General features: G+C 44.9%; 1 protein-coding gene across 5 annotated transcripts; it reads left to right on the top strand.

The window, feature by feature from the left end:
* The first annotated feature begins 57,680 nt into the window (after window positions 1–57,680).
* Window positions 57,681–141,411, top strand: HNRNPAB (heterogeneous nuclear ribonucleoprotein A/B). Of its 5 annotated transcripts, XM_089657037.1 has the most exons (9): window positions 57,681–57,812; window positions 58,075–58,296; window positions 84,550–84,718; window positions 84,825–84,983; window positions 100,750–100,881; window positions 107,755–107,848; window positions 127,723–127,878; window positions 140,854–140,930; window positions 141,098–141,411. In XM_089657037.1, the coding sequence occupies exons 2-8, from the start codon at window positions 58,100–58,102 to the stop codon at window positions 140,919–140,921; spliced, it is 975 nt and encodes a 324-aa protein (XP_089513163.1). In that variant the 5' UTR covers window positions 57,681–57,812; window positions 58,075–58,099; the 3' UTR covers window positions 140,922–140,930; window positions 141,098–141,411. The 5 variants fall into 5 exon arrangements, with proteins under 5 accessions (XP_089513163.1, XP_089513164.1, XP_089513166.1 ...); XM_089657038.1 differs by having other exon boundaries at window positions 58,075–58,257; window positions 140,854–141,411; XM_089657040.1 differs by lacking the exon at window positions 127,723–127,878.
* Window positions 141,412–144,179: the final 2,768 nt, after the last annotated feature.

Genomic DNA, 144,179 nt, shown 5'->3' with positions numbered 1-144,179 from the left:
TTTGAGGTAGTTGAGTGGGGGGGCCGTATCACTCACCAGCTTGGAAGAAGGTATAGGAGATGCAGCTATAATTTGCAGCAGCTGTGTGTTAGTTGCAGCATCGCGCTCCCACTGTGGCTCCATCCTGGAGGCCTCTCCTCATGTCCGCCTGGCCTCAGGGAAAAAGAAGTTAATGCAGCCCCAATTTGGAGTAGCGGTGCCCTGGGATTGGGAGGAGGCCCTCCAGTGCTGGGACATGACCAGGTGAGTCATCTAAGCTATTTGTGGCCCCATATGAAAAGTGCCGTCCAGGGCCGGACTGACCATTTGGAAACTCAGGCACGGCCCGGGGTCAGTAGGGGGCCCCATGAGATGCCCCTGGTACCTTTTTCATAGGCTTTTTTTAGTTTGGGCAAGGACACAGGGGCCCCATGATCCCCTATTGCCCGGGGGCACCATGAGTTGCCAGTCCTCCCCTGGTGCCGTCTAAGCGGCGCTCCGGTGCTCTGCTTCCTCACTCCTCCATGTCCATCCACATCTTGGTGTCTCTGTGTCTTTCAGCATCCATTGTTTTGTCCATATTAGGGAGTATATCTACATAACTCTGTGGATGAGGATGGGAAATCTTAAACACTAGGCTGAGTGAATACCACCACCAAGAGATGCACTATATCGCCCAAAGTATTGGAATGCCTGCCTTTACACGCACATGAACTTTAATGGCATACCAGTCTTAGTCTGTAGGGTTCAATTCTGAATTGGCCCATCCTTTACAGCTATAACAGCTTCAACTCTTTTAGGAAGGCTGTCCACAAGGTTTAGGACTGTGTCTATGGGAATGTTTGACCATTCTTCTAAAAAATCATTTCCATCAATAAAAGTGTAATTGTCGATTGAAACCTCAGTGTGTTTGAAATTTCATGAACTAACACAAATGCTTCAAACTGAGGGAAATTCCACATGATGTCACATGAAAATAAGCAACAAACTGACATAGAAATTAACATAAACAATTCAAATACGGGCGGCACAGTGGCTTAGTGGTTAGCACTTCTGCCTGGCATTACTAGGGTCGTTGGTTCGAATCCCAGCCATGGCACCACCTGCCTGGAGTTTGCATGTTCTCCCTGTGTCTGCGTGAGTTTCCTCCCACACTCCAAAGACATGCAGGTAGGTTAATTGGATCCTGTCTAAATTGTCCATAGTATGTGTATGTATGAATGTGAGTTAGGGACCTTAGATTGTACACCCCTTGAGGGTTAGGGACTAATGTAAATGTACAATATATATATGTAAAGCGCTGCGTAAAATTGATGGTGCTATACAAGTACCTGAAATAAATAAATAATACTGTAAAAAAAGAAACCAGGCCACAAGAGACTTCAGTCGGGGAATCCACCAGAAGCAATAAAGGCATCCCAGCTAAATGTCTGTCCTATGTTGCTTGTGTAGCTTTACAACTAGAGCCAGATTCATGAGATGAGATGCAAAGACTTCCAACCCATGACTACAGTTGTATTTTGTGCAACTACATCAGTATTCAGTTGAGATGTACAGTATTCTTAATCCAGCAGATGGCAGCGCTTATAAGTTTGTAGCTACATCTATGGCGTACTTTTTTCTGAGTAAAGATTCCTGTTTAACTTTTTGCAGTGAAGAAGCAGCACAGCACATATGGACTGTGCACGGTCTGTTCTGTAGGGCTATATACAGAATCTCTAACAGAAGCCCCTCGTAGACATGGCATATCATGTATCTACAATCTTCTCCTCCTTCAAAGGTCCCTCCCAGTTAAACCTCCAGCATTGCTGTTCAATGGTCAAGAAGAGATTCTAAATGTATTACCCACTGGGAATCTAGCCAAGAACTAATACATAGTTGGTATCTCACACCACAACTACTCTGGCAGCCAGGTCTCCCACTTGAAACTCCTCGGCATACTGGAGACACTATGACCATGTGGATTCCTTACTTCATATATGGTGAAGTTGCCCAAAAATCACCTCCTTCTTTGCTGAAGGTATTCTCCTCTATAGAATCAGTTACAAATAAAGTAACCACTAGACCTTTCGTTGGCAATTCTTGGACTGGGATTGGAACTATGGCTGGTACATACTCACTTTTTCATGTCACATGTCATGATCACTGCAAATCTGGCTATTTCAACCTACCGTTCCCTATTAATCCTCGGTGCTGGATATTTTGAACACCAATGCTGCTTATGAAAAATCTTGTGCTCATATTCATAACTTCCTAGAAAAATATCAGGAACCTTGGGGAATATAGTTCACTGAAAACCATAGTAATATTCCCTAGATTATTGTAATTTACATTGGCTGTGCCTTATTGTCTTTATAACAATGTGTTATTATAACTATCTTTCTTAGGAAACCATTTCCAGATGATATAACAAATATATTATACAGTATGTTTTTCATTTTATTCAAACCTATGTTTTTCAGCTACCCTCCCTTTCTCCTTCCCTTGTCTTCAATTTTTTTTCCTCTAAGATTGCAAATCTGCCATTCTTACCCATTATACTTGAATAAGTGTCACCCAGACCCCCCCTCCAAGGCAACTACAGCACCCGGCCTGACGAGGCCTTCCACGGCCTACCCCTGCATGCTCCTCCGGCAACCCACCCAGCAGTGAGCCCGCAGTCTAAACGATCACCAAGACCCACCATGGCATGCTCCCCGCATCCGTGAGCCTACAGTCCCCATCTCCTTCTCCTCCTGAACCCCCAGATGAACACGGCCTGCGAGACCAGACTAAGCCTTCCACGTCGTGGCCTGACCTGGCCCTGAGGCCCTCCTGCCTACCCCTGTGAGTAGCGAGACCTGCCACAGCCTACCAAGACGCGGCCCGACCCTGACCCGAGGCCCCTCTATCCAACCCCGAAGTAGACTTGGCGAGCGACCCTACCCCCGAAGAACGGCGGTGCCTCAGTGAGGCCTACCATCCCGGACCTCCTGTGCCCATTGGATGATCAACCTGGCCCTGACCTTAAGCCCATCGGATGTTTAACCCTACCCTGACCTGCAGCTCACCTGGCGACCCCCCTCATAACCTTCCAATCTGGACTCACGCAAACTGGAACCTGCAACCTACGACCTTCCGAACTGATCTCTATCCACCCAGATCCTAATCACTAGAACTCCTGCTACAAGAAGCTGCTTCAACATGATATGCCACTGCACGACGGACTATCTGCAACAATGCGCCCTGAGAAACCTTTCACCTCCCTCACCTGTCCGCCACTCCGTTTACCCTCCTAAAATGCCACCTGTACTCCTCCTCCTCATACTCCTCTCATCCATTCCCAAAATCTCCTCTCTCTACCCCCCTACTCCTCCAAAACAACTATACATCACTATGCAGTCACCGAAACCTGGGTACAGGCCACCGACTCCACTTCCCCTGTGTCACTCACCCATGGAGGTCTCATCTGGACCCATTCGCCAAGACTGAGCGATCGCAGAGGTGGTGGTGTCGGCTTGCTCCTTTCACCGCTGAGCACCTTCCAGGTCCTCCCTAACCCACCCTCTCTATCCTTCCCCTCCTTTGAGGCGCACTGCATCCGACTCTTTTCACCCACCCCCCTAAGAATCGCAGTGATCTACAGACCTCCTGGGTCCATACCTCACTTCCTGGACAACTTCGCCACCTGGCTCCCCTTCTTCCTCTCCTCTGAGCTACCGACCATCATCCTCGGGGACTTCAATATCCCCATCAACAACAACAACCCGGCCACTTCCCAATTCCTCCACCTAACCTCCTCCTTCGCGCTCACACAGCACACGCAATCCTCCACCCACATTGGAGGGAACACGCTGGACCTCGTCTTCTCCCACCTCTGTACCCTCAACCAGTTCTCTAACACCCCCTTCCCTCTCTCTGACCACCACCTCATCACGTTCTCCATCTCCCCTTCCCCCAACTCCCCCCCCCAAAAACGCCAAACCATCACCAGCCGCAATCTCCGCAACCTGAACCCGGCCCCCCTCCACTCAGCCACCGACCGCCTACACGACAGCATCCTCCCACTGTCATGTCCTGACATAGCCACCACCTTGTACAACGACTCACTGTCAGCTGCCCTAGACTCTCTGGCACCCCTAACCACATGCATCTTCAAACCTAGGCCGCTTCAACCATGGCAGAATGACAGCACTAAACTCCTCAAACGTCGCAGTCGTGCACTGGAGAGACTGTGGCGCAAAACCAGGTCCCCTCACGCATTCTCCCTCTACAAATCTGCCTTCATCACTTACACCTCCTCCCTCCACGCCGCCAAGCAGGCCTACTTTGTTAACCTAATCAACACCCTCTCCTCCTGCCCTCACCGACTCTTCTCCACCTTCAACTCCCTGCTCTCTCCCCCCCTCCTTTACTCAGTACCTCACTCACCGCCCACGAGATTGCCACCCATTTCCGTAACAAGGTTGACGCTATCCGTAAGGACATTGTCAACTCGCAATCTACCTCCCCACCTAGCCTCCCCACCCCCGTCACCCCTTCTTCTCCCCCCTCCTCTGCCCTCCACCTCTCCCAAGGCCCCGCCCACCGTAACCCCCCCTGCACTGCACTCCCTCAGCCCTGTCACTACTGAGGAAGTCGTCAAGGTCCTCTCAGAAGCCCTGTCAAGGTCCTACCTTTTCCCTGAGGTTATGTTACTCCATGTGCTGGCGTCCATCTTGGATTCTGCTGTGCATGGTGGGAATCCTTTTATGCCTTCAGGTCTCTGAGGTCCATCCCCCAGAGGGGCGTGGCTGATGACATATAAGCCTGTGGCCCGCACATGCTCTTTGCACTTGTATCTTGTGTCTTTGTGTTGCTATTACTCTGTTCTGACTCTCGTGACTCTCCTGGTATCTGATTCGGCTTGTGACTTGACTATTCTTTGTATTCTCCTTTGATCTGACCCTCTGTTGCTGAACCCAGCTCGTGACCTGTGATTCTCGTCTGCTGTCCTGTACTGTTTTGTCCTGTTGTTGTTGACCCCGGCCTGTCTGACTACTCTTTTGTCTCTTCCACCAGCTACACGCCATTGGCTGAGGTGTCTCGGGGGCTGCGACCTGGTTCCTGGCTGCGTCAAGTCCATCCCCACCATCAGGGGTCCTGGTGAAGGGCAGCCTGGGACTTAGACTCCGCGCCCTGAGGGACTTCGGTCTGTGGGTGTTGGTTGTCGTCAGCCAGTGCGTTACATTGTTAGGCCTGCCTGTCCGTTCCTCGAATCCTGCCCTGACACTCACTACCTGCCCCCTGGACCCTATCCACTCTCAACTCCTCCGGTCACCCCCCTCTTCCTTCATCCGCTCCCTCACCCACATCTTCAATCTCTCCCTCTCTACTGGCGCATTCCCCTCCCCCCTAAAGCACGCACATATCACCCCCATCCTCAAAAAGTCCTCCCTGGATCCCGCGGACCCCAACAACCTCAGACCCATCTCCCTGCTGCCACTCACCTCCAAGCTCCTTGAGCGCATAGTCTACGATCGCCTAAGCGCCCACCTTATTGACAATAACCTCCTTGACCCATTACAGTCCGGCTTCCGTCCCCTACACTCCACCGAAACTGCCCTCCTCAAAATCACTAACTACCTACTAAACGCCAAAGCCAAGGGCGACTACTCTGTCCTCCTTCTCCTGGACCTCTCTGCGGCCTTCGACACAGTCGACCACCCCCTCCTCCTTAATAAACTACTCTCCCTTGGCATCAGAGATACCGCTCTCTCCTGGTTCTCATCCTACCTATCCCGACGCTCCTTCAGCGTCACCTACAATGGTGCCACCTCCCCCTCCCTCCCCCTCTCTGTTGGGGTCCCCCAAGGCTCTGTCCTTGGACCCCTTCTCTTCTCCATCTACACCTCCTCCCTGGGCACACTCATACACTCCCATGGCTTCAATTATCACCTCTATGCTGACGACACCCAAATTTACCTCTCCACCCCTCTCCTCACCCCCACTATCTCCGCCCGCATCACTCACCTCCTAAACGACATCTCAGACTGGATGTCGCTCCATTTCCTCAAGCTTAACCTCTCCAAAACCAAACTCCTCGTCTTTCCCCCTGCCCACACCCCCCCCCCAGCCTATCCATCACCACCACCAACACCACTATCATTCCCGCCCCGCAAGCCAAAGTCCTTGGCGTCATTCTTGACTCGAACCTCTCCTTCCTCCCTCATGTCAAATCACTTGCAAACACCTGCAGGCTCCATCTCCGCAATATTGCCAAGATACGTGCCTTCCTCACCCCAGACACCACCAAACTTCTTGTACACTCCCTCATCATCTCACGCCTTGACTACTGCAACTCTCTTCTCACTGGCCTACCCAAGTGCAGGCTCTCCCCGCTCCAGACCATCCTGAACTCAGCGGCCAGACTCATCCACCTCACCACCCACTCCACCTCTGCCACCCTCCTCTGCCTCTCCCTCCACTGGCTCCCGATTGCCCAACGCATCAAATTTAAACTTCTAATCCTGACCTAAAAAGCCGTTCATAACACTGCCCCTGACTACCTCACCAACCTGATCCCCAAGTACCACCCTACCCGTACCCTTCGCTCCTCACAGGACCTCCTTCTATCCTGCTCTCCTCCTCCCACGCACGACTGCAGGACTTCTCCAGGTCCTCCCCTATCCTCTGGAACTCACTGCCCCAATCCATCCGACTGTTGCCTTCCCTCCCCACATTCAGGCGCTCCCTCAAAACCCATCTCTTCAGGGAAGCCTACCCCACCCTCACCTAACGGCCATTCTCCCTCATTCCTCCCACCACTTCATCCCCCTCAGCCACTTCATTCCCCTCAGCCACTTCCCATTGTTCCACTACCCCCTCCCTCCTAGATTGTAAGCTTGAAAGAGTAGGGCCCTCTTACCCCTCGTACGCTGTCTGTTTTTGTTGTACTGTGCCATGTATTGTCCCCCCTATTGTACAGCGCTGAGCAAACCCTTTGGTGCTATATAAACTCGATGTAATAATAATAATAATAATACATCGCACCCTCACTGCTTCCATATCCCCACTACGGCTCTCACCACCTCCTCCTAATACTCCACTCTCCCACTAACCCACACGCCACCACTAGCAGACTCACACGCTCTTGCACATCTCGCTCCTATGCCACCTTTCTCACCCTTCTTCTAACCGCCGGGCACATCTCCCCAAACCCTGGTCCCTCACCACCTCACTCACCCACTAGGCACCCTCCTACTTCCACAAACTGCCGCAACCCCCTCAACCTAATACCTGTCCCCGTGCTCCCCACAGCCACCCCTCCATTCTCATGTGCACTCATGAACGCCCGATCGGTTTGCAACAAGCTCACCCATTCACCCAGTCCGAGCGGTCGCAGAGGTGGTGGGGTCGGCATGCTCTTGCCACCGCTAAGCACCTTCCAGGTCCTCCCAAACCCCCCTCTCTATCCTTCTCCTCCTTTGAGGCCCACTGCATCTGGCTATTCTCTCCCACCCCTCTGAGGATTGCAGTAATCTATCGGCCTCCTGGACCCGTATCCCGCTTCCTCGACGATTTCTCCACCTGGTTACCCTTCTTCCTCTCCTCAGAGCTACCCACCATCATCCTTGGAGACTTCAATATCCCTATCAACGTCAATAGCCTGGCTACATCCCAACTCCTCCACCTAACCTCTTCTTTTGCACTCACACAGTGTACACAGTCCTCCACCCACTCCGACGGGAACACCCTTGACCTTGTTTTCTCTCATCTCTGCACCCCCCACAACCTCACAAACACCCCTTTCCCTCTCTCTGACCACAACCTCATTATGTTCTCCGTCTCCCCGTCTTCAAACATTTCCCCCCCCCCAAACGTCAAACCATCACCAGCCGTAACCTCCACAACCTGAACCCTGCCCCTCTCCACTCTGCAGCTGACCGACTTTATGACAATATCCTTCCACTATCCTGCCCTGACCTGGCCACTACTGCATATAACAACTCGCTCTCATCCACCCTAGACTCCTTAGCACCCCTAACCACATGTAGCATTAGACCCCGACCGCTTCAACCCTGGCAGAACGACCACACCAAGAATCTTTAATGACGCAGTCACACGCTGGAGCGATTATGGCACAAAACCAGATCCCAACAAGCGTTCACCCTATACAAAACTGCCTTCCTCACCTACACCTCCTCCCTCCATGCTGACAAGCAAGCCTACTTTGTAACCCTCATCAATACCCTCTCCTCCAGTCCTTCTCCACTTTTAACTCCCTACTCTCTCCCCCCCTCCTCCACCCAGTACCTCACTCACCACCAACAAGATTGCTAACCACTTCCAAAACAAGATCGACGCAATCCATAGGGACATCGCCAATGCTCAAACTTCCACCCCACCTAGCCTCCCTCCCATGATAACCCCCTCAACACTCCCTTCCTCGGACCTCGCAACTGCCCAGACCCCCACCCCACCCAACATCCCGCACACTAAACCCCCCCCCCCAACACTCCACGCCTTCGACCTAGCTACCACTGAAGAAGTCACTAAGGTCTTCTCCGAAGCCCTCCACACCACCTGCCCCCTTGACCCTGTCCCCACACAACTCCTACGATCACCCTCCTCCTCCATCCTATGCTCCCTCACCCACATCTTCAATCTCTCCCTCTCTACTGGTGCATTCCCCTCCCCCCTAAAGCATGCGCATATCACCCCCATACTCAAAAAACCCTCCCTGGACCCCACCGGCCTGAACAACCTTAGACCCATCTCCTTGCTGCCATCTATATCCAAACTACTCAAGCGCTTAGTTTATAATCGCCTAAGCTCCCACCTCAAAGACAACAACCTCCTTGATCCCCTACAGTCTGGCTTCCGTCCCCTACACTCCACTGATACTGCCCTACTCAAACTCACCAACGACCTGCTAACCGCCAAAGCTAATGGTCACTACTCAGTCCTCCTACTCCTCGACCTCTCCGCAGCCTTCGACACAGTTGACCACCCCCTTCTCCTTAAAAAAACTACACTCCCTTGGCATCAGAGACTGCGCTCTCTCCTGGCTCTCCTTCTATCTATCCTAGCGCTCCTTCAGCGTTGGCTATAACGCTGCCACCTCCCCCTCTCTCCCCCTCTCTGTTGGGGTCCCCCAAGGCTCTGTTCTCGGGCCCCTTCTCTTCTCCATCTACACCTCCTCCCTTGGCCAACTGATACACTCCCACGGCTTCAACTACCAGCTCTACGCCGATGACACCCAAATCTACCTCTCTACCCCTCGCCTCACCCCTTTAGTCTCTGCCCGAATCACCTGCCTACTGAACGACATATCAGACTGGATGTCACTCCACTTCCTCAAATTAAACCTTTCCAAAACCTAGCTCCTAGTTTTCCCCCCAGCCCGTAACCCCCCCCCCCACCTCTCCATCATGACAAATAATGCCACCATCAGTCCCACCCCGCAAGCCAAAGTTCTAGGTGTCACTCTAGACTCCAATCTATCCTTCCAGCCCCATGTCCAATCGCTGGCAAATTCATGCAGACTCCACCTCCGCAACATCTCCAAAATACGCTCATTCCTAACCCCAGACACTACTAAACAACTCATTCACTCCCTTATTATCTCACGACTCGACTACTGCAACTCCCTCCTCACCGGCCTACCTCAACACAGACTCTCCCCGCTTCAGTCTATCCTGAATTCAGCGGCCAGACTCATCCACCTTACCAACCGCTCCGTATTCGCCACCCCCCTCTGTCATTCCCTCCATTGGCTTCCGATTGCCCAACGTATAAAGTTCAAACTACTAACACTGACGTACAAAGCTATTCATAATACTGCCCCAAACTACCTCACCGACCTGATATCCAAATATCACCCAACACATACTCTTCGCTCCTCACAAGACCTCCTACTCTCCAGTTCCCTGGTCTCCTCCTCCCATGCCTGACTCCAGGACTTCTCCAGGTTTTCCCACATCCTCTGGAACTCACTACCCCAATCCATCAGACTGTCATCTACCCTCCTCACCTTTAGGCGCACCCTGAAAACCCATCTCTTCAGGGAAGCCTACCCCGCCCTCACCTAACAGCCGATCTCCTCCTACCACTCCATCCCCCACAGCCATCTCCTCCTGTACCACTATCCCCTCCCTCCTAGATTGTAAGCTCCAAGGAGCAGTGTATTGTATTGTTACTGTATTGTCTCATGTACTGTCCCCCACTATAACATACAGCGCTGAGCAAACTTTTTGGCGCTATATAAATACTGTATAATAATAATGGCTTGGAAAAAGTATTTTGGCATAAGGCTATATAATAGGCAGATCATTGTTTATAAGACTATGCATAGTTATGGTTAATGTTAAAATGCTGCCATCTTGTGGATATTTTGGTTATGGCCCCTTCTTTTTCTGTCTTCCATCTGTCCCTCCCACTAGCTAGTGATGCACTTCCTTTTTCCTTCTCACACTGTCCTATTGGAATGAATATGGCTGCTTGTCTCAAGGCCACAATCTGCTCGCATCTGGGAACACGTTACCATGTTTTGACCTGCAAATACTGCCTTCAATCATCTGCTATATCTTGTTGTCTGATGTAACTTCTGCAATAAAAATCCATGGATGAGAAAACTGGTGTTTGGTGAGTTCAGCTATTTGATAAAGACTGTCCATAGTGATTGTATCTGCTTATACAGGCCAAGCTTAGAGGTCTCAACAATATAAGTCACTAATACAACAGTTGGAGTCACAGTAGTCAAAACGTGGTAGAATTCCCACAGCCTGCTGTGTTATATGTAGGAGTCTAATCTGCAATCAAGCTCAGTGCCATCCTCCATCTTGTGAAAGCACATGGTTGCACAAGCTTACTGCACTTCACCTGAATATTCACCTGAATGTTGAAAACCGTTTCACTGCATTGGACTGTGCTATCCCACATGTCCAAGCTGCTGTTTGTTGTTTTTTAAGAGTCAGTAACCATTTTTTGCAAAACTTTAAAAATGTCTAGACAAGGCTCTGAATGCTCTATTATCACTAAAGACACAAATACATCATGCCTCTGACCACACAGATGTATAGGGAGAAGATTACAAAGGTATCGCAGATCAAAGTGTAGGACCCAAACGCACAATAACGCACAATAAAACCAACACCGAAACTCAGAGAAAACAATGAATCCACTAGAGATGAGTTCTCCAGCAATCTGTCAGATCTATAGGACAGAACTACTGTACATACTGCATGTCAGTTTTGTCATGCTTTAAATTAAAAGATTTTATATATCACCTATCTGCAGTGTACGAACGTTACCAATGGCTGTCTGCAATATACTCAACTTTCTTAAAGAACTCTAACATAGAGGGCTCCTTGGCAGAACTAATTGAGACAGATGCACTAAACCAAAAAATAAATCTCTTGGTGCAAGTTGCAAAGGATAAGGCAGAACTCCGCAATGCTCAACTGCAGGAGACCAGATCTCACAAATCTGCATTTGCTCACAGCTCACATGCTCACAGCACGTTCTTCTAGATCCTTCTGCTCCAGAAGCTCAACATTAAGTGACAAGCTAACCGAGGCCCGTGCAAGTCTGGAAGCAAATAAAACTCAAATTTCCTTTGTCAGAAAGGAAGCTGAAACTGAAGCTCAAAGAAAAACTCTTCAAGCAGAGATGGCAGCTCGCCAAGCAGAAGCTCAAAGCAAAGGTCAACAAGCAGAGGCAGAATCTCAAAGTAAAACTCTTCACGCAGAGGTGGCAGCTCGCCAAGTAGAGGTGGAATCCCAAATGTCACATGTTAGACTGCAGTTTCGTTTGTGTTCTTACCTGCTTACTGCAGTCCTGTTCCTGATCCTTTCTTATGTTTGTCTGTGCTCATCTATGGGCGTTGTCTGCTGTCCTCTGGGTTTTATTTGCTTCCGTTCCATCACTTCCTGTCCCGCCTCCTTGTTTGCCTGTCTATATAAGACTTGCTAAGACTAGGCCACTTTGCCTGAGCAACTTCTTAGTTGTTGGAGCTGTGTTTCTGCTGTTTGATTCCTATGTTGTCTACTTGTGTACCGACGCCGGCTTTGTCGGTCCCAGCTTGCTGCAAGTCCATCCCTACCATAAGGGGCTCTGGTGAACAAGCAGGCTGGGGCTTAGACTCTGTGCCCTGGGGAACCCCAAGTTGAGGATCAATAGAGCTCACTACCACAGGTGCTGACAGTTTTCTTAGGCAATGAGCTCCTCGGAGACACCGCAGCCTCTCCTAGAACAACTTCAGGGTTTGGCACAGAAAGTTGATGTCCAGCAGCCCTATCAAGAACAAATCATGCACTGTCTGCAGGAACTCTCCTCCCGGTTGGATCAGCTACAGGTTGTGTCCACTTCCTCACCCTCTGTTTTGGTCCTTGCTCCGGGTCCTGTGGCTCCACCTTCCGCTGTTCTCCCAGTGGAACACTGTCCTTCGAGACTCCAGCTGCCTCCACCACCTCACTTCTCTGGTGATCCCAAAGCTTGTCGGGGCTTCATCAATCAGTGCTCAATTCACTTTGAGCTAGCAGCCCACCATTTTTCTACTGATCGTTCCAAGGTGGTGTACATGATTTCCCTCCTTTCCGGTGAAGCACTGGCTTGGGCCTCACCCCTGTGGGAGCATCAAGATCCAACTATTTGCAGCCTCCCAGCCTTCCTGCAAGCTTTCCGTAAAACCTTTGATGTGCCCGGCTGGACTTCATCTGCCGCAGGAGCTCTTCTTCGGCTTCGTCAAGGTAGCAGGACTGTTGGGCAATATGCAGTTCAGTTTTGCACCTTAGCTTCGGAACTGGCATGGAATAATGAGGCCCTCTCTGCAACCTTTTAGCAGGGTCTAGCAGACTGTATTAAGGACGAACTAGCTGGAAGAACCATACCCACCACCCTGGATGACTTGATTGCTCTTAGCATCCAAATCGATATCCGCTTCCAGGAGCAAGATCTGGAAAGGGCTCGTCCACGTCACCCCCCCAGTGGGTTCTTTTGCTCCTGTTTTCCAGGTCCCTGATCAACTTACCTCTCCAACCGTACCAACATCTGAAGAGCCTATGCAGTTAGGCCGAGCACACCTTACTCCACAAGAGCGATTGCGTCACCTAAGATTTGGTCTATGCCTTTACTGTGGGGCTGAAGATCATCTAATTAAGTCATGTTCTGTCTGCCCGGGAAACTCGGGTCTAGGTCACTCTGAGGGAGGTGATCTAGACCAGATCCTGAATTCTGCCATCTTCCCTTGATTTATTATACCTGTCTCCATTCATTGGGCCCTGAACTTGTACCAGGTTTCTGCTTATGTGGACTCTGGGGCAGCCGGGAACTTCATTGAGCAATCTTTGGCCACTGAATTGGGCATTCCTCTTGTCCCCTTGATGACACCCCAATCAGTATCTACAGTTGATGGCTCTACATTGGCCTTAGGACCTCTACGCTTCCGAACCACCTCCATAACTATGCATGTTTGACGCTCTTCATTGTGAGGACAATTTCCTGTCGTATGTTCTCCTATTCTTACTCCTTTTGAGGCAAATGTTTCTAAGAACTTACATCTGTCAGCTTCCAAGTACAAAGTAGCTGCAGATTGTCATCACCGGGTGAGTCCCAAATTTTTCCCTGGTGACAAGGTTTGGCTCTCTACCAAGAGTATCCGTCTATGGGTACCCTCTCTCAAATTTGCTCTTCGGTTCATTGGTCCCTTTACCATCCTTCGCCAGGTCAATCCTGTTTCTTTTAAACTTCGCCTCCTTTCACATCTGAGAAACCCTAATGTTTTCCATGTTTCTCTTCTCAGACCGTATCTCATCAACAGATTTTCCCATCATCGTCATCCTTCCCCAAGAGCGAGTACTTCGAATCAGTATGAATTCCAGCAAACCTTGAGGGAAGCTCTTGTATCTCATTGACTAGCAGGGATATGGTCCTGAGGAGAGGTGTTGGATTCCTTCTGCTTATGTTTCTGCACCCCGTTTGGTGGAATTTTTTCATCAGAAGTTTCCCCTTAAGCCTGGCCCTAAAAGAGTGGGGAGACCTCGTAAGAGGGGGGGTACTGTCACATGCTAGACTGCAGTTTCGTTTGTGTTCTTACCTTCTTGCTGCAGTCCTGTTCCTGATCCCTGTGTCTGTGCTTATCTATGGGCGTCGTCTGCTGTCCTCTGGGTTTTATTTCCTTCCCTTCCATCACTTCCTGTCCCGCCTCCTTGTTTGCCTGTCTATATAAGACGTGCTCAGACAAGGCCATTTTGCCTGAGCAACTTCTTAGTTGTTGGAGCTCTCGTGTGTTTCTGCTGTTTGATTCCTATGTTGTCTACTTGTGTACCGACCTCGGCTTTGTTCCCTGACTGTCAGGAGCCACTGCGATGTGCGGCTCGGCGCAGGCGCAGTGTGCCGGTTCGCGCTGGTATATGGGCACTAGGTCCTGGCCGGCCGCGGCAGAGACCAAACTCGCACATGCGCACTCGGAGCCGCGTGTGCGCGCCTGGCACCAATGACAGCGCAGGGCACGGTATTTAAATCCACTCTGCGCAGACATGAATTGCCATTTGGTCTCTCTGTGTTCCTGATCCTGTATTCTTCGTTATTCTGATTGTTGCTGACCCGGATTGTCCCTGACTGTGCTGTATTCTCCTACTCTGACCCCTGGCTTGCCTGACCTCTCTCCTGGATGCCCTGTTGGATCTGATCTCCTGTTACTGACCTGGCGTGTGACCCGACCATTCTCTGCCCGCTGCCTTGCACCGCGCTGCTCCCACGGCTACCGACTTGGACTGTCTGATCACGCTTCTGCTCATCCATCCATCCACCTTGCTCTGGCACATCCGCCTCTTCACATCAGGCTCTCACCCTGCAGATACCTCTGGCGGATCCCTCTACCATGGGTAGGTGTACTCAGGGGCCACGACCTGGTCTCGGTCTACTCCAAGTCCATCCCCACCATCAGGGGCCCTGGTGAACAAGCAGACCGGGACATAGACTCCGCGTTCTGGGGAATCCTATCTGGTGGGTTACTAGAAGTACTGCCAGGCGGTTCATTACAATACCAAACGGCCATGACAGAATCTGGAAGAGGACCATCCCCACTAGAGGACATAACCCAGCACCTGGCGGCCCTGACCCAAGCTGTCAAGATGCTGCAAGATGAATACACCCATCTGGAGAACCGCATCCAGACGTTGACTGCACCTGTCACCACTTCCCAGAGTCCGGCATCCCCTGCCCCCTCCGGGGAATCTCCAGGACTATCTACGGGAGCTATAGCCGCACTGCCTACTCCAGAACCCCGCGTTCCACTGCCAGAACGCTTCCGCGGGGACCAAGCACGCTTCAGGGCCTTCCAGAACGCATGCCTACTTTATTTCAATCTGCAGCCATGCACATTTTCCATGGAGTCAGTCAAGGTGGGATTCATTGTATCCCTGCTCCAGGATGAACCCCAGGATTGGGCTCACCGACTGATGGAGAACCACGATTCCTACCTAGAGACAATAACAGATTTTTTTGATGCTATGGCCATATTATATGATGACCCGCAGCAGGCAGCCTCCGCAGAAATGGCCCTATACTCCCTCAGACAGGGCCGCCGGGCAGCGAAGGAATATGCATCGGAATTTAGACAGTGGATGGGAGATACCTGGTGGAACGACGACGCCCTACGCCACCAGTTCCGCGTAGGGCTCTCCGAGGTTCTTAAAGACGAGCTAGCCCGGGTAGGTCTACCCGAGTCCTTGGAGGATCTTATTGCTTTGGCCATTCAGATAGACCGCAAGGCTGCGGGAACACAGATTTGAGAGGACCAGCCAGGGTCAGAGAACAACATGGGTACCCCCCGGGGCACAGAACAACATACGCTAGAGGGGAACCGGACCCTAGAACCTGCAGATACCCTTGAACCCATGCAGCTGGGACTGGCTCGGCCATTACTATCGATCGGGGAACGCCAGAGGAGACGGTCCAAGAACCTCTGCCTGTACTGTGGAGAGGCCGGTCATATGGTGCGTTCCTGTCCTCTGAAAACGAGTAAGTCTGCGTCTATTTCTTCTTCTATATCTGCTGAAAGTATTAAACAGTCCAGTTACTTAGCCATACCTATTTCCTTCCAGCTCCCAGGAAGAACCAAGGAGGTGACGGCTATAATTGACTCCGGAGCATGCAGTTGCTTCGTGGATTTTAACTTTGCCCATCAGCAGAAAATTCCCCTCCAGACTAGGGAACAGGGTCTTAACATATTTTTGGCCGACGGGTCACAAATTAAGTCAGGGTTGGTGGATCAGGAGACTCCTCCTATTTTTACTACGGTAGCTGGTCATCATCGGGAGTTCCTCCGACTGGACGCTATAGTCTCCCCTCTTTTCCCAGTCATTCTGGGGCTTCCTTCGTTGCGTGCCCATAATCCCCAGATTGATTGGGAAACCGGGTCCATACAGTTCCTATCCCCGTATTGTCGGGAAAACTGCCACGCCTCGGGTTCCACAGTTCCCCAATTCCTCCTATGCACGGATGGAGACTCCATTTTAAGGCAGGTCATCCCTCCGGCCTACCACAGTTTCTTGGACATCTTCAGCAAACGGGGGGGCAGACGTCCTTCCTTCACACTGAACATATGACTGCCCCATTGACCTTCTACCTGGTTCAGAGATTCCGTGTGGTCGGATTTTTCCCCTGTCCGAGCTAGAATTAGGGGTCCTCAAAGAGTACACCGATGAGAACCTCCAAAAAGGGTTCATTCGCCCCTCCACATCACCAGCTGGGGCCGGAATCTTTTTTGTCAAGAAAAAGGATAAGTTCCTAAGACCCTGCATAGATTATCGCGAGCTAAACAAAGTCAAGATAAAAAATCGCTACCCACTGCCCCTGGTCCCAGAACTCTTCCAGAGACTGAAATCAGCAGCGATCTTTACAAAACTAGATTTGAGGGGTGCATATAATCTGGTCCGTATAAGGGAGGGGGATGAGTGGAAAATGGCGTTTCACACTCTATTTGGCTATTTTGAGTATTTGGTCATGCCATTCGGACTCTGCAATGCCCTGGCCACGTTCCAACATTTCATCAATGATGTATTCCGAGATTATCTTGATGTTTTCGTGGTTGTCTATTTGGATGACATATTAATCTTCTTTTCTTCACTCGAAGCTCATAGGGGTCATGTGACAAGTGTATTGGAACGATTACGCCAACACGGTCTGTATACCAAAGCTGACAAGTGCAGCTTCGAGCAGCACAGTATTGCGTTCCTGGGGCTGATCATCTCCACTACGGGGGTCGCGATGGATCCTCAGAAGGTCTCGGCGATCTTGGACTGGCCAGTACCCACGGATAAGAAGGGCGTACAACGCTTTGATGGGTTTGCTAATTTTTATAGGAAGTTTATCAGGAACTTCTCTGGTCTGGTTTCCCCCATTACCCAGTTGACCAAACAAGGGGTCCATTTCAAATGGACGCCCGAGGCTCAAGCAGCATTTGAGACTCTGAAGAAATTATTCACCACCGCTCCCATTCTCAGTCATCCTGATTCCTCCCTGCCTTATGTTCTGGAAGTTGATGCCTCAGAAAATGTAGTAGGGGCCATCCTGTCCCAAAGAAAGGGCGCCAAGGAACTCCTGCACCCAGTGGCGTTCTTCTCGAGGAAACTTTCACCGGCGGAAAGGAACTACGATATTGGAGATCGAGAACTTTTGGCCATAAAGACCGCATTAGAGGAGTGGAGATACCTGCTAGGAGCCACGCATCCTATTCTGATTTTCACCGATCACAAAAATCTAGAGTATTTGAGAACGGCAAAACGCTTACGACCACGCCAAGCGAGATGGGCACTCTTCTTCTCCCGGTTCTCCTTCGACATCACGTACAGACCAGGCTCCAAGAACACGAAGCCCGATGCCCTTTCGCGCATGTTTGAGGACCCTGAGGAAGTTCCGAAGCCGGATACTATCTTGTCCTCGAGAAACTTCCTTGCCCTCCAGACGGAGCTATGTTCCAGGCTGCAGGATGCATCCGTGGGAATGCCAACCCTACCTGGGGTGTCCCTCCAGAGCAAGGGAGGGCTCTTATGGAAGGAAGGACTAATCATGGTACCAGAATATGTCCGAACATTGGTCCTGGGACACTGCCATGACCACCCGATGGCAGGTCATTTCGGGTTGGCGAAGACTCTAGAATTAGTTCAGCGCACGTTCTGGTGGACAAGTATGATCAAGGATTGCGAGCTCTACGTTAAGTCTTGTGCCATTTGCCAGAGGAACAAGCCCTCCAGGAGCAAGGCCTGGGGTTTGCTACGCCCACTGCTTATACCCGATCAACCGTGGCAAATGATTGCGATCGACTTTATAGTCGAGCTGCCTCCGTCTCAGGGCCACACCGCGATCTTCGTGATTGTGGATCGTTTGTCAAAGATGGCCCACTTCCTACCCTTGAAGAATACGCCATCGGCTCTTGAAACCATGCAAATCTTCATAAGAGAAGTAGTGAGGCTGCATGGAGTCCCTGAAGACATCGTCTCGAGAAGTCCAGTTTACCTCGAAGTTCTGGAAGGCGTTATGTGAAGCATTGGGTATCAGATTGTCCCTCTCTTCCGCTTACCACCCACAGACAAATGGGCAGACGGAAAGGACAAACATTGGAGCAATATTTGAGATGCTACACGTCCTTCCTGCAGGATGATTGGCTGGCACTCCTACCACTGGCAGAATTTGCCTACAACAACACGAATCATTCAGCTACAGGGCAATCCCCGTTTCTTGCGAACTATGGGTTCCACCCCACATTTCTGCCCGATCTGGTTGCCAAAAGCTCAGTCCCTGCTACTCAAAGCACGCTGAATTTTTTTTCTAACAACAACAAGGTTCTTCAGGAAGCCATTACAAAAGCTCAAGAGGACAACAAGAAAGCCTTCGATAGGAAGCGAAGGGGGGAACTAGTGTTGCAACCTGGGGATCAGGTCTGGCTGGCAACAACAAATCTGAAAATGTCTTGCCCATCGAAGAAACTGGGAACGAAGTTTGTGGGTCCATTCCGGGTGAAGCAAACGATCAACAAGGTGGCATATGAACTTATTCTTCCAGAAACTTTCAAAATCCATCCAGTTTTCCATGTGTCACTTCTGAAGCCAGCTATGCCAGACCCCTTCCCGGATCGGGAGTCCAGACCTCCAGAGGCAATAACCATTGAGGAACAGGAGGAATTTGAGGTGGAAGCAATCCTGAACTGCTGGAAAAGGGGGGGCCAGACTAAGTTCCTGATCAAATGGAAGCGTTATGGTCCCGAGGAGAACTCGTGGGAACCAGCCCAAAATGTTCATGCCCCCAGGCTTATCCGGGAGTTTTATCGTAGTCACCCGCAGTGGAGAGATCAGTTGGGCACCCGGAGGTTGCCGTAGGGGGGGAGGCAATGTCGGGAGCCGCCGCGACGTGCGGCTCGGCGCAGGCGCAGTGTGCCGGTTCACGCTGGTATACGGGCACTAGGTCCTGGCCGGCCGCGGCGGAGACGGAACTCGCGCATGCGCACTCGGAGCTGCGGGTGCGCACCTGGCACCAATGACAGCGCAGGGCGCGGTATTTAAATCCGCTCTGCGCTGACATGAATTGCCGTTTGGTCTCTCTGTGTCCCTGATCCTGTATTCTTCGTTATTCTGATTGTTGCTGACCCGGATTGTCCCTGACTGTGCTGTATTCTCCTGCTCTGACCCCTGGCTTGCCTGACCTCTCCCCTGGATGCCCCCTGTTGGATCTGATCTCCTGTTACTGACCTGGCGTGTGACCCGACCATTCTCTGCCCGCTGCCTTGTACCGCGCTGCTACCACAGCTACCGACTCGGACTGTCTGACCACGCTTCTGCTCATCCATCCATCCATCCACCTTGCTCTGGCACATCCGCCTCTTCACATCAGGCTCTCACCCTGGAGATACCTCTGGTGGATTCCGCGCTCTGGGGAATCCTATCCGGTGGGTTATTAGAGGTACCGCCAGGCGGTTTATTACACTGACCTTGCTTGTTTTCCGCCTGTCCTTATCTCAGCTTGCCTATTGGATTCTGTCTGTCTTCTCCTGTTCTCTCCTCCACCTCAGCTGGGTGTACCTGGGGGCCGCGATCTGGTCCCAGCTTGCTGCAAGTCCACCCCCACCATCAGCGGCTCTGGTGAACAAGCAGGCTGGGGCTTAGACTCTGCGCCCTGGGGAACCCCAAGTTGAGGATCAATAGAGCTCACTACCACAGGTGCTGACACCAAATAACGATTTTGCAAAAAGAAAGGGAGGAAGAAGCTGCCCTAGCAAGGCTGAAGGTCCTTGAATAAGCATAGGGAGAAAGTACTAATTCAGACTGTTCTATTCCAGCAGAACTGGAGGATCCAGTGGAACACACCAGTGAATATGTGCTAAGGCATAATGTTTGCAATGATACAGAATCATCTCCTGTACTTCTTATTAACAATATTGTTTGGACTCTCAACACTGAGACCTCCAACCTGAAAAAGCCTTGAGTCTTTCCAATTCCACAGCTCAAGTGCATCTACACAGCAAACCACATCACCTCCTGCCAATGACAAGGTGACTCCAAGTGACAAGCCACAGTTCAAACGAGCCAGAAGAAGCCCTTAGAGACTAAATAACAGCTAAATGGTTTTGCAACATAATTTTATCCTGGTATATCTCACCCTTATTCACCAGAGAACTTTCATGCCTAAGGGGTCCCACAAGTTGCTTTGGCACCAAAGAGTGAGAGACCAGATCTGTCTGACTTCGTCAGATATATGATTCACCACAAACTTATTAACATTAGCTTCTCAAAATTTGACGACTGTCCAGAGAACTATAGGGCTTGGAGATCAACCTTCAAAGCTGCTATTGTTGATCTCAAACTTACTGCCAAGGAGGAACTTGATTTGCTCATAAAGTGGATTGGGTCAGAATCTGCAGATCATGTTAAAAGACTGAGAGCCGTACATGTTGACTACCCACATGCAGGTCTTGAGCGAACCTAGGGTAGCTCTGAAGCCATATAAAGCACTCTGAAGCCATATAAAGCAGACTGCCAAACTTTCTATAAATGAGTAACAAAGATCATAACAAGCTTCAAGAACTAACCGACCTTCTCATGGAGGTAGAGTTGGCAATGACAGACTCTCTTCTACATGGACTAAGCTATCTGGACACCAGTGGTGTCTAAACTGCCATACAACCTGCAAGAGATATGGGCTCAACAGGACTCAAAATATAAGAGAGACTACAATGTATCTTTTCCTCCATTCTCATATTTTTGCAAGTTCTAAAGTGAACAAGTCTTGACGAGAAATGTTTTCAGCTCAGTGAATCTAGTCTGCCTGATTCATCATCATCAAGGTATGATAAGAAAGCAACTAAACATAGAGACTTAAATAGAGCAGTATCTGCTAAAAATACAGACATCTCACCCTCCAGTATCCTCTCCTGCTCACCAGAGTGGTTTTGGTGATAGAGATAAAGGTCCTGATCATCAGTGCCCTATTCACAAAAAACCTCACCTTCTTAAGAAATGTGGGCTTAGGGCAAAGACTGTACAAGAACGCAGGGAGATTCTCCAGAAACTTTGAATATGCTATAGGTGCTGTGCTTCCTATGATCATTTTGCTAAAAATTGTAAAGTTGTCATCAAGTACACAGAATGCAGTAGTGGCAAACGTTACAGCTATGCATCCTGCTCCACTTTCAGACAATCCACAGCAGCTATCTACATCAAGCCCGGCTTCAAATCATGGCAAAAAAGCCATGCTCTAGCCACAACAAATGTTTCTTCTTTGTGTACTGAAGTTTGGGGAGCAGGATTAAGCTACAAATGATGTGCCAAGGTATGTCTAATCAAAATATATCCGAAAGATCAACCTGAGAAAGCTACCAGGATATATGCCATAACAGATGAGCAGAGCAACAGATCCCTGGTGAAACCTAAATCTTTGAGATATTTGGCATAAAGGGACATGCAACACTATATACTCTCAACACCTGTTATGGTTGTGTAGAAATCTCCGGCAGAAGGGCCAATGGGTTCATGGTTTCCCATATTATTATTATTATTATTATTGAGTATTTATATAGCGCCAAAGCGTTTGCTCAGCGCTGTACATTAGAATGGGGGACAAGACATGAGACAATACAGTAGCAAAACAATACACAATACACGAGGGTTAGAGGGCCCTGCCCTTTCGAGCTTACAGTCTAGGAGGGAAGGAATGGTGGTACAGGAGGAGATGGCTGTGGGGGATGGAATGGAGTGAGTAGTGGAGGGGATCGGCTGTTAGGTGAGGGTGGGGTAGGCTTCCCTGAAGAGATGGGTTTTCAGGGTGCGCCTAAAGGTGAGGAGGGTAGGGGACAATCTGATGGATTGGGGAAGTGAGTTCCAGAGGATGGGGGAAGCTCTGGAGAAGTCCTGTAGTCGGGTGTGGGAGGAGGAGACCAGGGAGCTAGAGAGTAGGAGGTCTTGCGAGGAGCGAAGATTACGGGTAGGGTGGTATTTGGGTATCAGGTCGGTGAGGTAGCCTGGGGCAGCGCCATGAATGGCCTTGTATGTCAGTGTTAGTAGTTTGAATTTGATGCGTTGGGCAATCGGGAGCCAGTGGAGGGAATGACAGAGGGGGGTGGCAGAAGTAGATCAGCTGGTAAGGTGGATGAGTCTGGCCGCTGAGTTGAGGATAGACTGGAGCGGGGATAGCTTGTTTTGGGGTAGGCCGGTGAGAAGGGAGTTGCAGTAGTCCAGGCATGAGATAATAAGGGAGTGAACGAGTTGTTTAGTGAACATTAGTTGAGTGTGACCAAATACCAGATAACAGGAAAGAAATCTCTACTCCAGAAGCTGTGTATCACCATCCCCACTTAAGGCACCTTGTTACTGAGATTCCTTCAATGTACATGGTTGCCAAAATCTTAGTCTTGCTGGGAAGAGACATTCTCAGAGTACCTAAAGTATGCCAGCAGTGCAGTGGATCTGGTGATGCCCCTTGTGCACATAGACTCGATTTAGGCTGAGTAATAGCGGGCGATGTATGATTGAATAGAATGTGGACGTTATCTGAGATAACCTCCTTCAAAACTCACATGTTAAGAAATGGGCGTGCATCTCACTTCAGGTAATGCCCTCATTATGAAGTAAAGAAGAAGCCTCTTGACATCATCCAGGTAACTGATATTACTTCCATCCCCTGTGATGACAACTTACAGTATATTTATTAAAAATAATGTATTACACTCACAAAGAAAGTGCCCAACTGGAGCACTGCATTAAAGACCTTCTGTTCCCTTGAAAACAAGCTGGGTTGCAACATTTACCTCTTCGTGCTACAAGAGTCAGACTTCCAAACAGTCATGAACAAGCTTTATCCAAATCAACTCACTTCAATGAACACTAAAGAACAGGCCTGAAATGAAGGACCATTTCATTGCTGGTATCTGCCTTTCATCCACGTAAACCAAAACAAACCAGGGTAGTGTTTGACTCCAGTGCCAAGCACCAAGACGTATCCCTGAATGATGTTCTTCTCACTGGTCCTAACTTAACCAACAACCTTGTAGGAGTACTTATAAGGTTCAGAAGAGAGCCAGTTGCCGTAACTGCTGACATTGAGTGAATATTTCATTGCTTTATAGTAAGAGAAGACCAAAAGAACTTCCTAAGGTTTCTGTGGCACCTTGACAACAACATAAACAATGAAGTGATTGAATACTGCATGAAAGTATCTGTGTTCGGAAACCGTCCCTTGCCTGCTGTTGCACCATATGGTTTATGGAGGACTGTTCTTGATGGTGAAAAGGAGTACGGTGCACTCCTTTTTTGCTCAGGGAGACCTCTACATGGACTCGAATCTTTACCCACAGATGAAGGAGCCATAGATTTTCTCCAAATGACTCAAGGCATGCTTTCTGAGGTCAACCTCAGACTCCATAAGATTGCCTCGAACAGTGCTGCTGTGATGAAAGACTTTCTGCCTGGCCATCATGCCACAGGATTTAAAGATTTAAAACTGGGAATGGACATGCCTCCTGTTCAGAGCAGTCTGGGCTTACGGTGGAACCTATTAAGAGACCTTGGGCTTTCAAGTCAGCTCTGCAGACAAGCCATTTACTAAATGTGATGTTCTGTCAGTGGTAAACAGTCTGTATGATCCAAATAAATAAAATAAAAGTGTCATGCTGCTGTCATCAAACAATAACTCTATAAACAAACGTGACTAAAGTCCAAAAAGGGATGAAAAATAAATTCTTTAAAATGTCAAAAAAAGTGGAACATCTTTCTGCTGGGGACTGCACCCAAATTCCCAGTGCTGCAAATCCTCTATATACGTGAATCACCACAGTGAACATAAAAGGCCAGATGGACCCTCACCTTCTCATATGGACCTGTATGCGAACACAGGTCAGAAAAGCATTTCCCCTATAAGTGGGGGTAACACATAACTTGCTCCTCTGTGGGCAATCTTCCACTTATGAATCACAGCTGAACCTTCCAACCTGATTTCAGTACAGCCGGCTCTGTGGATAAAGCTCGACAACCACAAAGAAGACCATAATGCAGTATGCTTCTACGTCCCCTATTTCTCCCCTGCTGTCCCCTCCAAAAATTGTTATTATGGCATCCCTGTCTATATGGAGTCCTAACAGTATGATATTGGACATGTGGAACGTCCCAAACCTCCCTTGGGGTCCTATGCTCCACTACCAACAAACATTCAAAATGGGAGTCCTGGAACAAGACCTACCAAACTGCTACACTTCAGATTCCCTTGGTGCAAGACAGAAGAGAGATTCACATCTTCTCAGATGCATCCACTGAGGCCATAGCAGCTGTTGCCTACCTCAAGGTAAGAGACTCTCTCAATCAAACCTATGTAGGGTTTCTGTTTGGCAAAGCTAAGTTAGCACCTAAGCCTGAGCGCACAATTCCCAGGCTTGAACTTTGTGGGACTGCACTAGCTGTAGATATTGCAGATTTTATACTGCATGAGCTAGACATTCAGATAGATGACCTCAAATTCTACACAGACAGCAATGTTGTTTTGGGCTACATATATAATCAGACAAAACGTTTCTATGTCAGCAACTGTGTAGAAAGAATCAGAAAATCATCAAAGCCTGGACAATGGAATTATGCTCCATCAGAGCTTAACCCTGAAGATCAAGCCACCAGGCCAGCGGCTGCCATAATCCGTTCAAGACCACTTGTTCCAGTGTCTACAGATCCAGAGTCCCCAACCATCCTTACTCCTGCTACTTTTCTTAACCAGAAGCTTGGGTCTGTTCCTTTTCCACTTGTAGACTTTAAAGCAGGAAATCTATTCCATGGTCAGTGGAGGAGATTACAACACCTCACCAACTGCTTCTGGAATCGTAGGAAGATGGAGTATCTTTCTCTTCTACAAGGACGCAGAAAATGGCAATGTCTGAAACTTAATCCCTAAGTTGGAGACCCTGTTCTGCTTAAGACCAGCAAGCTGAAAGAATTGAATGGCCCATGGGGCTCATTGTAAAGACCATTCCTAATGATGATGGTAAGTTAGGGGTGAAAGTTGCCAGACAAGGTACTGTAAAGACTTTCCTCAGACTTATCACAGAACATGTTTTGCTCTTGCCTTTTGGGAACTGAACTTGCTGACCTGGGATTGTTGGATTCTGTTTCTACCACAAGAAGAATGTGCCTTGATCTTTCATGGACATTACTTGATGCCTTACTAGTACCGGGTTGGACCCACTTTTGCCATCAGAACTGCCTTAATTCTTCATGGCATAGATTCAACAAGGTTGGAAACATTCCTCAGAGATTTTGGCCAATATTGACATGATATCCTCATGCAGTTGCTGCAAATTTGTTGACTGCACTTCCATGATGATAATTTCCCATTCCACCACATACCAAAAGTGCTTGAGATCTGGTGACTGTGGAGGTACAGGGAACTCATTGTCATGTTCAAGAGACCAGTTTGAGATGATTTGAGCTTTGTGACATGGTGCATTATCCTGCTGGAAGTAGCCCTTAGAAGACTGGTACACTTTAGTCATGGTTGGACATGGTCAACAACAATACTCAGGTGGGCTGTGGTGTTTAAATGATGCTCAATTGGTACGGGGCCAAAGTGTGTTTCTGTGGGGTGCAATTTCAGCCCCTTTATTTTGAATGGGTTAAAATCGCACTGCACCAAAAGTAGTACATGCATGTACTTTTGTACCCTGTGGTCCGGTGCGGGCAAGTGCTTTTGTGACCTGCAATTTTGGTATCATTATCTTACGATTGACACACTGCAGTGTGTTTTGAACGCAGTTTGGGAAATGCGCATGGAACACTGGTTTCCCGCACCGTGTTCTGGTGTGAACTGGCCCTAACGGCTGGTTCACACTAGATGCAATCCAGTACATTTTTATTCTGTATCAAAAAAGCATGGGCAGTGTTCCACTGGCTCTGGTTCATAACAGTGCAGTGCATTCCAGTGCAGTCAATAAAAGTAGAACATGTCAAATTTTTTCTGTATGCAATGCATCTGAAACATGGAAAACACATAAAAATACACCAGAATGCACATGTCCTCAATATTCCTAAATTGAAATGAATAAAAAAAGGGAAAAAACACACTGAAACACATAAAAAACACACGAGCGCATCAAAAAGAGCTGCAGAAACGCATCTGGAATGCTGAAATTGTGGTGTGAACTGGCCCTGAATGGGTCACTGCTACTCAGATGTTTTTATATGAACATTAGTAATAAGCTCTCCAATATTTGAAATCACTAGGTCCAGTAGAGCATAATTTCTAGTTGGTGCCACTAAAAATGAATGAAACACCAACACGTCATGTGTGCTGCTTTTTGCCAGCATTGCAGTGAGATATGGAATCACAGGCAAAATCACAGCGATTTCACCCACAATCTCAAATTGCTAAATTGGAACTGGCCCAGGACCTAACGCAACAGCACTGGAAGACTCAGCCCAGTCCCAGCCACTGTCATTAAGGCCCTGTTCACATCTAGCGATTTGGGATTGTGTGCTGTGTGGAATTGCCACAATTCTGCCCATGAATCCAAATCGCACTGCAATGCTAGCACTGGCAAAACGCAACACACGTGTGATGTGTTTGTGTTCTATTCATCTTTAGTGGCACCTCAAAACGTGGTGTGCTTTTGGAGTGTTGTGTGATAAATCACTTAACAGTCTCAACAAAACCACACCACATTTTGATGCCACTAAAAATGAATGGAACACAAACACGTTTACATGAGGACTGCGTTTTTCCAGAATGGCAGTACAATTTGGAATCACGGGCAAAATCACAGCGATTCCGCCCATGATCCCAAATCACTAGATATGAACAGGCTCAGGGGCCCAGAGCTTAATGTAACAGCAGTGGAAGACTTTCCACACAATCTCTTAGACTCTGAATTAAATTCACCAGTGGCAGCAGCACACAGTAGTGGTAAGCTAGCCTGGCCCTGAGGGGAACACAAGAGGGACACACACACCTAGAGTCTGGACTGACTGGAGAGGACTCAGAGGAGAACAGCAGCCAGCACTTCATCCATGTGGCGGGCAGCGTTCTGAACTGGTGCCGGACCCAGGCAAATCTCTCCCAAGCCAAAGGTGGGAAGCAGAACTGCATCCAATAACAATAGAGTGGTGGGCGGGGCAGATGCTCCCCCTCTGCTCAGTTGGCAACAGACAACCAGAACAAAACTGCAAGGAGGAGCCAATGGCAATAGGGTAGCAGTGGGCGGGACAGACACTCCAGCTTTTCTCAGTGCTTCTGCTGCTTTGGATAGGACCTGGGGTGAGAAGGCAGTGAGTCACTCACTGTGAGTGTCACAGTCCAGACTCAGCAGTGAGTGAGTCAAGTGCCAGCTTACGAATGCCAGCCCAGCACTGCACACATGCCGCCCTTATGACAATTAACACCCATCTCTGCCTGCCGCTGGGGTCAGTCCAGAAATTAACTGCATGGTGACCCTGCTCTGCTGCCGGCCACACATGGCACTAGTGACAAGCAGCACAGTGGGGACACCATGCAGTTGATTTTGGCAAGATGCTCGGGAAGGGGGGTTGAACCCCCCTGACCCCTCCCTTATCTACATCCCTGTGTGCAAGGAGCTGAGTCTCCACCTCATTAAAACTGGGTGGCCTATAACAAAATCCAATTAACTTTGAGGTGCTGTATAAATATGCACTGTCCCCTTAAGGTGTGGATTGATACCGCAATCCGTGTCCCTTAGACTTGCACTGTCCCCTTAAGGGTGATGGAAAAACTTTTCTTACTAAGTTTTAATGCATTGTAGATCTTTCGCCTTGCATCCTCTGCTGCTGTCATCAGCTCTGCCCCTTGCACGTTACGCCACTGTCACGTGGCTTCATCAAAGGGATAGGGAAGCTGCCATTTGTGCCTTAGGAAAACCGTGTAAATGCCATTAACCTGTAGTGCACAGTCCCACGTGAGTGTGTTTTTCATTGAGAGTTTAATAAATGTTTGCATGCATATGGAAAACACTATGATGGTTCAATCTTCAATTTTTTGAGCACCTGTGGAATTTTAACATAAGTGGCGCTGAAAGGAGCAAAGGAAGTATACGAGCCACTTGAAGAAACATATGTCTTTATCCTCGGACATCTAGGCTCCTCAAAGCGGGCTCATAACTGGAAACACCCTAACAGAAACAACCTAAAAATAGGGCAGCTGTTCCTTGTACATGTACATCTATTCCCAGATCACATTAGTAATCACTGGCCTCCAAAGATGGTGTCCAAACTATTCTGTACCATGTGCTCAAAACCATTCAGTTCTTCCACCCCTTAACTATGCTATCTCCTCATAGGCCCCCAGTCTTTTGGCGTCTGATGCCATCACACACACATGATGTCACAATGCCAGAAGCCCACCGGCACACACTTTTAGCACCCAGAAGTGCAGCCTCATCAAAGCAGCCTCACCAGCACCCATCAGTGTAGCCTCATCTGTCCCAGTATGTCTAAAAAATTATTTTCCTGTGAGGAGGAGGCATACCAAATCCTAAACATGACCAACGAGAGCAGCGAAGAGCTCTCTGAGTTTGATTCTGATTTGGATTACAGGCCCATTTTTAAGCGGGGGGTCTGCTACAGAATCAGAGTTAGGATAAAAGTGTACCCACCAAACAAAGGCTTTCTGGTGAGGAGCAGGTTACCACAAGTAGAACAGTGGCATCCACCAGAAATGAAGGACCTCAAGAAAGGCCAGGTATTAGTGGGGTGTCACCTCAGCTCCAAACAGTTAGGACCCATACCGCTCTTCCATATGCCTTTCAAAACCCCCTATGGCTTCTCCCTAACATCCCCCCCTTTTAGTGCCCAGCCAGGAGTCCAGGTGAACAATTTAATTTTTTTTTATTTCATTTTTTTTTGATGACTTTCTAAATTCAATTGTGGACCAATGCAACCTCTGTGCCCAACAATTCATAGCCAACAACCCAGATTCAAGTTATACCTGTCCCTATGAATAGAAGCAGTTAACAGTGGAGGAATATAGAACCTTTTTGTGCCTCACATTTAATATGGAACTCCCAAAGAATTACACTCCTACTGATCCACCCACCCCATCCATCATATGCCCATTTACTAATCAGTCATGCCCAGAACAAGATATTTAATGGTCATGCGGTTCCTCATATGATACATTGTATAAAATTCAGCCACTTCTTAATTTTTTCTCAGAGAAATTCGCCCAATTATTTATTCCAGAAAGAAAATGATGAGTTGCTTGTCCCCTTCACTGGTAGGCTGAACTCAAAGCAGTTTACCCCCAGCAAAAGGGCCCAATTTGAGGTTAAACTCCACAAATCATGCAACAGAGCCACGAGGTACGTGTGTGCCTTCCTCGTGTATGAAGGAAAGGACACCCAGCTGCATCCCCCTGAATGCCCAGATTACAATGGATCAAGTGGAAAAGTTGGTTAGCAGCTTGTATTTCCACTCCTTGAAAAGGTTTATCATCTCTATGTTGATAATTACTACACCAGCTTGCCCCTTTTCAGCAATGTTCACCGAAGGAAAACACTAATATGTGGCACTGTGAGAGCTAGAAGGAAAGGCTTCCCACAAAGGCTGGTGAACACAAGACAACGGGGGAAGTCATGAGTTTGCAAACAAAGATATATTGACTATGAAGTGGAGGGACAAACGAGACATCTACATGTTCTTATCAGTTCACAATGACACCCATGTGCAAATCACCAGAAGGAAGGGCATAATCCAAAAACCAGAATGTGTCCACGATTATAATTTGTTCATGGGGGGAATCAGCTTCAATGATCAGATGAGTCAACTCTATCTTGCTGTAAGAAGAACCCACCATTGGTACAAAAAAAGTCTCCATTTATTTTTTTCAATTTGGCCATTTATAACTCATATGTGATCTACCGCAAATTCACCAAGACACCCATACCCTTTCTTCGCTATCAGGAAGAAATTGTCACTGCCCTTTTTGTACCCTGGAGGCCCACCAGAAATAATTTCGCTCAGATGCAGTGAGCAGACTCCACGACCACCATTTTCCCAAAAAAGTCCCTCCCAGAGAAAGAGGTCAAAGATGTAAAAAAAATGTCGGGTGTGCTCCAGAAGAGGAGTTAGACAAGACACCAGTTTTTATTGTCCCTGGTGTCCTTCCTAACTAGGCCTCTGCATAGGTGACTGTTTCGCTACAATATTAGTGAAGTATGGTAAAAATAATTCCTGCCATTTGCCTTCATACTCCTCATGCCTCTGTTTGCTCCTGAACTTACCCTAGCCTGTTATTTGACCACACCACTGCTTGCTGCCTAAACTGACCATACCTCTGCCTGCTCCAGAACTGACCCTGGCCTGTTATTTGACCTCACCTTTGCCACCCGCCTAAAGAGACTATACCTCTGCCTGCTCTGGAACTGACCCTGGCCTGTTTATTGGCATCTGAATTATCAACCATGTTTCTGCCTTCCACCTGAACTGACCTTGGCTTGTTAATTGATCAAGTTTTTTGCCTGCCGCTTTGATTGATCTTCTGTCCTGCTGCTGTAGTAGATGGATTCAAAATAACACAGGGGTCTCCCATATGTGAGGGACTTCAGAAAACTAAGTTTTTGGTTTTCTCTGGGTTTTGTCATTCCAAGAAAAGGGTCAAAGAGATGGAGTAGGATGAAGCCTCTATCCCTGTGTCCAGGTCTTACCTGACGAGGCCCTAAGCCTGATATTTCTGCCTACTGTCAACTTACTGCCACATGTTTACTCATGCCTCTGCCTGCCACATGAACTGACCACACCTCTGCCTGCTACCTGTAGTATGGACCATGTTCCTGCCTACTACCAGGACCAATATTTTGGCTGTGCTGACCATGTCTCTGTTTGGACAATTCCTTTGGCTGCTGCTGACCACATCTCTGCCTGCTGCCTGGACCAATGTTTTCCTCTGTGGACAACTGCACTAAGAACACCACAGGTAATCTTTTGTTTACCCTTTGCTCAGCAGAATGTATTTTGGGGTGTAATTCTTGGTATGTACATGCTATCTGTAAGAAATATGAAGGACCTTCAAAAATGATTGGTTGTCAGGAAATTAGATGTGTAATTTATGTCCCTAGAACATCTAATAGTGCTCCTTGCATCTTGGGCCTCTCTATTTGGCCAGGCTGTAGAAAAGTCTCACACATGTGGGACCATACGAAGGAGGAGCATTATCTTCTAAATGGGCAACTTTGCGTCAAAAAAAAAAGTCGTCTTCATTTTCTTTCCTCATTTTACAAAAGCTTGTGGAAAAAAGTGACATGTTCAAAGGACTCATTATGCCTCATAAAAAATATGTTGGAATGTTTGCTTTCCAAAATAGAGTAATTCTGTGGGTGTTTTCACTGTTCTGGTGCTCCAGGGCCTTCAGAAATGTGATAGGTTGTCAGGAAATTATATGTGGAATTTTTGCCCCTTAGAACGCCTAAAGATGCTACTTGGATGTTGGGCCTCTCTATATGGCTAGGCTGTGGAAAAGTCTAACACATGTGGTAATGCCATACTCAGGAGGAGTAGCAGAATGTATTTTGGGGTGTATTTGTTGGTATTTACATGCTATGTATTAGAAATATCTTGACAACTTTGTGTAAAAAAAAAAAAAAAATGTTTTTTTCCACATATTCCAAAACCTTTTGGGGAAAAAATTACATGGTCAAAAGACTCAATATGCCTCATAGAATATACGTTGGGGTGTTTGCTTCTCAAAATGGGGTGTTTCAGGGCCTTCAAAAGTGTAAGGGTCCTTTCACACGGGCATTCCATTTTTTTTCATCAGTTCAGTCACGTTTTTTCAAAGAAAAAACGGGTGAGTTTCCATCCATTTTTCATCTGTTTACATCCTTTTTTTCATCCGTTTTTAGTAATCAGCTGTCAGTGGGGTTCCCTACTGACAGCTGAATGTAAAAAAAAAAAATTGCCGGCAATTACCGTATTTTTTACTCCATAAGACTCACTTTTTCCCCCCCCCAAAAAAGGGGGGGGAAATGTCAGTGCGTCTTATGGAGCGGCCGGTCCGGTATTTCTGCCGCCGCCACCGTGTCAGAATACCGGGCCGGCCGCTCAGCTCTTCTCTGCAGCAGGACCTTACCTGTTCCTCTGTCCAGCGCTGTGCCGGCATCTTTAGTGTGGGCACCCGGCTGTGACATGCATGAGAAGCGCTGCACTTTGTGAATGGTACGGCGTCTTCTCTGGCACATGACAGGTTCCAGAAGACGCCGGGCCATTCACAAAGCTCCTCCCATCCCAAGCACCCCCCCATGTTGAGGGCATGTAGCCTGATATGGTTCAGGATGGGGGGGCACTCGCTCATCCCCCCCCTTTCCTGACCTGCTGAGCTGCATACAATCCGTTGAAATCCGTTTTTGGTCTGTTCCTGGGGTTTTTTTGCGGAAGAAAAATAGGGTTTCTTCCGTTCAAAAAACGGATGGTAACGGATGCGGACATTAACGGATGTAAAAAGATGTTCATTTGTTTACACCGGCAAGTCCATAGAAATACATGGGGGTCTGTTTTTCAACGGACAGATGAAAGACGGACATACAGAACACCCGTCTGAAAGGGGCCTAATAGGTAGTCAAGCTATTAGATGTGCAATTTGTGTCCGTAGAACACCTGATGGTGCTCCTTGCAAGTTGGACCTCTATATGTGACCAGGCTGTGGAAAAGTCTCACACATGTGGTATCACCATACTCAGGAGGAGTAGCATATTGTGTTTTGTTGTGTAGTTGCAAGTATGCCTGTGCTGTGTGTGAGAAATAACTTGTTAATATGACAAAAATTGTGGAAAAAATTACAACTTCAAAAAACTCACCATGCCTCTTACTAAATACTTTGGAATGTATACTTTCCAAAAAGGGCTTATTTGAAGTGTATCTGTACTGTCCTGGCATGTTAGGAACTCAAGCAATTAGGCTGTCAGTACATCAGGTGTGATAAATTTTCAGTGATTGGTACCATAGCTTGTAGCTTGTATTTTTACCAAAGAAATGTAGCCGTATAAATTTTGGTCAAAATGTATGAAGATAAATTTTATAACAAAAGAAAAACACATTTTTCTCAAAAATGTCAGTCTTTTTTTTGTTTATAGTGCAAAAAATAAAAAAAATAGTAGTGATTAAATGCCACTAAAAGAAAGCTCTATTTGTGTGAAAAAAATAATGAAAGTTTTATATGGGTAAAGTGTTGCATGACTGAGTAATTGTCATTGAAAGTGTGAGAGCACTGAAAGCTGAAAATTGGCCTGGGCAGAAAGGGGTATACAGTAAGTGCCCAATAGGCAAGTGGTTAAAAAAAAAATCCTGCCCAAAATATACTGACCCTGACCTTTGACCCTTACTTGACCCAAAAACTAACCCCGGTACTGACCTAGGCCTAGGTATTTTTTATTTTATTTTTTAATATTTATTTATTTTACACACTGTTGTTTTTTCTCTGAAAAGAGAGAGTTACAGTATATCCCTCTCCTTCATTCAGAGAGAGAACTAACTGTACTAACAATTGGGAGTTCCAGGTCCCGATTGTTAGTACAGGACCCGGGGCTCACGATGAGAGGGACATACGCAAATATGTGGCCACACGGCATAAAGCCCAGTGCAGTGAGGCCGCATATTTGTGTGAGAATGACGTCAAGGGGTTAATACTGTATTACTATGAAAAATATCTCATAGGGTGCCAGCTTCTTCATGTTTGAATTTATATCACTCCATTAGCATGGTTACTTTTTATTTAAGAAGTATATTAAACGCTCAAGCTCCGGAAGGTTTTATCCTCTTTATGACCAAGTCATTTTTTGCTATTCAGCACTGTGCTACTTTAACTGTGCAGGTCTTGCAACACTGTACGCAAATGAAATTTATATAATTTTCTTTTCACACAAATAGAGCTTTCTTTTGGAAAGCAGCTGCACAGCACCCACCTAAGCCCATGCAAGCACAAAGATGTACATATACGTGATTGTTTTGCATTTTATTTTTTACAAGTACTTCTATAGCATTTTCAATTTCCGCAGCGCTTTACACCTATATTGTACATTCACATCAGTCCCTGCCCTGAAGGATCTTACAGTCTAAAGTCCCTAACTAACATTCATACATACACATATAAGGGCTAGTTTAGACAGGAGTTAATTAACCTGCCAGTATGTCTTTGGGGTGTGGGAGGAAATTGGAGTACCCGGAGGAATCCCATGCAAGCACAGGGAGAACATGCAAACTCCATGCAGGTAATGTCATGGTTGGGATTCGAACCAACAACCCTAGTGCTGCCAGGCAGGAGTGCTAATCACTTAGCCAATGTGCTGCCCCAATTGTGCCTGCACGTGCTGCCCTGCCACAGTTTATTTACTGTGGCCAGTCGGCAAGTGGTTAATGATCTTTTACTAAACAAGAATGTTGCATATACAAACTACTTACAGCTGTAGGAAAACAATACAAGACATACAGAGTACTACAAATATGCATACAACACACATGCGCATACTAGTCACCTTTCTTAGCAAATGAGTATTGACAATGGTCTGTATGATATAGGGATACACTAAAAAGTCATTTAGCTTAACTTGTAGCTTGTTCACAATTCTGTAGCAAACAGGACTGTAGGCTACTGAAGCAATTGAAAGAACCCAGGTTCTCATGTAGTGTAGATTTAGTGTCATCCCCAGGTGGAGTTCCACTTATTGACCTTACATTTAGAATGTTTGGGTAGCTATTCCTACTTGTGTGTATCCCTTTACCTCTTCCTGTTTACATAATTTTCCATGACAGAAGCATTTTCTAACTCCAAACTCTAGATAGCAATATAGTATTATAGATTTCATAGATAAAATATGTCAAAAGGACAGCTATTGTTTATCTTTATTGACATAGCTTTGGGTCCAATGTTTGAAAATGCTCCTCTAAAACAATGGCTAAAAACTTTTACATTGACCAAAATACAACAATATTATCTATTTCCTTATTGTATTAGAAAACTGATGTTTACTCCTGAAAACATCAAATATGTTTATGTACACATGAAAAATCACAGAACCAGAGTGGATAAAAATCGATGATTTAAAACAAAAAAAATGTATTTATTTTTTTTCAATTTAAATCGGATTTTTTTTATTTTTATCAAATGTATTTTAATAAAATGCTTTTGGAGTAAAAATCTATCTAAAGATAGTTTTTATTTAAGAAACATTAATATTTTAGTTTATTCAGTATTAAATGGAGCTTAGTTATGCAGCATGAGACTGTATATTCTGCAATATTTAAATTTTTGGTAAACTCATTCAATGAATCCAAGCTCTGCAAGCTGAGATAACATGCACTGCATTGATGCATCCACACAATTTCACAGTAACCACGAGAAAAAACATGAAATAAAAGAATTTGAGTAGTTATCCAACTATGTGTGATTAACCTAAAATCTGTTCTGATATCGCTGTTTTACTAACCTGACAGCTTAATTTAAAAAGGAAACCTTCATTTGGTTTGAAAGTTTTAAAGATTCTAACTACCAGCAAGAATGAGTCAGATTCTTTACATTTAAAGAGTACCTGTCATTTTAGATCCATCATGGCAGCGCCTATTAGCGGTCATCCACTTGCCTGCTGCCACCATGTCCCCCACCTTGTTGTGTCACTGCCGCATCACCAGCTGTCCCATTAAAGTGAATGGGACTGTTGGTGAGTCAACAGCGGGTCAGAGGAGGAGCTGCTGCGGGACAGCGATGACAGTTGAGCTTCTTCACTAGTGATTTAAATCTTGATTTAAATCAAATCCACCCTGCTGTAACACAAGGACCCTCCCTTTTTATTCTTATGATCTACACCAACTAATACTGTGCTACAAAACTAGACCATGATGGGAATGGGCAGGGTTATACTAGGTTTACAGCTGTTTACAGCTTTGGTCAGTGTGCAAACTCCTGAAGGCAGCAGCAGAAAGATAATTTATGGCAAGTCAAAATCCTGTTGTAATCCCCACCCTTTGATGGTTATTGCTATTGGAATTCATACTGCTTGCTTCTACTGAGCAGAATAGTTAAGAAACTGAGGCTGACCTCGGTTATTATTGTTGCCCCATGTCCAGTCTCCTGTAGGTGGCAGTGTAACTCCCAGTTCATAAATATGGAGCTCTGTGTCCTTCAGTGGGCTCTGAGACAAGAAATTTATAGTTAGTGCAAAAATCAAATTTTTTTTCCCAACTTCCATTTAACCCTTTTGCTGCCAGACCCATTTTTTTGCACACAAGTTTAGGTCTGAAGATTGGTTAAAACCATCAAAAATATATTTTCTGAAAGCAGAGTCCCTGGAGACTAAAATGGTGGTGGCTGAAATTTTATATGCCACACAGTATCAAGTTTATCAAGCTCAAAATTTCATTAAAAAATATGCTAATGTTAAATTTAGGGCACACAATCACAATATATTACCCACTTTTTTGGTAAAACAAATGAGGAGGTTGTGCTAAGTAAATACATGTCTACATGTCAAGCCAGCAAAGAGTCCCTTATGCGTTCTAATATTTTTAAGATAAAATCACTTGAATGAGAGATTTAATTTAATAATCTTTTTTGCCTTCCACCGAAGCTAATGGAATGCAGATTATGCTCTATTAGCTTCTTCCTTGGCAACAGGGACCAGGGAAAGTGACAACAGAAGCCCGAAGTGATGTTTTACACGTCGCTTCCAGGTTCATTCTAGCTAGGAGAGATCAGCAAATGGCTGTTCTCTGGTCTCCCTCCCGTCCAGTTAGTGACATCCACTGTCTTAGGCCTGCTGGTGGGACAGCTGAGTCCAGGAAGCATGGTAGTGGGGGATTTGTGCTAGGGGAGGTTGGCACACTCCAGGTTTCACAGAAAGCAATGGGGCAACTGCACAGCCACCAGATCAATTACATTAGAAGGCCGTGATCCGGCTTGTGGAGTATGTGAAAAACCCCATTTTCTTGCTGCCGCTGTTCCACTAGCTGTCAAGATAGGGGACAGTGGGAAGGTAGGGGGGGGGGGTGCTGAGGCCGGTGAACTTATCCTTTAACCAGTTCAGTACAGGACACTTTTTTCCCCTTCCTTCCTAGGCCAATTTTCAGCTTTCAGCACTGTTGCAATGACAATTGCATGGTCATGCAACACTGTGCTCAAACTAAATTTTTATCATTTTGTTTTCACAACTTAAGTTTTCTTTTGGTGGTATTTGATCACCACTGTTTTTTTTTAATTTTTTGTTAACTGAAAAATGACTGTTACAAAATTTTACAAATAAATAATACTGTGACATTTCATTGGTGAAAATAACCCAAATCCGTATCGTCCACAAACTATTGCATATATCTGAAAATCAATCAGATAGCCCCCAAGTAGACAGTCTGAGGTATTTAGTAAGAGGCATGGCGAGTTTTTTAAAGTTGTAATTTTTGTCATAATTTTGTGAAAAATGAAGAAATTTTACAAAAATTTTGTTTATTTTTGTCTGTTTTTTTACATACTTTTACCAGTGCAGTACATATGTCATCATATAACTGGTGTGGTGGTGATCAGGGACACTGACTGGTGAAAGTATGAAAAAAGAAAAAGAAGTTTCTCTTTTTTTTTTTTTTTATTAAATTTTTTCTTTTATGATGTTTGTTTTTTTATAACACATTGTGACCAGAGTAATATAACATTGTACTACTATGGGGAAGTGAGCAGTATTATTTTTATTTTTTTTTACACATTATGATTGGTGAATTTAAGTTTCATGTGACGTGATTGGTCACAGCGGTCACATGGTTTCGGCAATGGGTTGGTACACAGATCAGTCATTGGCTATGTCTGACATCCACCCGGATCAACGAAAGTCCTAGTAAAATGATGACCAGGCAGGAAAGGCTTAATATTTAAAAAAATACTGATCTAATCTTTATCAATTAGCTAATATTTAAATTAATGTATTTCTTTTAATTATTAGCAGATCTGCAAAAAATACCACAGAAATGTCTACTACATGATATAACAGGGGTCGCCTAACCCCCGTCTGGCACACGCCCATATTTATAATGGCATGCGAGGCAAGTCTAGGACACCCACCCCCCACAAACCAGCAAAGCCTGCTGACTACACAGGAGGGTGCATGGCTGATTCTTTCCCACCTTGTTCGTCACCTGTGTCCATTCCTGCCCACCTCACTCTGCTTGCCTGCATTTAGGCAACATTGAAGCAATGTTGAGTGGTAGGACCCCCCCCCCCCCCCATGGATACTATGCCTGGGTTGGTAAGCTCTTGTTCCCAGCCTCGCACTGAGCTCAGCCTGGACACTGGGCATGCAGCAAAGCTCCTCCTGTCCACAAGCACGTAGCTGAGATTGGATTATTTTACAGATCAAATGCATATCTTTGCCAGCACACCTTCTTCATCACATGCCTAAAGACTGGATCCTGCTTGGCTTCGAAATGTTGCACTATATCTCCTGTGATGTGATCATTCTTCAGTAAATATTTGGACGTGTTTGACGATCTGTGGTGTCCTGGCAAATATATGCATTTGATCTGTAATGTCTCCAGTCCCAGCAGGTTGTTGCTGTAGCACCCATTACTCCTAAAGTCTTATCCAGGAAAGTGTGTGATAAGAATATTTATGCAATTTTGGATTATTTTACAGACACAACCTCTATCTGCTGGCTGTAGCAGTTCTGACCTATGAAATCCTCAGGTTAGAAGGGCAGCACAACTGCAAAAGCCATCTACACAATATGCAGATTGAGGTTGTGTGTGTAAAATTTTGGACTGGCAATTAACCAGCTCTTGCAAACTATTAATTTAGAGATGCAGGAATCAAGACTGATCTCAGGTGTGAAGGCTTATAAATTGGGGTGATCTAAGGTGTGATAATGCAGGAATTGTGGCTGATATGAGGTGTGAAGGGATAGGAAATGGGTTTATTTGAGAGCTGAAGGTACAGAAATTGAGTCTCATATGAGGTGTGAATGTGCAGGATTTGGGTGATCTGAGGTATAAAGGTGCAGGAGTTGGGCTGATTTGGGGTGTGAAGATTCAAAGTTCAATACTCATTTCATTCAAATTATTTATAGAATCTACTTTATGGTAAAGTTAACATTTTTACACACACACTTTATTTTGTTTAGATACGTTAATTCTGACCTATAACATTATACCACATACAGTTGCAAGAAAAAGTATGTGAACCCCTTGGGATTACGTGGAGTTTTGCATGAATTGGGCATTAAAATGTGCTCTGAACGTCATCTAAGTCACAACAATAGAAGAACACAGTCTGCTGAACATAATACTACACAAACATTAGATGTTGCCATGGTTTAATTGCACATAACATGTAAACATTCACAGTGCAGGGAGGAAAAAGTATGTGAGGCCCTAGCTTAATGACTTCTCCCAGAGCTAATTGGAGCCAGGAGTGAGTCAACCTTGACTCCAATCAGTGTGATGATATTGGATGTGTTGATGACAGCTGTCCTGCCCTTAAAAAACACACACCTGTTTTGGGTTTACTGGTTTCAAGAAGCACTGTCTGATGTGAACCATGCCACGCAGAAAAGAGCTCTCAGAAGACCTACGATCAAGAATTGTTGACTTGCATGAAGCTGGAAAGGGTTACAAAAGTATCTCCAAAAGCCTTGATATTCATGTGTTCACGGTAAGACAGGCTGTCTACAAATGGAGAAAGTTTAGCACTGTTGCTACTCTCCCTAGGCGTGGTCGTCCTGTAAAAATGACTGCAAGAGCCCAGCGCAGAATGCTGCATGAGGTAAAGAAGAATCCCAGAGTGTCAGCTAAAGACCTACAGAAATCTCTGGCACATGCTAACATTTTTGTTGACACATCTACAATAAGGAAAACATTAAACAAGAATGGAGTACATGGGAGGACACCACGGAGGAAGCCATTGCTGTCCAAAAAGAATATTGCAGCACGTTTGAAGTTTGCAAAAGAGCACCTGGATGTTCCACAGCACTACTGGCAAAATATACTGTGGACAGATGAAACCAAGATTGAGTTATTTGGGAAGAACACACAACACTATGTGTGGAGAAAAAAAAGGCACAGCACACCAACATCAAAACCTCATCCCCACTGTAAAACATGGCGGAGGGAGCATCATGGTTTTGGGGCTGCTTCGCTGCCTCAGGGCCTGGACGGATTGTTGTCATTGATGGGAAAATGAATTCCAGAGTTTATCGAGACATTTTGCAGGAAAATGTACAACCATCTGTCCGCCAACTGAAGCTCCGCAGAGGATGGGTGATGCAACAGGACAATGACCCAAAGCATACAAGTAATTCAACAAAACAATGGCTGCAACAGCACAGAATACGCCTTCTGGAGTGGCCCAGTCAGAGTCCTGACCTCAACCCAATTGAAATGCTGTGGCATGACCTTAAGAGAGCAATTCACACCAGACATCCCAAGAATATTGCTACACTGAAACAGTTTTGTGAAGAGGAGTGGTCCAAAATGACTCCAGATCGTTGTGCAGGTCTGATCTGCAACTACAGGAAACGTTTGGTTGAGGTTATTGCTGCCAAAGGAGGGTCAACCAGTTATTAAGTCCAAAGGTTCACATACTTTTTCCTCCCTGCACTGTGAATGTTTACATGTTATGAGCAATCAAACCATGGCAACATCTAATGTTTGTGTAGTATTATGATCAGCAGACTGTGTTCTTCTATTGTTGTGACTTAGATGACGTTCAGAGCACATTTTATGCCCAATTCATGCAAAACTCCACGTAATCCCAAGGGGTTCACATACTTTTTCTTGCAACTGTATTCTGATTAGCTGCTTTTTTATAGCATGGAATGATGCATAGTTAGAAAAAAATATCAATAAACCGAGAACTGGAAATTAAAGTTGTCAAACTATTGCAACAGCAAGCCCATTTCCGCCATACACAATATTATTTTAGGGGATGTACTAAACTGCATCAGGGACGGACTGACCATTTGGAAACTCGGGCACTGCCCGAGGTCCCAGGGTCAGTAGGGGGCCCCATGAGATGCCCCATGTACCTTTTTTGAGTTTGGGCAAGGACACAGGTGCCCCATGATCCCCGATTGCCCGGGGGCCCCATGAGTTGTCAGTCCGCCCCTGAACTGCATATACAGATTATGGGATGATTGGATTATTGGCTCCAATTATTATTATTATTATTATACAGTATTTATAAAGCGCCGATAGTTCGCTCAGCGCTGTACATTACAAAGGGGGACAGAACATGTGACAGAACAATAACAATACAATGCAAAACATGAGGGGATTGAGGGCCCTGCTCTTTCGAGCTTACAATCTAGGAGGGAGGGGATGGTGGCACAGGAGGAGATAGCTGTGGGGGATGGAGTGGTAGGAAGAGTGGAGGAGGTTGGCAAGTTAGCAGGGGGTGGGGTAGGCTTCCCTGAAGAGATGGGTTTTCAGGGTGCACCTAAAGGAGAGGAGAGTAGGTGATAATCTGATGGGTTGGGGCAGGGAGTTCCAGAGGATGGGTGACACCCTGGAGAAGTCCTGGAGGCGGGCATGGGAGGAGGAGACCAGGGAACTAGAGAGAAGGAGGTCTTGTGAGGAGCAGAGTGTGCGTGCTGGGTGGTACTTGGATATTAGGTCAGTGATGTAGTTCGGGGCAGTGTGGTGGACGGCTTTGTACGTCAGTGTTAGGATTTTGAATTTGATCCGTTGCGCAATTGGGAGCCAGTGGAGGGATTGGCAGAGGGGGGTGGTGGAGATGGAGCTGTTAGAAAGGTGAATGAGTCTGGCTGCCGTATTCAGGATCGACTGAAGCGGGGATACCCAGCGGCGAGGCAGGCCAGTAAGGAGGGAGTTGCGGTAATCGAGTCGTGATATGATGAGGGAGTGGATGAGCTGTTTAGTGGTTTCTGGGGTTAGGAACGTGCGTATTTTGGCGATTGTTGGAGGTGGTGGAGTCTGCACGAGCTTGTTAAAGGTTGGACTTGGGTCTGGAAGGATAGGTTTGAGTCCAGAATGACACCAAGTACTCTGGCCTGTGGGGCGGGTTTGATGGTGGCGTTATTGGACATGATGGAAAAATCAATGGGGGTGGTGTCCGGGCTGGGGGGAAGACAAGAAACTCGGTCTTGGAGAGGTTCAGTTTAAGGAAGTGTAGCGACATCCAGTTAGATATGTCGCTCAGTAGGTGTGTGATTCGGGCAGAGACTGAGGGGGTGAGGTGGGGGGTTGAGAGATAGATTTGTTTGTCGTCGGCATATAGGTGGCAGTTGAAGCCGTGAGAGTGTATGAGTTGGCCAAGGGAGGAGGTATAGATGGAGAAGAGAAGGGGCCCGAGGACGGAGCCTTGAGGGACCCCAACAGAGAGGGGGAGTCAGGGGGAGGTGGTAGCATTATAGGTAACGCTGAAAGAGCGTTGTGACAGGTAGGATGAGAGCCAGGAGAGAGCAGAATCTCTGAGGCCGAGGGAGTGTAGTTTTTTGAGGAGGAGGGGGTGGTCGACTGTGTCGAAGGCCGCAGAGAGGTCAAGGAGTAGGAGCACTGAATAGTGGCCATTAGCTTTGGCGGTTAGCAGGTCTTTGGAGAGTTTGAGTAAGGAAGTTTCGGTGGAGTGTAGGGGACGGAAGCCGGACTGTAGGGGGTCGAGGAGGTTGTTGTCGTTGAGGTGAGAGCATAGGTGGGTGTAGACTAGGCGCTCGAGGAGTTTCGATGTAAATGGGAGCAGGGAGATGGGTCTGAGGTTGTTTGGGTCATTAGGGTCCAGGGAGGGCTTTTTAAGTATGGGGGTGATGTGTGCATGTTTCAGAGGGGAGGGGAAAGTGCCGGAGGAGAGGGAGAGATTAAAGATGTGGGTGAGGGAGTGTAGGATGGAGGGGGAGGGAGGTCGTAGGAGTTGTGAGGGGATAGGGTCGAGGGGGCAGGTGGTGAGGCGGGCATCAAAGAGGATCTTGGAGACTTCCTCGATGGTAGTAAGATCAAAGGTGTGAAGTGTTGGAGGGCTTCAGTATGAGGAATGAAGGGTGGGGTGGAAGTGGGAGGTCAGAGCAGTGGTGGGGCCGTGGGAGAGGGGTCATGAGGGGGTAGCTGAGTGAGGGGGAACGGGGTTGGAGGGAGTTTGAGCAGCGACGAAGTCCCTGCGGGTTATGTCGAGGGGGAGGGGGGATGAGGGGGTAGCTGTGTGAGAGGGGACAGGTTGAGAGGGCGTGTGAGTTGCGGCGATGTCCTTGCGAATTGTGTCAATCTTGTTTTTGAAGTGATTGGCAATCTCAAGGGCAGTGAGTGAGGTGCTGGGTGGAGGTGGGGGGGGGAGAGCAGGGATTTGAAAGTGGAGAAGAGCCGGCGAGGACAAGTGGAGAGGGTGTTGATAAGGGTTATGAAATAGGCTTGCTTGGCGGCGTGGAGGGAGGTGGTATAGGCGAGGTAGGTGGCTTTGTAGAGGGAGAACACACGAAGGGATCTGGTTTTGCGCCAGAAGCGCTCCAGCGCGCGACTGCGTCGTTTGAGGCATTTCGTGTGGTCGTTTTGCCAGGGGTGAAGCGATCGGGTCTAATGCTACGTGTGGTTAGGGGTGCCAGGAAGTCAAGGGCAGCTGACAGTGAGTCGTTGTATGCAGTAGTGGCCAGGTCAGGGCATGACAGAGGGAGGATACTGTCATACAGACGGTCAGCTGCCGGGTGAGATGGGTTGGGTTCAGATTGTGGAGGTTGCGGTTAGACGCTTCGGGGGAGGGAGTTGAGGGAGGGGGAGATGGAGAATGTGAGGAGGTGGTGGTCAGAGAGGGGGAAAGGGGTGTTAGTGAAGTCGTGGGGGGTGCAGAGGTGGGAGAAAACGAGGACCAGGGTGTTTCCGTTGGAGTGGGTGGAGGACTGTGTATGCTGTGTGAGCGCGAAGGAGGAGGTTAGAAGGAGGAGTTGGGAAGTAGCCGAGCTGTTGGCATTGATCGAGATATTGAAGTCGCCTAGGATGATGGTCAGTAATATGAGAATAGTTATTTTTCTACATGGGGATTATGGGTGTAATATCATGGTTAAACTTGCCTAGGAACCCATTTGACTTTTTTCTGATAAGAATATGAGAATAGTTATTTTTCTACATGGGGATTATGGGTGGGATATTGTTTTTAACATGCCTAGGAACACATTTGACCCCTTTCTGATAACAATATGAGAAGAGTTATTTTTTTACATGGGGATTATGGGTGAAATATCATTGTTATATATGCCTAGTAACACATTTGACCCATTTATGATAAGAATATGAGAATAGTTATTTTTCTACATGGGGATTATGGGTGTATTATTGTGGTTTAACATGCCTAGGAACACATTTGACTTGTTTCTGATAAGAATATGAGAACAGTTATTTTTCTATATGGGGATTATGGGTGGAATATCATGGTTAAACATGCCTAGGAACATAATATATATGATAATATGATAACATATAATAATAATAGAAGAGTTATTTTTCTACATGGGGATTATGGGTGGATGGTCGTGGATACACATGTCAAGGACTATATTTGACCTATTTCTGATAAGAACATGCATATAATTATTTTTCCACATGGGGTAATAGGTGGAATATCATGTTTACACATCCCACATAATACATTTTACCTTTTTTAGATAAGAATATGGGTAAAATTACTTTTATTTATGGGGATTATGGGAGCAATATCATGGGTACACATCCAGCATAAAAGATGTAAGCTGTTTCCTATAGAATTTGGGAATTATTATTATTATTATTATTATACAGGTTTTATATTGTGCCAACAGTTTGCACAGTATTTTACAACATGAGGGCAGACCGTACAGTTAGAAATAACATTCAATACAGGAGGAATCAGAGGGCCCTGCTTGTTAGAATTTGCAATCTAAAAGGGACAGACAAGTGATACAAAAGGTAATAATTGGGGGGGATGAGCTGATGCAGAAAATAAATGTACAGTTGTTAGGTGGAGGAAGAATAGGCTTCTCTGAAAAAAAGGTTTTTCAGGGATTGCCTAAAAGTGGAATATAAATATTTTTTTATGTAGGGATTACGGGTAGAGTATCATGGGTATACAGTGATGGAAAAATATTGGCACCCCTGTATTTCAGATAATGCACTACTTCACCCAGAAAATTGTTGCAATTACAAATGTTTAGGCATTTTTATGTTTATTTCTTTTGTTTTTATTGGTATGACACAAAAAAGTGGAGAAACAAAAAGCCAAATCTGACCCATTCCACGCAAAACCCCAAAAATGGTAAAATGTGTTCCAAGACATGTTTAACAATGGAATTCCACCCATCATCCCCATATAGAAAAATAACCATACCCATATTGTTATGAGAAACTGGTCAAATATGGTCCTTGGCATGTGTATCCACAATTGTCCACCCATAATCCCAATGTAGAAAAATAACTATTCTAATAGTATTGTCATAAACAGGTCAAATGTGTTTCTAGGCATGTTTAACCATGATATTCCACCCATACTCCCCATGCAGAAAAATAATTATGCCCATAATCTTTTCAGAAATAGGTCAAATAAAAAACAGGTTAAATAAGTCCTTGGCATGTGAATCCGCAAAAATACCGTATTTTTCGCTCCATAAGACGCACCTGACCATAGGACGCGCCTAGGTTTTAGAGGAGAAAAACAAGAAAAAAAATATTCTGAACCAATGGACTGCAGACACAGTACAGGAGATGACCAGAGACTGCGGACACAGTGCAGGAGATGACCATAGACTGCGGACACAGTGCAGGAGATGACCATAGACTGCGGACACAGTGCAGGAGATGACCAGAGACTGTGGACATAGTACAGGAGATGACCAGAGACTGTGGACATAGTACAGGAGATGACCAGAGACTGTGGACATAGTACAGGAGATGACCAGAGACTGCGGACACAGTACAGGGGATGACCAGAGACTGTGGACATAGTAGAGATGACCAGAGACTGCAGACAGTGCAGGGGATGACCAGAGACTGCAGACAGTGCAGGGGATGACCAGAGACTGCAGACGGTAAAGGAGATGACCAGAGACTGCAGACAGTACAGGGGATGACCAGAGACTGCAGACAGTAAAGGAGATGACCAGAGACTGCTGGGGAGGGAGGAGGAGCGGGTACCTGAATTTGACAGGTACCCATTCCCACTTCCTCGGAGTTGTCCTTCCCTCTTCTTCCCGCGCTGGCTTTTGTGACAGCCGGGTGCCCACTGCTCATGCGCAAGAAGCGCTGTGCTTTGTGAATGGCCCGGAGCCTTCTGGGACCTGTCATGTGTCCCAGAAGATGCTGGACCATTCACAAAGCGCAGCGCTTCTCGCGCATAAGCAGTTGGCACTCGGCTGTCACAGAAGCCGACGCGGGAAGACTGTACAGCGCTGGAGCAAGGAACAGGTAAGGTCCTGCAGGAGAGAAGAGCTGAGCGGCCGGCCCGGTATTCTGACACGGTGGTGGCAGAAATACCGGACCAGCTTTATATTCGCTCCATAAGACACACTGACATTTCCCCCCCTTTTTGGGGGAAAAAAAGTGCATTTTATGGAGCAAAAAATACGGTACACTCATAATCCCCATATAGAAAAAATAACTGTTCTCATATTCTTATCAGAAACAAATGTGTTTCTAGGCATGTTAAACCACAATAATACACACATAATCCTCCTTTAGAAAAATAGCTATTCTCATATTCTTATCACAAATGGGTCAAATGTGTTCCTAGGCAAGTTTAACCATGATATTCTGCCCATAATCTCCATATAGAAAATAACTATACTCATATTCTTTGGAGAAACAGGTCAAATATGGTCCTTGGCATGTGTATCTGCAATCATCCACCCATAATCCCCTGGAAATGAATACCTATTCTCATATCGTTATCAGAAAGGGGTCAAATGTGTTCCTAGGCATGTTTAACATGATATTCCACCCATACTCTCCATGTATTTTTATTATTATTATTATTATTATACAGTATTTAGCGCCAAAAAGTTTGCTCAGCGCTGTACATTAGAGTGGGAGACAGTACATGAGACAATACAGTAACAATACAATACACGAGGGGTTTGAGGGCCCTGCTCCTTGGAGCTTACAATCTAGGAGGGAGGGGGTAGTGGTAAAGGAGGAAATGGCTGTGGGGGATGGAGTGGCAGGAGGAGTGGAGGAGATCAGCAGTTAGGTGAGGGCGGGGCAGGCTTCCCTGAAGAGATGGGTTTTCAGGGTGTGCCTAAAGGTGAGGAGGGTAGGTGACAGTCTGATAGATTGGAGTAGTGAGTTCCAGAGGATGGGAGAAGTCTTGGAGAAGTCCTGGAGTCGGGCATGGGAGGAGGAGATCAGAGAGCTATAGAGTAGGAGGTCTTGTGAGGAGCGAAGAGTACGTGTTGGGTGGTATTTGGATATCAGGTCGGTGAGGTAGTTTGGGGCAGTATTATGAATAGCTTTCTATGTCAGTGTTAGTAATTTGAATTTTATGCGTTGGGCAATCGGAAGCTAGTGGAGGGAATGACAGAGGGGGGTGGCGGATACGGAGCGGTTGGTAAGGTGGATGAGTCTGGCTGCAGAGTTCAGTATAGACTGAAGCGGGGATAGCCTGTAATGAGGTAAGCTGGTGAGGAGGGAGTTACAGTAATCGAATCGTGAGATAACAAGGGAATGAAGGAGTTGCTTTGTAGTTTCTAGGGTTAGGAACGAGCATATTTTGGAGATGTTGCGGAGGTAGAGCCTGCATGAATTTGCCAGCGATTGGACATGGGGCTGGAAGGACAGATTGGAGTCTAGAGTGACACCTAGGCTTGTGGGGTGGGACTGATGGTAGCGTTGTTGGTCGTGGTGGAGGGGGGGGGAAGCGGGCTGGGGGGAAAACGAGGAGCTCGGTTTTGGAAAGGTTTAATTTGAGGAATGGAGTGACATCCAATCTGATATGTTGTTCAGTAAGCAGGTGATTCGGGCGGAGACTGAAGGGGTGAGGCGAGGGGTAGAGAGGTAGATTTGCGTGTCATCGGCGTAGAGGTGGTAGTTGAAGCCGTGGGAGTGTATCAGCTGGCCAAGGGAGGAGGTGTAGATGGAGAAGAGGAGAGGCCCGAGGACAGAGCCTTGAGGGACCCCAACAGAGAGGTGGAGAGAGGGGGAGGTGGCAGCGTTATAGGCAACACTGAAGGAGCGCTGGGATAGATAGGAGGAGTGCCAGGAGAGAGCGGAGTCTCTGAGGCCAAGAGAGTATAGTTTTTTAAGGAGGAGGGGGTGGTCAACTGTGTCGAAGGCCTCGTAGAGGTCGAGGAGTAGGAGCACTGAGTAGTGGCCATTAGCTTTGGCGGTTAGCAAGTCGTTGGTGAGTTTGAGTAGGGCGGTTTTGGTGGAGTGTAGGGGACGGAAGCCAGACTGTAGGGGATCAAGGAGGTTGTTGTTGTTGAGGTGGGAGCTTAGGTGATTATAGACTAAGCACTCGAGGAGTTTGGATATAAATGGCAGCAGGGAGATGGGTTTACGGTTGTTTAGGTCGGTGGGGGCCAGGGAGGGTTTTTTAAGTATGGGAGTGATATGGTAGTAAAAAAATAACTATACTCATGATCATTTTAGAAATAGGTCAAATATATAGTCCTTGGCATGTGTATCCACAATAATATACCCATATTTAACCATGATATTCCACCCATAATCCCCATGTAGAAAAATACCTATACCTATATTGTTATCAGAAAGGGGTCAAATGTCTTCCTAGGCATGTTTAACCATGATATTCCACCCATATTCCCAATGTGAAAAATAACTATACACATATTGTTATCAGAAACGGGTCAAATAAGGTCCTTGGCATGTGCATCAACAATAATCCCCATGTTGAAAAATAGCTATTCTCATATTCTTATCAGAAAAAAGTCAAATGTGTTCCTAGGCATGTTTAACAATTATATTCTACCCATAATCCCCATGTACAAAAATAACAATACCCATAATCATTTCAGAAATAGGTCAATATTTCGCCCATAATCCCCATATAGAAAATAACTATACTCATATTCTTTGAAGAAACAGGTCAAATATGGTCCTTGGCATGTGTATCTGCAATCATCCACCCATAATCCCCTGTAGACAAATACCTATTCTCATATTGTTATCAGAAAGGGTTCAAATGTGTTCCTAGGCATGTTTACCATGATATTCCCCCACCGCCTAATCCGCTGCCATCCGGGCAGCAGCGGACACTACAGGGGCCCCGGAGCACCCCCGGCCCCCACTGAACCCACTAGGAGGGGTACCGACCAATCTGGGCCCCCTCCGAAATCGCGACCTACTGCAGCCTCTGAAGACGCGGCCTCGCGTAGATGGCGGGCCGAAACGCGACGCTGCCGCCGGATCGTGACGCTGCTGCTCCGTCCCTTGACCCCTGCCCTCTGACACACTGTGAGGTGGTCCTACCCTGGCAGCCCTCTCCACTAGCTCCGGGGGCCACAGCAGGCAGGCAGCAGCCTAACAACACCCCAGGAACCACTGCAAGCAGACAGCAGCCAAGAAACGCTCCTGAGACCACCGCAGGCAGACGATCCTGAGACCACCCCAGACAGTTAGCAACCAACAACGCAAAAGGCTCCAAGGACACTGCGGCCTACCGCTGCCTTCTAAGCCTCGCTACTAATCAACGCCTGAACCAGGACGCCGCCGTCCACGCCAGCGAGAGGGGAGCTACCACCACCGCCTCCCCTACTTACAGCCGCCGCAGAGTGAAGCGAAGCAGCAACCACCCCCACCGACACCGAGAGGGTAAGCCGCCACTGGCACCGGGAGGGTAAGCCACCGCTACCACATCTGCTTCCCTGCTCCCCACCGCGTGTACCACACAGCCGTGCCCCTGCCACCACTCAGCCCCGGGCCCCGTCCAATCCGGCGGAGCCCTACTGCGCCTACCAACACCTAGCCCACTCCACCTCCAGACTTCGGCCAGCTCCACCTCCAGACGTCGGCATACACCACCTCCTGACGCTGGGCCTTTAGCACCTCCTGACGCTGGGCCTTTAGCACCTCCTGACGCTGGGCCCTCAGCACCTCCTGACGCTGGGCCTTCAGCATCTCCTGACGCCGGGCCCTCAGCGCCTCCTGACGCCGGGCCCTCAGCGCCTCCTGACGCCGGGCCCTCAGCGCCTCCTGACGCCGGGCCCTCAGCGCCTCCTGACACCGGGCCTTCAACACCTCCCGACGCCGGGCCTTCAACACCTCCCGACGCCGGGCCTTCAACACCTCCCAACGCCGTGCCTTCAGCACCTCCCGATGCCGAGCCTTCAGCGCCTCCCGACGCCGGGCCTACAGCACCTCCAGACACCAAGCCGTCAGCATCCCCAGACGCCGTGCCCTACAGCTCGTCCAGTCGCCGAGCCACTGTACCCACGGACACCGTGCCACAGCACCCACGGACGCCGGCCTACAGCACCCACAGACTGCAACCAGCCCGCTGCTGATCCAGCCGCCCACCACTCTCACTCTTCTCCCACAGATGGACACTGATGAACTCCACCACGAAGTGACAGACTCTCCGCTTCATCATGCCCTGATGTGAAACCTCTCACCTGCCCGATCTGACCAGCACTCCGCTCACCCTAGCATGCCACCCGCACTCCTCTTCCTTGTATTCCTCCCCTCCATTCCCAAAATCGCCTCGCTCTACCCCCCTACTCCCCAAAACCAGCTCTACATTGCTCCTTCACTTCTTCCTTCTCCCCACTACGGCTCCCACCACCTCCTCCTAATACTGCACTCTCCCGCCAACCCACATACCACCACTAGCGGATCCACACACTCCTGCACATCCCGTTCCCATGCCACCTTCCTCACCCTTCTCCTCCTAACCGCCGGCGACATCTCCCCGAACCCTGGCCCCCCACATCCCCACTCCCCCTCTAGGCACCCTCCTGCTCCCGCCAGCCGCCGCAACCCTCTCAACCTCATACCCGTCCCCCTCCTCCCCGCATCCACCCCTCCTCTCTCGGTTGCACTCCTGAACGCCCGTTCGGTTTGCAACAAGCTCACCGCCATCCATGACCTCTTTGTCTCCCACTCCCTAAACCTCCTAGCGGTCACCGAAACCTGGATCCAACCCACCGACTCCACCTCCCCTGCAGCACTCACCTATGGAGGCCTTGTCTGGACCCACTCACCCAGATCGAGTGGTTGCAGAGGCGGTGGGGTCGGCATGCTCCTGTCACCGCTGAGCACCTTCCAGGTCCTCCCTAACCCCCCCTCCCTATCCTTCTCCTCCTTCGAGGCCCACTGCATCCGGCTCTTCTCTCCCACACCTTTGAGGATTGCAGTAATCTATCGACCTCCTGGATCCGTATCCCTCTTCCAGGATGACTTTGCCGCCTGGCTTCCCTTCTTCCTCTCCTCTGAGCTACCGACCATCATCCTCGGGGACTTCAATATCCCCATCAACGTCAACAACCCGGCTACTTCCCAACTCCATCTCCTAACCTCCTCTTTTGCGCTCACACAGTGCACACAGTCCTCCACCCACACCGATGGGAACACCCTGGACCTCGTCTTCTCCCACCACTGCACCCCACACAACTTCACTAACACCCCCTTCCCCCTCTCTGACCACCACCTCCTCACGTTTTCCATCTCCCCCTCCTCTAACTCCCCCCCCCCCCCCCCCAAAGCGCCAAACCATCACCAGCCGTAACCTCCGCAACCTGAACCCGTCCCATCTCCACTCGGCAGCTGACCGTCTGTGCAACAGTATCCTTCCACTGTCATGCCCTGACCTGGCCACTACCGCGTACAACGACTCACTGTGAGATGTCCTAGACTCCCTGGCACCCTCAATCACACGTAGCATCCGATCCCGACCGCTTCAACCCTGACAGAATGACCACACAAATTGTCTCAAACAACGCAGTCGCACGCTGGAGCGATTATGGCGCAAAACCAGATCCCCTCACGCGTTCTCCCTCTACAAACTTCCTCACCTACACCACCTCCCTGCACGCCGCCAAGCAAGCCTATTTCGTAACCTTCATTAACACCCTCTCCACCTGTCCTCACTGGCTCTTCTCCACTTTCAAATCCCTGCTCTCTCCCCCCTTCCTCCACTCAGCACCTCACTCACCGCCCACGGGTTTGCCAATCATTTCCAAAACAAGATTGACGCAATCCATAAGGACATTGTCAATTCACACTCTACCCCTCCACCTAGCCTCCCTCCCTCCCTCCATCACCCCCTCAACTCTCCCCTCCTCTGACCTCACGACCGCACTGCCCCCCACCATACCTAACGCCCCGCACACTACAACCTCCCCAACACTCCGCTCCTTCAGCCCTGCTATCACTGAGGAGGTCTCCAAGGTCTTCACCGAAGCCCGCCTCACCACTTGCCCCCTGGACCCTATCCCCTCACAACTCCTCCAGTCACCCCCCTCCTCCATCATTCACTCCCTCACCCACATCTTCAATCTCTCCCTCTCTATTAGCACATTCCCCTCCACCTTAAAGCACGCACACATCACCCTCATACTCAAAAAACCCTTCCTTGACCCCACGGACCTAAACAACCTTAGGCCCATCTCCCTGCTGCCATTCACTTCCAAGCTCCTTGAGCGCCTTGCCTACAATCGCCTAAGCGCCCACCTCACTGATAACAACCTCCTTGATCCACTACAGTCTGGCTTCCATCCTCTACACTCCACCGAAACCGCCCTACTTAAAATCACTAACGACCTGCTAACCGCCAAAGCTAATGGCCGCTACTCTATCTTCCTGCTCCTCGACCTCTCGGCCTTCGACACTGTTGACTACCCCCTCCTCCTTACTAAACTGCACTCCTTCAGCATCAGGGACGCTGCTCTCTCCTGGTTCTCCTTCTACCTATCCCAACGCTCCTTCAGCCTTACCTATAATGCTGCCACCTCCCCCTCTCTGTTGGTGTCCCCCAAGGCTCTGTCCTCGGACCCCTCCTCTTCTCCATCTACACCTCCTCCCTTGGCAAACTGATATACTCTCACGACTTCAACTATCATCCCTATGCCGACGACACACAAATTTACCTCTCCACCCCTCAACTCACCCCCTCACTCTTCGCCCGCATCGCCCACCTCCTGAACAACATATCAAACTGGATGTCGCTCCATTACCTCAAATTAAACCTGTCCAAAACCGAGCTCCTAGTCTTCCCCTCAGCCCGCGCCCCCCCCCCCCCCCCGCATCCTCTCCATGACTAGCAACGCCACCATCAATCCCACCCCACACGCCAAAGTCCTGAGTGTCACCCTGAACTCAAACCTCTCCTTCCAACCTCATGTCCAATCACTATCAAAGTCATGCAGGCTCCACCTCCGCAACATCTCCAAGATACGTACGTTCTTCACCACAGACACTACTAAACAACTCGTACACTCCCTCATTATCTCTGGACTACTGCAACTCCCTTCTCACTGGCCTACCCAAACAACTGCTATCCCCACTCCAGTCTACCCTGAACTCAGCGGCTAGACTCATCCACCTCACCAACCGCAGAAACGGGGTCAAGTGTGTTCCTAGGCATGTTTAACCATGATATTCCAGCCATAATCCCCATATAGGAAAATAACTATACTCATATTCATAGGAGAAACAGGTCAAATAAGGTCCTTGGCATGTGTATCTGCAATCATCCACCCATAATCCCCATGTAGAAAAATACCTATTCTCATATTGTTATCAGAAAGGGGTCAAATGTGTTCCTAGGCATGTTTAACCATGATATTCCACCCATACTCTCCATGTAAAAAAAAAATAACTATACTCATTTTGGAAATAGGTCAAATATGGTCCTTGATATGTGTATCCACAATAATATACCTATAATCCCCATGTAGATAAATAACGCTTCCCATATTTTAATCAGAAAGGGGTCAAATGTGTTCCTAGACATGTTAAAAAAACAATATTCCACCCATAATGCACATGTAGAAAAATAGCTATTCTCATATTCTTATCAGAAACAAATCATGTGTTCCTAGGCATGTTTAACCACTTCAATACCGGGCACTTTTATCCCCTTCCTGCCCAGGCCAATTTTCAGGTTTCAGCTGTTTCACATTTTGAATGACAATTGCGCAGTCATGCAACACTGTACCCAAACTAAATTTTTATCATTGTGTTCACACAACTAGAGCTTTCTTTTGGTGGTATTTAATCACCACTGGGGTTTTTATTTTTTGCTAAATTAACAAGAAAAGACTGAAATTTTTGAAAAAAAGAACAAGTTTTTCTTTGTCTCTGTTGTACAAATTTGCAAATAAATAATTCTTCTTCATAAATTTAGGCCAAGTTGTATTCTGCTACAGTTCTTTGATGAAAATAACCCAAATCAGTATTTATTGTTTAGTCTGTAGGAAAGTGTTAGAGTTCACAAACTATGGGATATATCTGAAAATTGATCAATCCTGAAGTGCTGACAGCCAATCTAATTTCTTGAGGCCCAAAAATGTCAGAATAGTACAGATATTGCCCAAATGACCCCTTTTTGCAAAGTAGACATTCCCAACGTATTTCATAAGAGGCATGGCGAATTTTTAGAAGTTGTAATTTTTTTATAATAATTTTTTGAAAAATGAAGAAATTAAAAAAATTATTTTCACACATTTTTTTTACATACTGTCAGTGCAGTACAACATTATCATATAACTGGTGTGGCGATGATCAGGGACACTGACTGGTGACAGTACTAAATAAAACATTTGATAATTTTTTTTCAATTTTTTTCAATTTTGTATTACTTTTTTTCTCTTTTTTTAAGATTTGTTTTTCATATTACACTATGACCAAAGTAGTATAATGTTACCATAATAACATTGTACTATTTTGGGGAAGTGATACACAGCCGGTGACCGATCTCGTCACAAGGTGCGATCCGGGAAGGACGTCATATGATGCCCTCCCGAATCTACAATCCGTCATTTTACTGTAGGCTGGGCGGAAAGTGGTTAACCATGCTATTCCACCCATAATCCCCATGTAGAATAATAACTATACCCAAATATGATCGTTGGCATGTGTATCCACAAAAATGCACCCATAATCTCAATGTAAAAAAATAAATATATGCATTTGCTTATCTAAAATAGGTTAAGTGTAACCATGATATTCCCCCCAAAATCAACATATAAAAGTAATTTTACCTATATTTTTATCTAAAAAGGTGAAATTTATTTTGTATGGGATGTGTAACCGTTATATCCCATCCATAATCTCCATGCAGATCAATAATAACCACATTGTTATCAGAAATGCATTAATTTTATCCTTGGCGTTTGAAAACTAAAAATTACTTTTTTTAACCACCTCCTGCGCGCCATATATGAAATGATGGGCACAAGGCGGTTCTCTCGTTCTGGGAGGACATCATATGACATCCTCCCACTCTAACCGTGCAGTGCGGCAATCGGTGGTGCGCTGTGTCTGTGGGACACAGCGGATCACCAATCTACGGAAAGAGCGGAAGACGGCGGCTCTGTCATGTGATCAGCTGTGTCCAATCACAGCTGATCGCATGTAAATAAGGAAATGCTGGTTATTGGCATTTCTCTCCTCACAAGCTGGCACGCTGACAGCTCGTGAGGAGAGGAGAGCCGGTAATTGGCATTCCTCAGAGGGGACATGTACACTGATGATCAGGGCACTGATGGTCAGTGTGCCTTGATGATCAGTGTAGTCCCAGCAATGCCACCTGTCATTGCCCATCAGCACCATATCAATGCCACATATCAGTGCCTACCAGTGCACATCAATGCCACATATCAGTGCCCATCTGAGCTGCCTTTCAATGCCGCCCATCAGTGCCAGTCAGTGCCACCTATCATTGCGCATCAGTGCCTGTCAGTGCTGCCTATCAGTGCCATATATGAGTGCTGCCTTTCAGTGCCCACCAGTGATGCCTGTCAAAGCCCATCAGTGCCACCTACCAGTGCCTGATTAGTGCCCATCACTGCAGCCTCATTAGCGCACATCAGCACAGTGGCTAAGTGGTTAGCACTTCTGCCTGGCAGTACCAGGGTTGCTGGTTCAAATCCCAACCACAGCACCACCTGCCTGGAGTTTGCATGTTCTCCCTGTGCTTGCGTGGGTTTCCTCACACACTCCAAAGACATGCTGGTAGGTTAAGTGGCTCCTGTCTAAATTGGCCCTAGTATGTGTATGTATGAATGTGAGTTAGGGACCTTAGATTGTACACCCCTTGAGGGTTAGGGACTGATGTGAATGTACAATATATATGTAAAAGCGCTGCATAAATTGATGGTGCTATATAAGTACCTGAAATAAATAAATAAATACATCAGTGAAGGAGAAAAATCACTTATTTACAAAAGTTTATAACAGAAACTAAGAAAAACGTTTTTCAAATTGTTCAGATGTTTTTGGTTTGTTTAGCAAACAAAAAACCCAGAGCTGATTAAATACCACCAAAAGAAAGCGCTGTCTCAAAAAAATGCAAAAAATTTCATATGGGTACAGTGTTGCATGACTGCGCAATTGTCATTGAAAGTGCGACAGCACTGAAAACTGAAAATTGGCCTGAGCAGGAAGGGGGTATAAGTGCCCTGTAGGCAAGTGGTTAAACACCATTTTCCAGGTTCCTGATAAAACAATTCAAAACGTAGTGTTTTACACATACACGTACCGTGTGAAATCAGTAAATCTATTCCTATTAGTATATTGAGTAATGTTTCCATTATATCTGTATAATTTACTGTGATGCCATTTTACAGCTGCACATATATCAGTAAGTAAAGAGTTAAACATTAGCCACTTCTACTTGCAACATAGTATCAAGCACTGCAGAAAAGAAAAACATATTTGAGTAAAAATCATTACCAGTTACGTGTTATAAAATATACTGACACCTAATGAGAGTGTTCAGCATTGCAGCCAATAATCGAAATGATCCCAAAGTGCAGTTTAGTACATCCCTTATTTTAGGTAAGGGCATCTCCCCTGGCATATTTTATTCATGCGAATGTGATACTCCAGTGTGTTCACGAGGCCATTTTATATTTATGGCGTCAAAATATAAGCTCTCGAATAGATTAAATGAAACTGAATATATTTTGACAGTAACTGCTTTCCGTTGTAAGAGGATACTTTATTTCGCGGTACTACTAAAATAATTGTGCTGCACCATATGCACGCCAATACATGCAAAGAAATCTGCATTCAGAAACCAGGATGGAGAATCAGCGGCTTGTAAACTCTCGCGATGCCGGAATTTGGAGCTCGTTGCCAGACCTTCCAATGGTGAACCCCGGTGAATACAAAGGAGGTCTACTCATAGCCAATAGCAGTTCCTCGTGTTTCGGAGTGCATCTTTCCGGCTCTATAAAAGTAGCCACGAGTTAGCATTGTCGGTAGAGTCCATTTTGAAGAAATTGAAGGGTTGTTGGGGTGGGTGAGAGCGCAAGGGGTTTTGCTTATGGTTGCGTTAATTATAGGCGATAATTGTAGATTATTTGTGCACTAGATTAAGTAAATGTGGCTCTCCATTACTTTGAGAAGGAGCACTTGTTTTCGGATTTGTAGTAATTATCGCATGTAGGGGGATGAGGGGACATTTGCGGCGCAGATTTCGGGCGCTTCTTTGCATGCGTGTGGATAGAATGTTTTTAACGCACAGCTGCTGAATTTTGGTTTGTTTTGTGTCTTTCAGGCGTGCGTATATTTAACTCTTAAGCATGTCTGATACTGAGCAGCAGTATATGGAGACTTCCGAGAATGGCCATGAAGCTGGAGAGGCCGAGGTCGCCGAAGTGAAACCCTCTGCAGCTCAGGGAGGCCAGAATGGACCCGAGGGCGATCAGATAAATGCGAGTAAAGCGGAGGAGGACGCAGGGTGCGTAGCTGAAATTTCTTCCCCTTTAACTGAAGGAGTGTAAGTGATTTACGATTTATAAACTTTTCGTTTTATAATGTCTTAATCAAAGCAACAGAGGACGCTTTGAATGTGTCTTGCCAGTCCTCTTTGTTCTGTCGGTCTTTGTTGGCGCCATCTGGTGCAGGGAGGGTCTAGGCCTCTTCAAACTTAGTGTTTGTCGCATTTCTGCTATGTTTACTGGGGGAACGCTGATTTTATGCTGTGAAATATGGTGCATGTTAAATAAGCAGTCAGCAACTTTCTTAATTTTACATGTTAATGTCTGTATTTTGTGTTCTTGTAAATCCATGTCGTGTTTTATGCCCTAAAAGATTTTTACGTTTTTGATTTTAGTCTGTTTCTACCTAAATGCAGATTTCACAGGTTTACTTCCCTTTTCACATGACTTGTCCGTGTGTGGTGTGTGTGTTTTTTTTTTTTTTTTTTTTTTTTTTTTTTTTTTTTGATCAGCAAGATTTAAGTGAAAGCTGAATTTGAGTGGAATGTTCGCTTTTTTTTTTTTTTTTTTTTTTTTTTTTGTTTTTTTTTTTCTTGACCTGTCTGCAGATTGTTTTTCGATTTGTTTTCCTTAGGACGGGGATAGAGCTCACCTCCCATCCACCGCCACACATGTATTTACTCTTAAACCAACCATATACCAGTACCCAAAATTAAAATCTGACATTTTCACATTAAATTTCTACTGGTGATTGACTAGCTATGCACCCTATCCAGTTGATATCTGGTTGCGAAGAGTTGCAGGGAGCTGACAGGACTTCATGGCACTGTTCTGTTAAAAAAAAGGCATTTTCACTGCATCTGCTGTTTGAGGGTCCCCCCCCCTCATAGCTGAACAAATTGAAACGTGAAAAATGCACAATGAAGGCAGTGTGGTTTTAATTCGGTATGCACCAAAATTTCGGCCACCGAAAATGGCTCGATCGGCATTTTGCTGATAGGAAAAATTAAGCTCATACAGGGGACTGTGGGGGTGGTGGAGAAAGGCAGCAGAGAAGCAGTGTATATAGTGACCGGCTGTCATGTCCATACCAGTTTTTAAATGTAATTGCTGGGTTTTTTTTTTTATTATAGCTCAGAGGATCAGCTGTCACTTTCCCCGAGCTAAAAGGAACATTTTTCATTTATTCTGAGCTTTGGTGAAGGAGGGAAAAAAGCTGCCAATTACATTTAAAAACAATCGCTGTCATATAGTGACAAGCAGTGAGGAAGCCTCTATGTATTCACTGCCCCCTCCCACACACTGACTCCCCCCCCCTACAGAGATGGCCTGTCACTCATATGCTATTACATAGGGGACTATTGGTTCCCTATGTGATGGCAGTAAAATTGTAAGTTAAAAAAAAATATACATGAAAGTAGGAAAAAAATGGAGCCTCCCCACAAACGCAGATGTTTTAGCACCATAATTTTCATGTAGGTACACCACTAGTTTTAATGCAATGTTAGTGCCTCTTCAGTTGGCTGCTACTGTGCAGTATTCAAAAGGAGTAGCACTATAGCATATTGCACAGTTCTGTGATGCAATTTTCTAAATTGTCCCTTAAGTCTTTTATAGTGGCTGTAAACCTCAGTCATGAAATATGATTAAAGCATATCCCTCTATAGTGTGTACTTGTCTCAATCCAGACAAGTGTCATTTTTGACTGCTGCCTTGTTCCTCTATCAGCATTAATCAATCCTGACAGATTAATGACAGGACTGGGATCTCTAGCAGATTGACAGACTTGGCTGTGTTCTTGTGAACTGTGTGGAAGGGGGGGGGGGGTGTCTTCCCTCCAGTCAGCTCTGAGCTCCCCCCACTGACCTCTGTAGAGTGTAATTTTAGCTCTTTGAATGCATGTAGAGCTGAAAAGACTGCAAATAAAAAGGAACAACCGACAATACTTTTCATACGAGTACATAGTACAGCAGGCACATATCAGGAATCTGAAATGTTGGATTTTAATTTTTGGTATCCTCTGTATCTGACACTTGAATGCTGTAGCAGTGTCTGCTGGCCCCTTGATTGCTACAGGATACAAGCGATGTAGGGATGGCTTACAGAACCATGGTGTTTAGCTGGGAACTGGGCATCAATGCTCCTCAAGTTATAGTATGGAAAAACCTTTTGAGTAGTCAGTCTAACACTACCCTTTGCAGATAGTGTTGCTGATCAAAGGTGTCTGTTGCTCTTCCATGCAGTGATGCCCCAGGATGGGAGATGTTACTGACTGGATCATCAGCTGGTAACATGAAAGGTAAGAGGCTAAAGCCAGCCATAGATGAATTTGAGTCTGGTTCAGCAGGGACCAGCCGTGATTTGATCCATCTACGGGCAGGGTGATTGTAACAAGATTGATTTTCTTGGTGCAACTAGTCTGGTTTTTTTAGCATGCGATTACTGCCTTCGGCTATAGCTGCTAGCAGTGAGCACTATTTTTCCCGGGAGGGAGAGCTCTGTGCACTGGAAGGTTTAATGCTTAAATAAAAAGCCAAGGGACCAAAACAGGGCTAAATCCTTTAAGTGTGTGTCCTGACATTTCTTTTTGGTAAACGTGATCCAAGAGGCTGACTAGCTGCTGGATTGCTTTTAGAAGCAGCAGGAGGGGTCATCATTCTGCTGCTCTCCAGTGTTTCTCCAGCTTGCCTGGGATCCAGTGCAGTGGTTTGTGTGGCTGGCCATAGAGATGATCTCTCTGGCCTAGGAAGACCAGAATCTATGCATCACTTCCAGTGATCTGAACGCTGCCTTTATTTTATGCTTTCAAGTGTAGTGGAGGGATCTTCGGTCTTAGAAACCCCTGATATCTCCATAAAGAGGACCTGTCATGCTTTATCACAAGGATGTTTACCTTTTTTTGTGATGACAGTAAGTGGTCAAAAAAATGTAAAGGGACACTTTAAAAAAAAAAAAAAAAAAAAAAAGATCTTTAATAAAATGTTTAAAAAAAACAAACACAAAAAAACATTTTATAAGCAGAAGTGAGCGCCTGTGTAGGTCACACATGCATATGTAAGCAGTGTGTGCACCACACATGTAAGAATATTGCTGTGAACAATATAGCAGGCACAGTAATTATAGCTCTAGACCTCCTTTTGTAACTCTAAATTGGGAGTGTGTGAATTATCTGTTTGCTGTCATTCCAGTGTGTGCAGTTGTAAAGCATAACATGTTAGCTATCCGTTTACTGAGTAACATCGTTTTATATTTTGGCAAAAAATTGGGTTGTTTAGTGTTTATGGCTTTGATATTTTTTAATTTATTTTTTTCCCCTTAAAAGCTGCATCAAGCAGTTTTATGCTCTAAGGTCTTTGCTATAAAAATATAATAAATTTAGGGTTTCTAAAGTAATTTTCTAGTATTTTTTTGTTTTATTTTGTAAACCGTATTGGAAAAGGCATAGTCTTGGTTAATACCTCCTCCATCATTTGCCAGTTCCCTCACCAACTTCAACTTCCCAGCCTTTTCTGTGTTTATTTTGACTGGCTCAGCCAGGGTGATGTGTATCTTCCACATTGCGTAAAAGTTGATGCATCCTGGCACAGGTGTGATGAGAATATACGTTTGTTATCTAGGGGAGAAGAAACGGCAGTGCCGGTCCCAGTGGATGTTGCCTGGGGAAGGGGGAGGGAGGAAGGTTTCTCAGGACCATCCAATCATTGAAAGAGCACAGTTAAAGCACTGACCAGTGTGTCCTCCTGCTTAGTGTGGTAAGTTTATTTTCCCCTTTCGTCTTTCAGGACAGCACCTTGAGAGACCTTGGCTCCCCCCTGCCTGAGGAAACACCTCCGCCCTAAAATAAGTCTATCGCTCCCCTCCGACCTCAGTTCTGGTGTTTCCTCCGGTGGGGAGACATCTTAAGAAAGCTCTCAGGGTGCTGTCTGGGGACAGTGGTACCTGACTCGTGGAGTTGGGCCGGAGAGCTGGCAGTGGGACTCCCCTGGGGTGCTGCAGTGGCAGAAGGTGTGAGCCCTGGGTGACGGTGCAAGCACTAACCTGCTGGCTGCCTCCGGTGAGTTGCGAGTGTCGTGGCGGCCTTGGTGGGATTTGGCAAGGATCGGGGAGGAGTCCCGCTCCTTCCCACGCTGGCTGTCAGCGGAGCACGCTGGGCCGTATGTCGGGACGGTGATCTGGCGGAAGGGGCGGGGCTTCTCCTGGGGTCACGGCTTCTGGCCCTATACACCGGGGATGGCGGTGCATCTTGGGACAGGCTACCTCATGGATTGGCGACCACCCTCCTGTCAATGTCAGGCGCAGAGGCACTGGGACCAGGCGAGGCCGGCACCAGCTAGACCCAGGTAAGGTGACTCAGAGGAGTCCTCCCCTACCTGTGGGCCCCTAGCTCCTGGGGTGTTCCCGGACCCTCTTGTGGTCAGAGGGTCTAGGGTGGGGGGGGGGGCTGTCGGGAGGAGTTAGTCCCTGCCAGGGAAGGGGGGGTAGGAACAGGTGGCCAATGGGTGATAGGCTCTTTCTGCCCCCTTTTTTTGTCTTTCAGGGTAAAGCCCGGGAAAAACGAAAGCATCAGGAACTTAGATGGAAGTGTCAGTCTTGTAGAACGGTTCTAAAGGAGTCATGGAAGGTTTTGTGGGCCCTGCATTGAGGGGTTAGTGAATGAAGAGAGGCCAGCTCAGGGAGACCTGGACAGGTCGGTGAAGGTGCTGACCAGTACCTTCGACTTTTTTTTTTTTTTTTTTTTTTTGTGTTAAATTTAATGGAAAGTTTAGCCATACCCCAGGCGGCCGGCCGCCCCCCCCCCAGCCAGTAGCCCCGACAACTAGTCAGAGCAGGGAGCTCCCTGAGACTGGAAGAACCCTCCCTGGATTCCCAGTTGGAGTCAGCAGGGGTGGGGCCCTCGGAAGGTCCCTCCAGGTACAAATTATCTCTGGAGGAAGTGGACTACCTTTAGGGGCAATTTACGATACCCTGGACATTAAGGAAGAGGTTAAACCTCTATCCTTGCACAACCAAATCTACCAGGGTATGGAGGAACAGAAGCATAGGGTATTTCTGGTGCATGAGGTGTATATTGACACCATAAGGAAGGAATGGCAGGACCCTGAGAGAGAGCCCTTCTCCAAGGCACTTAAACGGAGGTTTCTGTTTAGCGAGGACCCTCTGGCCATATGGAATAAAAATCCCAAATTAGACACAGCTATTTCCCCAGACAGCCAGGAAAATGGATCTGGCCTTTGAGGACATGGGGGTTCTGCCAGACCTATTGGACAGGAGAGCTGAATCCCTCCTTTAAAAAGGTGTGGGATTCAACCCTGTCAAACTTAAATACTGCCATGGCCACAAGTGTTGTAGCCAGGAGCATGGAGTACTGTCTGACCGTTACAAGCCCGCATTGTGGCCGGTTCCCCAAAGACAAAACCCTGGCATCGTTTGAGACTTTGCTGCAGAGAGTGGGGTACATCGTGGATGCTTCCGCAGAATCGGTGCGATTGGGGGCTATTTCAGTGGCTAACCAACTCAGCCCGTAGGGCCCTGTGGCTTAAGATGTGGCAGGGGAACATCACATCTAAAATTAATGTGGCATCCCCTTCTCAGGTGATCTCCTGTTCGGACCGGGTTTAAAATCATTGTTAGACCGTACGGCGGACAGGAAAAAGTCCTTCCCTCTGAAGCGAAAGTTGCAGGATCTAGGGGCCAGGAGATTTTTGTCCCCCAAAGAGACAGAACCCCAGGGCAGGGGCAAAGGAGGGGTGATTTTTTTTTTTTGTCGTCCTGAACAGCCCCAGAAGCCTCGATGACTGTTCCCCCGGAGGGAGGAAGATTGGCAGCCTTTCTCCCACAGTGGGAAGCGGAGATCTCCAGCCCGTTTATTTTGGACATCGTAAGAAGGGGCTACCATCTGGAATTCTCGAGACCACCGGCGGAAAGAGTGTTAGTGACGAAGCTGCCAAGGTGTCGTCAGAGGGCTTCAGCATTGCTAGACTCGCTTCGGGATTTGGAGGCTCAGAAAGTGGTGGTAAGGGTCCCATAGGCAGAAGTGGGAAAGGGGTTCTATTCCCACGTATTTGGTTTATAAACCATCGGGGGCCTACAGATTAATCTTGAACCTGCGACCCCTGAGTCCATACAGTACAAGAAATTCCGGATGGACGCTATCTTCACGATCAGAGCCCTCCTTCCACCAGGAGCCTTCCTGGCCTCCATCGATTTTTAAAAGATGCATATCTACACGTGCCTATCGCAGAGACTTTCCAGCATTTCCTAAGGTTAGCAGTTCAGTGCACAGCAGGGACGCACCATTTACAGTTCTGGACCTTGCCGTTCTAACTCCTCCTCCTCCAAGAATTTTCACCAAAGTGCTGCCCGAAGCACTGGTTTCCATTCGGCTGAAGGGAATTGCAGTAGTAGCTTATCTAGACGACCTGCTTCTATTTGCGGGTTCGGAAGCCCAACTGCAGCGGGACATGGCAGTAGTGAGGGGGCATTTGGAGAGTCTAGGTTGGCTGCTGAACTTGGACAAATCCTGCCTACTTCTTCCCAGAGAATGACCTATTTAGGGTACACTCTGGATTCCACAGAACAGAAGACCATGCTAACCTCAAAAAGCTTGCCAAGCTAGACGGGGGGGGGGGGGGGGGGGTCAGGCTGTTGCTGGGAAGCCGCGGCGTAACCATGAGGCAGGCCTTGTCAGTGTTGGGACTGTTTACTTCATCTATCCCAGCAGTTCAGTGGGCAGGGCTGCATCTTCATCCCCTTCAACTCTTCATTTTAAGAGTCTGGGACAGGCGGGTAGGGTCCCTAGATACCCGAATTCTTGTTCCCTCCAGAGTGAAAACATCTCTGTGGTGGTGGAGGAAGACGGCCAATGTGACTCGGGCTGTTATGGAGTTTCCCAGTGGTCAAGGAGATTACGACGGATGCCAGCGCCAAGGGTTGGGGTGCCCACCTATGGCATTCGGTGGTTCAGGGAGAGTGGTCCCCAGTAGAAAGGGGAATCCTCAAACTGGAGGGAGTTTAGAGTGATTTTGGAAGTTCTGCGCTCCTTCCAGAACGTGATCAGGGGCCAGCATGTCTGCATCCTTTCGGACAACGCAACAGCTGTAGCCTACATAAACACAGGGGGAACAAGAAGCCAGGTCTCTCTGGACCCTGGCAGCGGTGGTTCTGTCTTGGGCAAGAGAAATCTTGCCTCCTTGTCAGCCATCCACCTAAAAGGAGAATTGAACCAGGTAGCCGACTTTCTGAGCAGAAGATGACTTAGTCGGAATGGGTCCTAAATGGAGAACTGTACCAGGCCATTGTAAAGAAGTGGGGATCTCCAGACATAGACCTCTTCATGTAAGGGAGAAACAACAAGGTCCGGAGATTCTTTTTCATTAAACCGGTGGGACAGGGCTCGGGCAGTAGACACATTGGGACAGAGGTGGGATTTCTTGCTGTGCTACGCCTTCACTCCCCAAAAAAGGGAAAAGCCTCTAGGCAAACAGTTGCTAGATGGTTAAGACTAGCAATTTGAACAAGCATACCGAGCTGAAGGTCTAGAGGTCCCAGAGGGAATTGGGGTGCATTCCACTCGGGCCATATCGACTACCCAAGCTGAGCTGGCAGGAGCTTCCCCAGGACAAATTTGTAGGGCAGTGACCTGGTCCAGTTACAGAACATTTGTAAAGCATTAGACTTGACCTGGTCTCGGTGCAAGAGCAGGCCTTCGGACGTAAGGTACTGCAAACGGTTAGCCCACCCGAGGGGGTAAGTACTCGCTTATCCTCTCAATGTGCTGTCCTGAAAGGCGAAAAAAATAAAGTTACTTACAGTAACGTCTTCCAGTAGTCTTTCAGGACAGCGCCAATTACCCACCCTTTATTGCTGAATATTCTAGATGTCGTCTTATAGTGTCACGTTATCTCATGCTATATCTCCCCAGGTGACCAGAGGTACATGGTCAAGAACTGAGGTCGGAGGGGAGCAATAGGCTTTTATTTTAGGGTGGAGGCGTTTCCTCAGGCGGGGAGGAGCCAAGGTCTCAAGGTGCTGTCCTGAAAGACTACTGGAAAAGATGTTACTGTAAAAAAAATTTTTTTTTTTTTTTTTGTGGGGAACCTGGAGGTACTGGTAGGAACCCCAGGAATTTCCAAGAAAGTCATACAAAGATAACCAGGCACTTTTCATACAAGTACATCTTATAGCAGACTCGTATCAGGTATATAAAATGTTAGGTTTATATATTAAGGAGCCCATGGACAAAATACAGGCTTTGATTAAGTGAGCTTGGTAGTCAAAGGCCAACATCAAACCGGCTATGGCAGTGTTGCACTTACTGCCAGTCTCCTATGATCAGCCCATTCACTGGGGAGATTCCTCTACACACGTGCGCTGTCTATGCAGCTCAAAACAGGGAATATGCGACTCATTCATGAATTTTTGTCTTTAAAAACGCATGGCTATTAAAAAAATCCCTAGTATCAGGATGGCACCAGAGACCCAGGCTCCTCTCTTCAACACAAAGCGACCTCCCCGCCTGTGTTTTCGCTGTCAGTGGGACACTCCTTGGAACCGCTTTAAAAAATGGTATACAAAAAATTCCTCGGAGGTGCAAAACCTGGTGTTACTAAACCCCCAACAGTAAAATCAGTCTGTATATGCAGTAAAGCATTCTTGTTATACTCCCTTTGAAACCTAAGGGGTTAATCATCCATTGTGTTAAACGTGGCTTGATCCTCCCTTTCATCCACTGTCCCATCTTCTCTTCACATAACATGTGAAGTCACTCTGCACGTGCTCAGTTTGGTGTGCATTGCAAGAGGGTGGGTGGTGTGTGTTTTTGTTTGTTTTTTCCTTGGTAAAGTGCATTTGATCAGCACTGTCCAGACAGAAGTCAGGGGTCCTGCATCCTCCAGCAGAATGGGAAAAACTTTGAGCATTAACATGTGCTTGGCAGGACATTGATAGAGCAGTCTTGTGACTTATAAACTGATAAATACCATTTCTCATTAGCAGTTAGATTTACTAAAATTACACTTCTGTGTACTGTAGAAGACCAGATGCAGTGAATTGAGGGTCCTGGGTTTACTAACACTTTAATTTCAGTACTAGAGTTCCTTTAAAGTGGGGTTTAGTACTTAGAGTCAGGTCTTGGCACTCAGCATGCTTCTATAGACTTTCTTGGCAAGGGACCTACTGGTGGCCACCCCCCTCCCCTTTCTTTGGCCTGGCAAAAGTAAGACCTTTTCTGAAATGGGATCTGATGACATTGCTCAATGTCCTGATAGGGAATCCATTCCAACCATTAATGTCAGGTTCTCTGCAAGTCTTTACCTTTTTGAAACTGCTTTTTTGGCAGTTACCACAGCAAGGAGGGCAAGCGAGCTGGAGGCTTTGTTAGTCAGCACTTTCTTCAAATTTTTCCAGACCATGTGACATATAGGACGGATCTGCCCCCCCCCCCCCCCCTCCTTACCCTTCGTGTGACCAGGAAAGACCTTTCAAACATTGGATGTAAAAAGGTGTGTACTTCAGTATTAGGACAAAAGCTAACAGGTAGACAGATTACCCCTGTAATCGCCACAAAAAAGGGTATTTAAGGCCTCTATACGCACCTTGTCAAGGTGGTTGAAGCTTGCCATTAGGCTTATTTGGTAGGGCTTGAGTTTTTTTTAGTGGGCATCGTGGCAGCTACATATGCAGAGTTGGTTGGTGCTACACCTGAACAGGTATGTAGAGCTGCAATTTGGGCCAGCTTCAACACCTTTTTTTGTAAACAATTATAGACTTGTTTTGGTGAAGGAGCAGGCCTTCAGGTCTAAGGTCTTGCAGGCGATAGTCCTGCCCTGGTGGTAAGTACTCACTTAACCTCCCATGGGAATTACTGTTTTTAAATTTTAACGGGGTGTGTAGGCTTTTTATATCCACGATACATCAGGCCCAAGATGCAAAGTACAGTAACCATTTTGTGCTACTGAACTTGCAAGCACCTTAGATTGCTCAGGTCTAGGATTTTCTATGTCCTGCTGCTGTTTCACCTCTGCTTACTGCCAACTGTAACCTAGCGCTGCTCCAAAGATTAGATGCTTCACTGTGTAATATGTTTTAGCAAAGTGTGTGTATTGTTTGAAGAAGTATGGGCCGTGGGAGAAGATGCAGCATTGATCCAATGCTGCATCTGTACCCGTCTGGCTCTGCATGGAGAACTGAATGATCAAACACTGCTAATTGCTCAGTTCTCTCCTTCTGCTCTGAGCATAGAGCCGTGACTGTCTCCAGCTCCCTGCTCTGCCCCTCAGTGATCACTAAAGCACTGGGCTGTGGGAGGGGCTGATTCAGGCTCTCAGTGGATCTTGAGAAGCTGAGGCAGGTGCCAGTCCAGGCTTCTAGATGGCATCAGCCTACTCCTGGACATTGCTGGGAGGATGGAGACCGAAGACCATGGGGGGGGGGGGGGGGGGCTCTAGCCACTACACCAGGCAAGCCACTACTTAACAATCCACCTGTCATGTATTTTCTCGTTATAAGGTGTGCGTGCTACACCAGTATAGCTTGAAGATCTGTATCTTCTGCAGCAACTGCGCATGCACCAGAATCTGGGTGGGGGAAACGAGCTGAACGAAGTCACTTAACTCCTTACATGCTAGACTACAACACAGGCATGTTACTGGTCCATATTCAGACACTTTGGCACCCTTGATAGCCAAGCAGGAACACAGGCATTGGTCATGAACAGTGCTGATCCCCAAGGATACATGAGGTGATGCAGAATTTCACACCAGCTGTAGCACTCTGTGCATGTGTTCTAGCTCAACATGTAAAGAGTGCTGCAAGGAATAGTCTTCAAGGGTCACAAATCTTCATGATACAGTGGAGCTTGACTTGGGTGCTCAACATATGCTAGTACCGAAGTGCTTCCATGTGCAAGGGTAATAAGAAATAAAGGTGTTTTGTGTGTTCTTCCACCCCCCCCCCCCCCCCCCCATTCTTCTAATTGAGGCCGATGACTCCTTTACTCAGCAAATGCGCTTCTGCTGATTAATAGTGCCCAACAATCCCCTTTCCTGAGAAGCACCCAATCTGTGCTCATTACCCTGCAAGGTGTTAAAATTATTTTTGTTAGAACAAGTAGATTGGGACCCCAATTTTAGTTTCTTGGACAAGGTAGTTGTTTGTTTCCACACTCCTGAACATAGTTGGCTTCTGTCATTAGTGTTTGCTGGCAGCAGGAGTCTCCTGCATGGCTGGTGTGTGGGTTCCCCCCCCCCCCCTCATTAACCTACAGTCCCCCAGAATAACAAAGAATTTTAGAAATGTCTGAATTTATTAAACTGAAATATCACATGTACTTGTGGTTCTAAAGCCTTACGATTTTTCACCTTAATGCATTAAGGTGAAAAACCTTTGCTGCAGCTGCCCCCCCTTCTTACATAAGTCCAATCTAGTTATGTATGTGAGAGCAGCAGCTCTAGCTGCTGTCTCCCTCATTGGGCAGATTGATGGCAGCAGGAGCCATTGGCTTAGAGAAACCTTGCAATGTAATGAGCGTCGATTGGGTGCTCCTCACCCCCTTTTTTTTTTTTTTTTTTTTTTTTTTTTTTTTTTTTTTTTTTTTCCTTCTTCTAGCTGATCTTTTTGTCTTCCCTGAACATTCCTGAAGTGTTGTGCTTAGTCTTTTCAGTGGCAGTAGGTGCACAGTAGCTTGGGCTGTCAGCATTGTCACCATATAAGGAATTTGTTTGGTATCAACTATTCTTACACAGTGGAGATTAACATGGGTCCTTGGATAATCTACATCTAAAGGCACTGGGTTTTGACGCATTCATATAAAAGTATGTAGGTGCTGGAAAGTTGCTTAATGTATGCTTTTGTAGTAGACCCTTATGTGCTTACCCTCTATATAGGGTGTCTTATTTCTACCATAGTTAGAACCTAGGCATTGCATGTAGGGTCTGTTGGACCTAGTCTGGTTCCGCTTTGCATTCAAGTCTTCACATAGTGTTCTTCAATTACCCTGTGCCTTTGGCACAAAGGCTTTAGGAGCATTCATATGTTTAGTTGACCAGAGTCTTGCTAGTGTGTTTGGCCCTCAGTTCAGTAGACAAGGTCCTGGTACCCTCTAAGCCAGGAAATGTGTTCTTGCAATGGAAGGGTGCCACCACTCAAAGGGATGTTTGCAGGCTCTCGTGGACATTTGGCAGAGGAGAGCTGTTGGTTAGTGTGTCCTCAATATAGTAGCAAGAGGCTTCAACCTGGATTTTCAGAGCCCTTCACCGTCCATGCTTTCAAATGTTTAAATATCAAAAACATACCCCTTTTGAGCTCTTGATCACCTAGCACAAAGGGTGATTGTGACACGTGTTCCTCTGTGAAACCAGGACAGGATCTGCTCACACCTCTTAAGTTCCTGTAACCATATGGCAACATTTTCACAATTCTGCAACTCAAGACTCCGTTTCTCCAAGTGCAAAAGTTCTGTAAGTCCTGCCCAAGCTTCCATCCTCACAAGCTTTCCTGTGTTAGATATTCAGACTGACCCTTTTTTAGTTTATTATATTATACAGTATTTATATAGCGCCAAAGGGTATGCTCGCTGCTGTACAGTAGCAAGGGGGACATACCATGAGACAAGACAGTAACAATACACTACACAAGGGGTTTGAGGGCCCTGCTCTTTCGAGCTTACAATCTAGGAGGGAGGGGAAGGTGGCACAGGAGGAGATGGCTGTGGGGGGTGGAGTGGAGGAGGTTAGTTGTTAGGTGAGGTTGGGGTAGGCTTCCCTGAAGAGGAGGGTTTTCAGGGTGCGCCTGAAGGTGAGGAGGGTAGGTGACAGTCTGATGGATTGGGGTAGGGAGTTCCAGAGGATGGGGGAAGTCCTGGAGCAGTCCTGCAATCAGGCGTGGGAGGAGACCAGGGAGCTAGAGAGCAGGAGGTCCTATGAGGAGCGGAGGGCACGGGTAGGGTAGTATCTGGGTATCAGGTCAGTTATGTATTTCGGGGCGGCATTGTGAATGGCCTTGTAGGTCAGGGTTAGCAGCTTGAACTTGATGCGTTGGGCAATCGGGAGCCAATGAAGGGATTGGCAGAGGGGGGAGGCAGATGTGGAGCGCTTGGTGAGATGGATGAGTCTGGCCGCTGAGTTTAGGATCGACTGGAGTGGCGATGGCATTCGTTTGGGTAGGCCAGTGAGAAGGGAGTTGCAATAGTCCAGGCGTGAGATGAGGGAGTGTACAAGTTGTTTGGTGTCTGGGGTGAGGAATGTGCGTATCTTGGAGATGTTGCGGAGGTGGAGCCTGCAAGATCTAGATAGCAATTTGGATGTGGGGTAGGAAGGAGAGGTGGGAGTCCAGACACCCAAGACTTTGGCGTGTGGGGTGGGAGAGATGGTGGCGATAGTAGTGATGGGGGGGGGGGGGGGGGAGACCAGGAGCTCTGTTTTGAATAGCTTAAGTTTGAGGAAATGGAGCGACATCCAGTCTGTCGTTTAGGAGGTGGGCGATGCGGGCAGAGTGTGAGGGGGTGAGGTGGGGGGTGGAGAGGTAAATTTGGGTGTTGGCATAGAGGTGGTAATTGAAGCCGTGGGAGTGAATAAGTTTGCCAAGGGAGGAGGTATAGACTGAGAAGAGGGGCCCGAGGACAGAGCCTTGGGGGGCCCTCGACAGAGGGGGAGGTGGCAGTGTTTGTAGGTGACGCTGAAGGAGCATTGGGAAAGGTAGGAGACGAACCAGGAGAGAGCAGCGTCCTTTATGCCAAGGGAGTGCAGTTTGGCAGGGAGGAGAGGGTGGTCGAAGGCCGTGGAGTTTAACCCAGTTTGGCTTGTTCACTGCTCATTGTTCACCAGTCTGGGGGCTTTTAAATGCTCGGGGTATTCTGTCATAGGTTACCTGGATGACCAACTGTGCAGACTCTGAAAAGGTTTGGATGGGTCCTGAACTTTCAAAAGTTAGAAGCAACCCAGAGGCTGGAATATATGGTATGATTTTCAACAGTCCAGTCAGTGGTGACCCTACCTCAGGACAAATGGCTTGCTTTGGAAACCTGGGTAGAGTTGCTTCATACTCTTGACAATCACCTCAATCTGTCTTTGTGTGTGTTCTTTCCCCCAATTGGATGCCAGGCCCCTCCATTTGAACGTCTTGTCAACATGGTACAAAAGGATGCTGTTGCTGGGTTCTGAGGCGTTTTAAACCCCAGGATTAGAACAGCTCTCTAGACTGGATTTCTTCAAATGCTGGAGATGGGGAAAATTTTTCCTGTTCTTGAGGAATGCTGGGCTATGGTGAACTTCTTGACCATTTCTCAGTTGTAGGGGACTTGGTCACCTCAGAGGTTGTTGCCAATATACATCCTAAAATGAGGACTATTTTTAGTCTTGCCCTGCTTCCATTGTTTGGTGCAACTGAAGGGCCTCCCTGTACAGGTTGTTGGATGGTAGTGTACATGAATTGGGGAGGCACCTGAAGTCAGGGAGAGGGGGCTCTTTAACCCAGATGTGTTCAAGGAACTCTGAAGGTGGAGATCTTGCATCCAGGATATTGCAAAACTAAGCAGATTTCTATCCAGGACCAAGAACCCCTGAACTTAGATGCTCTGACAACATGGGAATTGTCCAGTGTGTTCGGGGTTTTTTTTTTTTTTTCTGCTATTGCAACTCTACCTTGGCTGCTTGGCAGAATTGCAGTGATTCTGATTGCTATATGCTGACTCGGATTGTGGACTCTGACACGATGTGATTTATTTACGAATGCTGGTTCACTCAGAATCTTGTTCATTTCTGCTTAGAAACCAACCACCTTACAGATTTTATTGCTAAAGCTGAGGTTAGAAACTGGCTACCATGCACAGGTGCACAAGATTGAGTGGGTGAATCAGCTTTAGTAAATCCTGATGTTTGCTTTAATTTTTTTTACAAGGTGCCATGAGCCTTGTTCCACCAGTAAGGACATTGACTCTATGGAACCTCAACCTTGTACTTTGTTACAGAAATTTCATTTGAACCTATCTGGGATACTCCTTTAGTCCTTCTGACATGTACTAAAACAAGAAATTAGACGTGCCTCTTTTTAAATTTTAAATGCCATGTGGCTGTTTAGACTAATTTCTTTAGCAAGCGAAGTTGATAAAGATCAAAAAAGAAACAAGTAATCTAACTGATAAAGGAAAGGCCTCCATGAGTTAACCACTTGCCTACTGGGCACTTGTACCCCCTTCCTGCCCAGGCCAATTTTCAGCTTTCAGCTCAATTGTGTGGTCATGCAACACTGTACCCATATGTAATTTTTTTTTTTTTTTTTTCCTCACACAAAGCGCTCTTTTGGTGGTATTTAATCGCCATTGGGTGTTTTATTTTTTGCGCTATAAACAAAAAAAAATGTGAAATGTATTTCTATTAAATTTTGCAAACAGGTAATTTTTCTCCACTGATGTGCATTGATGAGGCTGCACTGATAGGCGGCACTGATGAGGTGGTACTGCAGGGCACTGATAATCAGTGCCGATCACTTTTGACAATTGCCTGTTATCGGCAGTAGTTTGCTCCATGCTGGTGCAGCCAATAACCGACAACTGTCTTTATCCGGTGATCTGCTGGGTCATTGGAAACAGCTGATCACGTGGTAAAAGGCTGCTGTGATTGGTCATTTTACTGTAGGACACAGCAATCACCTTGGGCGTGTTCTGGATTGAGGTCCATAGACATCAACCCAGAACTAGACAACTGTGCTGTAGCTGCCTTTCAGCTATAGCGTGGTAGGGGGAAGAGGATAAATAACTAAAAATAATTGTCAGGCCTGCAGACAACTGGGGCAACATTGTTTTAATGTCCAACACACATGTGGAGATGTTTTAACGGTCTAAAAAATAAACCATGGTATTGCCCCGTCTCCAAGAGTAGTATTGATAAATTTCATGAGAACTTCTACACTTTGATTCAGCATTTGCAAATGGGATAAGCAAGGATCAGTGGGAATTCATTAGATCTCCTCTCCCACAGACAGCAACTTTCTATTGCCTACCCAAACGTTTATAAAAATGTTAATCAACCCCCAGGATATCCAGTTATCTTGGCAGTGGGTCTATCACAGAAAATGTAGACGCCATTCACGTCAAATCATTAAAAAATTTACATATACCAACTTCGGCTTGCCTTGTACCTATAGCCGTAAAAATCTTTTATACAGATGACTACCACACAAGGGAATTGCCTGTTAGACAAGTTGTCTCAAACCAGTATGATGGACCGTCCCAACAAATTCATTGTAAGTCTCAAATATTTTTTGCCACAATTTACTTCTGCTCTAACGGTCCCCACTTACAGGGCAAAATACCCAGGCACCTTTTTTTAGGTGTGGTTATGGATACTGCAAGTATATGAATTCCAATAGATTCCATTTGTTGCCTAATGTGGCAAAATATAGACCAAAGTACTACACCAAATGCAAAACAAAGGGCTTTGTATAGCTATTTCACTTGTGATTGTGATAATGTATTATGATGGCAAAACTAAACCTGCATTTTGGAAAAGGGCATACAGGCACATCTTTAGTATGAATTTCTCTAACCTTGATCTTACCTTTTGGTAGACGTGGGAAATAAACAGGGATTTTTCCCAAAATCTAATTTTTGATCCTAGATTAAGTGCATCCAGGCCAACGTGGGGATGATTGGCATAAAACCCTCCAATGTTAGATGGATCTTTTAATCCTAATGCCACTTTGTTTGAAACTATTTTCCTTAAACCATTCTTAAAGGTCTTCATTTGTATGGGGTTGGGAAGACTAAAAACCTATGGGATATTTCCCATCTTGGGATTTCATCATACCCTCTGAAGTTGGCAAGGGAGAGGAACCCATAATTCTGTGTACACTATATTGCCAAATATATTAGGATACCCATACAAATCATTAGATTCAGGTGTTCTAATCACTTCTATAGCCACAGGTGTATAAAATCAAGCATCTAGGCATGCAGACTGCTTCTACAAACATTTTGTGAAAGAATGGGTCACTCTCAGGAGAGCAGTGAATTCAAGCATGGTACCATGTGCAATAAGTCAATCTGTGAAATTTCCTTGCTACTAAGCATTCCACAGTCAACTGTTAGTGGTATTGTAACAAAGTGGAAGCAACAGGGAACAGCAACTTGGCCATAAAGTGGTAGGCCAAAATGACAGCAGGGTCCGCACATGCTGACGCACACAGTGCGCATAAGTCGCCAACTGTCTGCAGAGTTAATCGCTAAAAACCTCAACTTCGTGTGGCCTTCAGATTAGCATAACCATTTGTAGAGCTTCATGGAATGTTTCCATGGCCGAGCAGCTTCATCAAAGCCTTGCATCACCATGTTGAATGCAGTGGTGTAAAGCATGCTGCCACTGGACTCTAGAACAGTGGAGATGTGTTCTCTGGATTGAAGAATCGCACGTGTCTGGCAATCCGATGGATGTGTCTGTTTGGCGGTTGCTAGAAGAATACTTGCCTGACTGCATTGTAAGTTTTTGGTGGAGGGGGATTATGGTGTGGAATTGTTTTTCAGGGGTTGGGCTTTGGCCTTTTAGTTCCAGTGTAGAACTCTTAAGGCGTCGGCATTCCAAGACATTTTGGACAATTTCATGCGCCCAACTTTGTGGAAACAGTTTGGGATGGCCCCTTCCTGTTCAAACATGATTGCGCACCAGTGCACAAAGTAAGGGCCATAAAGACATGGATTAGAGTTTGGGGTAGAGGAACTTGACTGGCCTGCAGTGTTCTGACATCAACTCAATGGAAAACCTTTTTGGATGAATTGGAGAAGACTGCAAGCCTGGCTTTCTCACCTGACATCACAAATGCGCTTCTAGACTGCTAAAACATTCCCATACAGTCTTAAACCTTGTGGACAGCCTTCCCAGAAGATGAAGCTGTTATAGCTACAAAGGGTGGGCCACTCAATATTGAACTGTATGGACAAAGACTGTGATGCCATTAAGTTCATATGTGTGTAAAGGCAGGCATTCTAATACTCTTGGCCCATATTTTATGCCTCATGTATACAATGCCTTGTTGCTTTTGGGTGTACACTGGTGTCCCTTGTCTCCAACTGTTTCTGTATCCAACCAGTGCACTAAGGGCCCCTTTGGCATATTTCCCCTATGTGGGCCTTTCCATCAGCTCTTCAGCTGGGAGGAAAGCTTGCCTCTCAACAAGCCTCGTTCCCCATCTGTGCTCCAACTAAGCCAGTTCTGTGCATCTGCGTGATGTCATTGGGCTGCACCACAGCCGGGGGGGGGGGGGTGCTTCCTGCGGCACAGAACCTCTATTTAGCGCAGTATTCCGCCCCTTCCGTCTTGTCTGCTTTTAAGCTGGCTGTCTATATTAAGGTCTCTTGCTCCATCTTTCAAACACTATACTTGTTAATGTGAACGATTGAGGTATGTTAACTTTAGCAGACCTTTTTTACTGCCTTGGCTGTACTGGTTCATTATCTCAGCCTTCTCCCTCCTCCATAATCCTGAACCAGCAAGCACAAACCCCTGAAGAGTCTATACATCTGTTTCATACTTCTCATGTTTGGGTTCTGTTATGTACTATTCATGCATTTTCCATTATATGGTTACCTCAAAATGTGTACTTAAAATTTTTATTCCAAAAAACATCAGATAAAATTAAATATCTTATTATATATCAAAGTGTGCTTTGGGCATTTTGGTGCATAAAAGTACCCATCTCTAGAGGTTACTTTTCTTTTATGTAATATTGGGATTGCAGCTTCAGATTTCCCTGTAACATTGTAAATTTCTGAGGATGGAAGATTGTTTACTAGTTGACATCACTTCAGCTTGTAGCATTTCATGTTGTCATGATCATTATGAATAGTTCCTTACAAAGTGGTCTTAAAGCCTCAGTGGTCCTTTCATCTTCTTGCTCTTCCTGCTCCTCTCTCCTCCTCCTTTTTTTTTTTTTTTTTTTTTTTCCCGGCCTATGGTCTGAAAGGCAAAGTTCTTGCTGTTCTCAGTGACTTCTCATTTTGCAAGGAGTGTTAGTGTTTCCTGGACTTATTAGCGTCAAGCTTCAGTAGCTTTGTTTTTTGTTCTTTAGCAGGTGGACCCTCAGGTCCTCTGTAGATATGACCTTTTTGGTTGGCAGGTATTGCAGGCTGGAGCATGAGGTTCAAACATGTTCTGGTTTTGTTTCCTGCGACCTGTTGGCTTGTTGCAGTGTTGCCCTTCCCTCCTATTAAGTGCCTTTTGGGACATCCTTATCATAATTGATATAAAGATACCCAGTGCCCTTGAAATATGCCAAGAAATGGATTTTAGGTAAAACTTTCCTTAGTTTCCTCTTTACTTGACCCTTAATGCATCCCTGTGGGCCTTTTTTATGCCTGGAAGGTGGCATGGCTTCTGTTTCAGGTTTTGCTTAGAGCAGTTACCTGATCAGGAGCCCATCCTACTGGCTCTTGATCAAAAGGCTTGTTTAAGAGTGGTTGATAGCAGTCAATGTGATGTGTGCTTTGACAGTCCTCATGCTGCCATGAAAGCAGCTGTGGGACATTGCATAGTGCATATATTCAAAAACAAAGTAACTTGTCTTCAGTCGGTGAGAGGTTAAAGTATTACTAAACCTCCAACAGTAAAATCAGTCTGTATATGCAGTAAAGCATGCTTGTTATACTCACTGTGGAACCTAAGGGGTTAATCCTCATTATTTTAAAAGGCTGTTTGTTTCTCCTTCTTTTTTTTTTTTTTTTTTCTCTTCCCCTCCTTTGTGAAATAACCACCTAACAGTGACTATCTGTAGTCACATGCTCAGTTTGATGTGTATTGCTAGAGAGGTGTTTGGGTTTTTTTTTTTTTTTTTTTCTCTTGAGTGCATGTGATCAGCACAGGGCCAATAGTTTATAAAATAAAAATGAACCAAAAAATCAGGAAATTATTAAATGAAGAATTAGTTGATTAGGGCTGATTAGAGTAAATTAAGGGGTTAAACAGGAACATTTTTTAGTTTTTTTAAAATTAACTTGACAAGTTGCTTTTAACTGGCTTTATCTGCTTCCCTTTTTGGTCTTTAGGTGAACAAATCAAGATACAAAAAACTTATTTTAGGGTGAACAATGTTGATAAACATTGTTAGGGTTGTGTGTGTGGGTGTTTTTTTTTTTTTTTTTTTTCTGCTTCAATTGCCTGAATTTACACTTCAGCTGTCAGCAGGGGAACCCCGCTGACAGCTGAAAGTCATTTGTTAACTTGACAACCATTTAATTGCTTTTTTACTTCAGCTGAAAAAACCAAGGCTTTTAAGTATCTGTTTCAGATATCGTGCAAATGTTTTGGCGCAACCCTAATGTAAACCTAACCTTTTAAAATTCCTGATATATGCCTGCTGTACTATGTACTTTTATTAAAAGTATCCTGTTCTTTGTATTGCTGCTTTTGTGTGAAATCCCTGGTGTTCCTCTGCTTTCTTATTGAAAACTGACCACAGTAAGCAGAACAGTGTGGTCAGTTCTCTAGCTGTGCTGGAACTCTACCTGCTCTCCTCCAATGATCAAACTTATTGTGACATGCACCCCTGCACATCCATTCACTGGCAAGAGTGTTGTGATGCAGTTTCCTTTCCCCCTAATTATCTGAGCTGCTTATATGGCAGAGTATTGTGTGTCTTTTTTTTTATATGTAAAAACAATGTTGGTTTTTTAACTTTAATTTCTGTTTTAACCACTTGCCCTCCAGAGGATTTACTGCTTTTCCTGACCAGGCCATTTTTTTGCATTACGGTGCTGCGTTACTTTAACTGACAATTGCACAGTGATGCAGCGCTGCACCCAAATTAATTTTTTTTTTTTTTTTTTTTTTTGAGACAATATTTTGACTTTTTTTGCTATTAAACATGTCCAGTTAACAAATTTCATCATAAATTTAGGCCAAAGTGTATTTTGCTACATGTCTTTGCTAGAAAAAAAAGCATCCCAATACATGTAAAGTAATTGGTTTATGTAAAAGTTAATGTTTACAAATGGTGTGTGTTTTCTATGAGATAAAACCTACACACCCTCAGTAGTGATCAAATATCACCAAAAGAGCAATTTCTTTAAAAAAAATAAATACTCACACACTCACACACACTCTCTCTCTCTCTCTCTCTCTCTCTCTCTCTCTCTCTCTCTCTCTCTCTCTCTCTCTCTCTCTCTCTATAACTGGCAAATGTGTGGTCATGCATTGCTGACCAAAAAAAGCCCAGTCATCTTAACCGATTCCTGTCCGCCCTATAGCAGATATACTGCTACAGGGCAGCACAGGTGCACAAATCTATAAAAGTTTGCACTTCTAGGTAGGGGGCACAAAACGGCTCTAGTAAAACCGCACACAGTTAATCCTTTGATCGCCCCTCACGCTAACCCCTTCCTGCCCAGTGCCATTAGTACAGTGTCAGTGCTTTTTTTATTAGCACTGATCACTAGATTAGTGTCACTGGGGATTTCAGTGACACAAGTCAGTTCTCCCCATTATCAGCCTGCTAGAAGTTGCTGATCAATAGATAGAGATATAAGAAATTGAATGTTATAAGACATTTGTTAATGTGTAATTGCTTTAAGTGCCAATATAGATAGATAGATATAGATTTTTTTCCTTTTCTAAAAAGGGTAATAGTTGCACTCCAAAGTTATAAAATACAAATACTTAGTACCCAATATCCAAATATATTGCGCTATTGTGATATGCTCTACTACTGATTAAAACCAACAAATACCAATTGATGTGTTTTTTAAACAGTGAAAGTCTCCTAACAACCAAAATTTTGTTCTGCGAATAGCCACATCCACAATCCTCACTGTGTGTTTAGTGTCTTTGGATATTCTATTAGAAGACCTATGCAATAAAAAATCAAATTTAGCCCCCAAATTTTTTTTTTTTTAAATCTTTTGGATTTAAAAAAAAAAAATCCCAATAGGTGTATCATGTAGGTATGATAGTGTGGCGGGTAATGTGATACTGACTGGGAGGTACACTGACATTGTAACACTAATGCAGTGATCAGTGCTAATGCTTTACACTGTCACACTAATCTGTACCGAACAATGTGTAATATGTGCTGCTTTTACGGAGACCTGGCCGTTTTTTTTTTTTTTTTTTGGTTTTTTTTTTTGGTTTTTTTTAAAACTGCCACTACTGCTCTGTGTACAGAGCCCTGTGATTGTAAGCCCAGGACTGGGTGTGCTGTGAGTGGACACAGCCAATCAGCGGGTCTTGGCTGTAAATCATTGGCCAGTCTCTGCTGACATATTTGGGGTGTCCAACCACAGTGTGGGTCAGCAGGGGGCTAGGAAGCAATCTTGCTATGTTTACTGTGATTTGAGCAGTATGTGGTTTTACAAGGCGAGGGTTACATAACTTTTTTTTTTTTTTTTTTTTTTTTTTTTTTCTCTAATAAAGTGCAGAGCAGCATTCATCTAGGGGCTCATGCGCACAATTGTTGAAGGCACATGGGTATACAGCTCCCCTTGGTCTACATTGACAGTGTATGGTTTACAGATGTACAGCAAGTGCCAGCAATATGCATCTGTAAGTGATAACTTCTGAATGGAAGTTTTGCTCACAGGTATGTTCCTGAGCACAATACCAGCATACACCCATATAAAGCATATTCTGGCAGGCCTATGTGCTGAATTACACACTAACTGCAGCTCCTGGGTACTGCTGTGTATGCTGTACAGCCATACACGTCTATTTTATATCTGTGCATGAGCCTTAAGGTGTTACACATTTTGCTTACATCTGTAAACTCAAAAGTTCATTTGTGTCCTCTGATCAGTCGATTCTGATGCATTCCTAAGCCATCAACACTTGAAAATATACAATGGCGCAGAAGTGAGTACACCCCTCCAAATTTTTGTAAATCTTTTTTGTGACAACACTGAAGAAATGACTTTGCTACAATGTCAAGTCGTGAGTGTACAGCTTGTATAACAGTGTAAATTTACTGTCCCCTAAAAATAACTCTACATGCAGCCATTTAATGTCTAAACCGCTGGCAACAAAAGTGAGTACACCCCTAAGTGAAAATGTCAAAATTGGGCCCAGGGTGTCAATATTTTGTGTGGCCACCATTCATTTTTCAGCACTGCCTTAACCCTCTTGGGCATGGAGTTCACCAGAGCTTCACAGGTTGCCACTGGAGTCCTCTTCCACTCCTCCGTGACGTCACGGAGCTGGTGGGTGTTAGAGACCTTGTGCTCCTCCACCTTCCGTTTTTGAGTATGCCCCACAGATGCTCAATAGGGTTTAGGTCTGGAGACATGCTTGGCCAGTCCATCACCTTTACCCTCAGCTTCTTTAGCAAGGCAGTGGATGTCTTGGACGTGTTTGGGGTCGTTGTGTTGGAATACTGCCTTGCGGCTGTTTCCAAAGGGAGGGGATCATGCTCTGCTTCAGTATGTCACAGTACATGTTGGCATTCATGAATCCCTCAATGAACTATACAGTTGCAAGAAAGTATGTGAACCCCATGGGATTACGTGGAGTTTTGCATGAATTGGGCATAAAATGTGCTCTGAACGTCATCCAAGTCACAACAATAGAAGAACACAGTCTGCTGAACATAATACTACACAAACATTAGATGTTGCCATGGTTTAATTGCACATAACATGTAAACATTCACAGTGCAGGGAGGAAAAAGTATGTGAACCTTTGGACTTAATAACTGGTTGACCCTCCTTTTGGCAGCAATAACCTCAACCAAACGTTTCCTGTAGTTGCAGATCAGACCTGCACAACGATCTAGAGTAATTTTGGACCACTCCTCTTCACAAAACTGTTTCAGTGTAGCAATATTCTTGGGATGTCTGGTGTGAATCGCTCTCTTAAGGTCATGCCACAGCATTTCAATCGGGTTGAGGTCAGGGCTCTGACTGGGTCACTCCAGAAGGCGTATTCTGTGCTGTTGCAGCCATTGTTTTGTTGAATTACTTTGTATGCTTTGGGTCATTGTCCTGTTGCATCCTCTGCGGAGCTTCAGTTGGCGGACAGATGGTCGTACGTTTTCCTGCAAAATGTCTTGATAAACTCTGGAATTCATTTTCCCATCAATGACGACAATCCGTCCAGGCCCTGAGGCAGCGAAGCAGCCCCAAACCATGATGCTCCCTGCGCCATTTTTTACAGTGGGGATGAGGTTTTGATGTTGGTGTGTTGTGCCTTTTTTTCTCCACACATAGTGTTGTGTGTTCTTCCCAAACAACTCAATCTTGGTTTCATCTGTCCACAGTATATTTTGCCAGTAGTGCTGAGGAACATCCAGGTGCTCTTTTGCAAACTTCAAACGTGCTGCAATATTCTTTTTGGACAGCAATGGCTTCCTCCGTGGTGTCCTCCCATGTACTCCATTCTTGTTTAATGTTTTCCTTATTGTAGATGTGTCAACAAAAATGTTAGCATGTGCCAGAGATTTCTGTAGGTCTTTAGCTGACACTCTGGGATTCTTCTTTACCTCATGCAGCATTCTGCACTGTGCTCTTGCAGACATTTTTACAGGACGACCATGCCTAGGGAGAGTAGCAACAGTGCTAAACTTTCTCCATTTGTAGACAGTCTGTCTTACCATGGACACTTGAACATCAAGGCTTCTGTAGATATTTTTGTAACCCTTTCCAGCTTCATGCAAGTCAACAATTCTTGATCGTAGGTCTTCTGAGAGCTCTTTTCTGCGAGGCATGGTTCACATCAGACAGTGCTTCTTGAAACCAGTAAACCCAAAACAGGTGTGTGTTTTTTAAGGGCAGGACAGCTGTCAGCAACACATCCAATATCATCACACTGATTGGAGTCAAAGTTGGCTCACTCCTGGCTCCAATTAGCTCTGGGAATTAAGCTAGGGCCTCGCATACTTTTTCCTCCCTGCACTGTGAATGTTTACATGTTATGTGCAATTAAACCATGGCAACATCTAATGTTTGTGTAGCATTATGTTCAGCAGACTGTTCTTCTATTGTTGTGACTTGGCTGACGTTCGGAGCACATTTTATGCCCAATTCATGCAAAACTCCACGTAATCCCAAGGGTTTCACATACTTTTTCTTGCAACTGTAGCTCCCCAGTGCCAGCAGTACTCGTACAGCCCCAGACCATGACACTCCCACCACCATGTGCTTGACTGTAGGCAAGTCACACTTGTCTTTGTACTCCTCACCTGGTTGCCGCCACACACACTTGGCATCATCTGAACCAAATAAGTTTATCTTGGTCTCATCAGACCACAGGACATGGTTCCAGTAATCCATGTCATTAGTCTGCTTGTCTTTGGCAAACTGTGGGCTTTCTTGTGCATAATCTTTAGAGGCTTCCTTTTGGGATGACAGCCATGCAGACCAATTTTGATGCAGTGTATGGTCTGAGCACTGACAGGCTGACCCCCTCCACGCCTTCAACATCTGCAGCAATGCTGGTAGCGCTCGTACATCTATTTCCCAAACACGTCCTCTGGTTATGACACTGAGCGCGTGCACTCAACTTCTTTGGTCGACCATGGCGAGGCCTGTATTGTTAAACTGCTGTATGGTCTTGGCCACCATGCTGCAGCTCAGTTTCAGGGTCTTGACAATCTTCTTGTAGCCTAGGCTATCTTTATGTAGAACGAAATCTTTTTCAGATCCTCAGTTCTTTGCCGTGAGGTGCCATGTTGAACTTCCAGTGACCAGTAGAGTGGTGACGCCAAATTTTAACACCTGCTCCATTTAGATCGGAGACCTTGTAACACTAACGAGTCACATGACACCTGTGAGAAAATGGCTAATTGGGCTCAATTTGGACATTTTCACTTAGGGATGTACTCACTTTTGTTGCCAGCGGTTTAGACATTAATGGCTGTGTTATTTTGAGGGGACAGCAAATTTACACTTGTACAAGCTGTACACTCACTGCTTTACATTGTAGCAAAGTGTCATTTCTTCATTGTCGCATGAAGATCTAATAACTTACAAAAATATGAGGGGTGTACTCACTTCTGCGAGATACTGTATGTTGCTAGGAACTGTGGTATGTTGATATGGTCAGAACGTGCTGCTTTCCCTATAAAAGCAGTTGGGATGCCAAATCCAGTTGATTTCAGCTTGGGCAATCTAACTGAATCATTTTAAAGTGTCTAAAGCAGTATTGTATCTAGAAGCAAGCCTTTTAAGTAGACATGAGCCCGAAGCCAATCAACAGAACATTGTTTAGATCAAAATGCCTAATTTTTTTAAATCTATTTAAAGTGCCAATTTTTTAAGATGTTTTCTATTGTAGATCTACTTTGCTTTTCGACATTTTTGTAGTATTATATTGTGTTCTACTAAACTGTCATAATTTAAAATATTCTAGGAAAATGTTTGTTGGTGGTCTCAGTTGGGATACAAGCAAGAAAGACCTAAAAGATTACTTTTCTAAGTTTGGTGAAGTGACTGACTGCACAATCAAGATGGACTCTAATACTGGTCGATCTAGGGGGTTTGGCTTTATTCTGTTTAAGGATGCTTCTAGTGTTGACAAGGTTTGTATTCTGCCTAGAGGTGTTTTTTTTGTTTTTTTTTTTTGTTTTTATTACCTATTAAAGTGTTTGGGTTTTTTTGGTACTTAAGATTCTTCATTTATGACAGGTTTTAGAACAGAAGGAGCACAGACTGGATGGGAGAGTGATTGATCCAAAAAAGGCAATGGCTATGAAAAAGGACCCAATAAAGAAAATATTTGTTGGAGGACTGAATCCGGAAGCAGGTGAAGAGAAGATCCGGGAGTACTTTGGGATATTTGGTGAGGTATGTCTGCTACTATCTATATACATGTAGACATTTCTCGTGGTCGATGATTGACATGGCCTCGTCTTATTCTCTACTATGGTGTAATAGTTCCATCTACAGGAGTAGGACACTAGGCAGAAAAACTTGCAATGTCTAGGCAGTTCTAGCTGATAGAAACCCCTTCTCAGAAGGGACGACACAGCCCCTTGTAGGCCATTGCAGGCCAGTGAGTTAAACCATCCGTGTCCTTGTCATATCACTTCCCTGGCATACAGTCCCCCACTTTGGTGGCAAGGTGGATCAGTCAATAGTTCCCCCCCCCTCCCCCCGGTATGGTAGATGCGGGTGCTCCCTGAGTGTTCCTTTGCTCCCATCTTGGCACCCTTTTTCTGTCGGGTTACCTCCTGAACCCTCATTGCCTAGATGGAAATTTTTTTTAATTTTTCAACAATGTTGCTGCCTCTGGCCCCTCCTGTTTTCTACCTTGTAGATTCCCCCAGGCTTTCTCTCTCCAGGCACTCTGCACAAAGGCTTTGCTTGCTATCCTGGTGGCCTGCTGTCGGTGCTCATCCTGGTTTGGTATTCCTCTGCTGGTATTGTGGGTTAACACCCCTCCCCATGGGGGTCTCCTCTTTGCATAGAGTCTCTCAGGATCACACCTCTCTGCCTGATTCCCTCCTGCAGCTGGTGGCTTCCTCAATCTGATTCCCCTTGACATTTTGATGATGATCCTTGAGTTCTAAGCAGTAGCAATAGGTGTTTTGGTTGCCAGGAACATACAATAAATCAAAGTATGCGTGGATCTTTTGACACTGTCTACAGGTTCATTGAGTAATGTGATCCAAGGATCTTTTGTAATAACCATAGTTACTGAGTAGATTAGCGAATGAGCCTGTATCCAAAAATACTGGACTTTGGGGCAGGTCCACCACGTATGGAGAGCAAAGCCAAGCTGGCCACAACCCCTGAAGCAGGAAGGTGATGAGCCTGGGTACATCTTTAGACACTCCAGGTATGAAGTACCATCTTGCTATCACCTTGTACCGTGCTTCCTTTAGGGCTACATTCATTCTGCCCTTGTGTATATGCATAGACACAGTCCGCCATTCCTCCATCAGGGGATATGCCCAAGTCTTTCTCCCAAGCAGTTTGAGAGGGAAGTTTTGTACATCATGGAGATGCAACCCCTCAGTGTCTGTTTTCATTGTGAGGTCAGAACTTCATCTGTAGAGAACAGATCAAGTGATGGTTGGTGAAAGCTTTGAGGAGTGCATCTCCAAATCCTGTATATAGTATGAGGGGAATGTACAACACCCCCACCCCCCCTCCTGTGGTCCATAAATTGTCCTATACATTACAGGCCCTTTTTTTCATCTACCAACAGAACTGAGCAAGTTACATGCCTGGTGGAAATAATGGGTTATTTAAAGGGGGGGGGGGTGCTATAGGTTTGTTAAAGCAACTGAGGGGCCACTGTCTGAAAGTCTATTCCCATGGGCCTTTAGAGTGGGAGACTGTAGGGCACAAGATGGCCTTTTTTTGTTGTGGTTTTGAAAGGAGCCAATTATCAATCTATTGGCACTGGGGGGCAAGCTTGAGCCTGTATACCCAGTCTGCCCTATAGTGTTTATGGTGGAGTTAACATAATTGTGAGTTGAGCTGCAGTGTAGTGGTTCAGTAAATCTGGTACCCCAATACCCCCTAGATCCTAAGATTAAAGAGCTTTTCATTTGGAACTGTCTTAAGGCCTCCATTGACACAGATGGGTAAAAGTAATGTATCTTAAGCAGTACTGTGTTTTTTTGTGTTTTTTTTTCTCACTGATGCAATTCTACCCATCCAAGATGAGGTTGAGTCTGACAAAGTCCTCATGTCTTCCAGAAGTTTATTAAAATGTGCCAGGTAATTTTGTTTTATAAAGATGAAATTTGGAGAGTCAACTTGATCCCCAGATATGCAAGTAAAGCAGTTTGCCACATGAATGGGTACTGAGCCTGAGTGCATTGCACTCGGTAGATTAACATTCATGGCCTCTGATTTTTAACACTATTAACCAGGAGGCCTGAGATCAGTCCAATAAAGAAAATTGTGGTACGATGGGGTGTGTGACAAATAACAGCAGGTTATCTGCGAAAAGTGCATATTTATGGTGCTGGTTTCTACTCGTGGTCCCTATGTTTGAGTCCTGATGGATCACAATAGCAAGAGTCCATCACAATGACTAACCATAAAGGATAAAGTGGGCACCCCTGGCAGGTGCCGGAGGAGTTAATGTATGGTGCCAACTTATGGTTTTGCAGACAGATCTGTGCTATCGGATTACTATAAAGTCAGCAATCGATTGCCATAGCTTTTAGTAAGCAATTTCAGGTCATTATTTGAGATGGGCCTATAATTATCCACACCACTTGGGACTTATGAGGCTTTGGGATAAGCGTTATGAATGCTCTATTGTAATGAAGATGTATGGGTCCCCTTCTTAAATGGTGTTTAACCACCAGCCTACAGGGCACTTATACCCCCTTCCTGCCCAGGCCAATTTCCAGCTTTCAGCACTGTCACACTTTGAATATTGCGTGGTCATGCAACACTGTATCCATATGAAATTTTTTGTTTTCCCTTTTTTTTTTTTTTTTTTTTTTTTTTGAGACCTTTCTTTTGGTGGTATTTTAATCACCTCCTAGATTTTTTTTTTCTTTAACAAACAAAAATGTTTTTCCTTCAATTCAGTGGTTTTTGGTTTTACAATTTTGTAAATAAGTGATTTTTCCTCCTTCACTGATGTGCGCTAAAGAGGCTGCAGTGATGGGCATTGACAGGCGGCACTGATACGCTGCACTGACTGGGTGACATTGAAAGGCAGCTCAGATGGGCACTGATATGTGGCATTGATGTGCACTGACTGCTGGCACTTCTGGGGCCACACTGATCGTCAGTGCCCTGATGATCAGTGTACATGTCCCCTCCACGGAAAGCCGATTACCGGCTCTCCTCTCCTCTTGAGCTGTCAGCATGACAGCTTGAGGAGAGAAATGCCAATAACCAGCATTTCCGTGTTTACATGTAATCCGCTGTGATTGGGGACAGCTGATCACATGACCGAGCCGACATCTTCGGCTGTTTCCGTGATCCGCTGTGTCCAAATGACACAGTGCACCGGCGATCGCCGTGCTGCGCGCTCCCTGAGCCGCACATGCGCGATGAGAATGGAAGGTCATATGCCGTCCTATCAGAACGAGAGAACCATCTTGCTCCCGTCATTGTACTATATGGCAGGTGGCTAAAGTAGTTTACCAAAGGGGTGACCGATGGTGGCGCAAACTTGTCACTAAAGCCATCAGGGCCAGGAGCCTTACCCATTGGGGCCTGTTTTAATAGCAGACAGGACTTCTGCCACTGTAACAGCCTTTCAATGAGTTCTGTGTTCTGTAAGCAAGGCTGGAATGGGCAGATTAGCCGTGAAGTCATAGGAGTTCTGTGTGTTGGATAGCTTTTTGGCCCTTGTAGTGAGGCAAACATTTAAATTCTAGCCTGGCTGCTTCTATCTGGCCGCGTAAATCAACCTGTGGATTCTGTTTTATGAGCCTTAAGCAGGTCAAGTAAGGCCTTTTCTTTTAGTCTATTTCATAGAACTTATATCTGGTGGCTATTTGAATTAATGTGCCATGGCCTTGTGTGCCGCCAATGTACACATGGATGTATAAGCAGGATTATTTTAAAGAAGAAAAATTCCTTCAGTTTAAGTTCTATATCAAGGCAAGTGGCTGGATTGCTGAAAAACTCATTAAGATGCCAGGTATAAGATGTTGGGCTATGGAGTGAAGAATTGCACACTAGGACAGAGGAGAGTGATTGGACCCGGCAGTCTCTAAAATCTTTGAGGACGTGCACAAAGGTAATGAGGTGGGGGACGTGAGGATATGATCTATCCATGACTAGGTAAGCGTGGATATGGGAGAAAAATGTGTAATCCCGCCCAGTGGCATTAAATTCCCCCCCAGATGTCCACTAAATCGTGAGCATGCAATAATTTGGCAAGCTTGGAGGGTCTCAGGACCTGGAAGTCTGGAGGGGTGTCTTGTCCAGAGCTATATTGGAGTCCTTTCTCAAAAGAATCACACTTTGGAAATGGGATAGTGTACGTAGGAGTGTTTGGAAGAAGCTGAGTTGGTCAGTGTTTGGTGCATATATTTAGTAATGTCACTAGGGAACCCTTCAATAAAAAATCTGCCCTTGGGGTTATCTGATGGCGAGAAAGATGGACACTTAGATACATATGGCAACTCCACGTGTTTGTCTGGGGTCTTCGACAAGGTGGGGAAAGGTTTGTGGATGAAGCTAGGTTGATTTGAGATGGAGAAATTAGTTTGGATGTTGTCAATACTGAGTGGTAGGTGAGCTGGCCATGGTCTTGGATAGAGCGTAGATCACTTGTTCCCACATTCAAGACTCTGCAGGAGAGTGGGTTACACACAATCTGGTGGCTGTTGCCATGAGATTGTCTAAAACTGACTCTCTACTTGTCAGGTGGGTGCATTTGGGCAGCTTCACTGCCACCCGATTTTTCTTCCACAGCCCCCTGTGGTGATCCATAGAGATGTGTATGGTATAGTTTCTGGGTCACTGCTGTCATTTCACTCAAAGTGAAATGCATTGCAATACGTCCAGTGCAGCCCAGGGGAGACATTCTTGAGGTGTGTTAAAAAAAAATTTATTGCACAAATGGTTATGCCAAGCCCATAACATCCTCGCCAAACAAATGTTTAGGCCACCACATAAACGCATGCATTGGGGACGCCTGCACGCTACACATGAAAACGTTGATTGCATGTCGCCGTGCATGCTGGAGTGAGCAATAATACTAGTACAAGACCTCCATAACACTCAACTGATGCCCTGCAGGGGTTTTTGAAGTGTCGCCATTAAACAAAAAAGGTACTAGTTTGTCATTTCCTTCTATGGCAGGTGAAAAGCAAATACATTTGTGTGCACCTGTGAAATGGTGACAAACAGGTGACACTTCTTTCGTTCTGTGAGGACGTCACAACGTACTATTCTAGCTGCACGTGCGCTCCCTGGGGCGCGCGGCTATTGGTGCTCTGTGTCCCTGGGACATAGCGGATCACCGATCGCAGTAAAGAGCTGATGACATAGGTACTATCATGTGATCAGATGTGTCCCAATCGCAGCTAATCGTGTATAAATTGGAAATGCCAGTTATCAACAGTCCTTCTCACACACTGTCAGCGTGAAGAGAACCAGTAATTGGTATTCCTCTGAGGGGACATGTGCACTGATCAGGCCTGGACTGGCCGTAGGGCACACCGGGCATTTGCCCAGTGGGCAGTGTTTACAGGGCTTTAGCAGAGTGGCCTGTTGACTGGCCGCACAACAGGAAGTAAGTGGATAACAGTGGACGGGGCTAACACAGACCACATCCGCCACTCACCTCCCACTGTGCGGCTATGCTTAAAGCAGGGCCGACAGGAGTGGCAGTGACCACTCCAGTGAAGTAGGAAGCAAACGCCTCCTCGGTTGGCCGCTGCACTGAAGTGACAACAGCAGCCTCTCTCCTTCACTAGCGGGCACACTGTGACAGGTCTGTAGCGGCGGTGGATTGGGATGTCGCTTTGCTGGATGGGAATGTTTCTTTGTTCAGTTGGGTCCAGCAAAGACTGCCCAGTCCAAGAAGGGATATCCCAAAATTTACACCTCTCAGAGCTAACTTTCAGTGCCCTTCACTGTAGCCTCATCAGCACACATCTGTGAAGCCGAAGAAACTTTTTTTTTTTTTTTTTTCAATTTTCAGAAACTTGTGGCAACAAAAAAGATCTGCAAAATACTCGCCATGCTTCTGATCAAATTCCTTGGGGTGTCACCTTTTCAAAAAAAGGTCATTTGGAGGGCTTTGGTGCTATCCTGGCATTTCAGGGCCTCTGAAACTGTGATGGGTAGTCCAGACGTGTAATGAGGAAATAAAGCCCTTTTTAAAAAAGCCTGATGGTGCTTATTGGATTTTGGGGTCCTGTACTTGCCTAGACTGCCAAAATGTCTTACATGTGGTACCCCCATACTGGGGGGGGGGGGAAGTAGCTATGTATTTTGGGGAGTAATTCCACATATACCCATGGCATGTGTGAGCAATAAATCATTTAAGTGACTTTTTTTTTTTTTTTTTTAAACCCACAAGTTTTTGGTAAATGACAAACCTTTTTTTTTTTTTTTTTTTTTTAAACAAAAAAATAAGTTCTGTTTCAACATGCCTCTCAGCAAATAGTTTGGGGTGTCTACTTTCCAAAAAGGGGTCGTTTTGGGGGGTGGGGGCATCTTATGCCCAGCATTAGACGTTTATGCCATACATCACTCACTCTTATAACCACCTGAAGACCAAGCCTTTTTTCTGACTTTTTTTTTTTTTTTTTTTTTTTAACTTTTAAAGGCTATCACAGGGAATGCAAATATCCCCTATAACTTTAATAGGCATTGTCGTATTCTTTTTTCAGAAATCTGGGGTCTATCAGACTCTAGATCTCTCCTCTGATCTTGCTTTGATTAGATAATGTAAGGGCAGTGTGATCAGATGTTTTCCCAATTTACAAATGGCGCTGTTTATATCCTGTGAAACTGAAGTGATGAAATGCTTGTAGCTTCCGATTTCTTAGGCTATAGAGATGATTGGTACCATTCTGGTCTCCAATCAGCTCTATGGTCAGCTGGCAGAAACACCGGCTGCATTCTTAGGTTGCCCGAAGGCAGGGGACTGCCCAAGAAGGTAGTGGGGGAGGGGGCATCATCTCCCGATGCTTGTAAAAGCAATCCTGCAGCTAATTAGCCACTAGGATTGCTTTTACATGAGTCAATCACCAGCTGAAAAAAGATACTAGGATGATGCCTGCAGCTGTAGGCATCATCCTGGTATAACCATTCAAAGTCCAGTGATGTACCAGTACCTTGGTTTACAAATTTAATTCGTTCTGCAGGACATTTCGTACAGCAAAACATTTGTAAACCAAAATACTTTCCCATAGGAATGCATTAAAAACCAATTAATCCGTCCCAAAGGTCAGAAAAACTGAACACTACTAAAATACTGCACGAGTTATTTTAACCCGTGCAGTATTTTAGTAGTGGCAATTCTTTAACACTCAGCTGTCAGGTGCCAGTTTTTAAATGTAATTACTTTTTTTTTTTTTTTTTTTTTTTTTTATATATATTGATTTTTCAATTAAATACATATTTCCATAATTTTTCTCAAAGCATATAAAACCATTACTTATTTCCCCCCCCCCCCATTCCACCCACTCTGCATCCCCCCTATCTTCCCTATAAAAGCGAGAGGGACGTTCATGTCATCACACTATAGCTTCCTATATTTCACCTTCAAACTGAATTCTTCCCATTTTTTTTTTTCTTTTCACGTAGTATAACCCCATCTTATCTTCATACATATGGTAAAGTTTCTCTATCCTACAAATCTGGTTCACTCTATCTACCTAGTCTTCTTCCTTCGGCACCTCTGTCTTACACCAAAACTTGGGTATCAGACCTTTTGCTGAGTTTAGATAATACCATATACCCGATTCCTTATAATTCTGTGCTGCGCAGAAGACAGGTCTCTGGATCTAATCCTATATCAGTCTCCGTAATCATCCCAATTAAATGAACCATCTTCCAAAATACTTGAATTTTTGGGCACTCCCACCATATGTGATACACCATGCCTATCTCTCCACAACCCTGCCAACACCACAGTGAGTTTTCCCCACTCATCATATATATATATATATATATATATATATATATATATATATATATATATATATATATATATACATTTATTTATTTATTTTTTGTAGTTTACCTTTCAAAAACAAAAATCTCCCATCAGAATCTGTCTTTCTATCCTCCAACCCAAACCTTATATTCTTTGCAAACCCTATTGCTACTCACTTTGCTCTCTTAATCGGGGAATCTGCGTAGTACCATGTTGGATAATTTCTAGAGTTCAACTTAACATTTGACCCTCTTGAAATGTGTCTCCTGCAAAAACACCACTGATGATACTGTGGTGTAGCTCTTTTGAGTAACCTAAATCTTTTCCCAGGACAATTCAACCCATTTACATTATAAGTTTTATAAACTGTTTTTTTCCATCCTTCTTAAATCTCCTTCTCAATCTCCTCTTCCTCTTTCCTTACCTTTTTATGACTCTTCCCATCATGCAGAGTGTTATCATTACTTCCCACCCACCTTCCCATTGCACCCAACTCCCATTCCATTTCTTCCCCCCCCCCCCCCCCTTTTTACTACCCTTCCCATTTTTAGGCTTCTATTTTGCCTACTAATCATTTGTGTGCCTATTCCCACCGTTGACTTTAACCTTGCGGTTAAACTCTACCCTTGAACAGCTCTCCCTCCTTCCAACACCCCCCCCCCCCCAACACCCTCTATAAATTTAGAGGGGCTGCCATAACGAAGAAAAGGGGGGGGGAGAGAACCCCTACTTTCACCCTCTAACAAACTGCCAGACCTCTATTCCCATAACTCCTATTTTTATCTTTCCATCCAACAATCTCTATTCGCAAATCAAGTCTCTCAAGTCCTCAGGAAATCTCAGATAAGCTGTAACTCCATTCTTCCTCCAATTAGGCACTCTGGGGTCCCCCATCTGTAATGCACGTTCTCATCTGCTCTAGTAGGGGTTTCAAAGATCTCTTCCACAAAGTCTCGGGTGTCAAATCCGCAAAAATCTGTGTCTTTTTCTCCATATTTAATACTTTGTTCTTCCTTTTTGATCTTCCTCCATATCTCATCTTTATCCCCATAATTATGGAATTGAACAATTATATCTTTTTTTTTTTTTTTTTTTCTCCCCATTACCTTGTTGAAACTTTCCTATTCTAAAAACTCCATCCAATTTTAATCAGCTCTGTATCAGATCTGTCCCTTATGGCGTTTAAGATTTTACAAACTAACTCTTATAATTCCCTTTTTGTCATCTCTGGGACTCCTTGTGTCCTAAGATTACTCCTCCTGTCCCTGTTTTCGTGTACCTTTATCTTATATAGCAATTTTTTATGAACTTTCCCAATATTAGTTGTCTTTTCTATTTCAGATATGTTTTGGGCATGGTTTTTAATTTTTTTTTCTCTTCCACTCTGAACTGCCCCAAATCTTTCTGTATAGTTGCCATTTCTTGCTTTATTTTCCAAATTTTTGAACCTTTCTGCCATCTTTTTTTTGTTCGGTACTTTTTTAGGTCACTTTCAGGATCGTTCATCTCCATGTTTCCTATCATTTGTTGACTTCTACTATTCATTCCCAGCGATAGCCTAGGGCTGTTTCCCAAGCTAATTTCCATTTCACCTTTATCGCTTACACTTTGGGATCTTTCTGGAGTCGCATTACCCTGGGATGTGTGTTTTTTTGATCGTACCAGTTTGGACGCTTTTGCGCCCACTTCCTTTTTTAGCGCTTTTGTTCATGTCTTCTGTAAATAGTTTTCCTCTAAAAACGCAGGGTATGTACCGTATATACTCGAGTATAAGCCGAGGTACCTAATTTTACCACAAAAAACTGGGAAAAACTATTGACTCGAGTATAAGCCCCATCGTTTGGTGTCAGTGGGAGGAATAGTGCCCCATCGTTTGGGGTCAGTGGGAGGAATAGTGCCCCATCGTTTGGGGTCAGTGGGAGGAATAGTGCCCCATCGTTGGTGTCAGTGGGAGGAATAGTGCCCCATCGTTGGTGTCAGTGGGAGGAATAGTGCCCCATCGTTGGTGTCAGTGGGAGGAATGATGCGGCACTATTCCTCCCACTGACACCAATGACACTTGCTGACCCCTGTTGCAGTATGGTGCTGCTGCAGCCAACATATGTGGTTGCAGCAGCACCTGTGCACTGCACACTTACCGGCTCTTCCCTCACTCGATTTTTGTGGGTCCGTCTGCTCCGCCTCCTCGCCCGTGATTGGCCGCCTGTGTAACTTTCCTGAGCTACAGTTCTGGTGGCCAATGACCGGTGAGGAGGCGGAGCCGAGCGGCAGGAGTGAAGGAGTGGCCGGAGTGACGGAAGGAGCAGCGCTTCCTGGATGGATCATCGTGGGAGCCAGGTAAGAGAAAGCAGCCCTCTGCCCACCCCTGTACGTGCCCCCCTTGACGGAGCCTCGCGCCCCCCCTGCAGACGTTGACTCGAGTATAAGCCGAGGGGGCCGTTTTCAGCACAAAAAATGTGCTGAAAAACTCGGCTTATACTCGAGTATATACGGTAAGTAGTGGATGTGTGTACTAGAAACCCAAACTTGATTTACTATTTGTCCTTTTTTTACCCTTTCGTTTCCACTTTTAAGGTCAGTTAATTCCTTTTCCTCTTCCACGCCTTCATATCCCCTGGAGATCCCCCTTTTTTCTCCTTTACACAATATGTAGTGTATATAACACAGTCCAATCCGCTATATTGCTAGTCTAGGCCACTTTCACTCACCCTCCTTTTTGCTTGGCTCACCTGTGGGATGGCTCCAGGCTGCAATTTCAGATATTTCTTGTCCCTTCAAGTTCTTGGGGGGGGGGGGGGGGATTTCTCCAGGGTTTTTTTACATGGACATTCATATGCTCCGACAGCAAAAGAGAACAGAGCTCAGGACGAAAAAACGCTCCAGGGAGCGGACCATTGTCTCCCTCTCTCCTCAGGACGCCGGCCGGCTTCCCCTCTTTCGCAGCCGACCAAGTGGCCCCGCCGTGTCACTCCGTCTCCTCGGCAACGCGATGCTCAGTCCCGAGTCCCTATCTGCGTGTCTCAGAAGCCCAAGACTCACTTCTCGCTCTCTCGTTCCTTGCTCCCAGTCACAGAGCCGGCATTCCTCCACCGGGATCTCCTCACACAGGTAGGTACCCAGTCTGTAGTACTAGGAGGGCACTTGGGGTGGCTGGAAGCGGAGTCTGTCGGAGAGCACTTGCATCGTACTCTCCCACACCACCATGTTCAGGCTCCGCCCCTTCTCTTCGAGACAAAAATTGTCCATGTATAAGTGGTACCCCATATGGAAAAAGGATGACACCAAGTCCCAAACTATCTTGCCACTACTCCATGTGACTATCTTTTCCCTCGTAAATCCAAAACTTGTATGTATAGCCTGTTGCCCTCTCGCAGGTCTTCTACATCTTGATCCCATATCTGGCACATTTGCTGGGGATAAATTTGAATGCAAGTCAGCCAGAAAAATGAATGAGGGACTCAACGCAGATTTTTTGCTGGGGAGTATAGACATCTGCAAATTCTTGGTTAAGGTGACTTACGTGGGGCTGAATTTTGTGGTGCTGGTCAAATTCAGGGTCACCTCGGACAACAGTGTATTGTCGTTTAAATGCATAAAACACATTATACTCCTATCTATGCCTGGCCATGGCAACAGAACACTGGCATATAAACATTCTGTTCTGTGGACCAATACAACTGCAATTTTTTTTTTTTTTTTTTTTTTTTTTTTTTTTTTTTTTTTTTTTGGAAACCTTCCAAGCCAGAAATGGTTGCTTGTATCCGTAAAATTTTACTGGTATAAGCAAACAAATGAAATTCTTTTTATTAACGTTACAAAAAATTGTGACAAATTACAACTTTAAAATAAACTCGCCATGCTTCTTACTAAATACCATGGACTACCTACTTCCCAAAAAAGGGGTCGTTTGGGTGCTATTTGTACTGTCTTGGCATTTTTGGGCTTCAAATGAAATAGGATTTATACATTTTTCTGAATGTGTGTTTTAAACTATTTGCAAAATTTTATAACGGATGAAGAAAAAACACTTTGACAGACACTGGTGTGGTCATGCAAGAAATTATTTCACGCAGTGTGACTGCACTGAAAATTTGGTCTGGGCAAGAAGGGGGTAAAAATGTCCAGTATTGAAGTGGTTTTAAAGGAGCAAGTCTCCATATAAAGAGAACAGAGTATGTAAGCACGACTTCAGATGTGTTTTGCAAGATTTAGCCGGGCTTGAATGCTTTTCTTAAGAAAAGGCTTCTGTCTTGCCAAGAGGTAGACCTTATAGCCCAGACATATGAAGAATATGGGAGGAGGTTGTCACATCTGCCACACATCCAGTACTTGCTAGATATTCCTGCAGCTCCTTTAACCACTAGCCTACAGGGCACTTATACCCCCTTCCTGCCCAGGCACATTTTCCAGCTTTCAGCGCTGTCACATTTTGAATAATTGTGCAGTCATGCAACACTGTACCCATATGAAATTTTCATTTTTTTTTTTTTTACAGCTTTATTTTGGTGGCATTTAATCACCTCTGGGTTTCTTTTTTTTTTTTTTTTTTTTTTTTTTTTTTTTTTTTCTTAAACCAAAAACCACTGAAAATTGAGGGAAAAACAGTTTTTTCTTAGTTTTTGTTAAAAGATTTTGTAAACAAGTGATTTTTCTCCACTGATGTACGCTAATGAGGCTGTAGTGATGGGCACTGATAGGCTACATTGATATGAGGCATGGATTGGCAGGTGGCATGGATGAGCACTGACAGCTGGCACTGCTGGGGCTACAGATCAGGGCAGCCCTGATGCATCAGTGGCCAGATCATCAGTGCTCTGTTCTATGTACATGTCTCCTCCAAGGAATGCCTATTACCGGCTCTCCTCACGAGCTGACAGCGGGGGGGGGGTGGGGGTCCAGATCAAATTATAAATGGGGAGGAGGGAGCAAGTCCCTTCCACCAAATGGGTCTTTCGCCAATAGCTTGGAGGTAGGCCAAAGGAGATATTTGAGCTGCCATGTAGTATTTGAGAGACGTAAACGTCTTGAGGGTGGCTTGGCTGACCCGATAGTGTTGAGGCTGGAAGCCTGTGTTTAGGATGTGAAATAAATTGTAATGTCTTCTGTTGTGAGGTGTGACAAAATATCATTTTGGGGACAAGGTATTAGCCTTAAATAATACAACAGCCTGGGAAAATCTATCATTTCTATTGCATGTATGTTTCTTCACTATAAAGGAAATCTTTCCCCCTCATGGCTCAGCAAGAGGTCAAGGACTTGAATAAAGGGGGATAATTGGCTTTTAAACAGTTATTCGAATGACCTTTTTAATGTCAAAGTAGGGAAAAGTCAGGCCAGGTAAAATTTATCCTGTAGTGTTTGGAGCTGAGTGATTGGGTAAGGTGAGGTTTAGGGTGTTAAATTTAGTTTCATTGACGTGTAAGTAAGATTGAGCCAAAATCTTCTTCCACACAGTGCAGCTAGGGATCGAACCTGCACAAGTACACCCATAGCAAGCTCTGCCCCTGCTTCCTCTTCACATGCTGTGATTTGACAGCAGCAGGTACCAATGTGAGGAGGGAAAGAGCAGTGTCAGAACTGGCCTGGTCTTAAAGTGGTTAACATTGTACTGTGCTGAGTTCATTTGTGAACATCAACTGCTCAGCCTACTATTTAACCACTTACCCTCTTGAGGATTTACCCCCCCCCCCCCCCTTCCTGACCAGGCCTTTTTTTGCATTATGGCGCTGCGTTACTTTACCCCCTTCCTGTCCAGGGCAATTTTCAGCTGTCAGCACTATCACACTTTGACAATTGTGCGGTCATGCAATACTGTACCATATGAATTTTTTACCATTTTTTGAGACAGATAAAGCTTTATTTTGGTGGTATTTATTCACCGCTGGGATTTTTATTTGTTTTGCTATGTAAATGAAAATGTCCAAAAATTTTGAAAAGTTTTTCTTAAAATTTTGCAAATCTTTCATCATAAATCTTGACCAAAATGTATTCCGTTATATTTTTAGTAAAAAAAATAAGCCAAATTTAGTTTATAACCAAAAATTTTTAAACACTTTTTTACATTTTTTTATATTTATGGTTTTTTTTTACATACTGTCACCCTAGCAGTACAGTCACCATGGTGACACTGTACTACTTGTGGGGGTGATTAAGTTTTTTTATTTATTTATTTTTTTACAGTGATTGTTTTACACCCATATAGAATGTAAAAGCAATCATTTTTTTCTTTCTCTATCTGCATTCTTGCAGCCATTGAGAAATAGAGTGAGCTGTGATTGGTCACACCTTGTCACATGGTACAAGGCTGTTGTGAATAGCCTTGTACCATGTGACCTCTGTGATCATTCAGATTTCACACGTAGTAAGCAAGTTGGCCAATCAGTGATCACATGATCGGGAGCTCGTACAGAGGTCCCGCCCTACAATCGGTGTTTCACTGTGTCCGGAGGACACAGCGGGCACCGGATCGCAGTGCTGCGCGCTCCCAGGGAGCACGCACAGCTAGAAAAGGGCGGGTGCAATTTATGAACGGCAACCTGCCCCTGGAGTGCCGCCGCCCTGACGTTTTATAAACAGCAGGCAGATGGCAAGTGGTTAACTGACAATTTCGCAATCATGCAATGCTACACCCAAATGACCTTTTTTTTTTTTTTTTTTTTTTTTTTTTTTAAACATGTAAATTTGGTTTACGTGAGAATTAAATCGTTTACAAATGGTGTGTATATATACTGTGGGTTTTTTTTTTTTTTTAATTTATTTTTTTTTTTTTTTCCCTTTACTAGTAATGGTGGCGATCAGCGATTTATAGCGGGACTGCTGCAAGCATTCTGACAGTGGGGGGGGGGGGGGCTGACTTGGTGTCACTGACATCCCCAGTTACACCAATACAGTGAACAATGCTAATGGCATTGGGCAGGAAGGGGTTAACATGAGGAGCGATCAAAAAGCGATGGTTTTACTTGTCCGTGTACTTCACTGTAAGCGCACTGCTTGGGATGGCTGTGCTGTGCATAGCCATCCCAAGCAGTGTGCACGAGCTGATAAGGAGAACTGTTTGCCAAGCATCTCCGATGGAGAGGAGAACTGTTTGCTATCACCAGCCGGGACTTGGTGATTGGCCGCCATGAATGGGGGTGTGGGTAGGGTTGCCCACATGCGCCCCCTACCTGGAAATGCAAAATAGTGTGTGTGTATACATGATTTTACACACCAGGGCAGTCAGGAAGTGCTTAACATTGCATAGCTGAGGAAACATTCATTTTTTTTTTTTTTTTTTTTTTGGCAGAAACAATTGAGTACTGTCCGTGAAAATTAAATGTTAAAGTAGATGTTATCACCACTTCACTGCCAAAGTGGAGTTACTTTAAAGCTGAACTTCAGTGTTCCCTTCATTCTTGCAGTTGCTCCTCTCCTGTGGAAATGCTTTGTGTAACATTGCAGTAAGTTGCTTAGTCTATATTTAGAAGCTACAACAAGTTGTAAAGAGCCCCATTTCCTGGCTGTAGAACTGTTCCTGCTCTACCCATTCTTTGTGTGTAATTCTTTTTATCATGGAGGCTTGGCTTCATAGATTGGTATTACCTAGTGTAGGTGTTAGGGTGGTTTGCGTGCAAACAAGTCTGCCTAGGAAATAGTCTGCACTTTTGACACCCACCCCAGGCATTTTGATATATTGCATATCTTTTTAAGAATCTGCCCACTGCTGCATCAGGGCTGAGTGTACTGAGGCATGGTGATTTTTTTTTTTTTTTTTTTTTTTTTGTAGCTATGCACCCTTCCTTTTCCATCTCACCAGCCATTATCTGCTTGCTTTTCGTAGAGACAGACCTATTGATATCGCTGTACATAAAATAAGGAATGTAATGAGGTTTTAAATTTCTTGGCATGTTGAGGGGAGAGGAAGGAACCAGGGAAGGCACATTGTAAAACTTCAGCTTTCAATTGTGCTTTAGAATGGCTGGCTCATGGTTTAATGAAATGCATGTGTTTTTTTTTTTTTCCCCTCTCCAGATTGAATCGATTGAACTGCCAATGGATCCAAAAACTAACAAACGAAGAGGCTTTGTCTTTATTACATTTAAAGAGGAGGAACCTGTAAAAAAGATCTTGGAAAAAAAGTTCCACAATGTGTCAGGCAGCAAGGTAATGGTTTTTCTATTTTAAGATTAGATTTGAGTGGTTATCTTATTGGTATTGCATGTACTAAAATGGCAGGGCTTTTCTTCTCTAGCTTGCGTTCCAGTCTGTTTTTAAAGTGTTAAACCCAGGACCCTGCATTCTCTTCCCCCCTCCCATTCTGCTCTGTCCTATGAGGCTGCATTGTCCCTGACTCGTGTGGCCACATGCACTCGAAAAACTCTCGCCATACCATCCTACTGCGCTCTAGGAGTCACTGGACATGCTCATGTTTGCTGGGTAACAGTAGGAGAGGATCAGAAGATGGGATCAAACAGCCTTTTTGCACAATGCAGAGGATTAACCCCTTAGGTTCCCATTTGAGTATAACAAACATGCTTTTACTGTGGGTTTAGTAACACTTAAGTACTTGTCAGATTTTTTTTTTTTTTTTTTTTAAACAAATGTGTGGCTGTGCTGTACTTGTTTTAAAATGTAAATGCTTGTAAAAATAGCATTAAGCATCCCTAATGTCTGTAACATTAAATGTCCTTGCCTTAAATTTAACTTGAAGGCTCTTCTGAAATATTTACAGGTGAAACTAAAAAAAGTAAAATAGTGCAAAAGTTTATTTCAGTAATGCAACTTAAAAGGTGAAACTAATATGAGACGCATTACATGCAAAGCAAGATAGTTCAAGCCATGATTTGTCATAATTTGTGAATATGGCTTACAGCTCATGAAAACCCCAAATCCACAATCTCAGAAAATTAGTATATTGTGAAAAGGTGCAATATTCTAGGCTCAGAGTCCACTCTAATCAGCTAATTAAGCCAGAACACCTGCAAAGGGTTCCTGAGCCTTTAAATGGTCTCAGTCTGGTTCAGTAGGAATCACAACCATGGGAAAGACTGCTGACCTGACAGTTGTGCAGAACCATCATTGACCCTTTCCATAGAAAGGGAAAGTCTCAAAAGGTAATTGAAAAGAAGTTGGATGTTTCCAAAGTGCTGTATCAAAGCACATTAATAGAAAGTTATGTGGAAGAAAAAGGTGCACAAGCAGCAGGGATGACCACGGCCTGGAGAGGATTATCAGGAAAAGGCCATTCAAAAGTGTTAGGGACTTTCACAAGGAGTGGACTGAGGCTGGAGTCGGTGCATCAAGAGCCACCACACAAACTGATCCTGGACATGGGCTTCAAATGTCATATTCCTCTTGTCAAGCTGCTCCTGAACAACAAACTACGTCAGAAGCGTCTTACCTGGGCTAAAGAAAAACAGACCTGGCCTGTTGCTCAGTGGTCCAAAGTCCTCTTCCAAATGAGATGCAAAAGTTGCTCTCATCAGAAAAACCAAGGACCCAGAGTATGGAGGAAGAATGGAGAGGCACACACTGCAAGATGCTTGAAGTCCAGTGCGTTTCCACAGTCTGTGTTGTGTTGATTTGGGGAGCCATGTCATCTGCTGGTGTTGGTCCACTGTGCTTCATTAAGTCCAGGGTCAACGCAGCCGTCTACCAGGATATTTTGGAGCACTTCATGCTTCCTTCCGCAGACAAGTTTTATGGCTATGCTGACTTCATTTTCCAGCAGGACTTGGCACCTGCCCACACTGTCAAAAGCACCAAAACCTGGTTCAATGACCGTAGGATTACTGTGCTTGATTGGCCAGCAAACTCGCCTGACCTGAACCCCATAGAGAATCTATGGGGCATTGCCAAGAGAAAGATGAGACATGAGACCGAACAATGCAGAAGAGCTGAAGGCTGCTATTGAAGCATCCTGGTCTTCCATAACACATCAGCAGTGCCACAGGCTAATGGCTTCCATGCCACGCTGCATTGAGGCAGTAATTGCTGCAAAAGGGGCCCAAACCAAGTACTGAGTACATATGCATGCTTATACTTTTCAGAGGTCCGATATTGTTTTATGTACAATCCTTGTTTTATTGATTGCCTGTAATCTAATTTTCTGAGATTGTGGATTTGGGGTGTTCATGAGCTGTAAGCCACACTTATGACAAATCACGGCTCGAGCTATGTTTGCATGTAATGAGTCTATCTCCTATTTCACCTTTTTTAAGTTGCATTACTGAAGTAAATGAACTTTTGCACGATATTCTAATTTTTTCAGTTTCACCTGTTAAGCCAGCAGCTACAATGTTGTAGCTGTTAATGTTTCTTTACCCCAAGTTACACTCGGGAATACCACCAGGGAGGTTAAGTTTCAGTACCACAAGCGGTAACCCCGAGCTACACTCGGGCTTACCATGAGGCACTGCTCCGGGATCTGTTCACTTACCTTGTCATGCGCTTCCACGATGTCCCTCCTGCAGTGTCCCCGGCAATGTCCTCCGGCGGATGTTGGCATCTGTCATCTGGGTTCCGTCTTCTGCGAGCGTCGGGACGGAACTGCGAAAAATTTTGAATGACAAAGTGACATTCACTAAATACACTAAAATCACATAGTAAAACATTACTGTATCAAACCATTTCACATACATTTTTGTCCTGTGCCCTGCCTGCATTTTTACTATTTTCTGCCTGGAAACTGAGAAGCGTCCCTTTTTTAGGTCAAAAGCGGTTTTAGACCAGCTAGAGAACAGCGATAGTAAATCAGAACCACTTGACGAATTTCCCCACAAATCACTCAATTCTGCATCAGACACTGAAAACAATTTTGCAACTTTGCTCAGTGATGTGCGAACTTGGCGCTAAATTTCAGTGTTTTTGGTTTGATTATATTGAATTTTATTTTTTATGATTATTTAATTATAATTTATGATTTCGTGTTTCAAATTGTAACATACCTGGGATGTTTACTAAACTCTTGTTCGGACAGATTTCAGTGAGGTATTCCTAAAATTTAGAGGCCTACAATAAAAAAAAATACATATTTCCATGCAAAAAATGTTCCGGTTTGAGCACAGAAATATGGACGTAATCAGACCGCTAGGGAGGTTTAAACACACTTGCCTGTCCAAGGATCCAGCGCTGTCCTCGTTGGGCTGGTTCTTTTACTTGGGTCCCCAACACCAGTGTTTACTCCCTGTGACATGAGTTGCCTGTGCATGCACAAGACTCTATGCTCTGAACGTGACATGTCCTAGGAGGTTGTTGTGAGGGTTGAACTTCCGATGGGATTGTCTAGGCCGGGTGTCGGCAACCCGTGGCTCCGGAGCCGCATGCGGCTCTTTTTCACCTTTCCTGCGGCTCCGGAGCACACTGCCCACCAGGTGACAGGCAATAGGGTCGGCAAGCCGCGGCTCTTTTAATGCAGCTCTTCTATGTGCCGGGCGCCCGCTCCCCTCCCTCCTCCAAACATTGGCTGTCAGGATGTAGGCGGGGCAGCGTGACTAACTCTTCTCTCACAGTCCGCCCTGAAGACCAGAACGGCGCGGGAACACAGAGGAACGCGCGGAGCAAAGGTAAGTGAATTGACACAGGGGGGATGAATTACTATAGGGGGGATGAATTACTATAGGGGGGATGAATTACTATATGGGGGATGAATTACTATATGGGGGATGTATTTTCAGTTTTAAAAATGTTTCTCTCAAAATAAATTTCAATCGTGGTTTTGGCGAGATTTGGCTCAGTTGAAAAAAAAGGTTGCCCACCACTGACCTAAGGCTATGATTGTGATTATGACGATACACTGTGGCCCTGGTTAACCCTTTGCTTACTGGGCCCTTAAACCCCCTTCATGACCAGAGCGCTTTTCGCAATATATGCAGTGTCGGATTTGTTTTAAATGTTGCAATGGTTTTGCGGCTCCCAGTCTTTTTTTCCCTCTCGGAAACGGGTCCAAGTGGCTCTTTATGTCTTAAAGGTTGCAGACCCCTGGTCTAGGCAGTCTAACTGGAAGTGGGAAAAAATACCTGCTAGAAGTGGGTACCAGTTTCCAAAAAAGGCCAAAAAGTAAGGACGGGAGGGAAAGTATCGGTGAACTTCCATCTTTATGTAAAGCTATAGGACCAAAACAAACTCAGTACTGTGTATGTGAATACTCGCATATAAGCTAGAAAACCCATCTGAGACAGGATAAATGACTAATTGCATGCCATGGCTTCATTAAAATGCCCCTGTGGGCAACAGTTTTTGACCTGTAAAGTATCCTGCAAGCAAGGTCATGGGTTGTTTGATGCATGAAGGCTGCTTTTTTTTTTTTTGGGCAGGCTCATGTTAAGGTGAAGGTTAGACTTGCTGTCCCTGGGGCTTGGAACGGTGAATGCTTCCGTGGAATCCTGTAAGTTGTCAACCTCCTGTGTCACTACTACTGGTGGAGTGTTGTGCATTACTGACTGTAAAGCGGTATTCTGACATAGTGGTGTAAGGGCGGAGATTGGCTTTGATTACCTCATTGGGCACTGGTGACATTTATGGTATTCCCCAGGTACCATCGAACATCTGCAGGGAAATCCTGGTCTGGGGTGACAGCGCAGCTTTGTCCTTAGTCCAGCTGCTGCTCCAATGTATAATCCCTTCTGCCAGCACTTCATTCTGCAAGTATTTTGGGACTTCCTTTAGCGTCAATTGCCGCAAGATGTCTTGGTGTCTTTCCCAAATGTGTTTAAGTTAATCAGTTGATTCCTTTTGAATTCTAGCTTTTGAAATTGTGGGTAAAAACCTGTACTTTCCCTAAAGAAGGCAAAAACAGGTCAAACCAGCAGCAGGTATCTACCTTCAAACAGATGCCTACACCCAGTTCCAAAAGTTCTCCACATTCGGAAGTCCCATTCCCCTTGAGTACCCCCCACTCCAGCAGTTAGTGAAACATTATCAGCCTTTGCAACCATCTGGGCTCATTGTAGGTGAAAAAGGTCTGTAGCATGTTGTGTGGTTACAAGCTAGATTTCATGGCGTTCTCCCTCCATGCCTGGGCCCAAGGTGTTCTGGAGACACTAGCAGTTTTTTTTTTTTTTTTTTTTTCCTTTGCCGCTCTGGAAAGACTTTACATTATTTTTGTCTGACATGTTCGGCATTAAACAGACCTTTTTTTTATAATGTACAATCAACCAAAAGAAATGTTCGTTACATGAATAGTCCATGCAATAACTCCTCAGACTTTGTGCTCAGCGTTCCCAAAACCAGTGACAGATTATCCTTTCAAAAATAAAATCCTGTGATCCACTACGTGAGGTAAGGTTAGCAACTTACCAGATTCACCTAATCAATGAATATATCGCACGCCTCAACCATCGTCAAGGGAAAGAAGCAGCTGTCAATACTCTCATGGATTCTCTTATAGGTGGGATAACACATGCATTCAGAAACAGATTTCTTTAGTGTAGTATGTGTTTTTTTTCTTTAATATTTTCTTGAATAAAAGTGAACCTAAAAGCCAATACACACGTTCACTTGTGCCAGTGGCATAAACAAAGCATGGGACAGGGTCAAACACCAAACAATGTGCGTTTATACAGACAACACTGTGGAATGCACGCTTTCTCGGGCATTGGGAGCGGCAGTGCTTTGGCACATAAAAAAAGGGGTTTTTGATGTGCATTGTTCAAATTTGACATTTAGTGCATAAATATATTCAAATGCACATGTATTTATGTACAGTATGGTGTGAAAGGATGCAAGTTCCATCCCTGTGATCTGCTTTTCCCTATGTATGTGAAGTCTGGTTAACATAACATTTGTTTTGCCGGTGGCCAAATCCTGTAGGAGGCAGTATAACCCAGTTGTATCAGCAAAGTTCTGTATCCATGAATGTAATGAACTTCCAAGAAACTAATTTTATTTATAATGCTGGTAAAGTGCGTGTGGTTTTTTTTTTTTTCTTTTCTTAATTTAAGCATTGCACCAGCCATCAAGGATCGCTGGTGCCATGCACGACTCCTGCAGACATTTTCACACTGACGTAAGAATCTGTGGTTAGTTCATTGAAAGTTGTAAGGCGCCCCGCGCAAAAGCTTGTAATACTTTTAATTTCCCACTCACAAAATTTGGCATGAATAATGCAGGTGGGCGGAGCCTTGCATGGCCACGCTTTTATTTTTAACGTGACCGCTAGCAGGGGTTCGGGAAATCCCCCGCTACCTGTTACAATGGGGATTAGGGGGCCAGTGCAACAGCAATCCTGAATGTGTGACACACGTTACCAAAGGTAACTTTAAACCTAAAGCCAAAAATTAACAATGCAGCTTACCAATCCTTGGCCTTATGGTGCCTGCACTCTGGATGAAGGAGCAGTATTGTTCAGTTGGGGGGAGGGTGTGTTGTATGCACTAGCAGATTTAGATATGCTAACAAGCTGTTAGAGTAAGGTGTGTGTTGTGGGGGGGGGGGGGGGAGATGAAGGCTTTACGTTAAGCTGACCATTGTAAGCACTCAGTGTTGAATGATTTCCTTTTAACTGCTACATCTGCAGGTCAAATGTTTGTTGAAAAATCAGACTTGCTGGCTGGATCACCAGTTGAAAATAAAGGCACAAAGCCTAAAGAACTATTGTAGCTACCACATCTAAGAATTGGTAAGCTGAAAAATGTTTTTTGGGTTTGGTGCTACTTTTTAAGTCATGTGGTGGTTTTTTTTTTTGGCCTGGAAAATACAAATGCCACAAACCATGGAATTTACCCGTATTCCTGTAAATCACTTTTTCAGGAAGTCTTCCACTTTCAAGTGCTTTAGTCTTTTAGCTTGTGGTAATATTAAATACTGAAGGAAAGAATCTTATTTCAGATTTGGATTCTTCTCTTCATGGAAAACCCTAGTAGCCGTAACTTCTACCTCCCACAACCCCCCCCCCCCCCCCCAAACTTGACCCAGATCTGTGACTTGCAAATAAAGCTTATGATAATGGAGTGGTACTGGAGAAATCCACATGGTCTTTGTCAGATGTTTTGTGTAGTGTATAGCAACACTTGAAATAACTTTGGTTTTCATTCTTAGTGTGAAATCAAGATAGCTCAACCAAAAGAAGTATATCAGCAGCAGTATGGTGGTCGAGGAGGCTTTGGTGGAAGAGGAGCTCGAGGCGGAAAAGGTAACTTTAAAATAACACGCTTATAAAGGTTTAGCACCGCACTGAATTTATTGGCCAGCACCAGACAAAACTTTAATTGGCGAGTACTTGTGTTTTTATAGTGGTCCATGCCCCCATTGGAGATATTTCACACACATTCTTACTGAATCTAGCAGTATGTGCTGCTATAGCAAGCATTGGTTTGAACCCTTTCTATTTCTTCTTATTCATGACTACTTTAATTATGCTGCTACCTTCAGGTGAATTGGCACTGGCCAACCAATGTGTATTCTTCCCCAAGCAATAACCCTTTCCAGCTCAGCTAAGCCTCTGGTTTATAGCTAGTGTGCTTACAGATTTCTCTGAAGATAGTTTTAGTGGTTTTTAGTTCCCTGCTTAATTGCCTACTTTCCTGGGGAAAGACTTTATCCAGATCAGTCACCTGAGACTGGGTAACTGTATCCAGTTACATTGTTAAGGTGCTGTGCAGGTCAATGACAATGGTAACCTAAGGGGGAACTATAAGGGGTGAAGACTGGGCCTTCTGGCCCTGCTGCAGGCATTAGCGTGCTTCTGTGGTGAAATGTGACACATTCCCTCATGCTCCTTGGTGCTTGGTGCAGTGCAGGCTGTCCTCTGTGCAAGATCAGAGTGAAACACTGCAATGTTCTGTTCAAATGGGGCAGGTGGGTTGTGCAGACATCCTTCATGCACATCTGCCATTTTCAGTTCCCTAGCTTGGAAATGCATGTGATGAGAACTCCAGCAATGATGCCGTTCCATCAAATTTCAGCCATAATCAAACACTGCCCCTGCACACCTAAACTAGTGCTACATGGATGTTAGAAAACTGGTAATAAGAATGACTGCTGTTTAAGTGTCTGGTCTTAGCTGACACCCCTTTCAGCTGGGGGGACCTTCCCAAAATGGGTTACAGGCCTAATGACCCCCAGGAAGCCTTGGGATTATGCAAGCTGTGGGAAGAAGGGAGGGAGGTGGACGATGCGGTGGGCAGTTTACAATTTAATCTCTATGGTCAGATTTTGTTTTGAATACATTATCTTGTATATTTACTGTTTCAGGGATACTCCTAGTGCTGTGTGGGTTATATTCCTGTAGCCATTTCTGTACTGCAGAGAATTTTTTTCTTTTGGGTCAACCCATTGTTAACATGAATGATTAGGAGACATGTTCTGTGTAAGCTTCATTAATGTTTTTTTTTGGTTTTTTTTTTCTTCATCACTATTGTTTCTTCAAGAAAATAAGCTCTGCTCTTCTGACCCATAGCCTTTTGTATGCTACAGACAGATGTAGTTACACTTTTTTTTTTTTTTTTTTTTTTTTTTTTTCATGTAAATATTGATTTTTCAAGCTCTCTAACATTTTACATCAACGTAGTTGTGCATGTTAGACTATTCTTGGTTAATGTATGTAACAATATTAAATCTAAATCCTAGAACAAACCTCTTGTACTGTACAGAAAGATATATATGTAGCAGCTGCTGCTACCTTCACGTGATTGGATGCTGGCAAGAGCTTTGCTGAGCGCCCTTGTTGCACTCTCCTATAACCCTCTGTGGGCCTGCTCTCTGTGGGCCTGCAGTTTTTTGCTAGTGTCTTAAAATGATGGACATGTTATTTATGGAGAAGTTTTCTAAACCATTTAACTTTCTTATGTCTTATCAAGTTCTAGAAGTCTCAGGGTTCAAGCAGTATTGGTGACCCTTGAGAGAACAGGACCCTGCAACAGCGGGGCCAGCCTTTGTTTACTTCAGACACTGGATCCTTGGCACATGATTCAGAGACATAGCACACAGATCCTGAAGACCCCTGTTTGGGTTCACCATGACAAGTAAGGTTTTGTCCCTTCTGGCTGCCTGCTTTTAGAGACAATCCTGGGACATCAGTCTGACCTGGGTTATTGCAGCTCCATCCACATCCATTTTGTGAGTGTACACTCACGTGGCAGTGGCCGAGACAGGGCACAGAGAAGCTGTGCCTTGGAGAGGTTTTTCTATTATGAGCTTACCTAGTGATGCTGTGATGTGTAATGTTTAATGACACCTAGCAGCAGGAGCGTTTTGAAAGGGTTTACTCGGTCCCAAAACTGAATACACTTGCCCGATTTTGGGCCTGAATGGATACCTGCGTGTCCCCTATTTTTGCATTGTCCCAAGATCTGCTAGTTTTCCCTCAGATCAAGGGAATTTCTGACACTAGTCTCCCTGCCTCCCCAGTTTGTCTTCCACAGCAAAGCACTGGCGTTCGGCAGGGTGACAACTGAAAGTTAGTCCTTCTTGATCTGCTCTGATGTCTGAGAAGGACCAGAAGTGCAGTAAGCACTTTTTCTGAAGACTCTTGGTGCCAAGAATTCAGGTCACAGGATACTTTACCTTTTTTGCTAATTCCTCAGCCACACCCCTGTATTCCAGCATCCAAAAGACAATACTGTTCCTTTAAACATTTTGATGGCTGAGCTACAGTCAGGTCCATAAATATTGGGACATCAACACAATTCTAACATTTTTGGCTCTATACACCACCACAATGGATTTGAAATGAAATAAACAAGATGTGCTTTAACTGCAGACTGTCAGCTTTAATTTGAGGGTATTTACATCCAAATCAGGTGAACAGTGTAGGAATTACAACAGTTTGTATATGTGCCTCCCACTTGTTAAGGGACCAAAAGTAATGGGACAGAATAATAATCATAAATCAAGCTTTCACTTTTTAATACTTGGTTGCAAATCCTTTGCAGTCAATTACAGCCTGAAGTCTGATGTCTATGCGTTCCAGACGCTGGGTTTCATCCCTGGTGATGCTCTGCCAGGCCTCTACTGCAACTATCTTCAGTTCCTGCTTGTTCTTGGGGCATTTTCCCTTCAGTTTTGTCTTCAGCAAGTGAAATGCATGCTCAATCGGATTCAGGTCAGGTGATTGACTAGGCCATTGCATAACATTCCACTTCTTTCCCTTAAACTCTTTGGTTGCTTTTGCAGTATGCTTTGGGTCATTGTCCCTCTGCACTGTGAAGCAGCGTCCAATGAGTTCTGAAGCATATGGCTAAATATGAGCAGATAATATTGCCTGAAACACTTCAGAATTCATCCTGCTGCTTTTGTCAGCAGTCACATCATCAATAAATACAAGAGAACCAGTTCCATTGGCAGCCATACATGCCCACGCCATGACACTACCACCACCATGCTTCACTGATGAGGTGGTATGCTTAGGATCATGAGCAGTTCCTTTCCTTCTCCGTACTCTTCTCTTCCCATCACTCTGGTACAAGTTGATCTTGGTCTCATCTGTCCATAGGATGGTGTTCCAGAACTGTGAAGGCTTTTTTAGATGTTTGGGAAACTCTAATCTGGCCTTCCTGTTTTTTTGAGGCTCACCAATGGTTTACATCTTGTAGTGAACCCTCTGTATTCACTCTGGTGAAGTATTCTCTTGATTGTTGACTTTGACACACATACACCTACCTCCTGGAGAGTGTTCTTGATCTGGCCAACTGTTGTGAAGGGTGTTTTTCTTTACCAGGAAAGCGTTCTTCGGTCATCCACCACAGTTGTTTTCCGTGGTCTTCCGGGTCTTTTGGTGTTGCTGAGCTCACCGGTGCGTTCCTTCTTTCTAAGAATGTTCTAAACAGTTGTTTTGGCCAAGCCTAATGTTTTTGCTATCTCTCTGATGGGTTTGTTTTGTGTTTTTCAGCCTAAAGATGGCTTGCTTCACTGATAGTAACAGCTCTTTGGATCTCATCTTGAGAGTTGACAGCACAGATTCCAAATACAAATAGCACACTTGAAATGAACTCTGGACCTTTTATCTGCTCATTGTAATTGGGATAATGAGGGAATGACACACATCTGGCCATGGAACAGCTGAGAAGCAATTGTCCCATTTACTTTTGATCCCTTAACAAGTGGGAGGCACATATGCAAACTGTTGTAATTCCTACACCGTTCACCTTATTTGGATTTAAATACCCTCAAATTAAAGCTGACAGTCTGCAGTTAAAGCACATCTTGTTAATTTCATTTCAAATACATTGTGGTGGTGTATAGAGCCAAAAATATTAGAATTGTGTAGATGTCCCAATATTTATGGACCTGACTGTACATGTTCTTATTGGTTAAAGTTCCAGCTGTTTAGTCTATTACAGATCAGTTAGTCAGGATAAAATCCGTGTGGGGAAAAAAAAAAAATTCAGCCACTGTTGCACGGTTTTCCTCTGGCTGCGTTCAATTATAAACTTGTCATATACTCCCCAAGTGATGCCACACATTCCAGGGATATGAATATGGGGAACCAATCAGGTCACATTCACAGAATAACTTTCATTTTCAATCTTCAGCTGCTGTAATTTTTCAGTAAAATCCAATGCAATATGGCAGTCTGGCTGCTTTTTGCACACACTGGCTGTTGTATTTAACCTCCTCCCGCCCGCCATATAGTACAATGACGGGCACAAGGCAGTTCTGTTCTGCGAGGACATGACATGACGTCCTCCCATTCTAACCACTCGTGCTCAGCGATTGGCGGTGCGCTGTGCCCCTCGGACACAGCGGATCAACGGAAAGAGCCGAAAATGTCAGCTCGGTCATGTGATCAGCTGTGTCCAATCACAGCTGACAGCTCGTGAGGAGAGAAATGCCGATAACCGGCATTTTCCTATTTACATGCGGTCAGGCTGACAGCTCGAGGGGAGAGCCGGTAATCGGCATCCCTCAGAGGGGATATGTACACTGATGCACTGTGTAGCCCCAGCACTACCACCTTTCAGTGTCCATCAGTGCTCATCCATGCCACTTGTCATTGCCCATCAGTGCCACATATTGGTGCCTACCAGTGCACATCAATGCCACATATTGGTGCCCACCTGAGCTGCCTTTCAGTGCCCATTAGTGATGCCTGTCAATGCCCATCAGTGCCACCTACCAGTACCTCCTCATCAGTGCCCATCAATGCAAATCGCTGTGCTTTTTTTACGGTGTTCTAGTATAGTTCTGTGCAGGAAAGGGCAGCATATTGTACTTTTTCAGTTCCAGGAAAAAAAGCACTGGCATGCTGGTGTGAACTGGCCCTTATACAAGTTCACATTAATCCCCAACTCTAACTGAAAGCACCAGATAGAGATAACATAACATGGAGACACAGGAGGTCAATCACAAACCTCCCTTTTTAAACCAATTTTCAGGATATCCCACTGATAGGTCTAAAACGTAATATGGCCCCTACTTTCAGGCATGGTTTGTGTGGCTTTCCTGCAAGGAGGATTCTCTTGAAGACAAAGATGGTCATGAGACCCAGACCCTCCAAAGATGGTCTTTCTCAGTGAGGATACTGACCTTCCTGATTTCCTTCTCCAAAACATACCAAGAGGTGTTCACTTCAGGGCCTGATCTTAATCTGAGCAGTTGAGGTCTTCTAGCTGCAACATCTTCCTACAGAATGTCCAAAAAGGGACATCTTGCCTTTATTACATTGCCATGTGGCTCATGCTGCGTATTCCAGGGTTTACACCCTCAGGAACCAGTTCTTCCTACTGAGGCCCCCTCCACAAGATCTGTAGGTTATGCTAAAAGGGCCAATAAACAATCTGTTTTTGCATGTTTGCAAGGCTGTCCCCTGGTCGTGTGGGTTTTTTTTTTTTTTTTGTTTTTTTTTTTTTTTTTTAACTTCAGAGCTTTTAACAGGGGACTGTTCAGGCCTCTGCCGCAAGTGCTGTCATCTGGGTCACCTGTTGACCCTTCGTGTGTGTGTTCTGTTTGTTCCAGGGTTCTGTACTTGATGGGCAAGTCACAATTCCCATCGAAGTCAAAGTACATTGAGGAAATGTTTGAAAAAATTTAAATGAGTTGTCATGCACAGCTGCTCCAATTTTAAAGCTCAACTGAAGCTGATTGCTTTTGCTGATACTTGCTAGCATTGCAAGTAATCGGCAAAAGATTAGCTAAACTGGTTTTGTGTTCTTTAGCAGAGGAGATTAAGCTGGGATATGACCAACTTGTATAAATAAGTGGTCCATATAGTAAACTTGGTGCTAGAGTTAATCACTTTAAGGTCACCAGAGGATGAGGGGACACTCTTTACATCTCGAGGAAAAGATTTAATCTCAACATAGAGGCTTTTTTACATTTAGATTCCATGCACACTAGATTAACCCCTTCACGCCGGCCACACGCAAATGCGCAGCCTTCCTTGGTCTGGGCCTTGCGTTCATGTAACAAAACATACGTGCTGAGAGCGCGCACGCTCACAGCACACATGAGGTACTCCTGGAAAGGTCCCGGTCCGCTCTTTCGATCGGGGCCTTTCTTGATGTGACCGGCTGTGACGTCAGTGGCCACATGACTCTAAGCCACGCCCCCCGTCCCACCCACCTCCTGGCGCAGGAACTCTTCTTCACGCTGGGACGATCCAGCGTAAAGGGGTTAAAGCCTTTGCTCTTGGCAGAACAAATTTTGAGAATGTGGGGTTTTTTCTTTACAATGGATTTTATTATAGACTACGCAACAACATAGGAACAGTCAGACAAGCTCATTAACACAAAGTAAGGTGTACATTTCTGTTAATTTTAGTGCATTTGTGACGCCCTTCATTGACAGAGTATAAAAACACCATCTCGAAAGGAATAGAATAGAGCCCTAATAGAATTTTATATTGGCAGCAAATGGTAACCAATGAACTGATGGGCAGACTAAGGATAGTCAGTCAGTCTTTGCCCATCAGTTCATTGGTTACCGACTATCCTTAGTCTTTGCCCATCAGTTCATTGGTTACCAAGGATAGTCACTAAAGTTGCATACAGATGACTGGAAAAATTGTGCATAAAATCTCGCTGGCGGCATATCCGAACTCTACACCTAGAACTTCCAAGAAAGTCCAACAGATATATAAACATTGCAGACACAGTTCTCTAGGGGTAGCTCAATCAGTGCATATAAGATTAAAAACTGACAAAAAAAGAAAGTAAGAATATTAAAGGCAAAGAAAGGGCTCCAGTGGAACGCACCAGGAGAATCTTATATCGAAAGAAGGGACTGATCAAATCAAATAGACTGTTGAGCCACATCAATCAAAGGACGCCAGATCTGTAGAAGCTTAGTGTGGGTGTCGAGCAGCATAGCCATTAGCTTCTCATTAACCATTATAAAGTTCATTTGATTCTTAACGGCTTCAAAGCTAAGAGGGGCTTCAAAGCGAACTATTGGCGCTTTATAAATACTGTATAATAATAATTTGGTAGCCATAACTAGATGCGATGCTAACTACCGTTCAGGACGGAGCAGGCCCACTAGTGGTTTAAATAGTGCCTCATATGGGTTATGCTTAATCTGTGTGTAGCATAGACCCTAATCCGTAGTCTGCATACCTTGGGGCAAGTCCATCAAATCTGGGCCATGGTGCCTATTTGTTGACAACCCTGAAAGCAAGTTGGAGAATATGATGGAATAAAGCGAGCCGATCGGGCAGGCGTATAATACCATCCTATAAAGGACCTTGTAGGCGTTTTCTAGGATAACGTTCCTCGAGCATTTAGACTGGCTGGCTGAGTCATGATCCACCAGTCCTCATCTGTTCCGATTGCCACTGCTGATAGGAGCGAACTGAGGGAGCCCGATAAGAAATGATAGCTGAGTAGACAAGGGAGCCACGGCAAAGAAAGTGACGTCGGATGGGAGTCAATCATATCCACTGTGGCCCATAAGGGAATATTGTGAGAAGTGTGAAGATGGGCTAGTGGGGTTATGTTTGCCGCTAAACTGTATGCATGAAGATTCAGGACAGACAATCCATCCTCGCCCCTACTGGCAAATAAAATTCTTTAATTCTAGGGCGGAGGAGCCCCAGACAAGAGAAGCTTCAGTTGGTGAATGTGCAAGATATGCAAAGGGACAGAGATCAGTAAAACCCGAAAAACATAGTAATTTTGGGAGATAAGTCAGGCGGATTGCATTCTTCCGAACCATGAAAGCGGGAGATGAGCCCAGGAAGACAACATTTCCGTCAGGTCCTTTTTAAAGACTGGGGAACTTGGGCTGATATAGTCCTTCGTAAGATAGTGTGATCTTAATCCCCAAGTATGGTAAGACCGAAAGCCATTGAAAAGAAAACTATTGCTTCAGAGTTACCAGCTGCGTGGGGGAGAGGGTGATAGACATAGCTTTGGATTTAGCGGGGTTGACATAGAGATTTGAAAGAGCAGCGAAGGAGTCCAGAACTACCAATAAGTTGGGCTGAGTAACCCCCGCGTTAGTAACACAGTATGTCCTCCGCAAACAGTTTATGCTGGGAGCTGGCTACATCCAGCCCTTTAATATCAGGATGCATACAGATAGGCTCTGCCAGGGGTTCCAAAGCCCAGATAAATAATATGGAAGATAGCGGGCAGCCCTGCCTAGTTCCTCTACCAATCGGAAATGTCGGACTCCAATCCATAGTATTTGAGTTTTGCTTGGGGACACGTATATAGCGACTAAATCCAACGCAAGAAAGAGGGACCAAAGCCAAAATGGTGAAGGACCGACATGAGGTAAGGCCAGGATGAGGTGTCGAAGGCCATATTTACATCTAGAGATAAGAGCATAGTTTCAATTTTGCACGTATGAGCCTGGTGTTGTAACTGTAAAATTCATCTGATTGCGTCTCCTGCTTGTCTATGGGGGACAAAGCCCACCTGGACTTTTTTGATCAGACGAGAAAGGAAAGCGTTCAAACTGGTAGCTAAAATTTTTGTAAGGATTTTCATATTGACATTGATAAGAGATTGGTCTATAATTCACCAAAGAGGAATGGTCCCGATCTGGTTTTGGGATCAGGACCACGTTTTCCTTTTTCCCCTGATTTGCTGACTGCCCTCTTCACCCCATTAAACATGGCTGCGAGGTGAGGGGCCAGAACATCAGCCAGTTTTTTTTTTTTTTTTTTTTTTTTTTAATAGTACAAGGCCGTGTAACCTTCAGGTCCCGGACGTTTGCTAGACTTCTAATCAGCGATACAGCGCAAGACTTCCACTGTTTGCCTACCCTGACCCAAACTCTGTCTTTGAATATCACGGTCCATCAAATCTATCGAAAAAATCGGAGATGGCATGGGATTCTGCCCAAGTAGGGTCTGTGTAAAGTTTAGCAAGGCGGAACCGAAACTCCTCCAACGCCTTTTGCAGGATTACTTGCTAGGACATTATGTCGAGTACGCAAAGAAATCGATTTTGGATTGTGTGTAAAAGAATGCAACCTGCGTGCTAGTATAGTCCGGTTTATTTGCTTTACTGTACCACTTCTGGTATGTCCAGCGTAAGGAGCGTTCAGCCTCATCCGTTAAGCAAAGATCCAATTCCAGGAAGGCCTGGTCCAACAGCCTTCGGTTGGAGAGAGTCGAAGATTGTTTAAATTGAGATGACACAGAAGCTAATTGTGTTTCAGACTGACACTTTGTGCTGTCTCTCCCGTTTGCACCTTGAGGCCATTCGGATAATGACCCCGAAGGACTGCCTTGTATGCTTCCCACAATGTCACCGATAAAGAGACAGAACCTGAATGGAGTTGAAAATATTCCACCAATTTTGAGCAGGAGATCCGCCTGAACTTCCCTTAGTGACAGCAAGGAATCCTTTATACTCCAAGAGGAATAGGGAGGCTTGCAAAGGAGGGATTGACAGACCACCAAAATGGGGTCACGATCAGATCCTGGCACAGTAAGAATAGAAATGAAGTGCACAAGAGGAAGATGTTTTCTTAAGACTAAAGCATGATTCAATTCTGGAGTGATGAGGCTGTGCGTAATAAGTGTAGTCTTCCCCCCCCCCCCCCCCCCCCCCCCCCCCCGGTGGAGCTTGCGCCATAAGTCTACCAAATCATGCGTCTGTAAGGTTTTGAGCAAAAGATTTGGCTGCAGGGAAGGGGTTAGTCCTCTGGGGGTTACTTGTCAAGAGCAGGATTCAGGACTAAATTAGAGTTCCCTGCTACCAGGAGAGTGCCTCGTTGGTGAACAGCCAGAAGGTAGCAGACATGCAATAAGCTAGGCCCAGGATTAACGTTGGGAGCATAAGTCAAAAGTGTGACATCTACGTCCTGAATTGTACCCCTGTAATTAGATACCTACCATTTGGGTCCGCAATACGCTTCACAAAAACAAATGGGGTTTTCTTATGAAAAGTAATTGGGTATTTCAGGCAACTGGCCCTACAAAAGAGGGGAGTCCTGAGGGTAGCTAGCATTGAAATACTTTGGGCTAGAAGTAGCAGAAAAGTGTTTCCTGTAGGCAGGCAATATCCACGTGCCGAGCCCGCAGGAACTTAAATATTTTCTCTTTTGAGGGGAGTTCATACCCTAAACTTTCAGGGACAACCAATTTAATGATCTGGCAACCAAAAAGAGGATAGCCTTCCTCACGATCCCCAGGAGCCCTGAAAAAAAAGTCAAAACACAAAGTACACGACCACAAACCAGGAAAAGCAACGAAGACATAAAACAATCACGTATACAAGCAATATAAATTTGTTACGTGTTTAGTGCTGATCTTATTGTCAATCAGTTGTGGGGGATAAACCCACATGTAGGCTGGGCAACAGATAAGACAATGGTTCAGTCCACTCACCAGCTCGAAGGGGGATGCAATAGTTCACCAGAACTACTCTGCTTTACTAAAGTAAGAAGTTATTTGGCAAACATAGGCTAAGATATTCCACTACCTAGTAATCCTCAATTGGTGACTCTGGCTTTATGAACTGCAGTTGGCGAGCAACACAGAGGCTGATTTAAAGACTCCGGAGATCCACATGCACGAGACCGCTCACGGGTCTAGCCCAATAAGCAGGGTCACGCCCATGGCAGAACGTCTGCCTCTGGTGTCGCCCGTCAACCGAAAGATGTGAGGACAACCTAGGCAAAACATAGCCGCTGGGGCCTAGGCCCCTTTAAAAGAGGTAATCCCATAACCACACAGAAGCTGGAAAATAACAGTGCTCAAGGGCAATATCACCCGAACTTCCAAAATAGAAGAAAAAAGTTGAATATTCAGCAGGATACATATTCTCAAGTACCAGAGACTTCCTGACATCGCTGAGCCTGAAGGGTTTGGAGAGCTTGAGAAATGCTTTGACTCAAACGAGGTGACTTGCATGAAGATTGATCCCTGAAAACGTGCAGGAATAGAGGCCTCCTCAGCCTGAGATAATGGCAAGTCAAATTTCAGTTCCTGAAAGTGACTAAGATCTGCTGGAGAGGAGGCCTGGAACTGTCGGCCCTGGTAGGAGGAGGAGCGCTTAAATGGAAACCCCCATCTATAATTGATATCAGCAGACTGTAGAATTTGTAGGTAGGGTCTCGGGGTGCTGCGTTTTTGCTATTGTAACTGGAGGCAGATCAGCAAACAGCTGGAGGGAGTTTCCCTGCAATTCCAAAGTTGGTTGATTTCAAGCTGCTTGCAAGAGGCGTTCTTTAGTGCGGTAATAGTGGAACTTAATAATGTCCCTTGGGGGGCCCTCTGGAATTTGATCGTATCCACAGAGCTCTAGCCCCCAAACCCACAGACTGTCAAGGGGGATCTCAGGAGCCAGTTCCTGGAAAAAGGGCAGTACCCTGTAGATCAGTTACCACTTCAGGCACGCCGCAAATACGGAGATTCTCTGCGGGCCCTGTTCTCCATATCTTCCAATTTATCTTTCAGGGTGTCCAGCTCTGCGTGTAAATCTTCTACTTCCTGCTCATGACCCTCCAAAAATGTAGTCGGCAGGTCCATACGCTGTTCTAATTGATGAGCCTGATAGCCCAGTTCCTTAAACCTTTTACCAGATCAGAGGATAGCTTACGAGAGGCAGTTGTGATCTCTTCCCGAACAATAGCTCCATTTTGTGTAATAAAGCTTCAGGGTTGTGCTCCAGAGAGCTAGTTAAAACAGGGGAACTGGCGCTGACTATCTTCATGCAATTCCGGATCCCCTTTAAGCCGTGTGGTCATCGGGCTCAGGAGGGCTTGGCACCATAATGTTGGGGCGTCAGGGAGGGGAGTCTGTGTTGGGCCCGGTATTTGGGTTTATTGCGTGGGGTGCAGTGCATCTTCGGGCGTAGACCAGGTGTTCCGCAGTCACCTGTGATCTCCATATACTAGGGCGTGGGGATTGGAAGCCTGATATGCCGTGGTAAAAGTTCCGGTGGCGCCGGACGGGGATCAAGAGGCCATCAATTCTTCCCTTGCGCATGCATCCTCCAACAGGGGTATTACTCAGGGATACTCAATACAGGTCTGTCCATGTTTCTCACAAGAACCATGAAATTGTAGAAAAGATTATCACAACTAGGCTTGGAGGGGGGGGGGAAATAGGTGCAGGTTGCCCCACAGAACCTCTGGATCAGATCACTTCTCCCCCAGGGGAAGTACGCAGGCTCCATGGAGCAAAGGCCCCAACAGGAATCTGGGCTCAGGATACAGGGGTAGCTGGTGATGGCCAAGCCCCCCAGTAGCAGCTCACCTAACCTGATCTCCAGCTGTGCTTGGATGTAGAGTAGGCCAGGTCCATGCTTCGTGTAGGCCTCTCCAGGCCGCAGTAGGCCTCAGATTTGATGCGGAGGGCCAGCCGGCCCAGATCTCCCCTCCGTGTGATAGCCTAAGCCAGCGGGTCCCAGCTAGCCGCCCAGCCTGGGTAGAGCACCAGCCAGGTCCAGGCCTTGCGTAGTCAGTGACTGGCTTTGCAATGAATATGAATGGATATAGGATAAGATTGCTTCTACAGACAAAACACTAAGCCCCTCTTGGAGTAGTTGATCTAGGGAGAATATGCCTCCTGAGGGGTCAGGAAGGAATTATTTTCCCCACTGGAGTGGATAGCTGTGCATTGTTGCACACAAAAAAACACTGTTTAGCCACTTGCCTACTGGGCACTTTTACCCTCTTCCTGCCCAGACCAATTTTCAAGTTTTTAAAGTCTGTTGCACTTTGCCAATTGCACAGTCATGCACCCAAACAAAATTATAATTTTTTTTTTTTTTTTTTCTTGAGACCGAGCTTTCTTTTGGTGGTATTTAATCAGCACTGGTTTTTCTTTTTATCTTTTGCTAGACAAACTAAACTGAATTTTGAAGTAAAAAGTTATAAAATTTTGTACAAGTAATTTTTCTCCTTCCCTGATGTGTGCTAATGAGGCTACAGTGATGCGCATTGATAGGTGGCAGTGGTGGGCATTGACAGTCATCACTCATGGCACTGAAAGGTGGCTGTGATAGTTGGCATTGATGGGCACTGATGGGGCTACACTGATCGGAACTGGTGATCAGTGTACATGTCCCCTCTGAGGAATACTGCTTACTGGCTCGCAGTCCTCTTCTCACACTCAGCGTGAAAAGAGGACTGACGATAACCAACATTACCTATTTATTTATTTCAGGCACTTGTATAGCGCCATCAATCTACGCAGCGCTATACATATATATTACATTCGCATCAGTCCCTAACCCTTAAGGGGTGTACAATCTAAGGTCCCTAACTCATTCATACATACACATACTAGGGACAATTTAGACAGGATCCAATTAATCTAACAGCATGTATTTGGAGTGTGGAAGGAAACCGGAGTACCCGGAGGAAACCCACTCAGGTACAGGGAGAACATGCAAACTCCAGGCAGGTGGTGCCGTGGCTGGGTTTCGAACCAACGACCCTAGTACTGTCAGGCAGCAGTGCTAACCATTTAGCCACTGTGCTGCCCAATGTGATTTAGCTGTGATTGGACACAGCTGATCATGTGATAGAGCCTATTTCAGTTCTTTACTGCGATTTAGTTAACTTTCTGGATGCAGGAGCAAAGTTTTTGGTTGTTTTGAATGAATCGCATGATTTTGAAATCTCCCCAGAGTGGCTTGATATTAAGGGCCATAGACTGGGATTGCAACTCCAGAACCTTCACTTTTTTCTGCTTTAATGACTTGAACGTCAACTTGGCCTTCTGCCTAGGGCAGTGGTTGGCAAGCCGCGGCTCGCGAGCCACATGCGGCTCTTTACAAACTTAAATGCGGCTCTTCTGTGTGCTGGGCGCCCGCCCCCCCTCCCTCCTCTCGGGCGGCCACCCCCCTCCCTCCCTCCTCTCGGGCGGCCACCCCCCTCCCTCCCTCTCGGGCGGCCGCCCCAAATGTCAGGACTCTGCAGCTGTCAGGATGTAGGCGGGGCAGCCAGGATGTAGGCGGGGCAGCGTGACAAACTCCTCTCCTCTCACAGTCCGCCCTGAAGACCAGAACGGCGCGGGAACACGGCGAGAAGAACGCGTGGAGCAAAGGTAAGTGAATTGACACGGGGGGGACTTGGGGACTTAATATGGGGGGATGAATTACTATAGGGTGGTGAATTACTATATGGGGGATGTATTTTCAGTTTTAAAAATGTGGCTCTCAAAATAAATTTCAATCGTGGTTTTGGCGAGATTTGGCTCAGTTGAAAAAAAAAGTTTGCCCACCACTGGCCTAGGGCATTGTTGAGCTGGAAATTCTGAGTGTCTCGTGCAGGTTCTGTGCAGAAGAATTCAAATTTGTCTGCCAGGATTTTCTGATAACATGCTGCATTCATCTTGCTGTCAACTTTCCACAAGATCCCCCATGCCTTTTTTTTTTTTTTTTTTTTTTTTTTGAGCTCACACCCCCCAAAACATCAGTAATCCTTTTTTTAACTCCTAATAGAAATCACCCAAACGTGATAATACATGGTTCCATATGATCACTATCATTCCAAAAAAACTTTTAAAGATCCAGTCTTTTCAATAACTATGCCAAAACTTAACTGTTTGCAGACCCTGGCTGAAATTGTGAAGTGTTATGTTTGTGTATATAGTGTGTGTGGATGTATATTGTATGTGTGTGAGGTGGGTGGGTCTCAAGGGAGAAAAAAAACAGGTGTTTATGTATGAGGATTTCTTGCAATCTAATGGCTGAGCAGTAAATTGGGGGGGGTTTATTGATATTGCAAACATGACAAGGGACAATCCACGTGCCTGTGGCTCCTCTTCTCTGGTGCGTGCCCCTATAGCCACTAATTATGGGACATGTGTGGGCTCCCTGCTAAAGCGCTGCCTCCTGCTTCCTTGTTACTGGCTTTGATAGCAGCTGGAGTCCATGATTGCAGCTGCCTCAAGCAAGCTTGTGAGACGAAATGAGGGGAGAGCTGCTGCAGATGAGCAAATCTGGATTGAATGAGGGCTCGGGTAAGTATGACAGGAGATACTACCTAAACATTGTTTAACTCAATCAAGGAATGCAAAAATGTTAAGAGGTGTAACCACATTGATATTGAAGGAATCAAGGAGAACCCAAGGAGGAGTGATTCATTCTGTGTAACATACTGAGAGCGGGAACTGACCAAACAGACCAGCAGGACTAATTGTTTACGGCTTTTATTTCTTTGCAAAACAAAAAAAAAAAAATGGGCCTCTAGGGGGGACGTGGTTCATAACACTTTACCCAAAGCTCCAATGCCTATTCTGAAATTGGGATGGGATACCAGGGTAAGACCGAAAATTTTTGATCCCCCCCCCCCCCCCCTCCCACCAAGCCAACAGAACTAGTCTTATGGGATAACCCAGTGTTTGCGCAACTTAAATTACGATCCATCTCCACTACTGGCAATATACTTGTACATGTGTGTTATTTTTATATATATTATAATATTTTTTTTTACTGTGTGTGCGTGTGTATTAGTGAAGGGAATAAGTATTTGATCCCCTGCTGATTTTGAATGTTTGCCCACTCACAAATGATCAGTCTAAAAATAGAATGGTAGGTGTATTGTAACAGACAAAATGGCAACAAATTCAAAAGAAATGCATGTCTAACAAATTATGCACTGATTTGCATGTTCAGAAGGGAAATAAGTATTTGATCCCCTATCATTCAGCAGGATTTCTGGCTACCAGGTGTCTTTCATACAGGTAACAAGCTGAGATTAGAAGCAGTCTCTTAAAGGGAGTGCTGCTAATCACATTTTGTTACATGTATAAAAGACACCTGTCCACAGGAGCAATCAAACAGTCAGATTCCAAACTCGACATCCTTGGACAGCTCTTTGGTCTTTCCCATGGTGGAAAGGACAAGATTGTAGACCTACACAAGGCTGGACATGACTACCAAACTATCACCAAGCACCTTGGTGAGAAGGTGACAACGGTTGGTGCAATCATTCGCAAATAGAAGAAACACAACTGTCAGTCTCCCTAGGCCTGGTGCACCATGCAAGATCTTGCCTCGTGGAGTGTCAATGAACAATAGAAATGTGGGGAATCATCCCAGAGCTACACGTGAGGATCTGCAGGCAGCTGGGACCACAGTCACCAAGAAAACAATTGGTAACACGCCGACAAGGATTGAAATCCTGCAGTGCCCGCTAGGTCCCTCTACTCAGAGCACATGTCCAGACCCGTCTGAAGTTTGCCACTGAACATCTGAATGATGCAGAAGGGGGACTTGTGGTCAGATGAGGCCAAAATCAAGCTCTTTGGCATCAACTCAACTTGCCGTGTTTGGAGGAAGAATGCTGCCTACGACTCCAAGAACACCATCCTAACTGTAAAACATGGTGGTGGAAACATTCTGCTTTGGGGGTGTTTTTCTGCTAAGGGGACAAGACTGTACCGTCGAATCTTGGGTGAGAACCTTCTTCCCTCAGCCAGGGCATTGAAAATGGGTTGTGGATGGGTGTTCCAGCATGACAATGGCCCACAAAACATACGGCCAAGGCAACAAAGGAGTGGCTCAAGAAGAAGCACATTTTAATGTCCTGGAGTGGCCTAGCCAGTCTCCAGACCTTAATCCAATTGAAAATCTGTGGAGGGAGCTGAAAGTTCGAGTTGCCAAACGTCAGCCACCAAACCTTAATGACTTGGAGGGGATCTGCCAAGAGGACTAGGCAAAAATCTCTCCTGAGATGGGTGCAAATCCTTGTTGGCAAATACAGAGGTCAGACGTTTCCTGTAGTTGGCCACCAGGTTTACACACAAGTATGAAGTCATGTTTTGTGAAGGGGAGCAAATACTTATTTTCACTCATGAACTTGCAAATCCGTGCATAATTTGTTAGACATGCATTTCTTTAGAATTTTTTTGTTGCTATTGTCTGTTACAATACACCTACCATTTGTACATGTGTGTACATTATTTACTTCTGGACTGTGTACTTTAAAGCTTGGGGGTAAAGTTTCCACAATTCATAACTTTATAATCAGGTGGATGAGTAGGTTTTGCATCATAACACAGATCACACTTACTGCCAACTTTGTCCAGTGCCCTTATAATGTACTTGGGCACTACCTCCAGTCTTTGCCACAAAGACTTCATGTCTGGAGAAGGATAATACAGCAACATCATATATGGACCATCTGGTGTCCAGAGGATAGTCCAGATGTACTTTCACCCCTACCTGTCCTATGAACTCGGGATACCAAGTATTTCTAGATGTTCACCTTCTGAAGGTTTTCTCTCCCTTACAACTGTCTGAATACCCAGCCAAAAGACCAGAAGAACCCAATAGCCCTTTGATGTGTGCACTCCCCAAAGTTTTACCTCCAGCCTTCCCTTAGACAGGAATATCTAGACCTTTCCAAAGTCTTGCTGGAAAGAAAACTAGCTTCTCTAAAGTTTCATGCCTCCTGAGGGTCTTCAGTAGTCTTAGGGAACAGCTATACAGAATGAGGCAACTATAAAGTCTCTTTAATTCCACTAAAGACAACACGTTTTGTTGGCCTTCAACAAGCACACTTCTCAACTTTCCCAGACTTCTCTCCAGCCAAGTAAGGAACTCGTGGCTTTGTTTGCCAATCCAACTTTGGGAATGGGGAGTCGTTTCTCCCACCTTCATTGAAACAATGAGATGCCATCCTCAGTCTGGGCTGTTTATTCCCTTACAATTCGGGAAACCACCTGGGGAGGTAAAGCTCCCCATCAACCTCTTGGCACTCGGCAATAAAATGGAAGTGGCATATATTAATCAGTAGGACCAAGAAGTCAGACTTGCTGCTTTCAAAGCTGATCTCCTGTCCAGCTGGAATGTGATCCACATGCCAGGAGTGGGCTGTTTTGGAAGGTGGATTTCCTCAGTCGCCATCTGGTCCCTTCACCTTTCTCAACTGCTCTGCAAAATGGGGGGAGAAGAAATCCTGTTTCTTATTGCACCAAAATGGTCCTGAAGAATCGGATACTCAAAAAGGACCAGACTTTTTATCAAGGCCTTTTTTTTGTACCATCTTGCTTCTCCGTCACTAGCTTCAAAGGTGTCGAAGCCTGGGTCTTTAAGGACAGGGATATGACTCTCATTCCTTGTAATAAAAGCCACTTAAATCTACTAATGTACCTGCTTTCCTGCAGTCAGGATATGACTAAAACTTGGCTCTTGGGATAATTGTGGTCCTGTCAAAGTTCCCTCAGCCTTTTGGCTTCCCTTTTTTTTTTTTTTTTTTTTTTTTTTTTTTTAAATAAAGAAACATTCAGTGTGTCTTGCCTTGCTTTTTATTAAGCACCCTGTGCTTAAGAATTCAGTCTGGTTCTTTGCCCTGCAGAAAACCTTTTGGAATAAGTCACCCAAGGAGTTTCCCAGTGGGTTTAAAGTGACTGCGTTTTTGAGATGAGATAAAGGAGCCTTTCTGTGTTCTTCACAAGGATAAAATGATCCCATATGGTTGGCGAATAAGAGGCTTTATTCATATCAGCCTTCCATATATTTTTTTTTTTCATCTTTCTCAAGGAGATGGTCAGAGCTGTCTGTATCTGAAAGCCAAAGCCTCTATATGAAAAATTACTTAGATATGGGAACGGTGTTTCCTAAGACCCTGTTGACAGACTTATTGCCAGATGGATAAGATTCACTGTAAGGGGCTTGTATGCTAAAGGATCTGGTGCCCTGCTTGCTCACTTCATCAGAGTGGGGGGTTTCTTGGCATTCAGATATCAAGTGTCCTGTACAGCTTTGTAAGGTAATTTACCTGGTCTTCGATTCACACCTTCTCAAAGTTCTCTTGGGTGGTTGGGTTCTGTTTTGTCTTGTTGCTCATCCTTCTGATTGCTTGGGGGTTCCAGAGTGAATATCCATCCTGTACTGTACAGTTGAGGTAAGGAAGTTTTTGACTTGCCTGTAAATTCTTTATTTTGGCTTACAGGGGGTAGGCCACACAGTTACTCTGCATTGCATGGTAAAGAGGTAACTCAGGATGTAGTAGGGTTAGAAAGGTATGCTCGAAGGTGTGTAAGCTTTCAGTAGATTAAACACCATATCAAGCTCACTCCTGCTACAGTAACCATAAGCTTGTTCTTTTAACCCCTTGCATACCACATTTTAACTCCTTGTTAACAAAGGTACAATAGGATTTCAGAACCCAAGGTACATTAAAAAATTATAAATCCCAAAGGTAACCGGAGGGAACCTACTGGTTCTTGGATGTGGAAACAGCAATAGTTTTGTGTCCCCAGGTGAAGCCAATTTTTCTGTTTAGTGCACAAGTTACAAGGACACTGAAAAAGTACTAGCTTGACAGAACTCCAAACAGTTTCCTTAGTCTTTCAGCTATCTGCTTGGTCAAAAAAAAAAAAAAAAAAAAAAAATATAGTAAATCTATATCTCCCGATGTAATGGCAATTGAAGGGAGGATGGGTTAATCCAAAATTGATAGAGCAGCCTAGGGTAACTGATGCGTTTCTCCCATAGATGCAGCAAAATGGGTGGGCATAACCTCCCTGGGACAGCATTGGCTTGCAAGTGAAAATAAAGTGGTGCTTGAAAAGCTTAAAGCCACCACATCTAAGGAGTGGTAAACTGCAAAATTTTGTTTTGATTTAGTTGTAATTTTGCTATCCCTACAAACTTAATGGCCTGTATTTTTAGAATAGATTTTTTTTCTAAAGTATTAAACCATGATTTACAGGTCAAGGACAGAACTGGAATCAAGGCTACAACAACTACTGGAGTCAGGGTTATGGAAATCAAGGCTATGGATATGGCCAGCAAGGTTATGGAGGCTATGGCAGCTATGACTATTCTGGATATGGGTATTATGGATATGGGCCAGGATATGACTACAGTAAGTACTGTAATCTGTAAATATTTGCCACTTTTTTTTTTTTTTTTTTTTAAATGTTTATTTGAAGCCTTTTAACCTTCAGGATATACTGCTGCCTACAAGAGGATTAAACACTGACAAAATGTAGTCCACCCAAGAATATCCCCTCACTGTCGGTACATCTCAGTTTGCTAGTGTTCCAGGAAACTGGGTCATCCTAATCGCACAGGACACATGGGAGTTATGTTGGTTGGGTTATGCTGCACCTCATGGTGATTGGACACTGTCAGTGCCAGCCAAACATGACTCCTCCCCAATCCCAACATTCTTCAGTTTTTTTTTGCTAGTTCTATAGGTGGATTGGACTCTGCTGAATCTTTCTGCTCAAATGCACAAGAACTGTTACAATTGCGTCGGCTGATCTTGGTGCTCTAGATTTTAAGTTTTGCATATCTGTCCCTTTGTGGATGGTTGAATCAGAGAGGATGGTACCTGAACCCTGCTCAGGAGAAAAGGGAAGGTCTGTAGGCTGCATTGACACTGAATGCTATGCGTTGCATCAAGTGCATTAGCTTGCCCTGTAGGCTTTGTCGTTTTGATACTAATCACACTAGTGCCAGATCTCCCGTACCTACAAACTCCCTTTTTTCTTTTCTTCATTGACTGACTCAACTTCTTCTCAACCATAGGATTTATAGCGCTGCCTACAGAAGTAGGGCACTAGGCTGAAAAGAATCTTGGCACTGCTGATGGGCAGCCCTAGCTGGTTTTTCCTTGCAGAGATCTTCAACAGCTGGGCTACGCAACAGTCTCTAATATAGACTACAGGTGCATTCCAGCTGTTGCCAAACTAAAAGTCCCATGAGGCATTGCAAGATTGCCTTTGGGAGTCTTACTTTTAACTGTCAGGCATGATGGGACTTGATGTTTCGCAACAGTTGGAGGGCTGCCAGTTTGACACCTCTGATATAGACCCAATAGTCACCCCAGTCTGGCCAGTGGAAGATTTTTCTTCCACAGTCCAGGAAGGGGAAGGCAACACATTGCAAAACTGTCCATTGTCCACGGATCTAGAACCCCCACTGGTGGTACCAAGCAACCCTGGTCTACCAAGCCAGCCTGAAGTCCTCAGTACGAAGGCTTTCCTGGGCGGGGGGGTAGTCTTTTTCTGTTTTTTAGCCCTTTTCTGAAAAATTAGTCCACCAGCTGACTGTCAAGTTATAACATAGATTTTTGATCTTTTCTGCCAGAGGTGCTTTTCTTCAAGCCTTTGTTTCTCTAAGGGGTGGTGCAGGATCTGCTGCCCCAGGAGTGATTGCTCCAGTTCTGAGTTTGGAAGGGTTTCAGAGGTTTTTACTCCAGTCTGTTTATGGTTCCAAAGACGGAACTAATGGTTTGACCAGTCTTGAATCTCAAGGATGTATTTTGCTTCATGAAGGTGCAGAAGTTCCTTCTAGAGAGACCAGGAAATCCTGATGAAGGGAGGCCACCATGAACCAAAGATGCATACCTGTACATTCCCATTGGTCTAGGCATTAGTTTCATATGCTTTGCAGTAGGAAAGGTCCATTATCAGTCTGTGGCACTGATGTCTCACCTCTGCTCCTTTGGGTTTTCACCAATATGTTGACTCCAGTTCTGGATTTGATACAACAGGGTATTACAATTATTGGCTGTCTGGACAGCAGAATCCAACTTTACCATATGAACTCAAGTGTGGATTTTCCTCCATCCAATGCAAAGAGGCGAAATAAAAAAAAAAACCCTACAAAAAGAGAATGGACTTTCCCGGTACCCCTGAACTGCACAATAGATAGAGATTATATTCTTTATTGTCCTTGCATAAAAAGTTTTTTGCCAAACAGGTCTATACAATCATACATCAACATGCATATTGAGACAACATTGCGACTGATGGAATGCTTTTTACTACGCTAATAGCTCCACCCCTAAACGGGAAAAGCATTGACGCCTCTACATGTTTCAGACTAACTCCGCTTCTTCAGGAGGAAAAAGTCGTTCTAAAACAAAAAATCAAGGTACAAGTATAAAATGTCAATTGTATATTGAAGCATTTCAATCCATAATTAAATCTTACCACTGCGGACTCAAGTTGATGCCCCTGGTAGGCTTGTGTTCAGCATATCTCCCCACGACGAGTTCAGGTGGATCCTGAATGTCCAGAAATCCTCTTAGACCCAGATATTCCAGCTTCCTGGTTGAGGTTTAACTCTTGACTGGGTGTAGGCCAAGGTGTTCCTTCCTATGGACAAGCTCCAGAAACTTCAATCAGCACTCTGACTACTGCTGTCCTGCAGGCAGTCCTCACTCCTTCTCTTGCATGCACGTTCTGAGCCAGATGGTGTCATCAATTGTGGTGATCCCATACTTGCAGTTCCACACGAGTCCTGCAGAAGAAAATGTTTAGTTGGGACAAGTCCTCCATATCCTTGGACGCATAGATCCCCTTGGGGACCAGATTATCGCTGATTTACTGGTATCAGTCTCCTGACATTCAGGAGGGGGAAGTAGTTTCTTTCCTTTTACATTGGATTGTGATCACTACAAATGCCAGCCTGTCTGGCAGTGGAGACTCCTCAGGCATCCTACTACCCTGGGCTCATCTCAACCCCAGAACTCCACACAGCCGATCTATGTTCTGGAACTTTGACTGGATCCTGACTAGGCCTGATTGCCCAGACAATGCCACAGCAACCACCAAGGTGTGACAGTGGTGCTGGAGGATTCACGCATTCTTCAGCGGAAGCAACACCACATGCTATATCTGCTGTGCACATTTTAGGTGTAAAACTGGCATGCGATTACCTCAGCAGGTGGATGTTGGCTTAAGTAGAGTGGTCTCCACCTCAGACAAATCTGATTAAAAACACATCCAGATGCACACTCTGGATGTGTATCTTCTAGTGTTTTGTTACAACAGGAAGGTGCTGAGGTTCATGGCAAGGGATCTTTTGGCAGACGCAACAGCTGCCATGGTGACATATGGTCTCGTGCATGTCCAAGTTTCTACCTTGCTTGTGTAGGATAGACCAAAAGGCTTCTGGTGGCTCCAGATTGGCATCGCTGACCCTGGTACACAGATCTGGTGTGGTGGGTCACAGACGTCCCCTGGCTGCTGTCTCAGAAGTTCTGTCACCGCATGTAATTCACACAGGAATCTCACTGCATTCCTGTGCGAATTGGATGCAGTGTCTTTTGTATGGCTCAAATCACATTGCAACTGCACCAAAAAGTTGCAGGATGTTCCTTCTCTCTCCCCCCCCCCCCCCCCCCTCACCCACACCTGAATCGCATCACATGGGTGTTCTCACCCTTGCAATGCGATTTTCTAGCAAACTCATCACATTCTGTCATCTTTCATGGTGTCATTTTATTTAACGTGGACATCCGCACCAGATCCCATGAATGCCATGTGATTGCAATGCAGTTTGGATCCTGTGCGTTTCCCAGTGTTTCCACACCACCTCAGTGTGAACTCAGTCTCAAGGGCCGATCTACCCTGATTTACCATTTTTGGCTATTGAAAGCCAGGTTCTGAGGGACGGGATTGTTGGTTAGAGTCCTACCATGCTAAAAGCATGAAGATATACCATTGTATTTTGAAAGGTATGTATATTGTGGTGTGATGCTGCAGGGGTTAATCGGTGTTTCTCGGTGCTGCCAGTTTTGACTCTGTACTGGGATGTTACGCAAAAGCTGGCCCTAAAGAGGAGCTTTTAGCTTAAAATGAACAAGCAGGATTTTTAAAGCAGAAGAAACCTGCATTGCCTTTTTTGTATTTACTCGCCGGATGTGGGGTTTCTTCTTCTTCTTTTTTTTTTTTTTTTTTTTTTTTTTTTTTTTTGTGGATGAGACAACGAAGCGTCTGCCTACGCCACTCAAATGGTGGCGGAGGAGGCTCATATGGTGGTTCAGGTTTTTACCACTTCTTGTAGAACCTTCCCTTCACTGATTAGGCACAACGCCCAAGAGGCGGCCACAAATCATCAAGCCTTCACTATGTTTTACAAAGTGTAGCCAAAACAATCAACTGAAAATGCCAGAGCATCCAAAGTGTTGCAGGCTGCAGTTTGAGGTATCTTTTTCCCTCTTGGGATATCTTTCAGTTGGCCTACTTTTGGCTCTTTTTTTTCCCACCCCTTGCCTTTTTTGGCACTGCTTTGGGATGTACCTGAGGTTGGGAATAAGAATCTGTCACTCATTGGTGCTGAACTCCAAACATGGCTGACACACACAGCTATCAGTGTGCCTAGCATGCGCAACCATTACATGCGGAGTCTAGTTTCTTTTCTGCCTAGTGTACTACTCCTGTGGGTGGCGCAATAAACCCTATAGCAAAGAATAAGCACTTTTTTATGGCAATCTTGACAAGCCTTATAGCTGATGTGCAAGTATCCTAAAGGATAAGTTGGTTGGTTCCCCCCCCCCCCCCCCCCCATGTGATCACTACTTGTGCAAATTTCCATACAGTGCTTTTTAGTGTGAAATAAAATGTGCAATCATACAAAACGTAATTTAATAAGTACCTCACCAGGCTCTGCCCAACACATTTTGTTTGTAAAGTTCAATATTAGGAGTGGCTAGTTTTTTGAATGGAGTAAAGTTTTTATAAACAATTTCTAAATGAAGCCAGAGATTTGCGCCATCTCTGCACAAAGACTGCTGTTTAGTAAGTATTGCGGGACTCCATTTAGATGCTGGTCAGATTCTGTGTGCAGGAAAACTTATCGGTGAATGAAAGTGCATCTGTTTAACTTCGTACATATGCTATGATGTTGCAACCTAGTAGTTTTTTTTTTTTTTGTGTTTTTTTGTGATTTGACCAGGGTGTACGGGCACATTTGTTGAGATGAAAGTTGCCTTGGAGAGTTCAGGCCCAAATTGGATGTTTTTCAGCAGGCTATATTTGGCTGTCAGAGGTTCATTTCCAGGGGGCGTTACAATGTGGAAATCGCTAAGCATTGGAGGTTGCCATTTTGCAATTTTTTCTAAGAGCTCCATGAATTGACGTGTTTATGTATATCTGATAAAGGAATAATTTTATTTCACACTTTTTTCACCAGATGGCATTGGCATGATAACACACGTGGTCTGATTTTATATTTAGTATTGCTTTGTATGATTGCACATTTTATATTTTTCATTGAATGCACTATATGGAAGTTTGCATAAGGGGTGACTGTATATTAGGTTAGGTTTTCAACTGTCAGGCTCTTTACATATAGTCAGTCATTAGCAGTGGCTTTCAGGTAACATCCCAGGATACTTGGAGGGCCTCATATGAGCCCAAGAGTTGCCTTTTCCTTTTGAGTTGAACTGGAAGTTATCCATCAGGATTTGAAGAGAGATGGTTGTAAGAGGTCTAGTCTGTGACTTCCCCCTTCAAACCAGAGTCTAGGGTAGAAGAATTCTCTAAAGATAATTCAAAGACTTTTAGGTGCTGTTCGTGCCTTACAGGTGTAACAATGTCCATAAATGTCAATCCGTTGGCAAGAAGCATGGGGATGCCTTTTTTAAGAGGAGTTCTAGAAAAGAAAACCAAAGTCTCACATGCTGACCAAACCAACAATGTAACAAGAGTTGCTGCAAGTACCCCAATGTATTCCCACACCTTGTAAATGACAAAGCCCCCCCCCCCTTTATGTCAGTCATTCTAGCAAATGTAAAACACCCCACAACATGAAATATCAAACCCAATGTTCAGTGCAAAGCATCATACCAAATATGTTGGAAAATAAACACTCACCAGGGGTGTATGGCTTGAATGTAGGTATAACCAAAATCAGGGGTGTAAAGAAAAATGCATAACTACTAATGCAATGTAATCAAAATTTTCTGCATAAAACACCTACCAGGGGTGCAAATACAAATGAGAACTGATCTTGACCTAACAATACAAAAAATCAAAAGTGCAAATCTGCAAAAAATGACAAGACACCCTCCTGAGGTGCGAACACTAGAATATTATGTGTAATGCAATGTGAAACCAGTAAATCAGAACATTTACTATATTGAATTGTTTTTTGCACATAATCATTGCTTTGAGTGTCCAAACAAAAAAAAAAATTTAAATCTCTTGCAGACCTGGTGCCTATTATTTTTCGTGCTCTATTAAGCATATATCGTGTTAGTGATCTGCCACCATGCACACTCATCCTCAGCATAGACCCTCACAGGTCAGACGACACACTATATCAAACTCAAATCAAATATTGTCCGCTCTACTTGTGTGGATCCAATAAATCCTCCAATGGTCATAGATTTAAGGGCTCAAAATAACAGATCAAAACCTTCTGTAGTGGAGTAATTTTTATTAAGCTTAAATGGTACAGTAAAAACCACTCAAACCTCTCAGCTCTAAGGCTTAGTATTGCATCAAAGGAGTACCGACATGTCAGACTTCCAGTCTAGACAGGATATGACGTCACCCACTTTTCATTCCAACATGTCACATATGTGGTTTCCTCAGCAATCCCTGATGAAGCCACGTGACGCAATGCATCGAAACTGAAGTGGTGGATGTCGTATCCTGTCTAGGCCGAAGTTGACCATATTGGTACTTTTTGATGCTATATTGAGCCTGCTGGCTCAGATGTTGGGCACTTTTGCTGTACTTTATATTTTTTTTTAATTACTGCACTATGGAAGTTTTTTTGATCTGTTAACCTTGCATGGATGACCATTGGAGGATTTATTGGATCCACTCAAGCATGTACCAAGTAGAGCAGACAATACTGGAGTTTGATAGTGTCATCTGACTCGTGGGGGTCTTTGCTATAGTGATCCTCCACCAGCCAGCATGCACGCTCTCTCCAGCAATGTATGCCTAATAGAGCACGTGTGTGAGAAGAGGCACTGGGTCTTTTAATAGACATTTAAATTTCATTTATGGACACTCAACATTTTACTGTGGGGTATTTTTTTTTTTTTTTTTTTCCCCCATCTGTTTTGAATTACTGGTTTCATATGGTGTTACACCTAATCTAGTGGGTTTTTTTTGTCACTTTTTGTTCTCTTTTGAAGAGTATCTTTTTGTAATCAGAACAAAACACATCAAGTTGAGCACAAAGCCCCTTCATGTATAGTAAAGAATAACCACTCAGCACATAGTGACAATATACATATATTTCAAAATACGTTCAGAGCTTTTCGTCTGCATTTGGCTTCTTCAGGACCGTAGCTTGAATAGGAGGGTGAGTAGTGCTACTGCATAAAGAAAATACAAAATAAAATATACAAACATTCGATTTATATAAATCGAGACAATATACATACAAAACCTCCATTTTTTTTTTTTTTTTTTTTTTTTTTTTTTTTTTTGTATGTATAGTGTGCCTACATTATATACAACTATATGTTTGTATTTTCTTTATGCAGCAGCACTACTCCCTCATATTCCAAGTAAATGTACAAACATATAGTTGTATATAAGGTAGGCACACTATACATACAAAAAATTTAGGTTTTGTATGTATATTATTTCGATTTATATAAATCGAATGTTTGTATGTTTTATTTTGTATTTTCTTTATGCAGTAGCACTACTCGCCCTCCTATTCAAGCTACGGTCCTGAAGAAGGTTATCCGTTACTATACATGAGTGGGGGGCTTTTTGCTCAACTTGATTTGCTTTTCTTTTTGAAGAGTATCTTTTGCAATATGGGTCCTATTATGGATGTGTGATTCTTTTATGTCAATGGTTATATGTATTTTTATTGTGTGGTCTCACTGTGCCCAAAGAATCCAATGACTTACTGTACTTAGCAGTTTGGTCTTTTTTTTTTTTTTTTTTCTTTACATTATTTGTTAGATTCAAGTTTAAAGTTTTTTTTTTTTCGCAGTATGTGGAGCCTTTAATTTTAGAGGTGATGTGATGGATGCAGGTAAATTCTGGAGAAGATGTGATTGATAGTTGGGGTGAAAACTGCAGTTAGACCAAACATAGTGTTGTGAGGTCACATTGCTGGAGGTGAGACATCTGGTCGCTGAGTATTTTCACTTTTATGGTTTGGAGCACTTGGTGCTCCAAGAAAAGGATGGAAACCTTTCATTGAAGACAAATGAACTTATTCACACTTGTGATTTACAATTTTGTAATTTACTATATTGTAATGCTGCATTTATAAGTTATTCCAGATATGAGCATGTTTGGGTGCATTAGTGGCTATTTTTATTTTGAATAAACTATCAAATAGAAAAAACAATTTAACTAGAAATAAACACTAGGGTGATTTCTTAGATGTGTAGTCTTTTTAAAGGTAGAAATAATCCTGCGTGCTTCTATAAACTGGCAGAAGCCATCTCAGGGGTGAAATAGCTTTTGGGCTAAGTGTGTGTGTGTTTTTTTGTTTTAAAGTCCTGAAGCCACAAGCTTGCTAAGATGGGCAACAAACCACCTATCTACAGAAGGATTCCCCCCACTTCTGCAGGTGGACCAGAGATTAAGTATATAGCCAAACGTATTGGGACACCCCTCCAAATTATTGGACTTGGGTGCTCCAATCATTTTTCCATGGCCACAGGTGTAAAAAAATTAAGCACCTAGGTTTGCAGCCTGCTTCTGCAAACATTTTGTTAAGGAATGGGTTGCTTTCAGGAGCTCAAGGAAATCTTGCACTGGTGGCAACCTGTCACAGTACCATGCTTGAAGTCCATCCGTGCAATTTCCTTGCTTCCACTTTGGTATAATACCACTAACAGTTGGCTGTGGAATATTTAGTAGCAACTGGGAACAGCAACTCTGCCACAAAGTGTTAGAACACACAAAATGACAGTGGGATTAGCGCATGCTGAAGTGTGCAGAAATTGCCAACTGTCTGCAGAGTCAAAAGCTAAAGACCTCCAAACTGTGTGGCCTTCAGATTGGCACAACAGTGCGTAGAGCGCTTCATGGAATGGGTTTCCATGGCAGAGTAGCTGCCTGTAAGCCTTACATCACCAATTGCAATGCAAAGCTTTGGATGCTGCGGTGTAAAGCACGCCACCACTGGACTCTAGAGCAATGGGGAAGTGTCTGGAGTGACGAATCACGATTCGGTCTGGCAATCCGATGGACATGTCTGGGTTTGGCAGTTGCTAGGAGAATGGTACTTTCCTGACTGCGTTTGTGCGAAGTGTAAAGTTTGTTGAAGGGGAAATTATGGTTTGTTTCCCCCCCCCCCCCCCCCCCCTAGGGATTGAGCTTGGCCCCTTAGTTCCAGTGGAGGGAACTCTTAGGGCGTCGACATTTTGGACCATTTCATGCTCCCAACTTTGTGGGAACAGTTTAGGGATGGCCCCTTGTTCCAAAATGACCGTGCACAAAGCAAGGTCCATAAAGACATGGTTGACCTCAACCCAATAGAACACTTTTGGGATGAATTGGAGTGGACACTGAGACAGGCCTTCCCGTCCGCCATCAGTGCCTGACCTCAAAAATGCTCTTCTGGAAGAATGGTTAAACATTCCATAGACACTCATAACCGTTCTAAACCTTGTGGACAGCCTTCCCAGAAGAGTTAAAACTGCAAAGCGTGGGCCAACTCAATATTGAACCATACGGACTAAGACTGGGATGCCATTAAAGTTTGTGTGTGTAAAGGCAGGCATCCCAATACTTTTGGTAATATAGTGTATCTCTGATGCCTGGGTTCACATTACACTGTCTGCACAATTAGGCAAGTGAGTATAATTTTTTTTTTTATGGTTATTCAACTCCAAGCTGTATGAACTTGAATGCTTATTGGATTTAAGCATATCAGGTAAAGTGTATTTGTGTAATGTGGGAGGGTGTGCCCTAAGGAGATCAACACCCTATATCAAGGTGTGCATAGTTGGGCAGCTTCTTTTCCTCAAGCAAAATGGGCCAAAAAAATTTAATTTGACTCTATTTGCAATTTTTGACTTTACAAGTTCAAGAGTGCTGCATCCCTCAAGACTAATGGTTCTGTTAGCATGCCCCACTATCTAAGGTGTGCAAAAAACCCCCCCCACAAAAGTCAACAGGGTTGCAAGAAATTGTGTTTGAGAAGACACAAATGAACTGCCAAAGATATGGGAAGCTACTAGGAACCAATTATCTTCCAGTGCTGTCATATTCCTGAACTGCAACCCATCTGGAGTACTTAGAAGTATAAAGTGTTCAGTGGTGGTCAGGTTTCAGCCTTCCATACCTTGGCCAAGTCTTTGTACTGAACAAGATGCACAAGTTAAGATATTTCTTGGCCCAGTCTTGACGTTTTTAAGATTTTTCTGAGTGTTTATGGACTGATGATGAGTGATTCTTGATGGACCAGATGGATGGGCCCATGGCTGGATCAGTAATGGGCACAGAGCTCCACTTTGAGGTGGGGTACTGGTATGGGCTGATATTGTTAAAGATGAGCTAGTTGGACCTTTTTTGGATTGAAGGTGAACTCAAAATCAACTCCCAAACCTGCCAGTTTTTAGAAGACCCTTTCTTCAAGTAGCGGTACAGGAAAGTCTGCATCTTTCAAGACAACCATCATATTTATGGAGGATAATGCCCCAACGAATGTATCTAAGTGCTCCACTGCATGGCTAGCCAGTAACTGCCTTAAAGATGAAAGAATGACATGGCTCCTTTCCTCACCTGACCTAAATTCTGTTGAGAACTTGTGGGCCCTTCTTTAACAGGAGATTTACGGTGAAGGAAAACAGTACCTCTCTGAACAGTGTCTCTGGGAGGCTGTGGTTGCTGCTGCACGAAAAGTTGATTTTCAACATATCAAGAAACTGACGCTCCATGAATATGAATGGAAGGCTTATGACTGTTATTGAAAAGAATGGTGGCTATATTGGTCACTTAGTTTTTAAATGTTTTATTAATTTTGATAAGTTTTTATTTTCCATTTAACAGATGGAGTTAAAATGTTCCCATTTTACTTGTTTATTTTCATCTAGTTGCATAATTCTGCACACTAATAGTTGCCCATTAATTGTGCACAAATAGATATTCTAAGAGAGCAAAAATCTTTTTTTTTTTTTTTTTCTTCTTAAATATTGAGGTTTATTAACCTTTTGGCTTGACCGAGAGCACTGTTCATGGTGCCCAAGCCAATTGTCATGTGGCCACTTCTGGATCTGAAGCACTTGAACAATTTGTTCAAAATGTTTTGGTCTGGAGCCTGTATAGTAAGTGGTTGCTTCCTTTCCTCTGGGGGATTTTCTGGACATAAAGGATTCCTGCTCCACATTCTCATGTCATGTCCTCAGCGCCATCTACGCTTTAGGGGGAACATTTGTGGCTCTGCCTTTTTAGCTTGGCCATGGCCAAGTATTCATAAAGGCGCTGGCCTTGGCTCAGGCTCTCCGGTGAGATTATGGGACTCCAATTTTGGGGTGTCTGAGTCTGCTTCTGTGGAAGCAGTGGAGAGATGGCCTTGGGGCCATTGTAATAGTGGTGTGACCCTCCTGCGCTCCAAATTATGTGTTTAAACAATTGAAACAAATTAAATATATGAACCCCAAACAGCTGCTAGCATTAAATCATATACCAGTGATCAAGTGAATATAGACCATATAAATGCTGCGCTACATTCAAACTAGTTAAGTGAATGTGGAATCCAATGACTTGGGGCCATTGTGCTACAGATGGTGCAGGTCCTGCAGGATTTTGTCTTGGTCCTCAATATCAGTAAGTTGACCCTGGAGTCATTGCACCAGCTGAATCTGCCATGTCCTGGTTTCAGCCCTGGCACAAGTGTTTTTTTTTTTTTTTTTTTTTTTTTTTTTTTTTTTTTTTTCTTCTTTTGTCAAGAGTAAAGTTCCCTGGAATATACTTCTATTAGCTTCTGCACAAGTGTGCTGGGTTTTAAGGCTACCGCCTTATTCAAGGTGATCCTTCTATATTAATTTTCACTCCAGACTGTTGCAACTCAGACTAGGTTGTACTGGCTATGGGGAATTTGACACTGGCAAACAAAGCTACCAGCTTAGTATAAATCTTCCTTCTCTTGGCATGTCTTTTGTCCTTAGGAGCAGAATTCAGAGAAGGCATCCACCTTCCATGTGTTCTTCTTCTCCTTTCTCCTTACTCAAGTCTCAGGAGAAAGGAGAAAGTTGAAATCATTGTAAATGGGACTGTTAGGCATCATTTTCCACATTTCCATGTGTTTACCTAGCTGTTGATTTCTGCCCAATCCCCAAGTGATGACACATTTTGTGGTAGTGTTGTGTGCTCAGTCCTACCATGCTTGACTTTCCTTGGTCCAGAAGTTGTGCTGCGAGACAAGTATGGTAATAAATTGTATGCCAGCTAAGTTTCTGCAAAATATACAGTTGGGATGATTTGGAAATGACTATCACTTTCCACTGATCTTTGAAAGAGCAGGACTTGGAAATAGTGTGAGCTGATGGCGGTCATCCTGATAAAGTAAATGATGCCTTTCAGCACACGACTATTTGACCAAGGGAAGTTACCATTTACTTTACCACTTACAATTGATATTTGAAAGCACAACAGATCGGACTCATCTTAGATATGAAGATGCAGAAATTGGGGGAGAACTTGAGGGTGAAGGTGAATTTAATAGGAAATATCCATTTCTTACTAAAAGTAGTTTATAGCATTTACAGTGGGTATAGACAAACGCCCTCTTAAAATCACATTTTGCAGCCTGAAGCGAAGACCATTTTTGTTTTATCCAGTTTTTACTCATTGCAACTTATAACATCCAACTGAAAGATATAGCACCATGTTGTGGGTTTTTTTTTTTTTATTATAAAGAATAAGTTTGGGGGGGGGGATCACCCCCTTGTCAGTATTTTGTTGAACCACCTTTTGCTTTTATTTACAGCCTTTAATCTGTTGGGATATGTCTCTAACTTTGTAAATCTACAGTTTGCAATATTTGCCCACTCTTTGCACAACTGCTAAAGTTTTTTGTTAAATTTCATGGTGACTGTTTGGGGACTGCTGTCTTCAAGTCATTCCACAAACTAACTGGTTTTTTTTTTTTTTTTTTGCTTTTTTAGGTCAGGGCAGTGCAAGCTATGGAAAAGCCCCTAGACGTGGTCATCAAAATAATTACAAGCCATATTGAACACTTCAGGTATGCGGTGGCAGTGTCAGCGTTGCAGAGAATATGGAATTCTGACTGGATATTGTATTACACCTAATTAGTACAAACTGACTTGTTAGACTATCATGTGTAATTCCCTGGATCTGTTCAGATGTTAATCATTTTTGCAAGAGATTAATTGCCGATTTTATCACTAGGTAAAAAACTGAACTGATTGGGGTCTGCTTAAAACTGCAGCTCTGCGTCTTGGGACTGCCTCTTGGAGTGAAGTATGGACTCTGTTACTCCAGTTGTACAGAACAACTTGTCCTAGGGAACCAGTGTCATTTTTTTCACTTTTTTTTATTTTGTATTGTTTTGTGTCATACATTTCCAGTTCTGGAAGTGTTAATTTTACTGTACTTTTTGGTACCTCTTTGGATTCTAATGTATTGTAAGGTATTTTACATGTGCGGATTCTCCATAACATTTTGAAGCTATCCAAGCTTTTGAAATAAAACAACTTTGAGTAGCCTGTCTCAGTGTGTGAAAATTGTTTTCAGTGGATTCGAAATAATACAAGCTCACCACAATACAATCCTCCTTTTTAATAATCCAAAACCCCTACAATATACCCCTATGTAAAAATGCTTTGCATATATGCATGCTGTCAGCAGGAAGGGGTTACGAGAAACATTTTCAGCTTCACTAGACTGGGCTTCTTTTTTTTTTTTTTTTTTTTTTTTTTTTTCTTTTTTTTTTTTGTGGCAGCATACAGTTGTGTTCAAACAAATAGCAGTCCAACATCACCAACCATATCAATCACTGTTTTTGGTATAAGTTTGTATTTCTACATGGCAAATTTACTAGTGGATCTGTTGTAGCAGAGTAATAGAAAACCCACCTAACAGTCAGGACATGCATGCTGCTGATTCTGTGTAATTGAATCCTTAATTATAAGGGATGTGTTCAAAATAATAGTGTGGAGTTAAATTAATGAGGCCATTTAATCTGTGAAAAAACAGGTGGTCCTTATTTAAGGATAAAGGCAGCAATGTTCTACGTGCTGGCTATAGTGCATTTCTCTCTGGAATGACTCGTTGTTCTTAACCAGGTTTGAAAATTCTGAGCACAGTGTCATTTGATTAAAACGATTGAAGAGGGGAATACCTAAGTGCAGAAACTGATGGGGTTGCTCCGCTAAAATCTCAAATGTTTTTAAAATGGCAACCTATACCAGAAAGATGTGGAAGAAAACTGAAAACTACCATTCAAATGGATCGAAGAATAGCCAACATGGCAAACAGACCTTCTTTGCCAACCATTAGCTCAAGTGTACTTGTTACAGTACTCAAATAACTTTGACCAGACTCCTATCTGCAAGAAGCCCCTACCAGGTACCATTGTTAAAAAAGCAATGTGCTGAAGAGGTTGCAGTTTTCCAAAAAAAAACATTGACTGGCCTAAAGAGAAATGGCACAACATTTTGTGGAATGATGAGAGCAAGATTGCAGCCTGTAGACCCAAAAAGAACCGTTTCAGATGACCCCCAAACACTGAATTCAAGCCCCAATACACTGAAGCATGGTGGCACAAGCATCAATGATATGGGGATGCTTTTCATACTACAGTGTTGGGCCTGTTTATTGCATATCATGGATCAGTTCGACTACATCAAAATACTCGTGTCAGGGATCTCCACGATCACCGCAGCGATGGTCCCAGCTCAGTGCGCCGCCCTGTGCAGGGACGCGGGTACTAGGTCCGGGCCAGCCATGGCGTTCGAGTTCGCGTGCGCAGTAGAAGCCGCGGCCGCCCGCTGGGCACCAATGGCAGCGCAGGGCACGATATTTAAACGGCCCTGAGCTGTCATTCAGTGCCTTCTGGTCTTGGCTGCATTCCTGATACTGCAAACCTGTGCCCTGTGAGTTTTGACCCAGATTGTACCTGACCTTGCCATATTCTCCTGTCCTGACCCTTGCTTTGTCTGACCTCTCTCCTGGATGCCCCCTATTGGATCTGACCTGCTGTTGCTGACCTGGCGTGTGACCCGACTATTCTCTGCCCGCTGCCTTGTACCATACCGTCCTCTCTGTTACCGATCCGGCCTGTCTGACCTTGCTCAACCATCCATCCATCCCTTGCAGTGGGGTCTTCAGACCTCCTCATATCAGACTCTTTCCCGTGGGAGCCCTCGGCGCATACCACTGACGGACATACCCAGTAGCCACGACCTGGTCTCGGGGTGCTCCAAGTCCATCCCCACCATCAGGGGCCCTGGTGAACAAGCACTCTGGGACTTAGATTCCGTGCGCTGGGGACGCCTTTTCAGTGGAGTGCTAGTGGTACCGCCGGGCGGTCCCTTACACTCGGTCATGTCTTATGCCGAAGAGGAAATGCCCTTGAAATGGGCGTTTTCAATAAGACAATGACCCCAAACACACCACTAAGCAAGCAGCATCTTGGTTCCAGACCTACAAGATTGTTACGGAGTGGCCAGCCTAATCTCCAGACCTTCAACCCACTGAAGACTTGTGGAATGTACTGCAAACAGCATTTTTGATGTCATCACACAATTCCTCTGCATTTCTAGGTTTAACCTCAATTTGTCCTGACCTGGAATATCTGATCACTGGTGCCAGAAGTTGGTCGACTCCATGCAACACAGATGTTTAGTTGTATAACCACTGTTTGAGAAGTGCTAAAGATTCAGTGATTCACAGGAAAGCTAAATCTTCAAGCATTCTTCAAAAACAGTGTCTGCATTCTTTACAAACTCAAACATTTACTGTATAAACTGAACAGCCTAATTACTTTCATTTTCTGTAAAGTAATCCTAAAGTTTTCAGTTTGTTTGATTTGGAATACTGTACTCTATTTACATGCAAATGCACTGGGAACATTGCAAAGCTCAAAATCCTTTGAAAAATTTGTGTTTATAATAGCTTTTATTTCCACATAACTGTATATGCTTTTGTGCTGGGAGTGCACCACAGTGTCTTCCCAGCACAGAGAAGCTTACCAGGAGCCCTGGGTCCCATACTAATGATCAGGCCCCAGGGCGTCCAGTTCTGCATTACCTGATCACTGTGATAGCCTCTGGCTATCACTGTGGTTCCTGCCCCTGTGTTTTTTTGGTTTTTTTTTTTTACTTCCTGAATTCAGAACCCCATTCACTTTTTTTTTTTTTTTTTTTTTTTTTATTATAAATCTACACTCAGTAGCCCACAACATGACAAAGTACAATACAAACATTTCTAAAAAAAAAAAAAAAAAAAAAGCACTTAAAAATATCACATT

Source organism: Staurois parvus, unplaced genomic scaffold, assembly GCF_062004578.1.
Source record: "Staurois parvus isolate SC_StPar_1 unplaced genomic scaffold, SC_StPar_1.0 ptg000958l, whole genome shotgun sequence".
Lineage (NCBI taxonomy): Eukaryota > Metazoa > Chordata > Amphibia > Anura > Ranidae > Staurois > Staurois parvus.
Note: the sequence above shows the minus strand (reverse complement) of the source record. Positions and strands in the feature narration are given on the sequence as shown.

Coding starts and splice junctions, on each gene's coding strand:
- HNRNPAB (XM_089657037.1), top strand. CDS start 58,100: ATGTCTGATACTGAGCAGCAGTATATGGAGACTTCCGAGAATGGCCAT. Junction 84,719..84,824: donor ATGCTTCTAGTGTTGACAAG/GTTTGTATTCTG, acceptor CATTTATGACAG/GTTTTAGAACAGAAGGAGCA. Junction 100,882..107,754: donor ACAATGTGTCAGGCAGCAAG/GTAATGGTTTTT, acceptor TTTCATTCTTAG/TGTGAAATCAAGATAGCTCA.